A 111,943-nucleotide genomic window follows, 5' to 3' on the forward strand; every position below is an offset into this window, starting at 1 on the left:
TGTTGCCAAAGAATTTAATGTTAATTTCTCTACCATAGGCCGCCTCCAAAGTCGTTTTAGAGAATTTAGCAGTACGTCCAACTGGCCTCGCAGACTATGTATGGTGTCGTGTGGGCGAGCGGATTGCTGATGTCACCATTGTGGCGGTCGGGTTATGGTATGGACAGGCATAAGCTATGGACAATGAACACAATTGCATTTTATCTATGCGAATTTTAACGCACAGAGATACCGTGACGAGATCCTGAAGCCCATTCTGAGGCAACATTTTTTTTTTAAGGTATCAAATCACATTTTATTGGTCGCATACACATATTTAGCAGATGTTATTGCGGGTGTAGCGAAACGCTTGTCTGCAAAGTTGCTTAGGAGCTAGAAGCAGAGCTTCCATGTCTGTCGGTGCCATCTTACTTTTACATTTTTTTTGTGAACAACAGATGCATATCTGTATTCCCAGTCATGTGAAATCCATAAATTAGGGCCTAAGGAATTTATTTCAATTGACTGATTTCCTTATAACTTAGTAAAATCTTGTTGCGTTTATATTTTTTGTTCAGTATAATAAGTATAATAACGATTCCATTTGGTGCCAAACCATGCTAAAAACTATGGGTTGTTTCAAAAGCTGAATTATGGTAACACTTTGGTTATCTTGAGAGGAGTAGAACGCAACTCGTCCCCCCTCCCCCCCCCAAAAAACTGCTTAAGGGACGGTTCATGCAGAGAAATGGTAGCTAGAGCCAAAGTAGTGCATAGATGCTCCTAGTGGGCCACGTCGCTCAACACTACATTTCCCGACATGCATATCTGTAAATGGGAGGGGACGATTTTGTTTGAGCGCGGGTAGATTTTTAAAATAAATATGGCGGATATTCATTCTGGAAAGCAATCGGAAAGGTTTGTATCTTTTTTAGTTAATAACGTTTCTGAAAGTTTTCCTGAAGTTCACTTGTTTGCTGTGAAGAATTGGGTGGAATTAGCGCGCTATCTCAGAGGGTCGTATTTTGTTTCACATCAAAGGAGGAGCTTGCTAACGTTAACTTCCGACCTCTGCCCGGGTAACGTTAGCTACTAGCTAACACCGGCAACACCCCCTATTTTAAAGTAGTCCTAGTGGTAGCCACGTCTATAGACCGCTAACTAGCCATTTCAACATAAACTATGCTCATGTGGTTATGTTCATCTTTCTCTCTTTTTCCATTGACGTCATCAGCAGCTGCGACAGCTCTGCTGAGCACCAGAAGAAGGTAAGACAATCAACAACTGATTGTGTTGTGGTCTAAGCGGTTTTGGTTGCACATAAGGGCCAATATACATAATATAACCTTACTAAAATGGTAGCTAGCTGATGAAGTTAGCATAGCACTGACGATAACATACGAATGATCTAAAAGCCCACTTTGTCTGTTGATCAAGGCCCACGATGAAGAAAAGCCTCAGCGGGGACTCAAAAGAGTTTGCCCTGGGAGTCCAAGCCCAGCAGCTCCTCACCCCAAATCTCCCTGCAGACACACTCCTGCCTCCACCAACATCCAGATGTCAGAAACAACAGAGGTACAGATGGAGCCGTGTTTTGGAGAAGAGGGGCATCAAAGGGATCCTGAGGGGGGTGTTCTAACAGAGGGTCGGTCGTTGAGCCCCAGCAGCGCGCGAAGGAAATCCTGGAGGAGGTCGACCAGGGACCGACGCTCTCTCCCTTCCCTCCCCAACACCTCCCAGAGTGAGACCCGAGTCCCGTATTTTTCAATATCGACAACATTGGCTGTGGTGTCTGGGATGAGTGACACTAGCCAGAGCGTCTGGTAGGATAGAGAGTATTGTTTACGTCTTCTTGAGCCGTAAAACATATACTCTTTCCAAGCTATGGCTAGAGTCAGCCACCTATCCCAGGTTGACCCTTAAAAACAATGAATGGCAGTATGAGACGGAAGCCCCAATTGTGCCAAGTGATTTACAAAATGCGCTCTTGTAACCTGTAAATGCTAAGCTTCTGTCTAAATGCCTCTTATCCAGCTATATGCAGGTCAATCAGCCAATCCCTACCAGAGGAGGAGAGGCTAGAGAAACTGATGGAGGCTTCTATGAGGGTATGTTTAAGTGATTGCAATTCGCTAGTGTCTGTGTGTTTTGAAAGTCAGGCTAACTTCAACCTGGAGGTTATTTCAATGTCTGTGATCCTGGCTGACAATTTAGCTGTCTTTGTGTCCCATCTCTCTCCTGTTTGTCTCCAGCTGGCAGTCAAGAAGTTACAAGACTCACTGAGCATGACACCCAACGGCAGTTTAGAGTCACTTCAGACGCAAGGTTGGTAGGATCCTGGTACGTCTATCAAATAAGTAATGGTTTTGGATTGTAACATCCAGCAAAAAAAACATCCAATGTTTACTTCTGCCCCCTACCGGTTCGGTGCTGTATTTTGAATGGAGCTTAAGTTGTGTGCCTTGCAGTAGGCATACAGTGCATTCGGACGGTATTCAGACCCTTCCATTTTTCCACATTTTGTTACGTTACAGCCTTATTCTAAAATCTATAAAATATTTTAAATCATCAATCTACACACAATACCCCATAATGACAAAGTGAAACCAGGTTTTTAGAAAAAGCTTATTTACATAAGTATTCAGGCCCTTTGCTATGAGACTCAAAATTCAGCTAAGGTGCATCCTGTTTCCATTGGTCATCCTTGAAATGTTTAACTTTATTGGAGTCCACCTGTGGTAAATCCAAATCATGTCCAATCAATTGAAAAGGCACACACCTGTTTATATAAGATCCCACAGTTGACAGTGCATGTCAGATCAAAAACCAAGCCGTGAGGTTGAAGGAATTGTCCGTAGAGCTCTGAGACAGGATTGTGTCGAGGCAAAGCTCTGGGGAAGGGTACCAAAAATTGTCTGCAACATTGAAGGTCCCCAAGAACACTGTGGCCTCCATTCTTAAATGGGTGAAGTTTGGAACCACCAGGACTCTTCCTAGAGCTGGCCGGCCGGCCAAACTGAGCAATTGGGGGAGAAGGGCCTTAGTCAAGGAGGTGACCAAGAACCCGATGGTCACTCTGATAGAGTTCCTCTGTGGAGATGGGAGAACCTTCCAGAAGGACAACCATCTCTGCAGCACTCCACCAATCAGGCCTTTTTGGTAGAGTGGCCAGATGGAAGCCACTCATCAGTAAAAGGTACATGACAGTTTGCCAAAAGGCACCTAAGGACTCTGTGCGTGAGAAACAAGATTCTCTGGTCTGATGAAACCCAGACTGAACTATTTGACCTGAATGCAAAGTGTAACTTCTGGATTCCACCTGGCACCATCCCAATGAAGCGTGGTGGTGGCAGCTTCATGCTGTTGGGATGTTTTTCAGCCGCAAGGACTGGGAGACCAGTCAGGATCGAGGGAATAATGAACGGAGCAAAGTACAGAGAGATCCTTGATGAAAACCTGCTCAAGACCTCCAACTGGGGTGAAGGTTCACCTTCCCACTGGACCCTAAGTACACAGCCAAGATAATGCGGCTTTTGGGCAAGTCTCAATGTCCTTGAGTGGCCCAGACTTGAACCCAACAGCACATCTCTGGAGAGACCTGAAAAAATAGCTGTGCAGCGACACTCACCATCCAGCCTGACGGAGCTTGAGAGGATCTGCAGAGAAGAATGGGAGAAACTCCCCAAATACAGGTGTGCCAAGCTTGTAGCGTCATACCCAAGAAGACTCTAGGCTCTCTAATTGCTGCCAAAGGTGCTTCAACAAAGTACTGAGAAAAGGGTCTGAGTACTTATGTTAATGTCTTTATTTTTTAGCAAACAATTCTACAAACTTGTTTTTGCTCTGTTTGTGTATAGATTGATTGGGGGGGACAACTTAACTAATTTTAAAATAAGGCTGTAACGGAAGAAGTTGTTGAAAAAGTTAAGGTCTGTATAGTTTCCGAATTCACTTTAAGTGTTGTCTAATAATGTAAAAAATTCGTAACTACCATTTTCTCCCCTGTCTCAGTGGAGGCAGTACAGAAGGGGTGGTGTTGCCTGGCCAAAGACCGACGCAGTGAGCCGCAGTGTCAGCAACCTCCCACTAGCACAGCCAGGTAATGTTGTCTCGTCACAGCCCTCAACCTCATTTTGTTCACTGACTTAACGTCTTTAAACATACTTACATTTTTCCTGAGCAGTCTCTTTTACCCTTATTATTCCAGCACTGATTTTCTTTCTTCCTGATCCTTTAACATGACAAAAATGGAGCCGGGATGATCCGAGTATCGTGGCAAGGAAACAAAACAGGAAACAGATTTAACTTCTTTCGGAAAACAACCCTAATGTTGGAAACAAGCAGCATCATGTCATCCAGAGTTCTCCCCCACCAAGCTATAGCACACAATATTTGACATACAGCAGGTTTTTAAAGGAAGGCTTTTCGTTTTTGGCATGGAAAATATATTGCGATACTGGTATCGGCACAGCCCTAGAGGAAAAAGGGCTGTCATTCATCTGTATTGTCCTTTATTTCTAGTTCAGCCCTTTCTGTATTCATTCAGTCATCTGTTATGGTTCCCTTTTCACTTTCTCTTTCTCGCTAGTGACACTGCAATGCAGAACACCATGGAGCAGACCAGGAAGGCTATACACAGGTAACTGACTTCCTCATCACTGTGTGTGTGTGCCTGTAGTGAATAAATATTGTCTATTTTTATTCCACCTGTGTGATTTCAGGCTGCAGGCTGAGAGGGCATCTTGGGAGTCCCTGTTAGACAAGCACCGGAGTAAAGCTCAAGAATTGGCCAGGTGAGCACATTCTCTCACACACACACAAATTACATGCACTTGTTCACTCTCGTTCTGCACTCACCATGCTCCAAGTGTCAGGTTGTCAAAGTGATTTTCTTCTCATGTGCCTGGTGCTTCAGTCCAATTTGGGCATTAGCCAAAGTCAGCTATCAATACCCAGGCCTGGTATTCATACTTTGAAAAGGTGTTGATAAAGTACGACTGGAGTTTATATATAAATGCCTGGAATATTTCAATTTTTGGAGAATCTCTTTTTATAAAATGTGTTAAAGATATGTATAGTAACCCTATGTGTAAAATAGTAAATAATGCCTACTTCTCAGGAAGTTTTAAACTGTCAAGAGGAGTATAACAAGGTTGTCCACTATCAACATATCTATTTATTATTGCCACTGAAATGTTAGCTGTTAAAATTTTAGATCCAACAATAATATTAAGGGGTTAGTAATCCAGGGCTTGAAAACAAAGGTCATGTTTCCTATTAAATCCACAATTTGGATCCCTCCACAGCCTCATAGAGGATCTATGTTAAGAAAAAGTATATCTGGATTAAAACCAAATTATGATTGAGCACAATTTTTTTTAACTTTTACATTACTATGTAGTTTACCAATAAAATGGTCTGATGGGGATTTGGACATACTCGGTATATATGTCCTGAAAGAAAGAAAATGATCTCACTCAATATCTTTTTAATAGAAAGTTAGCAAAAATATAGATAATATCTTGCTACCATGATAAGGATAACACCTGTCTATTTCTGGAATAATCACCCAGATTAACTCTTCAGTCATATCCCAGTTTACCTATTTGCTTATGGTCTTGCCTACACCTAGAGACCTGCTTTTTGTTAAATTATATGGCCAAAAAATATTACATTTTATTTGGAATGACAAGCCAGACAAAATTAATCCACCAGAAAAGACCAATCATAAAACAAATATTGTGGTTCAACTTAAATATACTAATTGATTAAAAACCTTTTTCAATAAAATGTTTTAAGTTAAATTTACAAAGATTATAGAATAAATAGGACTGGTGGAGTTGTCGCACATACAGCTAACAAAAATATATGGAAATGTCTGCTCTACCCAAAATTACAACTAACTAATTGCAGCATTTCTGCAAAAATGGAAGAGGCAAGTGGAAGGGAATAAGTAAGGAACTAGTCTGTCGATCCTGCATTAAAGAACGTTGTGTTAAATAAAAAATATACCAGTTTCAGTTAAGGACCCCAAAATTCACATCTGTGCCATATAGGTTACTAAATAGTTGGGAAGAGATTATTTTTTATTTTTTTATGTACCGGTTCCATGGCACAAGGTTTAAAAACTGATACACAACAAAAATCTTACAACCAATAGAATCTTATACATGCATGCCGGATAAAAAACGTACCCGATTTAAACTGGTTACTACTCTTGCCCAGAAACGAGAATATGCATATAATTAGTAGATTTGGATAGAAAACACTCTAAATTTTCTAAAACTGTTTGAATGGTGTCTGTGAGTATAACAGAACTCATATGGCAGGCCAAAACCTGAGAAGATTCCATACAGGAAGTGCCCTGTCTGACAATTTGTTCTCCTTCTGTGGCATCTCTATCAAAAATACAGCATCTCTGCTGTAACGTGACATTTTCTAAGGCTTCCATTGGCTCTCAGAAGGCGCCAGAAAGTGGAATGACGTCTCTGGGCGAAAAACAGCAGGAGTTTTTGTGAGTGGTCAGGCAGGGAACAATGACACTGGAGATGCGCGTCCACGAGAAGACTCCATGTTTTTCTTTCTCTCTTTGAATGAATACAACGTTGCCCGGTTGGAATATTATCGCTATTTTACGAGAAAAATCGCATAAAAATTTATTTTAAACAGCGTTTGACATGCTTCGAAGTACGGTAATGGAATATTTTTGAAAAAATTGTCACGAAATGCGCTCGCGCGTCACCCTTCGGATACTGACCTGAACGCACAAATAAAACGGAGCTATTTCAATATAACTATGGATTATTTGGAACCAAAACAACATTGTTGTTCAAGCGTCCCACCTTGCCCAGGGAGGTTAACAAACTACAGTTTTGGTAAGTCGGTTAGGACATCTACTTTGTGCATGACACAAGTAATGTTTCCAACAATTGTTTACAGACAGATTATTTCACTTAACTCACTGTATTACACTTCCAGTGGGTCAGAAGTTTACATACACTAAGTTGACTCTGCCTTTTAAACAGCTTGTAAAATTCCATAAAATGTCATGGCTTTAGAAGCTTCTGATAGGCTGACATCATTTGAGTCAATTGGAGGTGTACCTGTGGATGTATTCCAAGGCCTACCTTCAAACTCAGTGCCCCTCTGTTTGACATCATGGGAAAATCAAAATAAATCAGCCAAGACCTCAGAAAAACAATTGTAGACCTCCACAAGTCTGGTTCATTCTTGGGAGCAATTTCCAAATGCCTGAAGGTACCACGTTCATCTGTATAAACAATAGTACGGAAGTATAAACACCATGGGACCATGCATCCGTCATACCTCTCAGGAAGGAGACGTGTTCTGTCTCCTAGAGCTTAACGTACTTTGGTGCGAGAAGTGCAAATCAATCCCAGAACAACTGCAAAGGACCTTGTGAAGATGCTGGAGGAGACAGGTACAATAGTATCTATATTCACAGTAAAACGAGTTCTATATCGACATAACCTGAAAGGCCACTCAGCAAGGAAGAAGCAACTGCTCCAAAACCGCTATAGAAAAGCCAGACTACGGTTAGCAACTGCACATGGGGACAAAGATCGTACTTCTTGGAGAAATGTCCTCTGGTCGTATGAAACAAAAATGGAACTGTCTGGCCATAATGACCGTCATTATGTTTGGAGGAAAAGGGAGATGCTTGCAAGCCGAAGAACACCATCCCAACTGTGAAGTACAGGGGTGGCAGCATCATGTTGTGGAGATGCTTTGCTGCAGGAGGGACTGGTGCACTTCACAAAATAGATGGCATCATGAAGGGAAATTATGTGTATATATTGAAGCAACATCTCAAGACATCAGTCAGGAAGTTGAAGCTTGGTCACAAATGGGTCTTCCAATTTTGTGTGTGTGTGTAAGCTGGAAGTAGAAGCCTAAGTGCTGTTCGGTAGTTTACTGCAATTAAGGGAGGGTTAGTCGAAAAATTAATGAAGGAAAATATATTTTTAAAAGGCTGTGTATACATACATACAGTACCAGTCATACCTTTGGACACACCTACTCCATTCCAGGCTTTCTTTGTTTATTTTTACTATTTTCTACATTGTAGAATAATAGTGAAGACATCAACTAGTGATGCACCGATATGACAATTTTGGCATATACTGATATCCAATATTTTCCTTGCCAAAAAAACACATACCGATTTTAAATGTTTTATTTTTATAAAAACTTTTAGCAGCCTTTTAAGCATTCTAGTACAGTTAAATAGTTAACACACACATGGAGGAAGCGGCCTCAGGCACTGCATCTCAATTAGAGGTCGACCGATTTAATTGGCATGGCCGATTTTAATTTTTTTTTTTTTTTTTATTAATTAATTAATTTTATTTTTTTGTATTTTTTTATATATTTTTTTTTAAATTAGGGCCGATTTCAAGTTTTTATAACAATCAGTAATCGGCATTTTTGGACGCCGGTTACGTTGCACCCCACGAGGAGACTGCGTGGCAGGCTGACCACCTGTTACGCGAGTGCAGCAAGGAGCCAAGGTAAGTTGCTAGCTAGCATTAAACTTATAAAAAAACAATCAATCTTCACGTAATCACTAGTTAACGACACATGGTTGATGATACTACTAGGTTAACTAGCTTGTCCTGCGTTGCAAATCATCAATGCGGTGCCTGTTAATTTATCATCGAATCACAGCCTACTTCGCCAAACGGGTGATGATTTAACAAGCGCAGTCACGAAAAAAGCACTGTTGTTGCACCAATGTACCTAACCATAAACATCAATACACAAGTGTAATATATATTTTTTTAACTTGCATATTTAGTTAAAAATTCATTTTAGCAGGCAATATTAAGTAGGGAAATTGTGTCACTTCTCTTGCGTTCTGTGCAAGCAGAGTCAGGGTATATACAGCAGTTGGGCCACCTGGCGATCTGTGAAGATCATTTCTTCCTAACAAAGACCGTAATTAATTTGCCAGAATTATGACATAACATTGAAGGTTGTGCAATATTTAGACTTATGGATGCCACCCGTTCGATTTAAAATACAGAACGGTTCCGTATTTCACTGAAAGAATAAACATTTTGTTTTCGAAATGGTCGTTTCCGGGTTTCACCTAAGGCTCATATTTTTGTGTGTTACATTATAATTAAGTCTATGATTTGATAGAGCAGTCTGAGCGGTGGTAGGCAGCAGCAGGCTCGTAAGCATTCATTCAAACAGCACTTTCCTGCTTTTGCCAGCAGCCTTCAGTGCTTGAATACAGCGACTTTATGACTTCAAGCCTATCAACTCCTGAGATTAGACTGGCAATATTATAGTGCCTATAAGAACATCCAATAGTCAAAGGTATATGATATACAAATGGTGTAGAGAGAAATAGTCCTATAACTACAACCTAAAACTTCTTAAATGAGAATATTGAAGACTCGTGTTAAAAGGAACCACCAGCTATCATATGTTCTGAGCAAAGAATTTAAAAGTTAGCTTTTTTTACATGGCACATATTGCACTTTTACTTTCTTCTCCAACACAGTTTTTGCTTTATTTAAACCAAATTGAACATGTTTCATTATTTATTGGACACAATTGATTTTATATATGTATTATATTACGTTGTGTTCATTCAGTATTGTTGTAATTGTCATTATTACAGATATGTAATATAAATCGTCCGATTAATCGGTATCGGCTTTTTTTTGGGTCCTCCAATAATCGGTATCGGTCTTGTAAAATCATAATCGGTCGACTTCTAATCTCAATTCAAGAGGAATCACTACGTCACCTGGTTCAAATACAGGCTGTATCACATCCGGCCGTGATTGGGAATCCCGTAGAGCGGCGCACAATTGGCCCAGCATCGTCCGGGTTTGACCTGGGTATGCCGTCCATTATAAATAACAATTTGTTCTTAACTGACTTGCCTATTTAAATAAATAAGGTTACACACACACCACACTGACCAAAAAAGTTATTCTGTTGGCATTTACGTATGTCCCCATTACCAGTAAAACATAATCAAAACCTATTTCTTTCACTTGTTGGGCTGTTTCGTTGTTCATTTGTTAAGTCGTTTCATTCTCAATCAGGATTTCTAATGAACGCCATTTGGGTCTTTGCTTGTCAAATCAGCTTGTTGACCAATCAGGACCTGAATCAGCACGTCACATAATTTAACGAGTTCATAATTTTTTTAAATTTAGTTATTTCACATTGATTACACTCACTGGTATTTCATATCACAACGATTCGTTGCGACGTATGCTATGATGCTGGTAAAGTTGTCTCGCTCACCTACGGTGCTGGTCATAAAAAATAAAATAAAAAAGCTAGCAAGGTCATGGATGCAAACAATGTTCTTCCCCAAAAACATAGCAAAACGACATTTGTTTCAGTAGTTATAGTTAGCTAGCTAGCTATATAGCTAGGTGTCATCTAAAATAACCCTAATTTATAAGACAGTTCTTATTTGATTTATGGTGGTCGGACCCATCTATGTGAAGCTAGCCACAATAAGGATTTGCCACAATAGTGGACTTTGCGGTTAGCCTTCAAAATAAGTGTCATTGACAGTGATGCAAATTAATACAATTATGCCATAATTGAATGCATCATGCTAAACGTGGTTGGAATGTTTTATATAAAATCAACAAAAGATAATTTTGTTAAGTTAAAGTTGACATCTGTTGAAATCACATTGAAGGAATCCAAGATGGCGTTGCAGTCAGACGTCTTTGTCTTGTCTCGTCCCATGTATATATCTTTTTCTTCGCATTTTTTAAAATATTTTTCCTAAACCTCAACTTCAAAATACTCTCCTGCAACCCGCCTCACCCAATGTGGTTTGGATCTGTTTTTTTGTTTTCTAAACTATTTCTATTTACTTTCTAACTGGAATACCTCAACTGAAGCTAGCTAGCTTATCAGCTATCAGTCAGCAAACCACTGCTAGCGGTCATCAGCTAACCTTTAGCTCAGAAAGCTCTCGCCAGTTCGTACAACGTGTTTCAAACGAGCATACCGGACCTATTTTTCTCTCCATATCCCCAGATTCCTACCGCAAACTCTGAACCTTTTCATCTGATTCATTGCAGCTAGCTAACCGCAACGTGACTGGAATACCGACATAATCTGCCGAGGATCCCAACAGGTCCCTCAGGCGCGACGTCCCCTGAAGGCCCATTCTGCTAACCGTGGCCTGCTAGCTATCTAGAGCATATTGGACTGTTAGCTGATCCATCGGCCAGTTACTTGGACCACTATACCCATTTTGACAATTGGACTTGGACCCCTCTGGTACTTTGAACCCTACTAATTCCACGACTGGTCTATCGACGTCACCGCTCGAGGAGGCAAAAACATACTTTCCCCCATCGCGACGTCCCTCTAAGGCCCTTCTGCTAGCTTGCTAGCCCCGGCCTGCTAACTGTCTGAATCAACGTGCCCCCAGCCAGCCAGCCCAACCACTCACTGGACCCATACGATCACTTGGCTACGCATGCCTCTCCCTAATATCAATATGCCTTGTCCATTACTGTCCTGGTTAGTGATTACTGTCTTATTTCACTGTAGAGCCTCTAGCCCTGCTCAGTATGCCTTAATCAACCATGTTGTTCCACCTCCCACATATGCGATGACATCACCTGGTTTAAACGTCTCTAGAGACTTTCTCTCTTAATTACTCAATGCCTAGGTTTACCTCCAATGTACTCTCTTCCTACCATACCTTTCTGTACATTATGCCTTGAATCTATGCTATCGTGCCCAGAAACCTGCTCCCTTTACTCTCGGTTCCGAACTTGCTAGACGGCCAGTCTTATAGACTTTAGCCGTACCCTTATCCTACTTATCCTCTGTTCCCCTGGTGATGTAGGGGTTAATCCAGGACCTGCAGTGCCTAGCTCCAGTCCTACTCCCCAGGTGCTCTCATTTGTTGACTTCTGTAACCGTAAAAGCCTTGGTTTCATGCATCTTAACATTAGAAGCCTACTCTCTAAGTTTGCTTTATTCACTGCTTTAGCGCATTCTGCCAACCCGGATGTCTTAGCCATGTCTGAATCCTGGCTTAGGAAAACCACCAAAAACCCTGAAATTTCCATCCCTAACTATAACATTTTCCGCCAAGATAGAACTGCCAAAGGGGGCGGTGTTGCAATCTACTGCAGAGAGAGCCTGCAGAGTTCTATCTTACTATCCAGGTCTGTACCAAAACAGTTCGAGCTTCTACTCCTAAAAATTCACCTTTTCAGAAACGAGTCTCACCGTTGCCGCTTGCTATAGACCACCCTCTGCCCCCAGCTGTGCCCTGGACACCATATGTGAATTGATTGCCCCCCATCTATTTTCTGAGCTCGTGCTGCTAGGTGACCGAAACTGGGACATGCTTAACACCCCGGCCATCCTACAATCTAAGCTTGATGCCCTCAAACTCACACAAATTATCAGTGAGTCTACCAGGTACAACCCCAAATCTGTAAACACGGGCACCCTTATAGATATCATCCTAACTAACTCGCCCTCCAAATACATCTCTGCTGTTTTCAACCAAGATCTCAGCCTCATTGCCTGCATCCGTAATGGGTCTGCGGTCAAACGACCACCCCTCATCACTGTCAAACGCTCCCTAAAGCACTTCAGCGAACAGGCCTTTCTAATCGACCTGGCCGGGGTATCCTGGAAGGATATTGACCTCATCCCGTCAGTAGAGGATGCCTGGTTATTCTTAAAGTGCCTTCCTCACCATCTTAAAAGAAGCATGCTCCATTCAAAAAATGTTGAACCAGGAATAGATATAGCTCTTGGTTCACTCCAGACCTGTCTGCCCTTGACCAGCACAAAAACATCCTGTGGCGTTCTGCATTAGCATCGAATAGCCCCTGTGATATGCAACTTTTCAGGGAAGTCAGGGACCAGGCAGTTAGGAAAGCTAAGGCTAGCTTTTTCAAACAGAAATTTGCATCCTGTAGTACAAACTCAAAGTTCTGGGACACTAAAGTCCATGGAGAATAAGGGCACCTCCTCCCAGCTGTCCACTACACTGAGGCTAGGAAACACTGTCACTACCGATAAATCTACAATAATTGAGAATTTCAATAAGCATTTTCTACGGCTGACCATGTTTTCCACCTTGCTACCCCTACCCCGGTCAACAGCCCTGCGCTCCCCACAGCAACTCGCCCAAACCTCCCCCACTTCTTAACCCAAATCCAGATAGCTGATGTTCTGAAAGAGCAGCAAAATCTGGACCCCTACAAATCAGCCGGGCTAGACAATCTGGACCCTCTCATTCTAAAATGATCTGCCGAAATTGTTGCAACCCCTATTACTAGACTGTTCAACCTCTTTCGTATCGTCCGAGATTCCCATAGATTGGAAAGCTGCCGCTTGGAAAGTCTCCCCCTCTTCAAAGGGGGAGACACTCTAGACCCAAACTGCTACACACCTATATCTATTCTACCCAGCCTTTCTAAGGTCTTTGAAAGCCAAGTTAACAAACAGATTACCCACCATTTCGAATCTCACCGTACCTTCTCCGCTATGCAATCTGGTTTCAGAGCTGGTCATGGGTGCACCTCAGCCACGCTCAAGGTCCTAAACGATATCAAAACCACCGTCGATAAGATACATTACTGTGCAGCCGTATTCATCGACTCTGTCAATCACAACATTCTTATTGGCAGACTCCACAGCCTTGGTTTCTCAAATGATTGCCTCGCTTGGTTCACCAACTACTTCTCCGATAGAGTTCAGTAGGTCAAATCGGAGGGCCTGTTGTCTGGACCTCTGGCAGTCTCTATGGGGGTGCCACAGGGTTCAATTCTCGGGCCGACTCTTCTCTGTATACATCAATGATGTCGCTCTCGCTGCTGGTGATTCTTTGATCCACCTTTACGCAGACGACACCATTCTGTATACCTCTGGCCCTTTGTTGGACACTGTGTTAACTAACCTCCAGATGAGCTTCAATGCCATACAACTCTCCTTCCGTGGCCTCCAACTGCTCTTAAATGCATGCTCTTCAACCGATCGCTGCCCGCTCGTCCAGCATCACTACTCTGGACGGTTCTGACTTAGAATATGTGGACAACTACAAATACCTAGGTCTCTGGTTAGACTGAAAGCTCTCCTTCCAGACTCACATTAAACTTCTCCAATCCAAAATTAATTCTAGAATCGGCTTCCTATTTCACAACAAAGCATCCTTCACTCATGCTGCCAAACATACCCTCGTAAAACTGACCATCCTACCGATCCTTGACTTTGGTGATGTCATTTACAAAATAGCCTCCAACACTACTCAACAACGGGGGACCAGTACGGAGAAAAATGTATGCATTCACTACTGTAAGTCGCTCTGGATAAGAGCGTCTGCTAAATGACTAAAATGTAAAAACAAATTGGATGCAGTCTATCACAGTGCCATCCGTTTTGTCACCAACGCCCCATATGCGACCTGTGTGCTCTCGTTGGCCGGCCCTCACTTCATACTTGTCACCAAACCCACTGCCTCCAGGTCATCTACAAGTCTGCTAGGTAAAGCCCCGCGTTCTCAGCTCACTGGTCACCATAGCAGCACCCACCCGTAGCACGTGCTCCAGCAGGTATATCTCACTGGTCACCTCCAAAGCCAATTCTTCCTTTGGCACTCTCCTTCCAGTTCTCCACTGCCAATGACTGGAACGAACTGCAAAAATCTCTGAAGCTGGAGACTCTTACCTCCCTCACTAGCTTTAAGCACCAGCTGTCAGAGCAGCTCACAGATCACTGTACCTGTACATAGCTCATCTGTAAATAGCCCATCCAATCTACCTCTTCCCCATACTGTATTTATTCATTTTGCACCCCAGTATCTCAACTTGCACGTTCATCTTCTGCACATCCTACCATTCCGGTGTTTAATTGCTATATTGTAATTACTTTGCCACCATGGCCTATTTATTGCCTTACCTCTCTTATCCTGCCTCATTGGTGCATGCTATATATAGATTTTTCTACTGTATTATTGATTGTATGTTTTGTTTATTCCATGTGTAACTCTGTATGTGTCAAACTGCTTTGCTTTATCTTGGCCAGGTCGCAGTTGCAAATGAGAACTTGTTCTCAACTAGCCTACCTGGTTAAATAAATAAACTGGATGTATTATACTTCAGAATTGCATTGGGGCATACTTATTTCACTATACAGCCTTATCTATGGATTGTGGATCAATGACGGGGTATCAGTCTACTCAGTGACACCCAGAGAACATTAGCGTCCTAGAGCTTATTGCGGGACTCTGAAACAAGTGAATTGAGCCACATTTGTCAACCTATGTGTATTGAACACTATTCCCGAGGGGGAAAACAATACTGCATGGATGTTTTGGAGTCTGATAACTCTGAGGAAGATGCTGGGAAAAAATCTTGGGTATTGCGTAAACTGATACCCCATTTCATTGATCCCCAATCCTTAGGTAAAGCTGTACAGTGCAATATGAATGTCAATACACACAATAGGTTGACTGGGAAGGTGATGTCCCGTAATAAGACCTACAACGCTAATATTTGAGTAAACTCTTCACAGTTGTGTTCTGTGGGTGTCACCGATTTTAGACTGATACCCCATTTCATTGCTTCACAACCTTGTTTAACATTATCTAGTCTAAATATGGCATGATTCCACCAATCGTAACCTTCTGCATCGCTTTCAAATATGTACTTTTATTTTGAAGGCAGTCTGCAAATTCCACTATTGTGCCTAATCCTTATTGTGGCTAGCTTCACAACCCAGTCCGGTCGAGCCTCACTAGCCAGATGAAGCTAGCCGAACAAATAATACCGCGTACGCTATAAAGTATTGTAAACACGTCGTTCGTGGCCTGTTTGCTTTTTGGAAAGTTTTGACAGTGCTACTGATAGTAGTGGTGGCGCTTGGCTTGCACGTGCAAATTCAGAACACACAATTATATAATAGAACTGTTATTTGTCATGTCAAATTAAAAGCTTATTTAACACGTCATAGTGTTATTTGATGTTTATCTTTTTTGACACACAAAGACCCAAATGGCGTTCCATAGTATGTCGTGAAGCTAATAGAAGTGACGCTATTACTGTGTAACTTAACTCCGGTAGGGCGACATCTGAAAAATTGCGCACTTGGTAACGTTAGTGTGTACCTGTGCTCGACCAGTCGCGAAAGCCAACATCACCCATGACAGAGAACATTTTCTTGTCATGGGCAATGAATTTCATTATCTTGGTGTTAATGGGTTTCGCCTTTGAGTTGTCTCGCTGAAGTGTTCTTACGCTTTCAAATGACTGCTCGACTTGTTGACTGCTCGATCCACACAGCAGACATTGTGGGCTAGGTTAGGAATGCTGGGTTGCATGTGTAGCGTTACATTTTATGTGCAGTCATTACGTCATGTATATAGGTATGCACGTCAGCTTTGACATTGGTTTTGCACATTGGCGTTAAACTACACATGTGGCCGATACCGATGTTGGCATTTTAGATAATATCGGCCGATTCCCCTGTTTACCGAATTGTTTTTGTTTTTAAATATTGTGCATCCCTATTAAAAACTATGAAATAACACCTATGTAATCATTTAGTAACCAAAAAAGTGCTTGTTAAATATATTTGAGATTCTTCAAAGTAACCACCCTTTGCCTTGATGACAGCTTTGCAAACTCTTGGCATTTTCTCATCCTGGAATGCATTTTAATTAACAGGTGTGCCTTGTTAAATGTTAATTTGTTTTTCTTTCCTTAATGCGTTTGAGCATTAGCAGTTGTGTTGTGACAAGGTAGCCCTATTTGGTAAAAGACCATGTCCATATTATGGCAAGGACAGCTCAAATAAGCAAAGAGAAACAACAGTCCGTTACTTTAAGACATGAAGGTCAGTCAATCCGGAAAAATGCAATAATTTTCAAAGTACAGTCTCAAAAACCATGAAGCTGGCTCTCATGAGGACCGCCGCAGGAAAGGAAGACCCAGAGTTACCTCTGCTGCAGAGGATAAGTTCATTAGAGTTACCAGCCTCAAGATATTGCAGCCCAAATAAATGCTTTGCAGAGTTCAAGTAACAGACACATCTCAACATCAACTGTTCAGAGGAGACTGCGTGAGTCAGGCCTTCATGGTGGAATTGCTGCAAAGAAACCACTACTCTAAAGGACACCAAGAAGAGACTTGCTTGGACCAAGAAACACGTGCGATGGACATTAGACAGTTGGAAATCTGTCCTTTAGTCTGAGTCCAAATTTGAGATTTTTGGTTCCAACCGGCGTGTCTTTGTGAGACGCGGAGTAGGTGAACGGATGATCTCTGCATGTGTTGTTCCCACCGTGAAGCATGGTGTGGGGGTGCTTTGTTGTTGACACTGTCAGTGATTTTTATGTAGAATTCAAGGCACACTTAACCAGCATGACTACCACAGCATTCTGCAGCAATACGCCATCCCATCTGGTTTGTGCTTAGTGGGACTATAATTTTGTTTTTTCAACAGGACAATGACCCAACACACCTCCAGGCTGTGTAAGGGCTATTTGACCAAGACGGAGAGTGATGGAGTGCTGCATCGGATGACCTGGCCTCCACAATCACCCGACCTTAACAGAATTGAGATGGTTTGGGATGAGTTGGACCGCAGAGTGAAGGATAAGTAGCCAACAAGTGCTCAGCATGCGTGGAAAGTCCTTCAAGACTGTTGGAAAAGCATTCCAGGTGAAGCTTGTTGAGAGAATGCCAAGAGTGCAAAGCTGTCAATGCAAAGGGTGGCTACTTTGAAGAATATAAATATATTTTGATTGGTGTTATTTCATAGTTTTGATGTCTTCACTGTTATTCTACAATGTAGAAAATAGTAAAAAATTGAAAACCCTTGAATGTGTAGGTGTCAACTTTTTGACTGGTACTGTGTGTGTGGTGTGTGTGTGTGTGTAAAATGGATATGGATGGAGCATTGGAAGTTATGCAGACAACTACATTGATGGAAGCTACCATCTATCTGTAATATTAAAGCTGATCTACCCCCAATGATTGTTCAGAATGGCATGATAACGACACAAGAGTTGGCTACAGCCCATTTTAGGACCATGGTTTTTGCCTAGTGTAAATGTGTCGGTATATCTCATCTTCTTTCCCTTTGCAGGCAAGTGGAGCAGTGCCAGGAGAAGGGGGTGATGTTAGACGCTAGCTGCCTGGCCCAGTCCTCACAGAGCCAGCTCATCCAGAACAAACCTGATTACCACAGCCTGCTCTGCAGACAGCAGACTGTACTGTCCACTATGGACATAGTGGTAATATGGACAAACTAGTATTATACCATTTGGGGACGGTTTCTTGGACACATATTAGGCCTAGTCCTAGACTAAAAGCAAGCTCAATGGAGAATCTCTGTCGTAATAGTTTTGTAGTCCAGTATTTGGCTTTGTGTCCAGGAAAAAGGCCTTTTTGGAGTTTATTTAAATGTTCTATTGGGCATATCTTAACTTGCATTTAAGTCAAATTTTCACTTAGTCATGCATTGATGTCAATTTTTTTTGTATTTCACCTTTATTTAAACAGGGAGACCAGATGAGAACAAGTTCTCATTTACAACTACGACCTGGCCAAGATAAAGCAAAGCAGTGCGACACAAACAACACATGGGATAAACAAACGTACAGTCAATAACACAATAGAAAAGTCTATATACAGTGTGTGCAAATGTAGTAAGATTAGGGAGGTAAGGCAATAAATATGCCATATAGTGGTGAAATAATTACAATTTAGCAATTAAACACTGGAGTGATAGATGTGCAGAAGATGAATGTACAAGTAGAGATACTGGGGTGCAAAGGAGCAAAAAATAAATAATATGGGCATCCCCATATAGGTAGTTGGGAGGGCTATTTACAGATGGGCTGTGTACAGGTGCAATGATCGGTAAGCTGCTGTGTTAATGAATCTAACATAAAACGTCCATTAGTAGCCTGAGATAGGGCTAGGCGGTATACTGTATTTTACTATATACTGGTATACTAGCCGTTCACTCACAGTAACTGTGCATGGTCAACGCTGCAGATGCAACAAGATGTTGACAACAATACTGCTTTCCACTTTGCTCATAATGTAAATCCACAAACGTTCTACAATTACACTATTAGTTTGTATCTTAGTGTTTGCAAACAGAGAATTGTGCCTCAAACAAATTGTGTGAGCCGCGAATCGCTAAGCTGGCGAGCTAGCCTGATACCAAAGATTTTTTACAACTAAACCCAGATGGACCAGAGCCTGTCGTTTCCAATGGGAACAGTTGAGTCATAGTGGGCAGAGCCAAGCACGAGCTAGCGAGATCCTATTGGCGCGTTCTAACATGCATCTGCATATTTCCGTAAGGGAGCGCCTACTCTGAAGTGCGCATGTGCAATAACTCAATTCCCCTTTGCACTCCTTCTAAACAATATATATTTTTTTTTTTTACTTTTGCAAAGGGTAGTCCACTCTGTTCATAACAGATTATAGTTTTGGGAACAGAACTGTATTGAGATCAAATGTTCCATTGATGAGAACATTTGTAGAATGTCAGCCAAAATCAATCTAGTTCCATCTTCTCCCACTGCTGGCCAGTGGGCTTCCAGTGAGTGGAAACACCAAGCGGATGCTTCACATTTATATGTCCGGTGGAATATCTATCTGTGCTGATACCAGTGTGTTTGTACAATGGTATATTCTAAATCTGAGAGGAATAGGCAACGCCTGGGATCCCGAGTGGCGCCGCGGTCTGAGGCACTGTATCTCAGTGCTTGAGGCGTCACTACAGACACCCTGGTTCGATTCCAGGCTGTATCACAACTAGTTGTGATGGGGATAGCCGTGATAAGGTGGCGCACAATTGCTCCAGCGTCGTCCGGATTTAGTTGGTGTAGGCCGTCATTGTAAATAAGAATTTGTTCTTAACTGACTTACCAAGTTAAATAAAGTTCCAATTGTAAAACACATTTAATATTTTAGCTCCATCAAGTAAGAGCGCATGAAATGTAACCTCTAATTAGGATCCACTGGAAAACACTGACCAACATTTGGTTCATACCCTGTCACAATAACCCCTCTGGCTTTTTGATTCCTTGTCATGTCAAACACTGTATTCAAAGTGCCCAGTCACTATATTCAACATTTTGGTTGAAGTTTGATTTGTTTTATATTGTTCAACCAAAATGGAGAAAGCCCATTAAAGCACTTAGAATTCATATGTTGCCATGCTAGTCATGCACTACTCATAAAGCATATTTAGAAATTATATATATTTTTTAAAATGTAAATAAAGTATTGTGACATATTTTGGCCATATCGCCTAGCCCGAGCGTTTATTTGCTTCAACCACGGTGCAGCCCTGGCTTTTGTTATAGATGGGTGCATATCGAAGGCCGGTGTTTATTACTGTTCAAGTTGTGAAAAGCTTATATCACCCTCTTAAAATGTGGTTTGCTAGCTATACACGTAATACAAAAAAAATCTGTTCCTCCATAGATGGACACCCAGTGTAAGATGATCAGGGAGCTGCTGTCCATACAGGAACAGTCTCAGCTACTGGTGAAGGAGACAAGCAGGAGATTGGGTAAGGACATGTCTGTCTGGATGGATGGGTGTAGTGGTTCTCAGGGTCGTGTTCAGTAGGGCAGAGCCTTTGCAACAGAAAATTCAAATCTGTTTCAATTTAGGTAGTACCTTCCCCTTTCATTCTGTTTCAAAATGTTTTCTCCCTGCTGAACACTTCTTGGACTTATTAAAGACCTCGTGCAGTCTTTATTTTGATTTTTAAATCATCACTATGTCTAATATATCACTGTTTATTTAATGAAAAATAACTCAGATATTTTTATCATTTTATTCCCTGCGCCTCCTTTGGCTGTTGAAATGTTCAGTCTGATCTTGTGGGTGTTAGGAAGCAAATTTTAAGATATTTGCATACACATCCCTGATAGGATGGTCTAGAGCCTACCCCCTTTCCCAGATGAACAGTCATTGGTCTATTATAGGCAGATGACCTTGTGAAGTCATGATGTGGGCCAAAAGTTCCATCCCACCTGAACGGGCTGAAATTCCAGGCATTTTTTTTCAAACCGCTCTTACAAAAAGGGCATTATCATAATTTTAACAATTTCAGTGTTATTTCGACCTCTGTGTGGAAGAATTTAAAAATTGGAAAATCACATTTTTAACTGTGCTGCCCCTTCAATTGTTTTGAGTTGATTTATGTTTTTATTTAACCTTTATTTAACTAGGCAAGTCAGTTAAGAACAAATTCTTATTTTCAATGACGGCCTACCGGGGAACAGTAGGTTAACTGCCTTGTTCACGGGCAGAACAACCTATTTAAAAAAAAAAATTTTTTTAACCTGGTCAGCTTGGGGATTCGATCTAGCAACCTTCCGGTTACTAGTCCAACGCTCTAACCACTAGGCTACCTGCCGCCTAGTGAGTATATTCTCTTTGTTGTGTTTATTAAATGTATTTGTTGTGATCATGTATTAAGTGTGTACATCTGCTCCTATCAGCGGCTGATGTGGGATTCCAGGATCTCTCCTCTGACCCAGTCAGGGATCTACTGGCAGGACCCGTATCCTCTGTATCAACCAACACATCATCCACTGTATCATTCTAGTACCTCTGTTTTAGGGTTATCACAATACAGTATCATGGTACAACCAAACTAGATTTTTCATGGCAAAAAAAGATAACTAAGCAAACTGAATTCTGGCTTTGTACAAGCAGGACAAAGCACACCTTTAATAGCACAGACTCTATTGTGACCTTTGGTCTCGTCCAGGTTCACTCAGTGAATGACCTATGAGAAAGATCAGTCTGGCTTTTTCTGTATTTCCAGTATTTATGTCATGTCTTAACTCTGTACCCATGGCTCCCTAACTTAGCTGTTTTCTGTGGTGCCTTGTGTGGTTGTGTTTGTAAATAAGTCTCTATGGTATCTTTCTTCATGGGATAAATGTGGATTATTTCAACTATAACTTTCTATCTATTCTAATTCTATTCCACCACTATACTCTTTTAGTCCTCCTAAATGGCACCCCATTCCTTATATAGTGCACTACTTTTGACCATCTGTATAGGTTATAGTGTGCCATTTGGGACGGAGGCCGGTCTCCCTACAAAACGTATGCCGGTCTCCCTACAAAACGTATGCTGTTGGCCACCAGAGGGCGATCTCACCCTTTATTTAAATAGCTAATGAATATTCACCTACAGTAAAAGATGTAGAAAATATTCACTTGCAGTGGATGCATTTTGGAGTTAATTTGTAAGATACCTGCTTTCCTTTATTTTCCTGTACAGTCTTGTCTGTTTTTCTTGTAATTTTTTTTTATGATTTACTTTTTTATTTATTTATTATTAAACAGTAATTATCTGAATTTGTCTTGTATTTTCTGACCATTGAATCAGTTGTTTTAAAACCAGGTCCAATCCTGTATTTGTTTTTAACCCTTCATAAACAAGGAAATGTGAAACATTATTCCATCCCAACTCCTTTGAAACATCTATTGGTTTCAGTGTGTAACAAGGGGAAGTATTCTCTGTACACACAACTTGTTAGTTCTCTCAACACACCCTTGTATCATATGTATAATACTTTACTCCCTGTCCCTTTCTTATCCCTCAATCTTTTCTGTTTTGTCCAGAGATTCAGTCCTCTTTTCTCTCCTCCAGCACTGCTATGTCTTCCTCTGTCCCTTCTCCTGTCCATCAGGGAGGAAGCCCCTCCCCCACCTCATATTGACTCCCTCCCTCTCCTTTCACCGGGTCACTGGCGCAGAACGAAGGCCTGACATTATGCCTATTATGCCTGTTTCATAACCCCCCCCCTTTCTTCCTTTTTCAATCTCATTCACTCTCACATCTTAAGTTTTCTCTCACCATCTTTCATGTTATGAGGTTGAGCCTTGAGCCTTCCTCTTACCAGGAGAAACATGATGAACAACTGAATGTGGCCCCGACGAGGAATATTTCCTCAGAGAAGTTTAACAGTCAATAGGGTTACACTTGCATGAACAGTGTGATGTCTGTTTAAGAAATTGTGTAAAAGGAATCAGACAGGCTCAAGTTCTGACCACCAAATAGGAAAGGTGCCTACTGATTCAAATCACCATGATATTTCATCTTATTTATTGCTGTATTACAAACATATGTATTTTCTGTGGGCTGTTCTTGCAGTGGGGGGGGGTGCATGGTAAGAATGAGAGAAAGGACAGAGGAGGAGTGGGAGAAAAGTGAGGTTGTGACCGTGAGAGCTGGGGAATCACGGAGGGAGGGTGGTGCACGGCAAGAGATTGATTCTTATTTAGATTAAAATAAGGCTGGATGCTTGTGGTATGAGAACGAGAGAGGGCTTCTCCTGCTTACAAATTGAAAGAAGTCAAGTCACATATTCAGGCACTGAAGAAAACAACATTCACAGAATAAACAGGATATAAATAGGAAAATACAGAACTAGATACAACATATGGATTAGCTTATTATTTATTGATCATGTATAGTTTATTTAGATGTGTTGACATCACTGATTAACATTACTCTTACAATATAGAGTTTGCAAATGGACCAAAAATGTACTCAAATAAACAGGGTTAAACGTGATGGTTTCTTGTGACCCATAACAGGCCTGGGCCTACTTCTGATGTGTAAATGCCTGTTGGTTCTGTAAAAATGATTTTCTCCCTGTTAGGCCAGGTCTTTATAAAATCTACCCCCTCTCCCTTCTCTAACTTCAGATTGATTAGGCATAGACTGTAGAAGAGGGATGTGCTGAGCGTCAGCATAATCCACATCCAGTTTTGTCCTGTGCACTCCCCTTCGTGGTGTGCACACCCATCATTCCAGCACAGCAGTCAGCCTTCTCTCCTCCATGTCTATCCAGTCTCCCAATTTATATAGTGGAGCTGCTCTCTCATCTGAGTGATAAATGACAGCAAAATCGTCCACGTTTGCAGAAAAAAAATGAATCTGTGCTGTCCATATTTCTCACACTAAAAGACATAGGAAGTTTCATTCATTGGATGTTTCTGAACACATCCAGTTTAATAGTGGCCTATTTGATGGTCTGATTTGTTCCAATTTGACCGATTTTTTGGTAGATTAATTATGAGAGGCTTCAATATTGGTCCCAGTTACTGTATGATTCAGTCATTGATTTGGTCAATGGGTTGAGCGTGGTGGTAATTCAATCAATTGACAGTTCAGGCTTGAGGTGATCTTGACAGTAAAGAAAGCTTACACTACTAATTACAATTGTGTCAGACTGACACTCAGCCAAGTCCAAACAGTACCCCCTTATTCAAACTCAACCCCTTGATCTGCCCCCTGCAAATGTAGTGTACCACCTGTGCCACTGAGGTCAAGACCTCTTGGCAGTATACTATTGTAGCAGAAGTGCTTCCATGAATATCTTTTGCGTAAATAGGAACCATGCCTGTGACCTGAATGCCTAATTGCCAGCCTGAGCTCAATGGGCTAACACTGTTCAGGGTCATACAGATGACATGGGTCATCTGCATGTCAGGGAAGTGGTTCAAAACAAAAGTCTAAAATAGCCGACTGAAGTTTTTCATGTGGCCCTGGATTAGTTTATATGAAACAGGAACATATTTCAATAAAATGGAAGGAAAATATCTCATCAATACGATCTGACAGCCTAGGGGCGGTGACGCAGTAGCATTATGAATCGAATGCGCGATATTGTATGGTCAGTTTGTTGTGGCTTCGTGAGCAGAAGGGAGGAAACGCTAACCTTTGTCCTGCAAAAATAAAAGAATCAGAGAAAACACACACTCTACTGCAGCCGAGGGTGTAATGGAATTCAACTTGCCGTGGGTGGCCGGTGGGAAATGCCATTATAACTTTCAGCAAACATTTTTTTCCTCAAACGTGATTTTTATGTGGGAGGAGAGTGACTGTCCCAGCTGAGGACCCGTGAAAATACACGGGTGATCATCTTGTTAGCTAACTATTTAGCATGCCAGCGTCGTTGCCTTTTAAACTAGCATTGCCCACTTGCTACATTTTGTTTGGAATTGATCAATCAGTTGCGATACCGATGATGTGATTCTATTTTATCACACATCAACTAGTTAGTTGTGTTTTGAGCTTTAGCATTGTGGTCCTCGATAACATCGTTAGCCACTTTTTTTTTTTAATTAACTTAGCGAGCGTTATTTACTTGCGCCAGCATAGTTGTCTAAATTAACCCACATGTTGCCTGTTATTTGCATAGGTAGTGTTATCAAATTATAGTAATTCTGTTATTTTCTTTACCGATGCCATACGAGTTTGTTTTCTGCACTTGAAGTATCTAGCTAACTGGCTACTTAGCCAGCTAATTTGGTAATTGGCTACACCAGCTAGCGCGAGCTGGTGTTATGTGAACGACGCACACTGGTCCTCGCGCAGCTTTTTCCAGTCTGCGAAAACAATACTCTGTTTTGATAACCCCTTTGAACCACCGCAAGTGTGATTATCGATGTATGCATCTAGCTAGCAAGGTGTTGCCACATTTTGTTTTGTATTTTTTTCGCATTATTTTGAATGCATATTTTATTCGCGGGACAGAACGATTTTCTTGTTTTAGCGTGAGGCGCTGTCTGCCAGCTCCCTACTTAGTGCATGTGTCCGTTGCTTTTTTTCCCCTGTATGTTTCTTAGGTCTACACAGCTAGCTTGCCAGTTGCTTAGCTAGCAGCATTTATTCGCTATAGTAGCTTACCGTGGTTATTGACATCGGCGAGCAGCACAAATCGTTTATGAATGTGGAACTGCTTTGGGATTCTTTTTTTTAGGTTAACTAACGTTAGCTGGCTGTAATTAATTACTCTCAGCCAGTGGCGTATGATTTGCGCTGGGGGTTTCATTGTTAGCTAGCTATCTGGCTAATTGTGTGAATTCGATTGTGAGGAAAGGACCTAGTTTTTTTTTTAAGTAGCTATGGATGATCAGACGCGGATGCTGGCGGGACTCGCCGGACTCGGCGGGTTATCACAAGGCGACGTTGGCGACCCAGATTCGCTTAGGAAACAGCTCGGTCAACCTCAACAAGACATTGGGGATATTCTACAACAGATCATGGCCATCACAGACGAAAGCCTGGACGAGGCGCAGGCCAGGTAAGAAACGTGCTGCAAGGGAAATATGGAGCCAAGATGAGACGATATGTTTTTGTTAATGCTTTCGTCTTGTGTTCTGTTGCTCGCTTGTTGCCTTGTACAGTACAATTATGGCTATTTTTGTTGTGATGGACGCTGCTTTATTCAGTCACTTGTGGTTTGTCAACAACAGAAGATTCCATTATCTGACTAATAATTTAATGGTGGGCTACACGAATAAAAGAAGCAGGCTCCTCACACATACACAGAATATTTCTGTAGCCTAGCCCATTGGTGCCAAACATACGGCCCAGGTGCCATATCCGGCCCGCGAGGGGTCCAATCATGCAGGTGTTTTGTGTAAAATCTTTTTTATTTTTGTGTGGAGGAAAACAGTCAAAATACTTTAAATTACTAAAACAAAATCTTAACTGTGTATAAATGATAATGAAGCTACATTCATACAGTTTCTTGACTGTTTCGAGCTCACAAACAAATCACCAAAATGAAAGCTAAACAGTCAGGGAGCATCAAATTTGGAAAATTATGGCTTTTTTGCCAATTTTGAAGGCAAGGAAGAAGAACATGTTTTCAGTGCAGCTCTCCAGCCCATTCATAGATGCTAACCACCTTTAACGCCTAGTGATGACAGTATCTTCTGGCCAGGGGAGTTAAGAGCCCCACGCATATGCAAAACGGTACCATGCATCGCTTGTGGTACGGTTTTGGAAACATAATGATTGTATCTTTCATAGCAGCAATAAATAATTTAAAAAAAACAAAAGGTTAAATTACCGCACACTTTCTTAAAAAGATTTTAAATTTATTTTTTAAACTGTGCTTTAGGGTTTCCACGGGGCCATATTTCCAAGTTATTGGCTATCAGCGTCTCCAAACACCTGTGTGTAAACAGAAGACTGATGCCACACAAACGTGTTGTCACTGAAAAATACTGAGGCTGCAACTGTTACAACCGGTTAAAGCAGTGTACAGTAAGTGTACATTTAGCATTTGTGAAAATGTGATATGAAAGCCGGCTTTATGTTTCTAGAACCGTACCGCAATTGAGAATCTATTCACGTTTAGATGGAGTATTTGGCTGTTTTGGCTGGCAGAGCCAAGGTCTTTGGACTATAAAGGGTTAACATTAGGCTCCTATTTTACAGCTCAAGATTAGAACATCTCTCATTGCATTTTGGTTTTTACACATCGTGGCATCTTTGCCTGATTTCATGTTTTGATGTACAGTTACAGTTGAAGTCGGAAGTTTACATACGCCTTAGCCAAATACGTTTAAACCCAGTTTTTCACAATTCCTGACATTTAATCCTAGTAAAAATGTCCTGTCTTAGGTCAATTAGGATCACCACTTTAATTTAACCTCTCTGGGCTAGGCGGGACGAATTCGTCCCACCTACGCAACAGCCAGTGTAATCCAGCGGCGCGATTTTCAAATACCTTAGAAATGCTATTACTTCAATTTCTCAAACATATGACTATTTTACAGCATTTTAAAGACAAGACTCTCGTTAATCTAACCACACTGTCTGATTTCAAAAGGCTTTACAACGCAAGCAAAACATTAGATTATGTCAGAGTACCCAGCCAGAAATAAATTCACCGGAGGTTTGCGGGGGTATGCTAGTTCTGAACGTCACATGCTAATGTAAAAAGCTGGTTTTTGATATAAATATGAACTTGATTGAACAAAACATGCATGTATTGTATAACATAATGTCCTAGGATTGTCATCTGATGAAGATCATCAAAGGTTAGTGCTGCATTTAGCTGTCTTCTGGGTGTTTGTGACATTATATGCTAGCTTGAAAAATGGGTGTCTGATTATTTCTGGCTGGGTACTCTGCTGACATAATCTGTTTTGCTTTCGTTGTAAAGCCTTTTTGAAATCGGACAGTGTGGTTAGATTAACGAGAGTCTTGTCTTTAAAATGGTGTAAAATAGTCATATGTTTGAGAAATTGAAGTAATAGCATTTCTAAGGTATTTGAAAATCGTGCCACGGGATTACACTGGCTGTTGCATAGGTGGGACGATTACGTCCCGCCTAGCCCAGAGAGGTTAACAAGAAATTTGTGGAGTGTTTGAAAAACGAGTTTTAATGACTCCAACCTAAGTGTATGTAAACTTCCGACTTCAACTGTATATGCAAATAGCACATCAGATTTAGCTCCTAGGTTGTTGGAAAGCCAGGGCAAACAGTGTTACCTGGGTTATGTAAAATGTAACATTCAGATCTATGATACCTAGTCGGTTCACCTCGATCTCTTGAAGAGTGGGCACAACTACATGAAAGCTGAAGTTTTCCCCAATGTGTTAAGTTTAAACAAGTTTTTGGCTGTCGTCAAATAAATAAATACATTTGCGGTTTACACTTTTAAAGACAACTTGTTTAACTCTGCTTAGGGTTAGTATTTAATCTTGGCACATTGTACTGTATACTATTGTTCAACCTACATCCTAATGAAGGTGTGTGTCAGACCATCTTTTTAATAAAAAGTGGAGGAACATTGTGAAATGTCACTTTTCCTTTTTCAATTACATTAGCATTCATGTAGTGTTTTTTTTTTTATGTATTTTTTTTTTTGTAATTACTTTTGTCTACGTCACTGAACACATGCAAGCTCAATCAAACCATTTGTTCCCATCACAGGCCTGCCAAATTGTTAGCCCTGCTAGATAAATGGTGTTAGTGCTATCCGCGATCCCATAACCTTTACCGACTCTTAACTCTTACCTTAGCCATTGTAAATTTCAACTTCCATGGGGTAAGGACGTCCCAAAGAACCCAGATAGCAAGGACCATTAATTATGCCTTCCAAATGTCACCGTATTCCCTATATCGTGCACTATTTTTTTTTTTTTACATGGTGCACTATATAGGGTGCAAGTTTGGACACGTAAATGCACTTGATTCATCTCCTATATTGTCATTAGCATAGATAATCAGGCCGCTTTTAATTGAGCCATCGCTGTCTGTGATGATCTTTTGAAATTCAAATGGTCGTTAGTTAAAATGTTGGAGGGACTTCACTTGTGTGGGCTTGTAAAAGTTATTTGCCACGCCAGATCTGATATGACACGTCAACATGGCTATGGAAATATATAATAGCATGGTGTAGTTATAGGACATGTTAATCAGTCACTTGTTTTGACAGAACAATCATTAATAATTTAGGTCTTTCACTTCACTTGTTAATGCATGCAAAATATATGTTTGCATATCATGACTCTTGGTGTGTGTGTGCATGACAATAAGCAAATTGCCCATACTCATATGCTATGTGGCTTTGAGAAGCTGTAGTGGGGGGGGGGGGGGGGGGGTCAGAATTGTGAACAAAAGACGTGGCTGTCCCAATACGAGACCAGTGTGTGTGATGTGATTTTCCACCCCACATTTGACCACCTGGTTCTCTTAATTAATTCACTCCCTCCCGTCCTGGTGGTGTGCATCCTTTTCATTTTGCACGGGGTGCAATCAATTCTCCTAAAACGTGTACGGGGGTGCAGCTGTCCGAAAATCTAGTTTCTATTAATGAGATGGGGTGGGGGAGTGCTGGACGCTACACTCACAGCTTATGATGATTCTGATGAACTCAAGGATGTTGCCTTTACTGTTAAGGGTATAACTTTGAAAACGTCACTAACTGGAATATGTGTTCAATAAATAAATTGGGTCCAAAATAATGTTTGTGTGTTTACAATGTTGAAGACCTCTTTTTCTCTCAATGTCTATGGTGTGTGTGCATGATGTGGTTGTGAGTTTTTAGATGGCTGTGCTATAGATTTATACTCTGTGTCTGAGAGATGTTCAGAGTTGAGCAGTTAGTAAATTCTTTTCTTTTTTTTACTTGCCTAGCATTTTTTGGCACATGATTAGGTAGGCCTAGCATTTTTGGGGGGATTCTGGGATTGGATTAGTCCATCAAGAGGATACTTATGATTCCCACCCCCTACCAGACTACAGCATGCCAATCCATATCAGGGCATCTCTGATACTAATTAAAGAGTTGCACCGCACCACCACTACTCTGACTTGCATAGGGTTTTTGGAACAATTAAACATAGGCAACATTTTTCTGAGAAGGGATTCAATGAGTCTGTCAAGAAGGCGCTTAATGTTTGCCCTGGGATAGACTGAGCCTGCGTCTATGGCACTTCTTCTCCCTGTTGTTTACATGTCCGGCCTTCTCATCTGAGGATGGAGTCAGAAACTCTTAGGCAGCAGCTAAAGCCTATTCTGAGGTGTAGGGTTGTCATGATACCTGTATCGCGATGCAACGATACTAGATTTTCCTTGGCAAAAAAGGAAACACAAAGCAGACTGAACTCTTGGGTCCTTAAAAAAGATTTTTTTTTATTCTTCTTTTTTTTGCCACGATACCTCTGAGAATCGTGACAACCCTAATTAGTTGTATATGCAGGTCTGAAGACCTGAGGTGCTCTAGATCAGTGAAATTACTCACTAGTAGTAGTCTATAGGCTAGCTTGATAGATTTTTTTTTTTTTAATTTTTGAAAGTTTAACAAAATACATACACAGTATACATTTGGAAACTTGCCAGGGATGAAAGTCAATTGCATATTTCCATACAGCAGCAAGATGGATAAAGTCAATGGACTGTTGATTTTCGGCTTGGACATGATATGGCCCGTCATGGGTTAGCCCTAGTTCATGATTTAGATGGTCTGATAAAGGCCTATTCAATGACTTACATTTTAGCCTTTGATTTTGGACTAAATGCTCTCCTATCACTCAAACTTTAAATGAGATGGCCAAAGAGGTGACTTCCACTTTAATTGGCATATCTCTGCACACACAGACACACGCCATCAAATGTAGCCTGCCTAGGCCATGCATGTCACCTGTGGGGCCCCTTGCATGCATGCATGCATGCATAGCCCTTATACTGACCTGGGGGGGTGACTGTCTGGGCTGGGTGGCAGGAGAGAACAGATGAGATGGCTGGACAGCACAGTGCCCTGCTAGTGCACTATGTACCGGGTCTGACCCAGTGTGGTAGGATGGCTGTTTTACTATCTGGGGTGGCATCGGCGATAACAAATGAGGAGACGACGACAACAGTGCCTTACTAGTGCACTACCACTCAACCTGTCCTGCCCGCCCCTCACCCTCTCCCCCTGTTACCCCATATCCAGATGCTGGCCAGAGGAGTCGCCGGCGCACTGGGGCGGATCAGATGACCCCGCAGAGGGAGGGGGAGCTGGGGGGGGCACGGCAGGGGGTGGCCTGCCACTCAACTTCCAGCACAGGTCAGTAGTGTACAGGACCCACAGGACTGACCGCATGCCCCATGAGAGCACCACACCTGCTCCTGCTCATACCCCCCTGACCCCCCCCCCCCCCCATATCTCCCTCCATGGCCCCTCTCCCACTCAAATCCAGCAGTGATTTAAAAAATAATAATAATAATTGTACCTGAACTCCTCTCACTTGCAAAATAAAAAATGTTGCTCAGTGAGACAAACCTGTGTAATTAAAGGTTAAATATATAATTAAGACTGACACACAGGTGGACACAATTATGCTCGAACAAGTAATGTAACGCGCGATGCCCTCGTTATCGACAGACACATCAATATACACTTCTTCTCAGCATATAAATACTCACGCATTTCCCAATATGATATAGCCAAGGTTAGGCCTCCTACATGGACACAACTGGACTTGGTGTTGAGGTTAGGTGTTGCCTACTCATTCATATGTTGTATCATGGTTGTTGTCTCTCTGATGCCTGTGTCGGCAATGTTTCAAAACAGCTTATCAGTTGAACACCTTTTTACCTTTGTCAAGCTCCTCTTTTGGGTAGTATTATTTTTAGTAGTATTGGTTGGTCAATTTATTTTATCCATCAAATCCTTGACTGTACGTTTTAGCTGTTGCGTATTTCAGCACATGATTCCCCAATGTATTTCATGAGTTTGAATATGAGATGTTTTGTGGTTTATAAATAGGCATAGATGCAAAAAAAACAAAGGTTCCCTTCAGTTGAGGATCACAGCTCTAGGGAGTTATCATGACACTCTGGAAGGACTCAATATTAAGCTCTTCACTGAAGCTGCACAGATCAGAGCAATGAGGAATATGCGAGTCATGTTTCTGTGTGTGTTGTGTCAGGGATTTTCAAACTTTTTAATGTCAAGGCCTCCTAAATATTATGAGCCCGTGGGCAAGGACCCCCTACTAAAATTGCATTTTCACGAGCTGCCATTTAAATTCCCGAGAGCCCCATTGAGCTCACAATCTTTACAATGACTAACAGTGGTAATCCTACACATTTTGCCATGAGGTTGAGAGAGAATTTAGCAGTTTTAAAGCAAATTTCCTGCTATTCTACACATTTTGCCATGGCTTATGCCGTGTTCGTATGCTATCTGAGCAGTATTGGGTACCTAACTAAGTTTTTTGTTTGGGGGGGCCTGCCGCCGGAAGTATTAATAATTTGGTTGGGTACCCATGGAGGTCGGGGCCCCAGGGCGCAAGCCCTGCGTGGCCGTTAGTAATAAGGCCCTGGACTACCAGTGATGGCGCCTGGCCCATTAGTTTGTTTGCATAATTTAATTTTTTAATTGAGAGTTTATAATATAATTAAAAGTCAAGTGTCGCTGAGTGGGTGTTCAGCAGAGTATGCTTTCACCAAAAAATTGCTGCGTGTACAAAAGTAACATGGCTTTGGAGGTAACTTGATAAGTGCTATGGGGGACCAAGATATTAAGCTCAATGTGAAACTGAGTGTGTGATAATACAACTACTTTTTTCTTTTTTTAAATTGGTTTTTATAAATCCATTAATACAGAACCTTGCACTACTAGATCAATGCTGGATGGACGAACCTCATCGACTCTAATTTAGCTCGCTTTTCCATGGCGCGGCACATGCTATAAAATGACTAGGACAAGCAGGCATATATTCTAATCTTACCTCCAACTCCCTCTCTTCCTCGCTCTCTTTCTTCTCCCCCCCTCTCTCCTTTCTCGCCGGCAGGAAACACGCCCTGAACTGTCACAGAATGAAGCCTGCCCTCTTCAGCGTTCTGTGTGAGATCAAAGAGAAGACCGGTGAGTCTCCACTTTTTGTTCTCAACTCTCATCCCAGTCTGCCTGAATCTCAGTTCGCTACCTTTCTACTGAAATGTGCACTCAATAGGAATTGTTTTATAACGCAAACCCACATTTCTGTGAAAAAATACAATTTTATTGTCGGATACCTTATTCCTCCCCACACATTTCAAAGCATTGGATTGGTGTAAGCATGAGCTGGGGAGTTTCCACAATATCTCTTATACCAGTGCTTTTCTTTTTAAATCGATGAAGTGCAGAACTTGAACGAGCACTCGTTCACTGGGACCTATAGGCCCTGGTCAAAAGAAGTGCTCTATATAGGGAAGAAGGTGCCATTTGGGTTGCGGACCAGTACTCTGCACCAATATTTTCAGGTTGTTTCAGACATATAGGCCTTATGGGTGCTTCTATTGGTTCGTTAATGGCAACCTTGGCACATGATTCATTACCTATTGATTCCTCAGATAACACTATTGACTGGATATTGATGTCATTGGTTGATTTGGTAACTAAGGTTTGAAAGGAAAGTAGGTGGTTGTTTTTGTTATGCTGAGCTGATCCAAACCTGCTGGAAGCAATCGAGCTAATATCAATTTGAACTACATTTTCTGTGTCTGAGCAATTTCAAAGGGCAGGGAAAGAATCTGTGACAGTACGCTACAGTGGGGGAAAAAAGTATTTGATCCCCTGCTGATTTTGTATGTTTGCCCACTGACAAAGAATCTATCAGTCTATAATTTTAATGGTAGGTTTATTTGAACAGTGAGAGACACAATTAAAAACAAAAATATCCAGAAAAACGCATGTCAAAAATGTTATAAATTGATTTGCATTTTAATGAGGGAAGTAAGTATTTGACCCCCTCTCAATCAGAAAGATTTCTGGCTCCCAGGTGTCTTTTATACAGGTAACGAGCTGAGATTAGGAGCACACTCTTAAAGGGAGTGCTCCTAATCTCAGTTTGTTACCTGTATAAAAGACACCTGTCCACAGAAGCAATCAATCAATCAGATTCCAAACTCTCCACCATGGCCAAGACCAAAGAGCTCTCCAAGGATGTCAAGTACAAGATTGTAGACCTACGCATGGCTGGTTTGGGCTACAAGACCATCGCTAAGCAGCTTGGTGAGAAGGTGACAACATTTGGTGCGATTATTCGCAAATGAAAGAAACACAAAAGAACTGTCAATCTCCCTCAGCCTGGGGCTCCATGCAAGAGCTCACCTCGTGGAGTTGCAATGATCATGAGAACGGTGAGGAATCAGCCCAGAACTACATGGGAGGATCTTGTCAATGATCTCAAGTCAGCTGGGACCATAGTCACCAAGAAAACAATTGGTAACACACTACGCCGTGAAAGACTGAAATCCTGCAGCGCCCGCAAGGTCCACCTGCTGGCGCTGCACATACACATGCCCGTCTGAAGTTTGCCAATGAACATCTGAATGATTCATAGGACAACTGGTGAAAGTGTTGTGGTCAGATGAGACCAAAATGGAGCTCTTTGGCATCAACTCAACTCGCCGTGTTTGGAGGAGGAGGAATGCTGCCTGTGACCCCAAGAACACCATCCCCACCGTCAAACATGGAGGTGGAAACATTATGCTTTGGGGGTGTTTTTCTGCTAAGGGGACAGGACAACTTCACCGCATCAAAGGGATGATGGACGGGGCCATGTACTGTCAACTCTTGGGTGAGAACCTCCATCCCTCAGCCAGGGCACTGAAAATGGGTCGTGGATGGGTATTCCAGCATGACAATGACCCAAAACACACAGCCAAGGCAACAAAGGAGTGGCTCAAGAAGGAGCACATTAAGGTCCTGGAGTGGCCTAGCCAGTCTCCAGACCTTGATCCCATAGAAAATCTGTGGAGGGAGCTGAAGGTTCGAGTTGCCAAACGTCAGCCTCAACTTTACTGACTTGGAGAAGATCTGCAAAGAGGAGTGGGACAAAATTCCTCCTGAGATTGTGTGCAAACCTGGTGGCCAACTACAAGAAACGTCTGACCTCTGATTGCCAACAAGGGTTTTGCCACTAAGTCATGTTTTGCAGAGGGGTCAAATACTTATTTCGCTCATTAAAATGCAAATCATTTTATAACATTTGACATGTGTTTTTCTGGATTTTTTTTGTTCTTATTCTGTCGCTCACTGTTCAAATAAACCTACCATTAAAATGTATAGACTTATCATTTCTTTGTTAGTGGGCAAATGTACAAAATCAACAGGAGATCAAATACTTTTCCCCCCTCACTGTGTATGTGTGTATGTATGTGTGTGTGTGGAAATCCCTTTGAATTAGTGGATTCGGCTATTTCAGCCACACCCGTTGTTTACGGGTGTATACAGTTGAGAACACAGCCATGCAATCTCCATAGACAAACACTGGCAGTCGAATGGCCTTCCTGAAGAGCTTAGTGACTTTCAACATGGCACCGTCATAGGATGCCACCTTTCCAACAAGTCAGTTTGTCAAATTTTTGTCCCGGTCAACTGTAAGTGCTGTTATTGTGAAGTGGAAATGTCTAGGAGCAACAACTGCTCAGTCGCGGAGGGGTAGGCCTCACAAATCTCACAGAACGGGACCACTAAAGCATATAGCGCGTAAAAATAATTTGTCCTTGTTTGCAACACTCACTAGCGAGATCCAAACTGCCTCTGGAAGCAACGTCAGTACAAGAACGGTTCATTGGGAGGTTCATGAAAGGGGTTTTCATGGCCGAGCAGCCGCACGCACACAAGCCTAAGATCACTATGCGCAATGCCAAGAGTCGGCTGGATTGGTATAAAGCTCACCGCCATTGGACTCTGGAGCAGTGGAGACGCGTTCTCTGGATTGATGAATTTCGCTTCACAATCTGGCAGTCCGACAGACAAATCTGGGTTTGGCAGATGCCAGGAGAACGCTACCTACCCAATGCATAGTGCCAATGATAAAGTTTGGTGGAGAAATAATGGTCTGGGGCTGTTTTTATTTTTTATTTTTTTTAAATGTATTTTTTAATGCTTCGGGTTAGGCTCCTTTAGTACCAGTGAAGGGAAATCTTAACGCTACAGCATACAATTACATTCTAGACGATTCTGTGCTTCCAACTTTATGGCAACAGTTCAGGGAAGGCCCTTTCCTGTTTTAGTATAACAATGCCCCCATGCACAAAGCGAGGTCCATACAGAAATGGTTTGTTGATCGGCGTGGAAGAACTTGACTGGCTTGCACAGAGCCCTGACCTCAACCCGATCGAACACCTTTGAGATGAATTGGAACGCTGACTACGAGCCAGGCCTAATCGCCCAACATCAGTGCCCTACCTCCCTATTGCTCTTGTGGCTGAAGGGAAGCAAGTCCCCGCAGCAATGTTCGAACATCTAGTGGAATGCCTTCCCAGAAGAGTGGATGCTGTTAAAGCAGCAAAGGAGGGGACCAACTCCATATTAATGCCCATGATTTTGGAATGAGATGTTTGACGAGCAGGTGTCCACATACTTTTGGTCATGTCGTGCAGCTTTTCCAGACCAGCCATGGCTCTCATTAAAAAGTTATTTGTTCCTATCTTATTAGCTATTCTAGTCAGCTAGCGCTCTTTGGCATGGTTCAAAGGAGGAGGCCGGCTCAGGAGTGGCGGGATGGATGACAGATTGATGGTTATGTTGGCTGGCGTGGGAGGAGAGGGGCTGGGCTTTAGAGCTACCTGCCCTCCTTCTTTCTCCACTCTTACCTCTCCTTTTCATGGATTCTCTCTTTTCCCTGCCTTAATTACTTCCCCATCCTCCTCTACTCTCCCCTTCTCTTGCTCTCTCTCCTCTCCCCTTTATCGCTCTCATTTTGTAATGCAGTTTGAAAGTGCTGCTGCACTGCTGCCTGTTATGGTGGCCTGTCAGTAGTGCATTATTGCTCTCTCCTCATAGGACCAGAGTAAAGGGTAGGCTGGAAGGGGTAGGATACCCTGTTGTCCAGGCAACCAGCGGCCTTGTTTACCCTAATGCCTTTGATTTTTCACATAAGCTTTCTGGTGGAGAGAGGCCTGAAAAATGTGTGGCTGGATGAAATGGAGGCATAGAGCGCCAATGGTTATAGGTTAAATCAGTTTGGTTTGGATGTCACCTTTAGCTTTGCCATGGTTATTACATGAAATACACTAAACAAAATATATGAATGCAACAATTTCAAAGATTTACAGTTCATATAAGGAAAACAGTCGATATTAAATTAATTCATTTGGCCCTAATCTATGGATGTCCCATGACTGGGAATACAGATAAACATCTGGTCACAGATACCTTTTTTTAAAGAGTTACAATACCTGTGGTTGTATGTAGGCCTATGCTATTGTCAAGAATCTCAGCCACTGCTCCAGTCTGCTGGTTATTCTGTATTTAGTGGCCCTCTTCCTACCAGCTCTGTATAGGCCTACCTGATCTGCCATTTCCCTACGTCTCCACAAGACCCCCTGCAGGCTCCATGATGTATCTCTGGAATGTGAATAGAAGGCATCCCTTCCTCCTGCTCTTTGTATCCCTCACTCTCTCTCAATTCAAACATATGTTTACATTGCCAAAGCAAGGGAAATTAACAATCAGAAATTAACAGTAAACATGATACTCACAAAAGTTAAAGGATCGACATTTCAGATGTTACAATGTGCAAATTGTTGAAGTAGGAAAGAGAATCAATAAATATAGGTTATTATAGGTATTTACAATGGTGTTTGTGCTGCACTGGTTGCCTTTTTCTTGTGGCAACAGGTCACACATCTTGCTGCTGTGGTTGTACACTGTGGTATTTCACCTAATAGATATGGGAGTTTATCAGGATATGGATTTGTTTTCCAATTTTTGGTGTGTAATCTGAGGGAAATATGTGTCTCTATGGTCATACGTTTGGCAGGAGGTTAGGAAGTGCAGCTCGACTTCCACCTCATTTTGTGGGCAGAGGGCACATAGCCTGTCTTCTCTTGATAGCAAGTGCATGCTCACTGAGCTTCTACATAGTCAAAGCTTTCCTTAATTTTTGGTCAGTCACAGATGTGACAGGTATTCTGCTATGAATGTAGAAAATGTAATTTATAGACATCAGTTTGGGCCAAATCAAGGCTGGACAAAATCTGAACCACACACTCTGACTGGTTCAGATTTGGACTGGGCCAAAAACCAATGTCCGTGGATGTGTAAATCAACGCCAGTTCGGACTGCACCAAAAAAAGTCCAAAGGGTGTTGGTCTGTGCTTACTGAGGTGTAGCCTACACTGTTGCCTGAAGTTGATTTTTATGAATGCCTGTCTTATGTGGTAAGCCTACCATTTTGTAAAACACAAAAAAAAAGAACGTCTGGACAAGACCAAAAAAAGTTCAAAAGTTGTGGGCTCGTATTTACTGGGGTGTAGCGTACAATGTCGGCCAGCAGTGGAATTTTATGAATGCCCGTCCATGTGGTATGCCCACCATTTGTAAAAGTCAGTTGCATTGGCTTTATTAGTCCTGATTCCTGTGACAAATTGATTTGTCTATTTTAAGCTCTGAATATCAGCTACACAAATTTATCAGGAGTTATCGTGAGCCTATTTGCGATGTCTTTACACAGCGGGAAATGCAGATTTTTCTTTTTTGCTATGATCAGCTTGTCAAAAAGGGACATATACAAACTTGAAAGTACTAATCATGACAATGGGGGGGAAACTCCTGGAAAACACTTGTGATTGTCCATTCCATATTGTCCATTTTACTTTGACCTGACCTGTTTTTAGGATATGTTTGTTAACATGACAGTGCATTTTTTTTGGGGGGGGGGGCACCATTTAGGTTAGGCTATTTGATCGGAGAAACCTGCATGATGTAAATGGTGTCCGTCTCATTAAATTTTATCTCCAGCCTGTAGGCTACAGAAAAGACCACATACTCTTTCTACCATGTTCTATATCTGCAATATGATTTATGCTAGATCATTATTTTTTTGTACTTCTTACCCCATTTTTTTCCCCCCAATTTTGTGATTATTTAATTGGTAATTAGTCTTGAAACGCCGTAGTCGACGTGCACACGCCCGGCCGCCACAAGGAGTCGCTAGAGCGATGGGACAAGGACTTCCCAGCTGGCCAAATCCTCCCCTAACCCGGATGACGCTGGGCCAATTGTGCACCGCCTAATGGGTCTCCTGGTCACGGCCGGCTGCGACACAGCCCGGGATTGAACCCGGATCTGTAGTGACGCCTCAAGCACTGCGACGCAGTTCCTTAGACCGCTGCACTACTTGGTAGGCCCTTAGATTTTTTTAATTTTTTTTTAATGGAATGTTGGTGGAGCACCGCAGTGACGTCTCTCCAACAGCACCCTGAAGAGATGTGCTGGGAATGGACAAGCAAAATATTTTGCTCACCTAAGAAGCCCTTATCCTGCCGGTTGAGAGAGTGTCATTGTTTTGGGGCAGAATTATGTGAGGTTTTATGTGTTGTTGGAGGTGCCTCTTGGTCAGTTTAACTCAGAAAATGTTTCCCTCGTCAATCTGCCGCCATTGGTGGCCATTTAATGAGCGGGCCGGCCGTGCTTGTAGACAAGCACCACGTGACTGGGTACTACCGGTAAGTTTCAAAATGAAAATTGTATGAAATGAAGAACACAATCTTTATCTCCTAACGTAAAGCACAAGTTGACTGCAGTTATTTACTTGGAGTAGCTACCAAAAAAAAAGTCAAGTAAATAGTTTTGACGGTATAACAAAATACCATCAGGCTGTTCAGCCTTCAATCAAGGCAGATGAAGGAGAGGAAACTGGTTAACTTAAGGATCGGCATTCCGTCAACGAGACAGTTGTAAATCATGCAGCTCGTTATGTCAAGATCGCAGATTTTAGAGAAACAACAACGGTCGGTACATATAATTGTCTTATCGGCTAAAAGCTTAAATTCTTGTTAATATAACTGAACTGTCCAATTTACAGTAGATATTACTGCTAAAAAATGCCATGCTATTGTTTGAGGAGAGCTCCTAACAACATAACACTTTTTTTTCACCGCTATAGGTTTGATAAATTCACCTCTGAAGGTGAAATGTGTACTTAAATTGGAGCAAGATTTCAGAATGTATCATCCAAAGGGTCCCATAACATGAACATAGTGCCGTTTTGTTACATAAAATCCTTTTTCATAGCCAAAAACGGTCCATATAGCATGCACGATTGATATTGTATTTCCACTCCTTCAATTTGCAAAGAAAGGAATCTGTGAATCTCACCATAAACGTTGTTTCAACAAGTCAAATCACGTTCGTATCTATTCCTCAGAGATCCTAGAAGGTATCAAGACTTCACTATTTCATTAGGGGTGTAGTATATCCTATAGGACATCATATTTGGTCAGAGAGCAGCGCCTTCATTGCACGCCGATGACGCGGGCGGCCATCACTTGAACGACTATCTTTGTCAAATGAGCACCAATCGGGGTCAAACAAAGCTAGCTAGATAGCCAATGAGCTGGGCTTTACAGGAAACCATGTGTATGTCGTAAAATGTAACTACTAACCTTGTACGACAGCATGCCTTTTCATTTTGGAGAAAATTATAAGGATATTCAGAGTTTTGAAAACTGGTTGTTTTGCAAATGTTGAACTTATAATATGGCTACTAATACTTGGAAAGCTAAATCAAAGTCCAAGTATACATATTTGATGATATTCTTGCAGAAAAATGGAATATGAATGCGAGTGTATCCTTCACGATTTGCCCAAATGTACCTGGGGACTTCACAATAAAAGTCTTGTAGTTCACTCATACTTCAAGTTATTTATCTGAATCTTTGCACATGCACTGCTGCCATCTTGTGGACACGATCGGAATTACAACCAGAGTGATGGCTAGAACGAAGACCTTTCTCTTGCATTTCAAAGATGGTGGTAGAAAAATACTTTTTTTTCCTTTTTTTTCTACCAACTCTATTGTGTCATATTTTCCTGCATTCAAGTCACATTTCCACCAACTTCAAACTGTTTCCTTTCAAATGGTACCAAGAATATGCATATCCTTGCTTTAGGGCCTGAGCTACAGGCAGTTAGATTTGTGTATGTCATTTAGGCAAAAATTGAAAAAAAGTGGGCTATCCCTAAAGTTTTTATTTTTATAGACTTTTTAAGCAGTGTAAGCCCTATTTCCAAATACCCCAGTATACGGTATACCACCAAAGCCTAAATTACATTGAGCTGATTTCTGACCTGTTCTTTCTTTTTCCTTAGCATATTTCTTTACTGTTTGTTTCAATATAGTGAAGGCGTAGGCCTCTTTCTCGCACTCCCTCTCCTGCAGCCTATGGAAGGCCCCAATCAGTAGTCCTCTAGTATCTCTACTAGATTTTCTGCAGTCTTCACACACTGAACAGCAGGGATAAAAGCAAAGTCAGTGCTCTGGTCTACTCCTGCTGCTTCGGTCTTGTCCTCTACCCCTCCTTCTCTCGCTTCGCCTCGCTCCCATTCTTGGAAGAGAAGACTTGCTCTGAACTCCGGGCTTTGATATGGTAATAATGGGGGAGGGGAGGTGAATTCCTCTGAGTGCTGCAGTTGGGTAGATTGTTTTCATTGTTAAGGAAATGTTCTGCTCAAAATACCAGGACCCCCTCTCCCCCTTCACTTCTCCACCACAAGTCTCTCGCTCTTTATTTTTCTCTCCCCCCCCCCCTCTGCTCTCTTTCTCTCACGTTAAACATTACCTTCATATGCGTGAACATTTTATTTTGTTAAAATCTTTTGAAGATTCACTCTGAAACAAATTTAAAAGCCATGGGAAGGGAAAGACAGGAATTGATCAAAGTTGAAGAGACAACTCCTTTGCTTCCATTCTGGGTTGACGGCTTGTTCTGTTCTCTCTTGGGCATTGGCAGTGAAAATAGCTGCTGGTGCAATGGGGAAAGTTTTGTCAAAGGCCATTGCTATTACTTTTTAATCCTAGTTTGCTTGCGTGCTCGCCTGCCTTTTCTGCAGCTAAGTTCACTCTCGACATGACACTACACATTTCTTTCATTCCTCTCTCTGCACTGTTGTTTTTCCTGGTTAATAATATGCCATTTAGCAGAGGCTTTCATCCAAAGCGACACAATGCATGTGTACATTTTTACGTATGGGTCAGCTGGAAACTAACCCACGTCCCTTGGAGTTGCATGCACCATGCTCTACTGAATGTGCCAGCACAGAGGTCTTTTATTTTTAATTTTACCTTTAATTTTACTAGGCAAGTCAGTTAAGAACAAATTCTTATTTTCAATGACGGCCTAGGAACAGTGGGTTAACTGCCTTGTTCAGGGGCAGAACGACAGATTTGTACCTTGTCAGCTGGGGGATTTGATCTTGCCACCTTTCGGTTACTAGTCCAACGCTCTAACCACTAGGCTACGCTGCTGCCCCTGTCTGACTGAACCAGTGTTGTAGAATGTTTTCAAGATCTAAGCAGTAAAAACTAATGGCGGAACATGACTGCCTCAAGCACGCCTATTTATTGAAATATTTATGCCGAGGTGCAAGCCAGGGTTTTGAAATCGACTTCAACCCACTTAAAAGCACCAGCCATGTTGTTTTTCAGCCTCCAGATGAAGCTGTTTTTTCTTTTATTGGTTGTTTATTGAAAAGGCAATAAGCTGTAATTCTTTCCTGAAGTGAACCTAGTTGTTGTCTAGAACTAGGCAATGAAAATCGATAATATAATGTATGCCGTTTAGCAGTTGGTTTTTTTATTTATTTTTATTTTTTTATATAAAATGACTTAATAATGTGTGCAAACATTTTTACGTATGGGTGGCTCTGGAATTTAATCCACAATCCTGGCATTGCCATGCCCTATCAACCGAACCATAAAGGACAACACAATTAAATATTGAATGTCTCTAACCGTAGACATCCTTGACTGTTCTAGATCAGTGTTTGTCAACCTCCAGTCTGTGGACTGCTACTGTTACCTGGGATGATGCTGATCGCTGCTTGAGATAGTTCGGACACTGATTTAGACGGCTTTCAGAATTTAGGCCTAGATTTATTGTAAAATGTTCTCCAAGGAGCAAAACACCTATCTTGCCCGGTCAAGTACAGAAAAGGTTGAGAAATACTTGTCTGTGTCTAAAAAGGAACCCTTTTTACCTGCCCTGGTCAAAATGTGTACAATTTCATACACACAGAGCTGTAGACCTATAGCATTGGTCCTGGCTCTGCTTTAGTACTGACCAGACTAGAGCCATCAGCCCTGCCGTCCAGTGAATCACAGGACTAATTAAGCCCTTTTAATTATTATTATTATTTTTCAAAGAGCTTCATTTGAACCTACCTGTAAAACTTAATGAGTTGTTGGAGAAACCTCAATACTTTTTTTTAATGCATTTTTTTATGAGGTTGAAGCTTTAGGCGTCTGTTGGCTGAACAGCAGCCCGCACCCAAGCTTTGGGTAAAGGTAAATTCATATAGGCCTTGTACAGTATGCCACTTGGGACAAAAGAGAAACACATACCGTTTACAACACAGTAGGACAACTGGGTTGAAGCTTGTTAACTGAATGTAGAACATAGAATTGTTCTCAACTTTGTTTGTAAATTAAGCCCTTTACAACTTGAACCTAAGCAGGCTAACTACTAGTGCTGCACGGTATACTGACACTTCTGTACTTTTTTATACTAGAACATGAAATATGGTTTGGTACTAGAATTTGGTACTTTTGGTTCTTCTGTCAAATGTGTCTCATGTCATATACGGAATGAGAGGATCGAGACTGTCTAGTAATTTTTCTGAATCTTCTCAAGGGGGCTGTAGTAAACTAGCCAGGCTACTTGCACTTGCGCATGCAATTGACACAGTGCAAGCCACATTTGAGAGGAGAGAGAAAATACTGACGGCATGGCTTCTTATAACAAACATTGTACCTCCACGCCCGCAACTCGACAAAACTAGCTCCAGAAGCGAACAATAGGAATACTTTGCTTTCAGAGCAGATGAGCGCCAGCCCATCAAAACAACTATGTGAAAGGAGTTACAAAGCAGTACAGGGTAAGGGAGAGTTTGTAGCAAAACGACAAACTATTTTACACATGACATTTTGCATTGTTACGTTATTCTACTAGCAACAACATTTGAATAAGGTTTGAGTGACAGTGACCACGTTTCCATCCACAGTTTTTATGCGAGTAAGGTCATAACGTAAAACATGAATCACAACAGCGCTGATGGAAACAGGAAGTTTGGGTACATTTTTATAAATGTCAACAGATCATGTTCGACATGGTTGGCTCTTTTTGTGTCTGTACAATTAATTATGCGAGAGAGGGCGGTGGAAACTCCTTTTATGCACCAATATTGATCTAATAACCATATCGAAGTAAACTTGGAATCACGTGATATGGTGTGTTGTCCTCCCACGTCGACTTGGGAAAACATGCAGTTTATTAGGCTACAAGATTAAATAAGTTATGAACTTCAGAGTGGTGAAAGTGCACAGTGATTTTGATGCCCTTTCCAATAAATATCCAGTCTCTTATTCTGGTGACATAATGATTGATGTTTGACTGCCGTTTTGTCAAATAAAAACGTTCTCGCTCTTATCCATAATAATCTCATGTAGACTAGCCTACCTGCATTGTATCTGCAAACTGTTGGCTAGAGCGCACGTGCCAAGACCAGAATAGGCTATTTAACACAACAGTTTTTGTAACAAAACTATTGGTAGAGTTGGAAATGCAATGGAAACGCATTGAATGTTAGATTTTTATTCGGTAAATGAAAACTCGAGCGAAATAATACATTTTGTGTGCATGTCATCAAGCACAGATTTTTATCCACAAGTCTGTTTGGAAACACCACTGCTGAAACACAATGCTGATTCTAGAATATTGTCATGAAAATCTGTTGCCAATTGGATGGAAACCTAGTTGGTGGCATGATCATACAGTGTATTCAGCATGACATTCATGTGAGCATTATACTATGATTACAACCAAAAAGTAATGTGAAATGCACTCATAACTTAGCTATAATGGCAATATATTAAGACTACTTTGTGTTTGTCTGGGCTTGCTAGCAGTAGCCACTAGCCAGCCAGCATCCATGGGAGTTGAAATGCACTCTGGAAATCGTAGCATGCTGTGTAAAATCCATTGTATTTCTATTGTGTGTGTGTGTGTGTGTGTGTGTGTGTGTGTAGACTATTGCAATATAGAAGCTTAAGAAACGAGCTAAAGTGTTTATGTTTTGGAACTAAACTATTAATTTAATACAATAATACAATAATATTATGGCCGTAGATGAGCAAATGAACCCTGATATGTATCAAATTAAAATGTTAAAACGGTTTTAGATGTACGACAATTATTTTGTATGCGCTGAGTCTCATGGTTCTGCAGAAGGAGCATTTTAAATATATTCTTCTGTTATTTAATATAATTCTACTATTTGTATTAATTTGCATCACTTTCAATGACTTATTTTAAAAGCAAACCGTAAATTCCACTATTATGGCTAGCTTCACTACACAACCAAGTCCGGCCGAGCCTCACTAGCCAGATGAAGCTAGCTGGCTGCTTATAACGTTAGCTTTGGGGCAACAGGGCTAAGTAGTTGGCTAGCTATTTATTTTCATGAACTGAAGTTCAATTTTAATAGGCAAACAAGTGGCAAGCTAGCTAATACTTACAAGGATACCTAAATCATTGCTCAGAATAATGAAAATGACTGCAGTTTCTACTGGTCATTGTTTTCAGGCTGGTTGTATTGGTGCTAGCTAGGTATCCCAGAAGTTGCCGTCGAACATATGATTTACAATACCGTGTTGGTAATAAACGCATCGTTCGTGGCCGGTGTTTGTTTGCAGACTCTTTTTATTTTTATTTATATATATATATTTTTTTTTTGTACAGCTTTGACAGTGCTACTGTATCTTTTTTGACATGCAAAGACCCTAACGGTGTTCCATAGTATGTATGTATGTCTTGAAGCTAATAGCAGTGACGTTATTGCTGTGTAGCTCCGGTAGGGCAACATCTGAAAAATAGCGCGCTTGGTATTGTGTACCGGTGCTCGACCAGTCAGAAAGCCTACATCACCCACGACAGAGAACGGTTGATTGTCAAGGGCAATGAATTCCATTATCTTGGCATTAATAGTTTTCGCTTTTTGAGTTGTCTCGCTGAAATGTTCTTACTCTTTCAAATGACTGCTCGATCCGCACAGCAGACATTGTGGGCTAGGTTAGGAATGCTGTTGCACGTGTAGCGCAAAATTTTACGTGGCGTCATAACGTAGGTACATGACGTAATATAGGTATGCACGTCAGCTTTGACATCGGTTTTGCACATCGGCTTTAAACTAGACATTGGCCGATACCTCATTTTTTAGCTAATATCATCTGATACTGATATATAGTGAATCCCTAGTGACAATGCTACCAACTACATAGACAAATGGGGATAACCCAGTCAGATACTCGTATACACAGCTCCTTGACTGTTCATACTCTCTACTAAGGACATTTTTAATTTTTTTTTATTGCATTGATGCATTTACGTTCACGCTGGTATATAGTCGCTCACACACACACTAGATTTCATTCTGTTTGTCTGTCACTCAATCTGTTTGTTCCTTCACGGAATGAAGAGAATGAAAAAGAGTGAGAGGGGTGGGGGAGAGAAGGAGCGATATAGAGATTGATGAGGCAGTAAGAGCAGTAGTAATTACTGTGTCCATTCCCCCACGCCAGATTGGCAGACGGCTAATATCATACAGACCCCTGGACCTGACAGACACCCAATCACCGGCCCCCAATACAAGCCCTCTGACCGAGGAGGGAAGATCAACCCCAGGCTTGGTTGGGCCTAATGGTAGGTGGGCTGACTGGTCTGTGGTGTGGTTACCGAACCCCCTTGTTTTATTCCTCCAGGAATTAAAGGCTCTCGTCTCGATGCTGTTGTGACTCAAAAGACAATGACTGTCTCCAAAATGGGCCCTGGTCAAAGATAGTGCACTATATAGGGAATAGGATGCTATTTGGGATATAGTCAACTTGTCACTGCAGTTGCTTTACAATGAACATGGAGCAGCTTCATGGACACAGTCAGCCTATTAAATCAAACGGGAAACAGATTTGTGAAGGCTTTGGATTGGACCCTACTGCTGTCGTTTGTTAACCTCTCTGGGCTAGGCGGGACGAATTCGTCCCACCTACGCAACAGCCAGTTGAATCCCGTGGCGCGATTTTCAAATACCTTAAATGCTATTACTTCAATTTCTCAAACATATGACTATTTTACAGCATTTTAAAGACAAGACTCTCCTTTATCTAACCACACTGTCCGATTTCAAAAAGGCTTTACCACGAAAGCAAAACATTAGATTATGTCAGCAGACTACCCAGCCAGAAATAATCAGACACCCATTTTTCAAGCTAGCATATAATGTCACAAAAACCCAGAAGACAGCTAAATGCAGCACTAACCTTTGATGATCGTCGTGATGTGTCGTGTCTTTGGGGGTACCATTAAACTGAAGATATGTTTATCAATTAGCTCCCTGTAATTATTATCACGCGATTAAACTGATTAATCGTTTAATTGTAATTAACTAGTAGATCGGGGCACCAAGGAGAATATTCAGATTACAAAGCTATAATTTTCCCAATATAACTTTCCTGTACTATAATATTATATTCTATTATAGTATAGTATAGGCCGATTATCTTCTGGTTTAAGTGGTGTATTTTACCTTAAGTCCAGTCTCATTCCAAACGTCGTAAATTGTTGTATCTGCACGAACCCAGTCTTTACTAAAATCATCCATACATCAATTGTCTTAAAATCATTTATTTACTACACTAAGTAATTAACAGAAAACATACAAACAGTAATTATCGTCACAAAGGATTGGTAGAGGAATGTGCCCTTGTGGGCTAAACAGGCAGGTCGGCCTGTTGAACAATGGGTCATAAACGCTCAGCTGAGAAGTTAGAGTTCATTAATATTAACAATTGACAATTGAAGGCTCACTCATTCGGGAACAATTGCAATCAATATATATTTACGCTCAGTGTGTCGTCCTTTGTTGGAGAGTTCGGTTGGGAAGTTTTGTCCGCGTTCTCTCTCTCTCTCGGTTAGAATGGATCTTTTCAAAGCGACATTCATCAATGTCGTCCTAGAATGGATGTTTCGTTGGTCTTCGCGTTCGATGATATAATTTACTTAGCTGCAGACTAATAATTAATATCAAAGACTTGTTCTTATTCTGTCGGTATCAATAGTCTAAAAGTTAACCACGTGGTATGGTTCACTTTCAGTAGAGGAATTGGATGGTAAAACCTATTGGCCATCGAGTGGAGGCCTGGTCTGAAGAAATGTAAATCAGGGGGTGTTTTATAGTGCCCATCAAACAGGCTTGTCAAATGACGCCTGGTCCTGTATGTGTCCCTGGGGCGTGCCTATGACTGAGCTAGACTTGGTTACAGAAATACAATTCTATCACATTAACATCAGTACAATAGCATCTCATGTGTATTATAAAAGCTTCATCCTTATTAATACATTCTATACACCCATTATGATGCAAGTCTCAAGCTGAGTCTATTATATGAACAGTTTTATGGTAATATGGCTATATTGTCTCTTCTGAGTATCACAAAATTGTACCAAGCGGATCAGTTCGTAGCTGGATTCTTCAATCTTCCATACCTTCTCCAGAACACAAAATGTCGCTTGGCTCTCCAATTCTATGAGTTGGAAGAATTTCCTGTGTCTCTCTATGGGCCATGTGGCCAGAGACTCTCCTGGAATTTTAGAGCTTTTACAACTCTTTACACACAGGGCCTGGGTTGGGGGGCAAGGTAGGTTGGGTGGTGGTGCAAAAGGGAGGGGGTCAACTGTCCTCCCTGTACCAAAAGTGGCCAACGTCATGACAGATGACACACCTAGGACATTATGTTATACAATACATGCATGTTTTGTTCAATCAAGTTCGTATTTATATCAAAAAACAGCTTTTTACATTAGCATGTGATGTTCAGAACTAGCAAACTTCCGGGGAATTTACTAACAATTTACTAAATTACTCACGATAAACGTTCACAAAAAACACAACAATTATTTTAAGAATTATAGATACAGAACTCCTTTGTGCAATCGAGGTGTCCGATTTTAAAATAGCTTTTCGGTGAAAGCACATTTTGCAATATTCTCAGTAGATAGCCCAGCCATCACGGCTAGCCATTTAGACACCCACCAAGTTTAGCCCTGACCAAAGTCAGATTTACTATTACAAAAGTTTGATTACCTTTGTTGTCTTCGTCAGAATGCACTCCCAGGACTGCTACTTCAATAACAAATGTTGGTTTGGTCCAAAATAATCCATTGTTATATCCAAATAGCGGCGTTTCGTTCGTGCGTTCTAGACACTATCCAAAATGGTAAATCAGGGATACGAGCATGGCGCAATTCGTGACAAATAAATTCTAAATATTACATTACCGTACTTCGAAGCATGTCAACCGCTGTTTAAAATCCATTTTTATGCCATTTCTCGTAAAAAAGCGATAATATTCCGACCGGGAATCTCTGTTTAGGTAAACAGAGGAAAGAAAACAAAGCATTCGGTCGACGCGGGCACGCGCCTGAGTCTCACAGTACTGTAACCAGCCACTACCCAAACGCGCTACTTTTTTTCAGCCAGAGCCTGCAAAGCCACGATTCAGCTTTTTGCCGCCTTCTGAGAGCCCATTGGAGCCGTAGGAAGTGTCACGTAACAGCAGAGATCCTTTGTAATGGATAGAGATGGCAAAGAAGGCCAAGAAATGGTCAGACAGGCCACTTCCTGTAAAGGAATCTCTCAGGTTTTGACCTGCCATTTGAGTTCTGTTATACTCAGACACCATTCAAACAGTTTTAGAAACTTTGGAGTGTTTTCTATCCAAAGCCAATAATTATATGCATATTCTAGTTACTGGGCAGGAGTAGTAACCAGATTAAATCGGGTACGTTTTTTATCCAGCCGTGTCAATACTGCCCCCTAGCCCTAACAGGTTAAAGGCCCAGTGCAGTCAAAAACGGGATTTCCTGTGTTTTTATATGCACTGAGTGTACCAAACGTTAGGCACACCTTAATATTGAGTTGCAACCCTATTGAGTTTTGCCCTCAGTACAGCCTCAATTCGTCACGGCATGGACTCTACACGGTGGATCTACAAGGTGTCAGTAGCGTTCCACAGGGATGCTGGCCCATGTTGACTCCAATGCTTCCCGTAGTTGTCAAGTTGGCTGGATGTCCTTTGTGTGGTTGACCATTCTTGATACACACAGGAAACTGTTGAGCATGAAAAACCCAGCAGCGTTTCAGTTCTTGACCCAAACCGTTGCACCTGGCACCTACTACCATACCCTGTTCAAAGGCACTTTCACTTTGAGCACACCGACAGTCATTGCACAAAATAGTACTCAGCATCATTTGGATATGTATGCAACAAAAGTTCAACATTCACCTTCTGCTACCATTTCTGTCAAGCCGTCTACGCATACAGTTTGACACACACGTTCGCTAAATCCAGCGTATGCACCGAACGCACTGCAACTGCCTCTGCAACTCAATGCTTCAAAGCAAACGCAGCGTTTCATTGGAAATGAATATAATTGTGGTGTACCAAAATGCAATGACACTGTCTGTGTAATTGAAGCTTTACATTTTTTGTGTTGCCCATTCACCCTCTGAATGACACACAATCCGTGTCTCAATTGTCTCTAGGCTTAAAAATCCTTTTACCGGTCTCCTCTCCTTCATCTACTCTGAAATGGATTTAAAAAGTGACATCAGGGATCATAGCTTTCACGTGGAAAGTCAACCTCTTTTGGGGGGTGTCGCCTAGGGCGGCATATCGGCCAGGATCTGGCCTGATCAGCGTTGATTAGTCTAAATTAAGTAAAGACTCTCAAATTATACCAGGTCGGAGAGAATTGGTGCGTTGTCCCTTTAACACATTATAGGCCTCAGAGCCAGAACAATGTCAACTGCTGTTGAATTAATGAATAGTCAGACACATCCAACCTTCTTTTTAAGACAACTTTTATAAATTTACTAGCAAGCAATGAAAACGTGCAATGTGTAAAAGAAAGTCCACACATCCCCCCCCCCCCCCTCAATTTCTTGTTTACAAACCCACGCAAAACCATTATCTAGTCTCTCAGTCAAGGTTTAGTTACAACTGTAGACTAATGCAAGATGGAATTATTATTATTGAATTGTTGAATAGCAGGGCATACTGAGCAATATGGATGCACATCTCTCAGTAAATAATAACCAAGTATTCACCCAAGCCATAGCATTTTAAATAGTATTTTATATTTGAAAATGTATTAAAGAAAATCTGTGGGATCCAGGATGAATAGGCCTGATGCAGCTGCTAAAATTAATAATAGTATTATCTATAATTTACAGGTGCTATGCTTAAGTTTTGTCAGATGCTGGATAAAAAAAAAAAAAAGATGTACTATTGTAAAGTGGTTGTTCCACTGGATATCATAAGGTGAATGCACCAATTTGTAAGTCGCTCTGGATAAGAGCGTCTGCTAAATGACGTAAATGTAAATCAGCCAGTACAAGCACAGACTCAGTTGATCCACCCAGTAACAACACAGACCCAGTACTGGCAGCTTCAGCAAGTACTAACACCGATCCAGTACAGCTGGTTTCAGCTGTATTGGGTCTATGCTAGTACTTGCTGAAGATAGCAAATACTAACACAGACTCAGGTGAAGTACAGGCAGCCTCAGCCAGTGTTTCTGCTGGGTCATTTGGTGGAGGCTGCCGGAGGCTGCCTCTACTTCACCTGAGTCTGTGTTAGCTGTATTGTTAGTATTTGCTGAAACCATTTGGTGGAGGCTGCCAGTACTTCACCTGGGTCTGTGTTAGTATTTGCTGAAACCAGCTGTACTGGATCGGTGTTAGTACTTGCTGAAGCTGCCAGTACTGGGTCTGTGTTAGTACTTGTTAGCCAGCATCAGATTACAAGCAGCTCAGACCCTAATAGGACAGTTGCTGCTCCACCAAATGACCCAGCAGATTGGCCCCCAGTCTTAACAGAGTTAGTGCGCAGAGGTCCATTTTAAACCAGGACTGGATTTTTCTTACCCTAAAGACAAGTCTAGAAGAGCTTTCCATTCAGGCTTATTACAGAGACCGCTGTCAAATGGGGAAAAGATTACCAGGAGCTGGCTTTCATAATCAAAAACAACGCTGTGTATTGTTTTTGCTGTAAGCTCTTTTCTACAAAAGACTACAAAATAATAAAGGAATGCGTGAATGACTGGTCAATTATCAACGCCATGAGGGTAGTGCTGAACACACACATAATATGATTAAGTGGAGAGAACTTGATCTGCGCTGAAGTCGGGGACAGACTCTTCACCAGATACAAATTTACAATTTTGGAGGCTGAAAGAAAGCGATGGCGGGATGTCCTTACATGTTTTAATAAGAATCACCCAGTCTCTTGCTGAAATAAATCTAGCATTCAGGGGTTCATCAGACCAACTCTTTCAACCAGAAAATGAAACTTCCTAATAGAGGTTGAATTACTGGCAAAATTTGACCCCGTTATGGAACATCTCAGCAAAATTAAAGATTGAGAGACACATGCTCATTACCTTGGGAAGAGCACACAGAATGAGCTGATACAGATTGTGAGTGACAAGATTCTGGAAGCAATAGTGAGTCAAGTAAGACTCAAAGTACTTCTCCATTTATCTTGGACTGTACACCTGACATTAGTCACCAGGAGAAAATGTCCATTATTCTGAGAAGCTTGGCTTTAAAGGGAAAGCCAGAGATCAAGGAGCACTTCCTCGGCTTTGTGAATGTTGAGGTTACAGCAGACTTGAATCTGTCCACTGTCATCTGAGATAAGCTGAACGAGCTGAAGATTCCATTTGAAGACCGCAGAGGGCAAGCTTATGATAATGGGGCCAACATGAAGGGCAAGCACCAAGGTGTACAAGCCAGACTGCTCATAAAAAATCCCAGAGCTGTGTTCGTCCCATGTGAAGCCCAAACAGGTGAGCATTACGCTTCTGCAAGTAGAATCAGTAGGTTCGTTGCTACTGGTTCAGCATGCAGCAGATACCGCTATTGTTCTAGCAAAAACAAAAAAGTACCTATTGGCAGTAAGATTCTCTGTTTCATGCTTTAAAGGCCCTCTCCTCAATTTGAAACAAGACAGCCTCCTCACTTGGTTTGCTATAAAGCTGAGTGATACCGCTGGAGAAATGTAGGCCTACCTACTCACAAATTCATAGATGCAAGGGATGACAGTGTATGAGGTCAGATCTATCCTACATGGGGAGCCATGCCTGTGTTCCAGTGCTCTTAGCCAATACCCCTCAGCTTGTTTCTCCTCTCCCTCTCTCCTGGTCAGTGGGAAGCTTGTTGTAAAGGCAGCCACTGTCAGTCCTCTTAATTAAAGACATGTAAATGTGGCCTCTGCTGGATTGCATTAATGGTGGCAGTGGTGGGCGGTTGGATTGTCAGAGCTCCCAGTGCCCTAATCCCCACTAATTGAAGGATTAATTACAATTGATGGGAGGGAGCCTTCTAGCCTGGTTCCAGATATGTTGGTGCTGTCTTGCAGACAATGACCATAAGAGCTGGCAAGATGACACAAACAGATATTGGTCCAGACTAAGCGCTTGTAGGACTCCTCCACACCAACCGAGTCCCAGAGAGAGTATGTTTTTGTATATTTTAAACACATACACCATGACTGTGTCCAAAATGACACCCCATGCCTTTTTAAAGTGCATTACTTTTTATCAGAGGCCTCCGTTAGACATAAAAAAAGGAATAAAGGTCTTCACTCACTTGGATAGAATTCTCTAACTCATAGCAACTTGTTTTAATAGACCACACATTGGCATATGTGGTGGCTTGCACCTTCCTTTGTGTGTGTGTGTGTGACTGCCACAGAGACTGCCCAGGATTAGGTAGTGGGTTATTGGCAGTATTAAGGACTTCTTCTCCTGGTATACCTGTGGAGCTGCTGTGTTGTTTTCCGGAGAGGGAGTTTACCTTGGATTTAGGCATTGGATCTACTCTAATCTGGCAGTCTCCCACAAAGGTATAAACACAACACTCATACAATAATACACATAAACAAAACTCGGTCTGCAGCAGGGATCATCAACTAGATTCAGCCACGGGCGGATGGTCGGGAGGCCGGAACATAATCACAAATAATTTATAGATCGCAAATTCATCACAAGAAGCCCAAACCGATATAATTGGACTAAACACAATTTAAAACCATGCTTACATTTTGTGTACAATCACGTCTCTTTCTTATGCATGGGAGTACTTTGGAACAGATTTCCTAAATTAAAATCACTTAGAGCTGATTTCCTGGTGTTTTACAGTCTTCTGTCCAACAATGAAAATTCATCAAATTATTTTTTGCTCAGACAACTTGGAAGGTCAAATAAAACCACTTGGGGAACCCTGCTCTACAGGCTGTGTAGTTTGTTTCAAGCAGGCTATGTTTGTGTAGCTTAACTAATTAGAGAGAGTACATTGTAGTACCTACTTACCAGTTCCCTAGATCTGTGGTATAATACTTTTTCAATATAACCACTGAATCTGTGTGTTTTGGTTAGAGTGAGTGCTAGTGTAATCAGACAACCACCATGCAGGCTTAGCTTCTCCAGCTCTCTCCCCGGTAACATCTGACTGTCATGGTACTCGTTGGTTTGTTATAAATGGCCGCTGCTCCTCTGATCTATTGCTTAATTGGCACCTCATTTGCATAACGCTGCAAATTAACCACCTCTCAAATGCGAGTTCATTTTTCAAAGTCTTTAGGAGCTCCTTCAGAGGCGACTCTAACGAGCACGGGAAAGCAGGCAGCTGGGCTGATGAGACAGGAGAGAGGGAAGATGGGGTGCCTACATGTACATATCACTTCGACTAACCTGTACCCCCACACTCCTTTTATATAGCCTTGTTTTATTGTAACTTTTACGATATTAAAATATTTTATTTAACCAACAACGCAGTTATTATATATATATTAACCTCTTAGGGCTAGGGGGCAGTATTTACACCGCCGGATTAAAAACGTACCCGATTTAATCTGGTTACTACTCCTACCCAGTAACTAGAATATGCATATACTTATTAGATATGGATAGAAAACACCCTAAAGTTTCTAAAACTGTTTGAATGGTGTCTGTGAGTATAACAGAACTCATATGGCAGGCAAAAACCTGAGAGATTCCTTTACAGGAAGTGGCCTGTCTGACCATTTATTGGCTTTCTTTGACATCTCTTTCCAAAACAAAGGATCTCTGCGGTAACGTGACACTTCCCACGGCTCCCATAGGCTCTCAGAGCCCGGGAAAAAGCTGAATGTCGTCATTCCAGCCCCAGGCTGAAACACATTATCGCCTTTGTCAAGTGGCCGATCAGGGGACAGTGGGCTTAGGCGCGTGCACTGGTCGCCCCCGTCTTTCTTTTTTTTCCCTCTATTTACCGAAACGCAGATTCCCGGTCGGAATATTATCGCTTTTTTACGAGATAAATTGCATAAAAATGGATTTTAAACAGCGGTTGACATGCTTTGAAGTACGGTAATGGAATATTTAGAAATGTTTTGTCACGAAATGCGCCATGCTCGTAACCCTGATTTACCATTTCGGATAGTGTCTAGAACGCACGAACAAAACGCCGCTGTTTGGATATAACGATGGATTATTTGGGACCAAACCAACATTTGTTATTGAAGTAGAAGTCCTGGGAGTGCATTCTGACGAAGAACACCAAAGGTAATAACATTTTTGTTATAGTAAATCTGATTTTGGTGAAGGCTAAACTTGCTGGGTGTCTAAATAGCTAGCCCGTGATGGATGGGCTATGTACTTAGAATATTGCAAAATGTGCTTTCACCAAAAAGCTATTTTAAAATCGGACATATCGAGTGCATAGACGAGTTCTGTATCTATAATTGTTATGCTTTTTGTGAACGTTTATCGTGAGTAATTTAGTAAATTGTTAGTAAATTCCCCGGAAGTTTGCGGGGGGTATGCTAGTTCTGAACGTCACATGCTAATGTAAAAAGCTGTTTTTTGATATAAATATCAACTTGATTGAACAAAACATGCATGTATTGTATAACATAATGTCCTAGGGTTGTCATCTGATGAAGATCATCAAAGGTTAGTGCTGCATTTAGCTGTGGTTTGGGTTTATGTGACATTATATGCTAGCTTGAAAAATGGGTGTCTGATTATTTCTGGCTTGGTACTCTGCTGACATAATCTGTTTTGCTTTCGTTGTAAAGCCTTTTTGAAATCGGACAGTGTGGTTAGATAAAGGAGAGTCTTGTCTCTTAAAATGGTGTAAAATAGTTATATGTTTGAGAAATTGAAGTAATAGCATTTTTAAGGTATTTGAATATCGCGCCACGGGATTAGACTGGCTGTTGCGTAGGTGGGACGATTTGGTGCCACCTACCCTAGAGAGGTTAAGGGCCTGTAAGTAAGCATTTCACGGTAAGGTCTACACCTGTTGTATTAGGCGCATGTGACGTAACATTTTATTTGAGGGAGAGAGATGGAAGACAAGGAGAAGGAAGGATCGAGACAGAGGGGGAAAGGGAGAGATGTAGTGTTGTACGGGAAACTGAATCGTCATACTTTTTTGACACTAGAACATGAAAAACGGTTCGGTAATTTTGTTACTTTCGGTACTTCTACTTGTGTCTCACGTTGTATACTGATTGAGAGGATCAAGTCTCTTATCAGTGCAACCGATGTCTCCTTATAGCTCGAGCGCACCGTTCCTGCCTCTTGTCTGCTCCACTTACTCATTCGCTGGAGTCTGGAGTGCATCATGTTAGCTCCCCACTCATGCTGCACAGAAGTTAACACTTGAATAATGCGACACAGCATGTAGAAATGTTTTAACTGTTAATTACTGTTCGCAAAACTGTCCATATAGGCTAGAACACATTCCAGTGCAAGAAGATACCGGTAGCTTCCAGCTTTGTAGGCTAACTTTCCTTTCTAGCTTACTGCTGAAGCTAACATCAATTCACTACCCTATTACTTTTTGTTCTAAAATACAAGCATAACGCAAAATATGCTCATTGTCACCAAAAACTTTAATTCACAAAATCGTCTCTCCATGTCCAACGCTACTTTCCCCCATCGCCTGTCATGTCTCTTTCTCATGACCTCAACCGACTGTGTGGGCCTCTTCATGAATGACATCATTACTGGGTTTGAAGAGACAGTGCACACTTTTATAAAAGAAGAGTTGCATAGAAGTTGCAATATGTTGTTGATCAGTACTATAAAATAAGTCCCAAATGGAAGGGAAACCGATTTGTTTCATCTACAGTCACATGAAATCAGGTAAAACAAGTTCAATAACTCAATGCATTCACCTGTATTGTGAATAGGCCTCCTAGCCTACATCTTGATTTACCCAGTACATCAATAGAGATTTACAATTCAAATAAATTGTTACCATTTATATAGTTAGATTGGTAAAAACTTAGTCAAAGTAATTGTATGATTTGTATAATGTATTCATGAATACATGCTTGGCTGTGTCTGAAAATTTGACTTCAACTTTTAACCTCTTACATCTAGACGTTCCGCTAGCGGAACACCTGCTCCAATATCCAATGATAGGCGTGGCGCGAATTACAAATTCCTCAAAAATACAAAAACTTCCATTTTTCAAACATATGACTATTTCACAGCATTTTAAAGACAAGACTCTCCTTTATCTAACCACACTGTCCGATTTCAAAAAGGCTTTACAGCGAAAGCAAAACATTAGATTATGTCAGCAGAGTACCAAGCCAGAAATAATCAGACACCCATTTTTCAAGCTAGCATATAATGTCACAAAAACCCAGAAGACAGCTAAATGCAGCACTAACCTTTGATGATCTTCATCAGATGACAACCCTAGGACATTATGTTATACAATACATGCATGTTTTGTTCAATCAAGTTCATATTTATATCAAAAACCAGCTTTTTACATTAGCATGTGACGTTCAGAACTAGCACACCCCCCGCAAACTTCCGGAGGAATTTGCTAACAATTTACTAAATTACTCACGATAAACGTTCACAAAAAGCATAACAATTATTTTAAGAATTATAGATACAGAACTCCTCTATGCACTCGATATGTCCGATTTTAAAATAGCTTTTTGGTGAAAGCACATTTTGCAATATTCTAAGTACATAGCCCAGCCATCACGGGCTAGCTATTTAGACACCCGGCAAGTTTAGCACTCACCAATATCAGATTTACTATTATAAAAGTTTGATTACCTTTTGTTGTCTTCGTCAGAATGCACTCCCAGGACTGCTACTTCAATAACAAATGTTGGTTTGGTCCAAAATAATCCATCGTTATATCCGAATAGCGGCGTTTTGTTCGTGCGTCCCAGACACTATCCAAAATGGTAAATCAGGGTCGCGCGCATGGCGCAATTCGTGACAAAAAAAAATCTAAATATTCCATTACCGTACTTCGAAGCATGTCAACCGCTGTTTAAAATCCATTTTTATGCCATTTTTCTCGTAAAAAAGCGATAACATTCCGACCGGGAATGTCCATTTAGCTAAACAGAGGAAAGTAAACAAAGCTTTCGGTCGACGCGGGCACGAGCCTGAGTCTCACAGTACTGTAACCAGCCACTACCCAAACGCGCTACTTTGTTTAAGCCAGAGCCTGCAAAGCCACGATTCTGCATTTTGCCGCCTTCTGAGAGCCTATGGCAGCCGTAGGAAGTGTCACGGGACAGCTAAGATCCTCACTCTTCAATAAACAGAGACAAGAAGAACGACACCTTGTCAGACAGGCCACTCCTGCATGAAATCTTTTCAGGTTTTTGCCTGCCATATGAGTTCTGTTATACTCACAGACACCATTCAAACAGTTTTAGAAACCTTAGGGTGTTTTCTATCCAAAGCCAATAATTATATGCATATTCTAGTTACTGGGCAGGAGTAGTAACCAGATTAAATCGGGTACGTTTTTTTATCCAGCCGTGAAAATACTGCCCCCTAGCCATAACAGGTTAAAATGTAATGAGATTGAACAGAGCAGTAGCCAAGTTTCTGTCTTTATCAAGTGCCATTCTGTGATTTTTGGCTAATAAGCTTTTTTTGGGGTGTGGTATCGTCAAAATTCTGGTGTCATGACAACACTAGGAGAGGGAGTGAAGACTGGGAAAGTTAAGGAGGGATAGAGGGACAACGGCCACTTTAAGGCATACATCTACCCTCTGCCTAAACTCTGAGGGCTCCCGAGTGGCGCAGCGGTCTAAGGCACTGCATATCAGTGTTAGCGGCGTCACAACAGACCCTGGTTCGATTCCAGGCTGTATCACAACCGGCGGTGATTGGGAGTCTCATAGGGTGGTGCACAATTGGCCCAGCATCGTCCGGTGTAGGCCGTCATTGTAAATAAGAATTTGTTCTTCACTGACTTGCCTAGTTAAAGGTATAAAAAAAAAAATCCTAAATACCCTCCTGCCGCTCACCTCTTCATCTCATGCCTGCTGCTCCTCTATCTCTACCATCCACTTGTCTAGTGGGTGCTTATTATGGAGAATGTGTTGGATGCTATAGGCTCATATAGAGCACCTGAGAACATGGTGTGTGTCGTGCCATATAGGCCTAGATCTGATTGAAGCCTTTTGTCCCTGATTTGCTCTGGTCTCAATAGTTGTCATCTCTAGTTAATGAAGGGTTGATTTAATGCTTAATGGTGTTTTCGTTTTGTTTGCCCAGGGTGGGACATCTTCCATTCACACCCCTCATCACACTGTGTTGACATTTGACTGCTCACCACTCCCTCACTCAGGAAGGAAGCACACTGACCGTGTGTGTGTGTGTGTGTGTGTGTGTGTGTGTGTGTGTGTACCTGTGTGTGTGCCACAGGGTTTCAGTAAAGAGGACCAACACAACCACAGACGCTGCTTAAAGCAGGACCTGACGCATCCTTCCACACTACTGCCCCTCTCCAAAAAGTACCACTCAAAACTAAAACGTTTAGTGGAATGAGTCATTTTTAAATGTTTTATTTAACTTGGCAAGTCAGTTAAGAACACATTCTTATATACAATGACGGCCTACTCCGGCCGAAGACGCTGGGCCAATTCTGTGCCGCCCTATGGGACTCCCACTCACGGCCGGTTGTGATACAGATTCGAACCAGGGTGTCTGTACTGACACCTCCAGCACTGCGATGCAGCGCCTGAGACCGCTGCGCCACTCGGGAGCCCGAGAATGTAGTCCAAATTGACACCTTGTGTACCTAAAAGATGTTACGATGCCCTCATCTCCCTGCTTGCTTATGAACCGCTAGCCTCACCTTTTGTACTGCATGTTTGCCGGTGCACGTGACCAACAACAAACCAGGGTCTCAAGACTGTTAGCCTGTTGAGTTAAAGCCTTGAAGTCTAAAGGTCTCAGGCAAGGTTAGTTGTCATCTGAGCGTGGTTCACCACCTCTTACACCAGGGCTATGTTATTATTTGTGTTAGAGGGAGGAGGAGGGAAAATTGAAGAGGATACCACTGGAGTAGGACTAGTACTCCAGACAGCACTCAGATGACTCCCGCTGTAGCATAGGGATCCTAATTCAACCTGTGGGTTCAGTAAGTCTTCAATTTCCTCCTGGGGCCCAGAGTCGCTTTACAATCCTTCCTTTCCTGATGCCACAGAACGCTCACTAGGTTGCTTTCATCAAATTTCAAATGACAGAGTACTCATTATAGAATTCAATGGGTGTCATAGACCTAAGTTGAAAATATTTGATATTTTGTTTATGTATATATGTGATATTTTTATCATATTTTCGACCTCGTCATAGACTGTGCAGTAAACTTTTTGTTAAGTTCCCAGTCTTCTCTTCTCTTTGTGAGTTGGCATTAAGACAGTCATTTTGGGGGGGGGGGGGGCGGGGGGGCAGTCACTTTCACTTGGTACTAGCGGCAAATTCGCCTGAATGTCAAGCCTTGACTCGTATGTAGTTTTTTCTTGTGTGAAGGTTATATGTAGCTTTTAACCTTCTTTCTGTTCAACCATTCTTTTTCTTCTGGATTTATTTATGGCCAGTTATGGAATAGTAGTAGGAGCATTTCCATTCTTATCAGTCTGTGTTCCCTCTTGCCACTTTTTTTCTTCTTTCTGCCTCCCTCTGCTTTTATGTCTCCTCCTGTGACTCCCTTGTTTTTCTAATTCTCCTTGGTTCTCCGTCTAGGCTACCCTTTCTCTTTACCTTTTTTTTTCTTTTTTCCTTCTCCCTCTCTCCCCCTCCCTCTCTCCCTGGTTTTCTCCCTCAGTGAAAGGCTGAGAATACCCAAGGGAGCTGATGCAATTAAAATGCTAATCCTGTCTGTCTACAGGGAGGGGAGGGAGGAAGAGGAGAGGTGGGGACTGACAGCATGAGGGATTGCAGCTCACATGGAGAACTCGACTGAAATGGAGAACAGAGAGAGGGAGGCGCCGGGAGAAAGGGGGATACAAGAGAGCGTGTGTGGGGGGGTCGTCAGAGTGAAAAGGGGATGCAGGACAGAGCGAGAGAAGACAGGCGTGGGGTAAAAAGTGTGTGTGCCATGAGCTGAGGGATGGATGATGGCCTGAATGTGTTCGGGGTACATGCATCTCCCCCTAATGTACTGAAGACACTACTGCTTTGTTAGGGTGGCCTTCAACCTCACCCCGCCACACATGTAGGCCGAGAGCCAGGGCTTCTCAACTCTGACCCAACGAGGTCCGGAGCCTGCTGCTTTTCTGTTCTACCTGATCATTAATTACACACCTGGTGTCCCTGGTCTAAATCACTCCCTGAATAAAGGGGAACAATAAAAACCATGTAAAAAAAAAAAAAAAAAAAAATGCAGTGGAACTGGCTTTGAAGTCCAGAGTTGAGTTTGGGGGGCCTAGAGAGTGGGTGTGTACCTACCTACCTGCGCTACCTACTAGGCCTACTACGCACAATTGCGTTCTAGCCTGTGTGCAGAAACCAGGTGTGTCTACTACACAGCATAGCGATATTGGCTGTGAGGCAGAAATGAGCTTCAGGATTATGTATGCAGTGGAAACCCCAGCTGGAGAGCCTGAATATTTCATAGTATGGCTGTAGCTCTCCTCTATTTCTCGCCTTGTGCCTCTTCTCTTCTCCCTGCCAGTCTCTCAATGCCACACAACCTGCCTAACCCTAGGGTGCTATTGTGTGGTTTTTACTATAGAATTGTATTGTGGCTGCAAACACCAGCTCCTTATTGCTTTATTGGAAAATGCATTACGACTGCTCAGTACTAAGTGCGTCGGCCCTAATAAATGTTTGTGTGTGTGTGTGATTGTCAGAAATTACAGCTTAATAATTGTAATTAGCGAAATCTGAGGTCATTAGGGGCTACAGCTGGGGGCTATAATAATGCCGAACTGGGGGGGTGTCTCAGCAGAGGTTGGGGCCGGATGGAGGGGAAGGACCCGGAGAGGCATGGTTGACCTTTTGGGCTGTAGGTCAGTTGGCTACTCCTTCTATGACCACTGCATCCAGAAGCACTAACTGACCAAAAGCAAATTATTTGATTAAGTGTGTTTTGCCTGGAGTGCTAGATGGGTGAGGTTTGTACCTTTGGGACTATTTCATTGGCGTTGTTGGTCTACACAAGCTCAGTCAAGCGCAGCTAAAGTATTTGGTACTCTTTCAAGTTTTTCGAGCCAATGTCTGAATATTCTGAGCCTCTAGTATATTGCACTGTCTGCTGCCTCTGCTGGATCGGGAAATGGTTAGTCTGGAACAGTGTCTGGGACCGGACAGCTCACACTGACATATACACGAACACACACACACACACACACACGAACACACACACACACACACACACACACACACACACACACACACTCTCTGGAAGCTACAAACTTATTGGAGAGCTGATGCACAACATACACAGGATAGGCTAATCCTCTAGCACTATTAAAGCAATCTACTCAGACAAGCCCTCCCCCAAACTTTAGAAAACGTAGCTAGTAGGTGCATAGTTTGCATACACATGGTAAAAGCACTTTCTCTCTAACTAGCCTATAAGTACTAAAGTACAGCTTTGTTAGTGGAGAGGGATGGGCCAATCGGGGTCATTTGTTCAGTCCGCTGGGTCTGCTACATTCCTGAGCCATGAGAGGGGGAGCAACAGAGAGAAGGAATGTGTCTCTGAGAGAACAGAGAAAGCGGATCTAGATGGAGAAAACAGGGAACAAGAAAAAATGAGGGCAACAGCAGGGGAGGAAAAAAGTTTATAGAAAATGAGGGAAAGTTTGATAGAAGTTAAGAGAAGAGAGCATTGTTTAGGGGATGTGGAGACTGATGGGGGAGATAGTGGGCAGAATTGTTTGGATGCACTTTAAAGTAGTACACTAAAAGAAGGGATACTGACTTTATTGTGCAAGCATCCTTATCTCAAGTATCCAGTAACTACATGTTAAAGCCACAATCCAGAGTTTGTGTTCTAGTCCAACAGCAACCCTGCCACTTTTGTGTATACTTTTCAAGAATCAATGGATAGGCCTATATCATTAACATTGAACTGCAGGAAATATCCCAGATGATGCATTTACTGTTCAGCATAACTCTCTCCCATGGCTGTGGTAACCCAGAGAGAACAAAGCTGGTAGAAATAGAATTGTGCTGTTTTACCCTCTGTTCCAGAACTGTAAGCTGTACAGAACAGGGCATTTACAGCTGCTAGTAATGGCTTTAACAAAAATACTTTATTAATCCATGCAAGAGGGAAATGTGTCTCCAGCTGTACCCAACCCCTTCGACATTATATACTGAACAAAAATAGGAACGTGACATGCAACAATTTTAACGATTTTACGGACTTACAGTTCATATAAGGAAATCAGTCAATTTAAATGAATTCATTAGGCCGTAATCTATGGATTTCACATGAATGGGCAGGGGCGCAGCCATGGATGGGCCTGGGGAGGGCAGAGGGTGTCCGGGTGGCTGGTCTCAGATGATTCTGCAGGTGAAGACGCATGTGGAGATCCTGGGCTGGCATTGTTTCACGTGGTCTGCGGTTGTGAGGCCGGTTGGGCGTACTACCATATTTTTTTTAAAACACCGGAGACGGCTTATAGTAGAGAAACGAACATTACATTTTCTGGCAGCAGCTCTGGTGGACATTCCTGCAGTCAGCATGTCAATTGCATGCTCCCTCAACGCGAGACATCTGTGTTGTGACACAACTGCACATTGTTAGTGGCCTTTTATTGTCCCCAGCACAAGGTGCACCTGTGTAATGACCATGCTCTTTAATCAACTTCTTGTTATGTCACACCTGTTAGGTGGATGGATTATCTTGACAAATGAGGAATGCTCACAAACAGGGATGTGAAGACATTTGTGCACACAAAAGATCCCAGAACTGTTCCATATGCACAAAAAACGTATTTCTCTTAAATTATTTCAGCTCATGAAACATGAGGCCAACACTTTACATATTTTTGTTCAGTATATATTCCTGTACTGTTAGCAGCAGAACAGTAAGTTGGACAGAACAGGCTCAGAGAGCTACTGGTCTTGGCTTTAATACAGGAGCGCTACAGGCCCCCTATACCCCCTTCACTCTACTGAGCCAAACCAAGCCAAGATGTGCTAGTCTGGTTAGGTTGCACATCTACCATAGTTGCTTGAAAGGACAATGTACAGTATGGCATGATGGTGTTAAAACAAAGGCTGTGAGTCAGAAGTGTGTGTTTGTGTATAGGAGTCTGTGTGCGTTGAGAGCAGTGTGCGCGTCTGTTTGCACCGTGTGTGTTGTTTTTGCACCGTTGTTTTGCGTCTGAGTGTGTACTGTGTGCCTCCGTGTGTGTGTCTATCTGTAAGAGAGAGAGAGATGAGTGCATGGCTGGGGGCTGACAGAGGTCCTGGGTTTAATACAGTGGAATAGCGGAGCGGTTGAAAGCTGTACTTATGGCCAGCCAAGCTTGTAGTGACAGCACATGCACTCCCATTACTCCGCCCATGTCTCACATTGCTGCTGCCTGCCCGCCTCTTTCTGCTCTGTACTGGCAGCCTGCCACTGACTGAGGTGCTACACTGCCACCTGGTGTTAGAATAGGGTACTGCTAATTTAGGACCCTATCCCCTTTATAGTGCACTACTTTTAGGGTGCCATTTGGGACCAATATTCAAGTGACGAGAGAATTGGCAGGGTTGTTTTGACAGCTCCGCACTTCTCCTTGAGGTTTTAGCATTGATAAAGTGTCCTGCTGTCCTCCTTTCCCATGTACCCGCTACATGTACCTCCCATGTACCCGCTGAAAATACAGTTTTGCCTATTTGGAAAAAAAATTCTCAGTACATTCAAATTCTCTATCTGAGAGTTTTACTACCATATTGCCTATACCTATCCAACTTCCTCAGATCTACTTCAAGTTAAGTGTCTAGGGTAGGATAAGGGGTTGAATTTTAATGAGTCTGACGTTGCAGTTGAGACATGGTGTTCCCTTATCCTTATTGATTTGATTTACTGATTGATTTGATATACTGAATTTCTCTTCTTTTTTTGCCTCAAGTGCTGAGTATCCGAGGCATTCAGGATGAGGACCCCCCAGACCCTCAGATCATGCGTCTGGACAACATGCTGCTGGCCGAGGGCGTGTCTGGCCCGGAGAAGGGCGGGGGCTCGGCTGCAGCAGCTGCGGCCGCAGCAGCAGCAGGAGGGTCGCCCGGTGCCGACGGCGGCATCGAGCACTCAGACTACAGAGCCAAGCTGGCACAGATCAGACAGATCTACCACTCTGAGCTGGAGAAATATGAACAGGTGGGAGAGACACATTTACACAGATTTCTCAATCTAAGCTGGAGAAATAGGAACAGCGCACACACATTTCGCTCTCCTTCAAAGATTAGTGTGTTCCTGAGAATTTGTATTATTTTGTATAACTGAATTTAAGTTTCAAATTTGTCTTGAAAGTCCCATCTCTCCCTCCTTCTCTTCCTCTGCCCTACACCCCAGGCATGCAGTGAGTTCACCAATCACGTGATGAACCTGCTGAGGGAGCAGAGTCGCACCCGGCCCATCTCTCCCAAGGAGATCGAGCGTATGGTGGCCATCATCCACCGCAAGTTCAGCTCCATCCAGATGCAGCTCAAACAGAGCACCTGCGAGGCCGTCATGATTCTACGCTCCAGATTCCTCGACGCCAGGTCTGTCTGTGCTTCTCAAGAGTTTTGCAGTAATTTAATTTGTAATCTGCAGCACGTTTTAAAATTGTTCCGAGATGATGAATATTGTCTGACTTTGTGTCGTATCAATGTCTCTGTCAGGCGTAAGAGGCGTAACTTCAACAAGCAGGCTACAGAGGTGCTGAACGAGTACTTCTACTCCCACCTGTCCAATCCCTACCCCAGTGAGGAGGCCAAAGAAGAGCTGGCCAAGAAGTGTGCCATCACAGTCTCACAGGTACCTCACAACATGCTTCTGCTGCCAGTGGACTTATCAGTACTGAAACCAGCTTTTCCCATTCTAATGTATAGGTGGTTCCCCTGCCTAAAATAATTTGGCTTTATTTGGTTTCAACTGAAAGTCTCAGGTGACTGAAAATGTACTGAAACGGGGATGGACTACCTGACATTTTCCAGTAAGACCGCTTGTTTTTGTTTTCCGTTGGGAAACCTTTTGCTACGGCGTGCACTGATGAATACAACCCTGGAAAGAAATCTAAGGGAAACACTGACTAATACACTGGTCTATCCGTCTCCCCCTCAGGTTTCTAATTGGTTCGGCAACAAGAGAATACGGTACAAGAAGAACATTGGTAAGTTCCAGGAGGAAGCGAACCTCTACGCAGTTAAAACAGCGGTGGATGCTGCCAGCGTGTCGGCGCAGGCTAGCCAGGCTAACTCTCCGGCGACGCCCACCTCAGGTACCGTGTGCCCCTTCCAACCACCCCTGACCCCCACCCCTCCATCCATATCTCAATCACCCTGCCGCCTCACACCAATCAGCTGATGTTCATGCTATTACACAAACACACTGTAGTTTATACACACTGGCAGAAGTGTAGACCACACACACTGGCAGAAGTGTAGAACCACATACATGGAATGAGGACTCTTTCTGTCTGTCTGGCTCGCTCTCTGTCTGGCTCTCCATCAGACTTTTCTACTGTTCTTCTGCTTGTTTGGTGTCTGATGCGTTGCTGTGATGTTATTGCACTCACAGGTTTTCTATAGAGGAGAGATTATTTAACTATCTTACTTTGAACCAGATTGATAATCTCCTCGTTAAAAGTTGCTTTAGTGTGGTAGAAAGTGGTCATTTTCAGGGATAAATGTATCTTGACTCAGCAGCATCAAAGATGCTGCGCTATTGCCCTAAGCAATAACTCATAGTAGGAAATGACCGTCATCCCCCATCTGATCATAAATCCAATTCCAATCACTAACCAATGTATTTTTTTAAATTTCTGAATGGTTTCTGTTCAATTTCACCACTTCCTCTTTCGATGTCATCATTTTAACATTATTTATTTAGCCTACTACTACTGCAAACTGTCTTTATGTAGCGGCCAGCACACCTTTACATTAGTGTACAGTATACACACACACACACTAGTGTACAGTATACACACACTAGTGTACAGTACACATGCACGCAAGCACACACACGCGCCCATATGTACCAGCTACCCCTATTTGCTCAGGAAGCAGACAGGAGCAGGTAGGTGATGTACCATTCAGTCATTGTGAGCTGTGCTGTATGCCTGCCTCATGGAAATAGAATCTATTATATTATCTGGATTCTATTTCTATGGTCTGCATCTCCTGCAGTAAGATTACAGCTCGCTGGTGGACTGTTGAGTATTAGGACTCAAGACTTACCAACTAAAAATGTCTGACTTACACTTTATGATGCTCGCTTGTTACAGTGTAACTAAAACGTTGACCTGCGTTTTTTCATGTAATAAGACATATTTGTGTTGTCTTGATTTTGGTCCGTTTCAAACAAGAAAGTTGCAGTTGGCCTATAGTTTGGCCATTTTCATATTCTCCTGCGCTCGTCTCATACTGCATTCACAACAATGTGAGGAAGGTGGAAATTGAAGATCCGTCTGTACATGTATTGGCTCATCTTGGCACCCAGAAGGCTGATTCACTAATTCACTGCTCAACCCTCTGACTGTGGACCACGATCCTCATGTTTTCAACACTAGCAAACGGTTTGTGAGCACGGGTATGACTGTCTCTTTTCAAAAGCCAGTGTCCTTTAACTTCCTGGTTGAACTGTGATCTCTGACCCCTGGCACACTGCGGTGCCTGATTTGGCTGACACGTCCGCACAGAGGTGTCTGACTGACAGAGCCACACTGAGATGCCTGATTGGCTGACACAGCGTGTGTTGCCTGCAGGGTCGTCGGGGTCATACAGCTTGTCTCATGCAGGCGACGCTGCAGCTGCTGCCTACCTTGGCCTGCACCCCTCGAACCTCAACGGGGCTGGGGAGGCCGTCCTCAACATCGCCTCCTCTCTGCAGCCCCAGGTAGGCACTGAGGACCTCTAGGAAAGCCTGCCTCAATGCCCCAACCACATCCCCCTCCAACCCAGTCCCTTTTGGGTTGCAAAATTCCTGTAACGTTCCCAAAATGTACTGGTTTTCATGAAATCATGGTTGGAGGTTTCTGGAATCAGGAGTGACTAGTGAAGGCAATCCTGGAATTTCTTCAAACAAGATTTCTGAAAAAACAGGGCATTTTGGGGAGGTTTCAAGGACTTTGCCACCCCCAAAACCAGTGACCCAAAAATTCCTGGACACCAGCTCCTCCTAGCACCTACCAGCTATGATTACCCCAACCTCCCTCTCCTCACCCCTGCCCTAGCATCACCCCTGATTCCTAAACACCCAACCCAAGACCCCCTGTGGCACCTGTCCCTGTTCCACTTAGTAGAGAAACACACCTCGTGGTGCATTTTGACCCTCCTCCCCTCTCTCTCCAGCCCCCTCCACATAACCTTGTTTCAGTTTGGTGTGCCTACCTTACTGTTCTCCCCCAGTTATTTATCCATCCATTTCATCGCTCTATGTCCACAGTTGCTTCTCCAAATGGCACCCTATTCCCTATGTACTGCACGACTTTTGAGAGAGATGGTGCCGTTTTGGACGCATGCAGCCCATGGCTATCTCTCTCCATCCTGTCACCACGGAAGCCTAAGGCCCCCTCTACTCCCTCATTACTCTGCTGTTGTTGTTGCCCTCCACCTCGTCACTGTGCTGTTTGTAAACCTGTGGAAGTGTACTGTTGTTGTTGAAGAGGAGCCACAGATTTCTGCTGTAAACAGTTGCCGGACGATCAGTGTCAGAGGCTGAGGGAAAATCCTCAGTTGCATTTCCTTGAGTTGTCGTGTCTGCTCCCCTCCCATCCTTCTCAAAACCCATTGGAGGAGAATGTCAGAGGGTGGAGAGACCGCTGGCTTTCTCATCCCAGAGAGAGGTTTTGATAAGGAGGCGAGGAGAGAGGACACGTGCAATTTGAGATTCTCCCTGGCTAACCAGACGGTAGGCAGCATTTTCTGCATACCATCAGTGATGACTGAGAATACAACAAATTGTGTGATAGATTAGATGGAAATAATTTCATCTCATCAATCTTGGAATGAATTAATACAGGAACAAGATATTGGCTTTCAACGTTAGAACTGTGACGGCAGAGAGGCGATAGTGTATGAACCCAAAATGAGGGTTGTACAGACAAGTGAGTAGAGGTTAGCTAGTAGGGAACCAGAAGTCCAAACCAAGAGCCATGCTGCTTTTGCGTTGACAGATACAGCAGAGGTTTGTGGAAACTTTAAAGTTCCTTTCATGACCACCTGTGTTTTGTGTGACACTATCCCCTGATTGATGCGCAAGTACATTTGTGTAGGTGCCAGACCTGGGTTCAAATGGTATGTTATCTTCTAAACACTTTGATTGAGCTTGCGTGGCACAACGGAACCAAGCCCATGTGGCACTCCAAACAGGCAGGCTCAATCAAACAAGCTCAAAGTATTTGAAAGGAAACAAATGATTTTTGAACCCATGTCTTGTGTGTGTGTGTGTGGGGGGGTTCTTCTATACTTGTGGGGACCTAAAATTCCCCACAAGGATAGTAAAACAAGGAAAGTGTGTGTGCATGCATCTCGCCTGATGGCGCCTGTCTTGTCTCCCTCCAGGTGGATACCCTGCACCGTGCTACACACCTGACGGCAGGCTATGAGGAGCTGACCACTAGCTCCCTCTACGTCCCACGCCGCCTCGACGTGAGTCAAACCTCCCTTATTGTCTTTCTTTTTGTATCCCTTTTATTTAGACCGAAAGAAATGCATGCCTAACAAAAAAGTTGGCAAATGTATTTGGAGCGTTTTACAAGTGGATTTTACTAGGGTCACAACACACCTATATTAAAAAGTTAAAGTTTTTCTCTCCTGGTTCTTTACTTCTAGCCTAGCAACAGCTGGCAGGACAACACCCAACCCTGCTCCGTCACCTCTCCACCAGGCCCCCCTGGCAGCGTTCACTCTGACACCTCCAACTGAGACCCCCCCCCTTTCTTCCACCCCAGAGACAGCTTTCTTTTGGGGTCTGCTCTGACCACTACCCACTTACCCCCCCCATCCTCCTTCCTGCCCGCCGGTCCACTACCGGTCCGGACTGGGAAACTAATGCCAGGCACTGTACACATACTTCTGTGGACCGTTAAGATGGACAGAAGACATTTACCTTCCTTCCATCCTACAGAAATTCTGGAGGCTCCTTTGTCTTCATATCGAATTTTAGGAGAGGAGACTGACTGGCGCCTGATCATGACATCATAACCCCTCGCCGCCTCCAGGACCTTTGGGGAACTACTAACCCAACCAACCTGGCTGTGTAGGGCAGGTGATGATCACTGATGATGTCCGTACATTACCTGTGTATATGTTCATGTCAACTCCACACAGTGTTCACAGCCTGTCCATTAGCTATCCCTTGTGAGGTTCTGGTGTTGATTCATGTGATAGTGGTCACACACACACTCTTAACGCCAGGTGCTGTGGCGATACGGATCACAAGATGAGCTCTGCTCACCTTGCTTGTACCAAAGTGATGTCCTCTCTCCTTCCCCCAACCTAATAGTTGTCACCCTCCTTCTGTTCCTCTGAGAACCAACTAGTAACACAAAGACGCCTTCCATCTTTTAGTATTGCTGACGCTTTCAGTTTGGGGGGGAAGATTTTTAAGTGAGTGCTTTATAGGTCAGATATGCACACACCACCCACCTTTTACAACCCCTCATATGGTACATGGACACAGATCTGTCAAGCACAAACTTTTGCACCTTTTTCCAGGTGCTTCTACCTGGTGACAGTTCTGGGGAGTTGAGCATACAGTAGGCTTGAGGACAGGACTGAAGATGAAGGGAGTGGGGAAATGAACGATCCTCTTTAGTCCTCCAGAGGTCGTTTCTATTGCGTCCCCCTTCGCTTAGTCATGAAAAGCTGTAGACTCTTTGTAGATGTTACTTTCCTCTGTCAACTACTTTTAGTTGATTGTAGCCCTCCCTCCCCCCCCCCCCCTAATGCTGTTTCACAAAGAAATGCACCAGCCACCAAATAAACAGTTTGTTGATAGAACCTAAATGTGGTGTTGGGATGGTGAAATGAAATATGTTTTGGGGCAGAGATGGCTATGTCATTTGGGGAGGGGGGGAAATGTGACATGACAATGTTTTAAAATATTTGTGACAGTCTTCCAATGCATGTAGGCTTTTTTAGGTGTTCAGTGATGGTTCTCATTTAAATATTCAAGTTATTTAGCTTCTTCACTTTTGTTTTCTCAAAGACACAGACCAAAAAGGAGTAGATGCGTTATGCTGTATGTACAGAGTTCTCAGATGTCTCAGTCGGGATGGCTTAATAAATACGTCCCAGCCTTATGGGGTAAGGATGGGCTGTATTCATTAGGAATGTAACTGACTGAAACAGGGAGGGACTTACCTGAATTTGTCCGTCAAGAAATGCTTGTTTTCGTTTGCCGTTGCTATACATTTTTGCTACGGTGCAAAACATTTAGCTTATAGTGTACACTAATGAATAGGACCCTGGGTTTATACTCCACCAAATGGTCTCTGGATCAGAACTTTCCTGGGGTGTGCTACGTGCACCGAAGTGCGTGAAGTCACAAAGCGGTTATGTGGAGTACATCTAGTGTAGATTCAGCCTTTACATTTTTTTGGTTTTTATCAGTTCTTCTTTGGTGTATTTAACAACTGTAGCCTCCCCACTAGCAGGGTATTGTTCAGTAGGGCGAAAACCTTTTAAAACCGAGTGATATGGGGAGATGCTACTGCCTGAACTTAGCCAATAGGAACATGTTTTTTTGGTTGCAAACAGGGCTTGACAACTAGCATCTACTCATAATAATCTGTTTAGCTCACAGGCCACACTACAACTTTGCATCGTACCAAAAATACCTGTTATCAATGTAATTAGGATGATTATATTTCACACCAAAAAGTTGGTGAATAAAAAGTCTCCAGTTTTGGTAGAGGGAATTGTATTTGTACTTTTTTTTTAATAGTTTTGTCAGGCCTCATGGCGTTTAAGTTTGGGGTTATATGGGGGGGGGCTGTTATGTCCGTCACACCAGTGCTAAAGAATTGATTGTATTGTTGCCATGGAAATGGAGCGTCGTTGCCGTAGAGGGCACCTGTTCCATGGGAAGGCATGTTTTCTCCCTTGACTCCATCTCAGAATCTGCTGGTAAAATTGTGTCCTATTGGTTAGCCCTATGATTTGGCCAATCAGCAAGGGCTTTACTGTTCTTAATAACTTTTACCAAAAAGGCAGCACTGGTTTTATGATAATCAAGGTAGTCTTTAGAGTCAAATCAGAGTTTCTCTGATTTCATTTCATTTGTAGTTTTTATTCAGCTTTTTTTAAATATTTTTTTTACAATCATACATCAACTGTTAAGAGTACTGGGCATTTTGATAAAGGACAAACTCTATATATTAAACAGATATACAGACATTTTAAATGTAAAATTAGGTTTTGTTAAATGCAGACATCGTTACAGAGAGCTCTTATATTGTGTTACCCAAATTAGTGTCCTTGTTTACTGTTATATTATAAACATTTCATATGGCTTATTATATCTTACAAGTTATGCTACCACTACTAAACCAAATTAGTTCCCTCTTCCTGTCTTTTTCTACCAGTCGGTAAATGGATGTCACTGTACAGATTGGAATGTTTGTTTTTCTCTTTTTATAAACCCAATGCATTATTTTTGCTTTTCCTTTGGGTGAATTGCCTGGTTGGTCATTAACGTTCTCCTGAGGTTGGGGTCAAGTTCTCTTTCTTTTTTTATGATTATTTGCATATTTAAATTTGGGGTATTTGTTAGTTGGGGTTGCAATGTAGGGGTTATGGGTATTGTAGTTTGGTGCTGTGTAAATTCCAATTGGAACTTGAGAATTTGTGAAACCGCATTTTTAACAATAAACGCTGAATTAATGCTGGAGACATTGTTGGCCATCTTGAATGCATAAATCGGCTCTTACCTCAACGGCTGGGGGGAAAAAACATCCTTCACACACATTTTAGAAATCCCTCAATTTCCCTTATCCTTTTAATTTCAGCCATTTCATTGGTGAATTTGAGTTTTCCCTGTATTTTGTAGTAACGGTACAGTTCAATGCAAAAATAGAGCACAGGTTGAGCCAATACTGAGTCAACCTACTGTAGGATTCTACCATTCTAATTCTTTGATTCTACCTGCGGCCGTAGAATTCCACAGCACCAAATCAAACGATAAAAGGCTTAATGTAATGTAATTTTTTGTTTTATTAGTATCTTTGTATATTTCTCCCTCTTCTCGTCCCACTGTATTTTAAATACCACCTCGTCTCTCTACCTCTTGTCTCTCAGTTTCTATTGTATATAAAACCCCACTGTTTCAAGACCTGTGAGTCTGTATGAACTCCTTTTATACCTCAACTTTAGAATTGTTCTAGAACGAGTATTAAGAATGACAAGTTGTAGTGCTCCTTATTAGAAGAAAAAAAACTAATAAAATATTTGTGCTTTTCATTATTTGGGGTTGGTTGTTTTTTTATTACTACATCTATGCTCTTGTGACATTTAAACAAATAAAATAATGACACCATTTAATGGTATCATTGTGTGGGCATATGTGTATTCGACACTCAAATTAAGCACAAAGTATAATTAATCCTGGACACAGCCCGTAGCCGTGGTACGTTGGCCACATCACAAACCCCCGAGGTGCCTTATTGCTATTATAAACTGGTTACCAACATAATTAGAGCAGTAAAAATAAATGTTTTGTCATACCTGTGGTATACTGTCTGATATACTATGGCTGTCAGCCAATCTGCATTCAGGGCTTGAACCACCCAGTTTATAATAGCCTGTAAACGCCTGCAGGAGGACTTGAAACCTGATAAGTGGTCCTCTAGCTAAGTTGGTCAAGGTAGAGCATGGCACTTGCAATGCCAGCATTGTGGGTTTGATTCACGGGACCAGCCGTACGCTAAATGTATGCATGCATGATCGAATATCACGCAGTTTCACTATAGTATCCTTTTGAAGTAAATGGTGAAACAGTGATTCAGTTTAATTTCCAGGCTTCCCTATATCCCCATGCTAGTATTTTTAAAGCATCTCATGGCCCTTTTTATAATGTATCACAGAATTTAACTGTGGCAGATGGAGGTAGTCTTTCCCTAGACAGTTTGGATGTTTCTGAGTATCCCAGTGTTAATGTAACACATCTAGATAAACAAAACATACTGTACATGTACAAACAAGCATCCCAAAATGTACACGTGAAAGTATGGTGTCATAAATAACATTTTCCAGTGCTTGTCCATTGTCCTCCTGTTTCAACCTCACTAAGGGCTTTATTCAATCTGTATCGTGGAAGTTAAGCGTAACAGTGTGATTTTAAATTTAAAGACAATGTTCCTGCATTCGCAGTAAACGCTGCGTGTATATCAATCGTAAATTACCTTTTAAATTTCTATTGTGCAATCTGTAACGCTTTAGCGACATTGAATAGAGCCCTAAATTCATGAGTGGCTGTTGATCTCATGTCCATGATGTCTATAGGACTCCTGATTCTTCAGGGTGAAGAGGCTTGTCACCACTGTCTATCAGCTGGAGGGCAGTAAAGTTGGCTTTCTCCTCTGATTTTACTTCACAACCATTATCTACCTGTGGGAGCAGACACACAATATCATCAATCGTATAGTACGCTATGCGTTCAGAAAGTATTCATACACCTTGACTAACTTTACATTTTGTTGAATTCAGGCTGTAACAATTTTTTTGTTTTACTCATCTACAGTACACACTAACCCATAATGACAAAGGGCCCAATTACGACTTAGGAAATGCGGTCTTTCTTACGCACGCTTTTCCTATACACTTCTCAATAGTTGGTATTCAGACTTACCTAATGAAGGTGCGTAATGGGCTTTGCAGGTGCGGTTCCCTTGCGTACACTGAAATAATTCAACAGCTGAAAACACTCCCACTTGCTGGCCAACATTTCTCTGAGTTTTCAGTACATTTATCTTAAACCATCCCTTTAAATATGGTGTACCAATCTAGTTCGAATTTTGTCCGATTTAAGGCAGCCCCCTGCACCTCTGAGGGGTTGGGTTAAATGCGTAAGACACATTTCAGTTGTACAACTGACTAGGTTGTCCTCCTTTGTTTGCGCACCAATTGGTCGATTTCAAAGTACTCTGATCTTGTAGATTACTTAGGATAAGGAAATTATTAAAGAATCATAAAAACATGTTTGGAGAGCAAGAAAAGTGGTTTGATTCATTCTGAAAAGTGACACATTAAGTTGTTTAACCTATGGTAATGTTGGAAGATTAGTGTACATCAAAACATAGTAATTAAATGGAATGATAATGTAGTCTAGACCACCTGAAGGGAACTAACAGTAAATTGGCAGTTGAATGTGTTATTAGGCCTACTGATTGTGGTTAATATTTAATATGATATAAGTAGGAAAGCGAAAGTTGGAAATCTATAATCAAGACTTAAGAGTACCCATCCCTGCAAGTTAAAAAGCCATAATTTAAATTATGCATAATACTAATTTACCTAGCTCTTACCAAGTTATAAATTACAGTGCATGGAGAATGGTGTTATAACTATCGGGAAAAAATTAAGTAGATGCTTTCTCTACTTTAAACCGGTAGGTTCACGCAACTTTATTCATAGTTTCCAAACGAGTAAAGGTGGTGGAATTAAGTCAAGGTCAGCATATGGTGTATCTGTAGAAGCACCTCTGCCACACAATTTATTTGATCTCCACCCAAAACGAATAGCACACTATTCTCATGCTTAAATTCAAGGTCAGAATATGAGAGAAAAGTGCATAAAAAAAGGGAATTTCTATATTGAAAGTGAAGTCACATTTACATAAGTATTCACACCCCCAAGTCAATGCTTTGTAGAGCACCTTTGGCGGCAATTGCAGCTTTGAGTCGACTTGGGTCGATTGCAGCTTTGAGTCGACTATCAGCTTCACACATCTGGATTTGGGGATTTTCTCTCATTCTTCCTTGCAAGTTCTCAAGCTCTTGAACAAAATTTTAGACGCAACAATTTCAAAGATTTTACTGATGCTGGGCCAATTGTGTGTCGCCCCATGGACCTCCTCGTCGTGGCCGGCTGCGACAGAGCCTGGGCTCGAACCCAGAATCTCTGGTGGCACAGCTAGCACTACGCCACTCCGGAGGCCCCCTGAACAGCAATTTAAGTCTTTGCACAGATTTAATGGTTTTCAAGTCGGGGCCACTAAAGGCGGCAGGTAGCCTAGTGGTTAGAGTGTTAGGCCAGTAACCAGCTAGCTAGCTGCTATCCGAGTGGCCACTCCTGGCTAACGTCTTACTTCAAGTCTCAGAGCGAGTGACGTCACTGATTGAAATGCTATTAGCGCGCACCACCGCTAACTAACTAGCCATTTCACATCGGTTAAACTCAACCCCCCTTTGACCTCCTCCTTTTCCGCAGCAACCAATGATCCGGGTCAACAGCATAAATGTAACAGTATAGGTTCCGTCCCTCTCTTCGCCCCAACCTGGGCTCGAACCAGGGACCCTTGCACACATCAACAACTGACACCCACGAAGCATCGTTACCCATCGCGCCACAAAAGCCGCGGCTCTTGCAACGCAAGGGGAAACCCTACTTCAAGTCTCAGAGCGAGTGACGTCACTGATTGAAATGCTATTAGCGCGCACCACCGCTAACTAACTAGCCATTTCACATCGGTTACACAAGCACCAATTAGCCTGGAGCTAGGCTATGCTAGGCCCATCTCCCGGCTAGCTGAAGAGGTCCATCAGCCACGCCTTGGGCTACAATACTTATTTTGCCAATTGGCCTGGACCCCTTTTACTGCCGATACGGAGCACCGCTGTTCTATCACGACTAGACTACCGACATAATCTGCCCGAAGAGGTTTTTCAACAGGCTCCTCCGTCGCGACGTCCCCTGAATGCCCATCTGCTAGCCTGCTAGCTGCGGCCCACTAGCTGTCTAGAGCATTTCAGACTGTTAGCTGAAGAGGCCCATCGGCCAATTTCTTGGGCCACTATACCTATTTTGCCAATTGGCCTGGACCCTTTTTACTACACGGAGCCCTGCTGATCCATCACGACTTGTCTGGCGATGTAACTGCACGAGGGGGCTACAACAGACTTCTTCCATCATGATGTCCCTCTAAGGCCCCTCTGCTAGCTTGCTAGCCCAGGCCCGCTAGCTGTCTGAATCGCCATGTCTCCAGCTCACCTAGCTACTCACTGGATCCCTATGATCACTCGGCTACACATGCCTCTCCCTAATGTCAATATGCCTTGTCCATTGTTGTTTTGGTTAGTGACTATTGCCTTATTTCACTGTAGAGCCTCTAGCCCTGCTCAATATGCCTTAGCTAACCCTTTAGTTCCACCTCCCACACATGCGGTGACTTCACCTGGTTTAAATGATGTTTCTAGAGACAATATCTCTCTCATCGTCACTCAATGCCTAGGTTTACCTTCACTGTATTTACATCCTACCATACCTATGCCTTGATGAGAACCTGCTTCAGAGTGCAAACGACAGACTGGGTTGAAGATTTACATTCCAACAGGGCTATGACCCCAAACATACAGCCAAAGCAACACTGAACAAGAATGTGAAAGTCCTTTCAAATACATTTTTTTAACTAGGCAAGTCAGTTGAGAACAAAGTCTTATTTACAATGACGGCCTAGGAACAGTGGGTTAACTGCCTTGTTCAGGGGCAGAACGACAGATTTTTACCTTGTCAGCACAGGGATTCGATCTAGCAACCTTTCAGCTTTAAAAAATATATATATTTCACCTTTATTTAACCAGGTAGGGTAGTTGAGAACAAGTTCTCATTTACAACTGTGACCTGGCCAAAATAAAGCAAAGCAGTGCGACACAAACAAACATACAGTCAATAATACAATAGAAAAAGTCTATATACAGTGTGTGCAAAGGAGGTAAGGCGATAAGGCCACAGTGGCAAAATAATTACAATATAGTAATTAAACACTGGAGTGATAGAGGTGCAGAAGATGAATGTGCAAGTATAGAGATACTGGGGTCCAAAGGAGCAAAATAAATAACAGTATTGGATGAGGTAGTTGGATGGGCTATGTTCAGGTGCAGTGATCTGTTAGGTGCTTAAAGTTAGTGAGGGAGATATGAGTCTCCAGCTTCAGTGATTTAAAAAAAAATGTTGCAGTTCATTGGCAGAAGAGAACTGGAAGGAAAGGTGGCCAAATGAGGAATTGGCTTTGGGGGTGACCAGTGAAATATACCTGCTGGAGCGCGTGCTAGGGGTGGAAGCTGCTATGGTGACAAGTGAGTTGAGATAAGGCGGGGCTTTACCTAGCAAAGACTTATAGATGACCTGGAGCCAGTGGGTTTGGCGACGAATATGAAGGGAGGGCCAGCCAATGAGAGCGTACAGGTCGCAGTGGTGGGTAGTATATGGGGCTTTGGTGACAAAACGGATGGCACTGAGTAGAGTGTTGGAGGCTATTTTGTAAATGACAACGCCGAAGTCAAGGATCGGTAGGATAGTCAGTTTTACGAGGGTATGTTTGGCAGCATGAGTGAAGGATGCTTTGTTGCAAAATAGGAAGCTGATTCTAGATTTAATTTTGGAGATGCTTAATGTGAGTCTGGAAGGACAGTTTACAGTCTAACCAGACACCTAAGTATTTGTAGATGTCCACATATTCTAAGTCAGAACCGTCCAGAGTAGTGATGCTGGAAGGGCTGGCAGGTGCAGGCAGCGATCGGTTGAAGAGCATGCATTTAGTTTTACTTGCATTTAAGAGCAGTTGGAGGACACAGAAGGAGAGTTGTATGGCATTGTAGCTTGTCTGGAGGTTAGTTAACACAGTGTCCAAAGAAGGGCCAGAAGTACATTTTTACATTTTAGTCATTTAGCAGACGCTCTTATCCAGAGCGACTTACAGTAGTGAATGCATACATTTCATACATGTTTTTCCGTACTGGTCCCCCGTGGGAATCGAACCCACAACCCTGGCGTTGCAAACACCATGCTCTACCAACTGAGCCACACGGGACTAGTATACAGAATGGTGTCATCTGCGTAGAGGTGGATCAGAGAATCACCAGCAGCAAGAGCGACATCATTGATGTATACAGAGAAGAGAGTCGGCCCGAGAATTGAACCCTGTGGCACCCCCATAGAGACTGCCGGAGGTCCGGACAACATGCCCTCCGATTTGACACACTGAACTCTGTCTGAGAAGTTGTTGATGAACCAGGCAGGTCAGTAATTTGAGAAACCAAGGCTGTCGAGTTTGCCGATAAGAATGTGGTGATTGACAGAGTCGAAAGCCTTGGCCAGGTCGATGAATACAGCTGCACAGTATTGTCTCTTATCGATGGCAGTTATGATATCGTTTAGGACCTTGAATGTGGCTGAGGTGCACCCATGACCAGCTCGGAAACCAGATTGCATAGCAGAGAAGGTACGGTGGGATTCGAAATGGTGGTGATCTGTTTGTTAACTTGGCTTTAAAAGACCTTAGAAAGGCAGCGTAGGATAGATATAGGTCTGTAGCAGTTTGGGTCTAGAGTGTCTCCCCCTTTGAAGAGGGGGATGACCGCGGCAGCTTTCCAATCTTTGGGGATCTCAGATGATACGAACGAGAGGTTGAACAGGCCAGTAATAGGGGTTGCAACAATTTCGACGGATCATTTTAGAAAGCGAGGGTCCAGATTTTCTAGCCTAGCTGACTTGTAGGGGTCCAGATTTTGCAGCTCTTTCAGAACATCAGCTATCTGGATTTGGGTGAAGGAGAAATGGGGGAAGCTTGGGCAAGTTGCTATGGGGGGTGCAGGGCTGTTAACCGGAATTTGGCTCCATTGTATCTTCCAGCCTTACCAGTCTGCCAGTCCCTACTGCTGCAAAGCATCCCTATAGCATGATGCTGCCACCAACATGCTTCACGGTAGGGATGGTGTTAGACAGGTGATGCGTTTGCATTCAGGCCAATGAGTTCAATTTGTCTCATCAGACCAAATCACCTTTTACCTCATGATCTCAGTAATTCACATGCCTTTTTTGCAAACTCAAGGCGTGCTGTTATGTGCCTTGTTCTCAAGAGTGGCTTCCATCTGGCCACTCTCCCAAAAATCCCAGATAGGTGAAGTGCTGTAGAGAGTGATCATTGGGTTGATGGTCACCTCCCTAACCAAGGTCTTACTTGCCCGGTTGTTCAGATGACCAGGCAGAGTCTGGGTAGTTCCATATTTTTGTTCCATTTCCCAAATGATGGAGACCACTGTGCTCTTGGAAACTTTCAACACTAAAACTTGTTTAATACCCTTCCCCAGATAGAATTGTGATGAGGCATATATCTTCGAGATCTATGGAGTTCCTTGGACATCATGGTATAGTTTCTGCTTTGAAATGCACAGTCAGCTGTGGGACCTCATATTCAGTGCATTTGGAAAGTATTCAGACCCTTTGACTTTTTCCACAGTTACGTTACAGCCTTATTCTAAAATGGATTTAACTTCTATGGGCTGCGGGACACAGCCAGTGAAATATCAGGGCGGCAAATTGAAAAACAACAAAATATCATAATTCAACTTTCTCAAACATACACTTCTCCTTGATGTAACCACATTGTCCGATTTCAAAAAGGCTTTACAGCGAAAGCAAAACATTAGATTATGTTAGGAGAGTACATAGACAAAAATAATCACACAGCCATTTTCCAAGCAAGGACATGTGTCAATAAAACCCAAAACACAGCTAAATGAAGCACTAACCTTTGACGATCTTCATCAGATGACACTCCTCGGACATTGTTACACAATACATGTTTTGTTCGATAAAGTTCATATTTATATCCAAAAACAGCATTTTACAGTGGCGGATGATGTTCAGAAAATGTATTCCCACCAAAACTTCCGGTGTATGTGCACATCAATTTACAAAAACACTCATCATAAACGTTGACAAAATATATAATTATTAAAAGAATTATAGATAGACTACTCCTGGATGCAACCGCTGTCAGATTTTAAAATAGCTTTACGGAGAAAGCACATTTTTCAATATTCTGAGTACATAGCTCAGCCATCACAGCAAGCTATACAGACACCCGCCAAGTTCGGGGCAACCTAAACTCAGAATTAGTATTAGAAATATTCTCTTACCTTTGCTGATCTTCGTCAGAATGCACTCCCAGGACTGCCTCTTCCACAAGAAATGTTGTTTGTGGTGTGACGACTCTCAAGGGGACGTGTTTGAAGGACATGGCTTTTTATCTCCCACTCTGCCGTAAGGTAGCTCTAGACGTCCAACTGTCTGTTAGAGCAACAGACCGCGTTTCTGACAACTCGCTCAAGTTGTTCTTTATTTTTTTTTGTATAAAAGGCAGGTATTAATGTGTACGGGATGCAAAATGTGTACGGGAAGGAATAGTGCAGCGCGGCTCGACCACTTTAAACGTTTCTGAACCCCGCATTCTCTACCACAGATCAGGAAGGTTGTATCCTTCTTTCATAAAAGCACAACTGCTGCACATGTTTTCAAGACAAAACAGGAGATGCTGGAGCTGCCAAACCACAAACTAATCCAAGATGTTCCTACTAGATGGAATTCAAGCCATGACATGGTTGAGCGATACCTTGAGCAGAAAGTTGCGGTGTATTCTACACTGACTGATCAAGCTGTGGGGTATTCTACACTGACTGTCATTATGGGGTATTCTGTGTAGATGGGTGAGAAAAAACATATTTAATACATTTTGAATTCAGACTAACAACAAAATGTGGAGTAAGTCAAGGGCTATGAATAATTTATATATCAAATATATACTGTACATATTTTTTGTTGATACTTTCTGAAGGCACTGTATCTCTGTGTAGAGGCAGACACAATTTTTTAAATTTTAGTAATTTAGCAGACGCTCTTATCCAGAGCGACTTACAGTAGTGAATGCATACATTTCATACATTTCTTTTTTCTCTCTCTCTGTACTGGTCCCCGTGGGAATCGAACCCACAACCCTGGCGTTGCAAACACCATGCTCTACCAACTGAGCCACACGGGACAATATTGCTCGATATCAAATAGTAATTGTTCAAAGATAGTAGCACGCTGTGACAACAGCAAGTGCTTGGTTTCTAGTCTATAGCATTCCCATTTCATCTTTATATTAAAATTATTGGTAGTCTATACCAAAAAAAAACTAACATTTGGAATACAAAGCTCTCAAATTTGTGTTGTCTTTCAGAAATCATGTAACGATGACAGACAAATCTATTTTGCCACAACAGAGCCCCTTAAACAATCCAAACCAACACATTCTGGAGAAAATATTACACAATGGTGTTGCTGTATGTAGTCTCTCAGTCTAAAGTTTGTTCTCCCTCAGGAAAAGGAAAGGTATTCAAATTCTGATTGTGGAAATAAAGTCACAGAAGAGCACCAAGCAGAGAGAGCGATTACAAGCATCGAATAATCCATTGGAATAAGGAGTTGGAATAAGTGTCAGTCAAAATTCAAGCCAGAGCAGCTTTGGGTAAAGAAAAACATTCTTGGTCATCCCACGCCAATTGTTTTTTTGTTGTTGCAAAAATAAAGCACCAGCTTTTGAATCATTGTAAGAAATTACAATCTAGGTTAAACACACTGAAGGACAGAAACAAAAGAGAAAAAGTGTCATGTTAAACCATTGCGAAGTTAAAGCAAGAATAACACATTTTTAGATGTCGGAGAACACAACAAAAAGCATAATTGAAAAGCATGATTAGAACCCATACACCGTGTAAAAAGTTAGAACCCCATTACAATGCTATAGGCTCTCTCAATCTTTACTTGATTCTTTGCACCCTTTTGCCTCGTTCTCAAAACCCATTAGACAAGAAGGTCCTTAGAGAGGGACCTTGGACCTACTACTTCAATACAGTTGAAAAGGAGGTAGGGAGATAGGATGCCAGGAATCACAGGATTGTTTTGGTTGAAAGAGCTGACCCTTAATTTTTCTGTGGTAACCTACCTCTGGTTGCAGTGTGTTGAAATCCACAGGTGACTGTGCCCCCTGGTGGTCAGAGCTCCTCCTACACAGGCAGCAAAAGGATACACTTAAAGGTCCTTCTCATTTCCTCGTCCCGGAAGGAGTAGATAATAGGGTTAACCAGGGAGTTACACTCAGCCACGATCAGACAGTACTTCTCATAGGTCACGGCATGGCTGTCTTTACCCATGATCCCATCCAGCAACAGAGTCATCAGGCCTAGCTGATTACCTGCGGCTGTAGAGCGGGGCGATGATTGAGCAGTGGCTAAGCTGGCACTCACAGTTCCACCCTATGGAGGGGACCAGCCCCATGATGATAGCCACTGCCCAGATACACACGATCAGCAGCACCACACGCCGGTTGGTCATCTTGCTGTGCAGCTACATAATCATAATAAAAATAAACGTGTAACACAGTACATACAGAGACCGCAAATCAATGTACATGATGAAAATTAGTACAAACACATAAGATACTAAAAGAACAACCAGACTAATTCAAAGCCAAAGGAAAAGGCTTTGGAGTCTGTCAGAGTAGTTAGTCTTTTTACCTGCATGGTAATTACAGTGAGGGGGAAAAAGTATTTGATCCCCTGCTGATTTTGTACGTTTGCCCACTGACAAAGAAATGATCTGTCTATAATTTTAATGGTAGGTTTATTTGAACAGTGGGAGACAGAATAACAAAAAAAATCCAGAAAAACACGTCAAAAATGTTATAAATTGATTTGACACTCATACCACCATGCTTGACTGTAGGCAAGACACACTTGTCTTTGTACTCCTCACCTGGTTGCCGCCACATGCTTGACACCATCTGAACCAAATAAGTTTATCTTGGTCTCATCAGACCACAGGACATGGTTCCAGTAATCCATGTCCTTAGTCTGCTTGTCTTCAGCAAACTGTTCGCAGGCTTTCTTGTGCATCATCTTTAGAAGAGGCTTCCTTCTGGGACGACAGCCATGCAGACCAATTTGATGCAATGTGCGGCGTATGGTCTGAGCACTGACAGGCTGACCCCCCACCCCTTCAACCTCTGCAGCAATGCTGGCAGCACTCATACATCTATTTCCCAAAGACAACCTCTGGATATGAAGCTGAGCACGTGCACTCAACTTCTTTGGTCGACCATGGCGAGGCCTGTTCTGAGTGGAACCTGTCCTGTTAAACCGCTGTATGGTCTTGGCCACCATGCTGCAGCTCAGTTTCAGGGTCTTGGCAATCTTCTTATAGCCCAGGCCATCTTTATGTAGCGCAACAATTCTTTTTTTCAGATCCTCAGAGAGTTCTTTGCCATGAGGTGCCATGTTGAACTTCCAGTGACCAGTCAGTATGAGGGAGTGTGAGAACGATGACACCAAATTTAACACACCTGCTCCCCATTCACACCTGAGACCTTGTAACACTAACGGGTCACATGACACCGGGGAGGGAAAATGGCTAATTGGGCCCAATTTGGACATTTTCACTTAGGGGTGTACTCACTTTTGTTGCCCGCGGTTTAGACATTAATGGCTGTGTGTTGAGTTATTTTGAGGGGACAGCAAATTTACACTGTTATACAAGCTGTACACTCACTACTTTTTATTGTAGCAATGTGTAATTTCTTCAGTGTTGTCACATGAAAAGATATACTCAAATATTTACAAAAATGTGAGGGGTGTACTCACTTTTGTTAGATACTGTATGTTTCCACATTTTCCAAAAACTCTTAAATATCTGCTCCGAATTAAGATTCAAAGTTGTCTGCAAAAATAATGGGGTGTCAGTTATGACACATTGAGTTATAAAAAATCTATTTTGATTATTGAACTACAGTAAGTGATGTGGATTTACATCCAGTCGCAGAATTGTGGTAATGGAATTTCATCATGGGCCTCCTGATCTATATTACACAGAAATGCATAATTATGGGTATGAATGTCATTCTCTTCATGGTAACGTAGGTACACAAAAGGTACACAAAAAGGTACAAATATGTAATATCATTCTTTGCATATTTGGGTATTATTCTACATATTGGCTATTATTTTTTATGAGCTCCGCAATCAAACAAGACCAAATTTGGTTGGTCCTGACTGGACCAAATCTGAAGCAATCATAGATGTCTATGTTCAACAACTTTGGACATCAAAGTAAAGCATAGTACAGTATTGATTTGAGTACATTGTTTACTCAACTCTAGTGTGCTCTACTTTGTACTTAACTCCATTATCCTACTGTACTGAACTATACTTTTCTTTATTGTACTCTACCATGTAGCAAAGAAAGACCTAGCTCAAAATAAAGCAGCTCGCCTTCCTTTAACTGCACACACAGAACTAACATCAACAACATGCATGATAGTCTTTCATGGTTGAGGAGAAATGGACTACTTCTCTTCTAGCCTTTTTAAGAAAAATGTGTTGAAAATGCCTAACGACTTGTATAATCTATTTGCATACACTTCAAAAGGTATGTACAGTACCAGTCAAAAGTTTGGACAACTACTTATTCAAGGGTTTTTCTTTATTTTTACTATTTTCTACATTGTAGAATAATCGTTAAAACATCAAACTATGAAACATGGAATCATGTAGTAACCAAAAAAAAGTGTTAAACAAATCAAAATATATTTTAGACTCTTCAAAGTAGCCATGCTTTGCCTTGATGACAGCTTTGCACACTCTTGGCATTCTCCCAACCAGCTTCATGAGGTAGTCACCTGGAATGCAGACCATTCCACAATGACATTGCTCTATACATAACTGAGTGACGCACTCATTCTGCTTTTGGTTTGGGTACCGTGAAGAAACCCATAGTAGCGTTTCTGGTGGGGTATGTACAGTACCAGTCAAAAGTTTGGACACACCTACTCCTTCAAGGGTTTTTCTTTATTTTTACTATTTTCTACATTGTAGAATAATCGTTAAAACATCAAACTATGAAACATGGAATCATGTAGTAACCAAAAAAAAGTGTTAAACAAATCAAAATATATTTTAGACTCTTCAAAGTAGCCATGCTTTGCCTTGATGACAGCTTTGCACTCTTGGCATTCTCCCAACCAGCTTCATGAGGTAGTCACCTGGAATGCAGACCATTCCACAATGACATTGCTCTATACATAACTGAGTGACGCACTCATTCTGCTTTTGGTTTGGGTACCGTGAAGAAACCCATAGTAGCGTTTCTGGTGGGGTATGTACAGTACCAGTCAAAAGTTTGGACACACCTACTCCTTCAAGGGTTTTTCTTTATTTTTACTATTTTCTACATTGTAGAATAATAGTGAAGACATCAAAACTATGAAATAACACATACGGAATCATGTAGTAACCAAAAAATCTAAGCCAGGGTTGATTTTTCAATGTCCATGGACTTCCAGTGTCGTTCGGTGATCAGTGGGTGAGGATGGTGTTTACAGTAAATGGAAAGAGAACGGGCTCAGTAAGAAAGAGAACGGGTGTCAGTAAGAGCAGAGAGAGGTGACAATGGTGAAGGTGCATAACGATGGAGGAATTCAGATATGAGGTCATCGTTTGAGCACTATCCCCAGAGTTTTTAAACTACTGCGTGCGACATGGTTTAAATGTGCCTATACAATCAGCACAATCTACTTGCAGCTAGAATTGGGATCATGTATACTGTGCTAATGCCGATACAGAAAATTAGTAATGGAGAGCACTGTACAATACTGCGAACTTAGCAAATTAGGTGTTTCTGGTAAGTACATGGTGGCCGCAATTTTTTTGCACCTTTGCCATTGGAGAGAGAGCGAGAGCGAAAGAGGCGGGTGGGGAGATGGGAGAGCTTGTCCAGACTTTTCACTCTTGCTTTGTCCACCAGACAACAGAAAGAAAACAGTTATCAGCTGAACAAGAGTATGCCAGTGGAAAGGAGGACAGTAGCAGGTTACCAAACTGTGGTTTGTGACTACTATGATTTCCTATTATTTTTTTTTTGAATGGAATATGGTATACATGCCTTAATAAAAACAATAATAGACTCTTAGCTTTCATTTAACAGCCAATTTGATATGCTCCTATAAACTTTAACATGGGAATTACCACACACATCATATGGATCTGTGCAAATCTGCTACAGTTACAGGCATCTTTTTTTATTTAAAAGATTCATTCACGCTGATTTCAAAGTTAAGGGCCACATATTTCGAAAACCATTTCGAAAGCGATGATTATGGAAGTTTCTAAACGTTAAAACACAGCGTCGTAATTGTAGTTCACACGGACCCAGCCGTGGGCAAAGCTAACCACTGAAAACCCCTATACCCCTAGGCTAGGGGTTAGGGTTATGGATACGTTTTGGAATTAGGGTAAATGTTAGGGTTAGAGGAAGGGTTAGCTAAAAGAGTTAAGGTTAGGGGAATTGTTAGCTAACAATGTTACGGTTAGGTGAAGGGTTAGCTAACATAAGGTTACGGTTAGGGGAAGGGTTAGCTAACATAAGGTTACGGTTAGGGGAAGTGTTATATCTAGCCTAGCTGTAAAAGAACGCACATCTGCACAGTTTCACATTGTACATCACTCTGTCGTTTAATGACATGTGCCACTCATTCTGACAACCCATTCATCCATCAAGCAGCACACTGTCGTAAACCATAACAACGTACGGTATGACGTACAGCACATCGTACCATACATAACATTCCCCCCCCCCCTTTCCAAAACCAGGGACTGGTACCATATATAAAATGTCCATAGGGCAAGAACCTAGAGTGATACCTGTAAGAAATAAACATGAACCCTTAAACGGAAGGACTCTCCAAACTAACCAGTTCAGTCCATTAACCTGGAGGTTGACTAAGACACCTACCGGAGCCTAAGAATGAAAAGAGGTTAAGTAGTCCCCCAGATGAGCAGGGCGAGTTCGTGCCCGCATAGGCCTTTCTTCAACCGCCACCGCTTGTGGCTCTGGCCCTTGGGGAGCCCACAGAGGCCGGGGTTCGGGTGGTAGTGGTGGGGGAGGTCCATCCGGTGGCGTCTCTGGCCTGCATGTCTGTTCTGTGTGCATTCGTATTCCTCAAGGGACAGGGATTTTTCTGAGGCGGCTGGCGTTCCAGCATGATCCATTGCTCAACATGAATGTGGCGGGCCCCAGTTGTCGACTGACCTGCAAGGGGTCCAACCAGAATGAGGCCATTTTGTTGCACCGCTGAGGCCGTCGGGCTCGGACCCAGTCAGACACTTGGATGATCGACTTCTTCACCCTGTGTGCCTTGTCAAAATGCTGTTTCATTGCTCTTTGGTGCCTGGTCACTGCCTGCTGTTCTTGGGTGCACCTAGTCGCCGGTTTTGCTACTCTCTGTGTTCTGAGTCTGTCCAGTGGCAGTTCCATCTCACGACCTAGCATGAGGGATGCCGGGGAGGCCTGTGTTGTTGTGTGTTTGCTTGTTCTGTAGTGCATTAGCGTTTGATTCAAAGCAGTTTGGAACGTGCACCCCTGGACCAGGTGCACTCTGATGCCGTTCTTCAGCGTTTGGTTGAAGCGTTCCACCCCTCCATTAGCTTGTGGGTTGTAGTAGGCCGTGCGGATGTGTTTGATTCCCTTGTTGCTGAGATATGAGGAGAACTCGGCAGAGGTTAGCTGGGGACCATTGTCCGTGGTAAGGGTGAGGGGTAGGCCCCACCTTGTGAACAGGCTGTCTAGGATGTCCACGATGGCCTGTGCTGTGACAGTTCCGACAGGAATCACTTCTGGCCACTTAGAGTGGAGGTCATAGACCACCACCAGGAAGCGCTGATGGTGAGGGACTGCATGTCCATGGATCTCGCCACAGATGTCCAGTTGGATGTGCTTCCAGGGGCAGGACGGCCATGCGAGAGGCTGCAGGGGGGGTGGGGCGGACTGTCCTGTTTTCCCACTGAGGAGGCATGCAGCACAATCCCTGACCAGGGCTTCAATGTCGTGGTCGATGCCTGGCCACCACACAAGGTCTCGACATCGCTGTTTGACCTTCACTATGCCCAAGTGCCCCTCGTGCGCCATGGATAGAATACGCGCACGCAGACCACTCGGGACCACAGTGCAAATCCCTCGAGAGACACAGCAAGAAAGTTTGTGCTTCAGCCTGGCGAAAGTCGCCAGCTCTTCCGGCATGTGTGCTGGCCATCCAGTGCGTATGTAGGTGCGCAGGGTAGACAGTGTGGGATCCTGTTGCGATGCTTGCTTCAGCTCCTCCAGTGAGATGACTGACTGAAGAGGAGCGTAAAGCATGTTTCGTTGTCGTCTGGCAAGACGGTCGGAGTAGGAGCGTCAAAGGAGCGTGAGAGGAGGTCTACCACCACGTTATCCCTCCCCGGAGTGAACTTCAGCTGATAGTCGTACTGTCTGAGGCGGTCGGCCCATCTGTGCAGCCGAAGTGGCTTGTGGCCAGTTCCTGATGCCGACAGTAGCGTTGTGAGGGACTGGTGGTCGGTTCGGAGCGTGAACAGACGGCCATATAGGTAGAGGTGCCACCTTTCGCACGCCCAGACACAGGCCAGTGCTTCTCGTTCGCCCACAGAGTACCGTTGTTCTGTGGGGCTCAGGGCCCTTGAGGCGAAGGCGACAGGCCTCTCAATGCCCTTCTGCAGCTGTGAGAGGACAGCTCCTAGTGCTCCAGCTGAGGCGTCACATGTGACAATGGTGGGGCAGACGGGGTCAAAGTGAGCCAAGACTGGGGCTGTGGTGAGCTGGCTCTTCAGTGAGCGGACCGCGTCTGAGCAGGCTGCCGTCCAGGCCCATGGCTCATCCTTCTTGAGGAGCTGGCGAAGGGGCGCTGTGGTCTGGGAGTAGTGGGGCAGAAACCGGAGGTAGTAAGCTGTCATGCCCAAGAATGAGGCCACCTGAGAGGCTGAGGTCGGTTCCGGGATCCGGTGGACGGCTTCAATGTTCGACATGAGTGGGGCAATGCCTTTGGCCGACAGGCGGAACCCCACAAACTCGACGGCTGGAGCTGCAAAGGTGCACTTTCCACCGTTAAGGGTTAGGTTGTTCTGCAGTAGAGCGGTGAATACTCTGTGGAGTCGATAATCATGGATGTGGAGGTCAGGGCCGTGGACCACGATGTCATCCAGATAGACCGCCACCCCAGGTATTCCAGCGAGGATGGTGCTCATCACCTTCTGGAAGCAGCTGGGGGCGGAGCTAAGTCCAAAAGGCATGCGTGTATATCTGAACACGCCAGCATGTGTGACAAAGGCCGTGAGGTCTCTGCTAGCTGCATGGAGGGGTACCTGAAGATAACCCTGACGAAGGTCAAACTTCGTGAAGATTGAGGAGCCATGGAATTGTGTGGTCAGCTCCTCAGCTGTAGGCAAGGGGTACTTATCCGGGACAACGGCCTTGTTCACAGCACGGAGATCCACACAGGTCCGGATTCCACCTGACTTTTTGGTTGCAATGACCAAGTTTGAAATCCAGGGGGCAACGTTGACTGGCTCAATGATGCCTGCATCCAACTGTGCCTGGAGATCTTTTGTGACGTCATCACGCAGTGCAAAGGGAATGCGCTGCAGGGGCTGCATGACTGGGGTCACTTCCGGATTCACTAGGGGCCTGTGAGTAAAGGCTGTGATGCAGCCCAGTCCATAAAACAGAGTTGGCCAGTTCTGTTGCCATGTGCAGGTAACCTGGTGGATAGCTGATCCACTGTCATCTCTGTGTGAATCCCAAGCCTGTGAAGAGGTCGACGCCTAAGAGGTTGGCACCCCGCTTTGCAACATGAAATGTGAATGATGGCAGATGCTTGGTGCCGTAGTGTACTGGGACCTGGAGGGTGCCTACAATGTCTATCTTGGATTTGCCGTACCCACACAGGGCAGTGGAGGGCTGTTGGAGTGGTAGGTGACTGAAAAACTTGTAGTAAGTGGCAAGGTTGAGCAACGACACCGCAGCGCCAGTATCCAGCAGCAAAAGCAAACCCACCTCACCCAGCTGCACAGTGCATGTCCTAAATGACACATGGTTGGTGGAGACAGTTCGGATTTCCGTGTGTTCATGTTGAGAGTGAGATGAAACTAAGGGCCTGTGCTGGGTGGAGCTAGTAGCTGGGGCAGAACGACACACTTTTGCAAAGTGATTGTATTTATAACAGTTCTTGCATATTTTCCCACAGGCTGGGCAGTTTGAAGCCCTTGAATTGTGAGAGCTAGCCCCACAGTTGCCACAGCTACTTCTGTTTTGTTTGTCTGTGTGCCTGCTGCACAGGCATACCGGTGTCTGTGTCCATGCAGCTATTGACGTGGGAGGCCGTGTGCAGCGCGTGATCGTTGTAGTGTGCCTGCTCGGGCTAAAGCTGCTGTGTGAATATGGCTGGGGGCCGAGTGTATGCTGCAGAGCTGTCTGTTAGCATAATAGAGCATTCCAACGCCGCTTCAACCTGGAGTGCTATTTTAATAGCTCCATCTAGTTGTAAATTATCCGATTCCAAAAGCAGTTTCTCCCTTGTCTTTTCACATAACGTCCCCTCTATCAACTGATCCCTGATGATCTCGTCCTGAAGTGTCCCGTAGTTACAAGAGCTAGCCAAATCCCTCAGATTAGCCACGTAGCTTTGAATGGACTCACCCGGCCGTTGGTGTCTCTTCCGTAGCCGGTAGCGTCGGAGGAGCACTCGTTCTTTCCCGGCGAATTGGTTCCGTAGGAGGCTGACTGCAGCAGTGAATGTAGGAGCTGATCCCAGCGCTCTGAAAATCCTCTGTCCCGAGGCAGTGACGGAGCAGTGCCGTCCTCCGCTTGTCGGAGATTGTAGAAAAGTCCATAGCGTCGAGATAAGTGTTAAAGCTTTCAAGCCAGTTATTCCACGGGACTGGAGGTTCGCCAGGCACGGCGAGGAATGGTGCTGGCGGTGGTAAACTGAATTCAGCCACCTTCGTCGCCAATGTTATATCTAGCCTAGCTGTTGTCATGACGTTGGCCTCTTTGAGTACAGGGAGGACAGTTGACCCCCTCCCCATTGCACCATCCCCCAACCTACCTCCCCCAACCCAGGCCCTGTGTGAAGGGGTTGTAAAACTCTAAGAGGAGAATCTCTTGCCACATGGCCCATAGAGAGACACAGGAAATTCTTCCAACTCACAGAATTGGGGAACCGAGTGACATTTGTGTTCTGGAGAAGGTATGGAAGATTGGTGAAGAATCCAGCTACGAACTGGTCCGCTTGGTACAATTTTGTAATACTCAGAAGAGACAATATAGCCATATTACCATAAAACGGTTTATATAATAGCCTCAGCTATGAGACTTGCATCCACATGGTTGTATAGAATGTATTAATAAGGATAAAGCTATTTTGTAATACATTGAGATGCTGTGTACTGATGTTAATGTGATAGAATCTATTTATGTTCAAAGATTAAATCAGTCATCGGCACGCCCCCAGGGACACAGACAGGACCAGGCGTCATGTGACAAGCCTGTTCTAGGTTCACTATAAAACCTCACCCTGATTTACATTTCTTCAGACCAGGCCTCCACTCCATTGCGAGTTGGCCAATAGGCTTGACCATCCAATTCCGCTACTGAAAGTGAACCATACCACGTGGTTAACTTTTAGACTATTGATATCGACAGAATAAGAACAAGTCTTTGATATTAATTAATAGTCTGCAGCTAGAAATTATATCATTGAACGCGAAGACCGACGAAACATCCATTCTATGACGACATTAATGAATGTCGCTTTGAAAGATCCATTCTAACCGAGAGAGAGAGAGAGAGAGAGAGAGAGAGAGAACGCGGACAAAACTCTCCAACAGAACGACGCTCCAACAAGGATCCCGACGACACACTGAGCGTAAATATATATTGATTGCAATTGTTCCCAAATGAGTGAGCGTTCATGTGCAAAGGATTAGCATGTCAATTGTTAATATTAATGAACTTTGTGTGTCCTCAGCTGACCGTTTATGACCCATTGTTGAACAAGACACCAGCCATGCCTGTTTTAGCCCAGTAGGGCACATTACTCTACCAATTCTTTGTGATGATAAGTACTGTTTGTATACTTTCTGTGAATTACTTAGTTTAGTAAATAAATTATTTTAAGACAATTGATGTATGGATGACTCTTAGTAAAGGCTGGGTTCGTGCAGATACAACAATTTACGACGTTTGGAATGAGACTGGACGCGAGGTAAAATACACCATTTAAACCAGAAGATAATCGGCCTATACTATAATAGAATAGAATATATAATGTTATAATATAGGAAAGTTATATTAGGAAAATTATAACTTTGTAATCTGAATATTTTCCTTGGTGCCCCGATCTCCTAGTTAATTACAATTAAATGATTAATCAGTTTAATCGCGTGATAATAATTACAGGGAGTTAATTAATAAACATGTCTTCAGTTTAATGGTACCCCAAAGACACGACACTGTAGAAGAACGCACATCTGCACAGTTTCACATTGTAGAGGAAGGGTTAGCTAACATAAGGTTATGGTTTGGTAAAGGGTTAGGGGAAGTGTTAGCTAACATGCTAAGTAGTTCCAAAGTAGCTAAAAAGTAGTAAGTAGTTGAAAAGTTGCTAAAATGCTAAAGTTGTCCGTGATGAGATTCGAACTCTCAACCTTTGGATTGCTAGACATTCACGTTATACCCATCCACCCTGACCAACCACCCTCCTTTTGTTTTTGACTTAAGAAACCATCTGTCTTATGTAACCATACCAAATGTAACATCTTACTAAAAGGAGTGTCTCGGATTTACATCCGGAATAATACGAAATGCTTTGAGACCAGGTTGAGTTCACACACTCAACCTGCACTCTGCTGGTTTAGATATGCCTTTTTGTGGCAGAAACCATCCCATAATGGGCCTAACGGGGTAGAATCAGTGGAGGCAACTACTGTCAGTAAGTCTATCACATCTGGCACAAGGTGTCTAGTATAGTAGTGCCTACTGCCTAGCTAACAATAGCCAATGTTAGCCACCTTGTCACCTACCTAGAATTTGTAACATACACACAACTTGTGTGCTAATAAGCAAACAAATATCTGATCGCGCCGCACACTGTTGCAAAATAACAATTTAACAGATATCCAGTTTTTCAAATTAAACTTAGAACATTGTGCAAGACCAAGACACCAAACCTCATAGTTAAACTTTACATTTTCTTGAACAAAAAAAAAGGTCTACGTGACATTGTTAAATCAAAGGTTCAAGGTACAGTAAAAAAAGTCTGAAGGTACAGTAGAACTAGAACAAAATCGGAAAGGTTGGCGGAATGAGCCTAGGTCAATGTAGAAGTTTCATCTTTGTTTGAGTTGTTTTAACTCTCATGACAAAACAAGTGCTGACTTTTCCTGAATAAATACAGGGGTTAAACGTAGGCTACTTGTAATATCTGACTGACTACACACAATTTGATCAGCGGTGGACCTGACGTGAGTTTAATTGAATTAGCGAAACCCACATTATACAACCAATAATAATCATGCGTAGGCCCATAATAAAACATTTGGTTGCTTACCGCTGTTTTAGAACAAAGTTTATCCAACGTTTCCCTTCACTATAACCACAAATGTAACTTATATCTGGAACACTTCCAACAGGTAAATGTACCTTTTCACCCCAAGAGGCCAGGGTTCCGGTCTAGAAGCACGGTTTTGACTGCTCCTACAGTTTTGCTTCGGTACTGCAGATTAACTGACGCCTGGCCCAGAAAGACAATTTCCATACACAATTCCTAATAAGACCACCTACAGCCAGAGTTATTAAAGCTGCAATATCTACGTTTTTGGGCGCCTGACCAAATGTACATTGAAATGTGAGTTATAGATCTGTCACTCGTTGAAAGCAAGACTAAAAAGCGCCAGATCTGTTCTATGTGCGCTATTTCTATGCTTCCCATTAAGGTTCATGTTTGCGTCTTTTACTTCCGATTTTGTACACCGGCTTCAAAAACCTATACAATAAATGTTAGTTATTGAAAATATATTTCACAGAGGTTTAGATGGTACAATGATTCTATACACTGCTTGTTTTGTCACATAAACTGAAATTAGGCGAACTGTTAGAATTTTTGCAACCAGGAAATGGCAGAGCGATTTCTGCATATTGCACCTTTGAAATGTTATATTCATCCAGCCTTTTTTAAATATTTTTTTTTACATTTTTTATTAACAGCAAATCAATACAGATAGTACATGGGGGAACACAAGTATATATATAAATAATATACAAATGACAATTGGGATATGGGGTACAATATCACATTACACAAGGACCTTAAGGGACATACATACACTTAGAATTCTAACAGCTTTTTTGTTAGTAGAGTATTCAAATGTCTTAAAATATAGTTAAATGTATTTTTGTAAGGTAAGAAAATGTGGTGTTTTGTTTGTAAATCTTACATGTGTGAATATGAAATTTGGTCAAAACAATAATGAAATTAATTACATGACATTTTTTCAATTTATTTCTATCGTAGGTAAAGAATCCAAGCAATAGCGTAAAATCTTCATAAATGTGTTCAATTATAAATCTACTGATATCTTGCCACAGTTTCCTTATATGAATACAAACCAAAAAAGATGCAACACTGTTTCTGGGTGGTGATTACAAAAGGTACGATTTTAGTTTGTTTTTCTTAAACTTCTTCATATAGTGGTTGGCAGGATAATATTTATGAATAAGGATACTTCCTTCATTTTGTTAACAAATAGGTATGTGTGTGGCAACATCCAAAAAAATTTCCAACAGATATTATCAATAAAACCGTTCCAATAAGGCATGACATACAACATCCTGCTGAAACAAAGTTCGGATCGCTCTGTTGTTGAATGGACCAAAAGAGAAACAAATCTCTCCTACTGATGACTCAACGGGGTTAATGGAAGGTAGGTTCTGAGTGTCAGGTCTTGACAAGTCCTGAATAATAAAGCAACACCTGAGGGAATGGCATCTAAAACAACTGCAAAATCTTGAAGTGTTACAGGGATCTTGTAAAGTGATAAGAATTCCTTATAACTAAGTAAAAAGCCCTCTGCATTTACAAGTTGGCTCACCAATAGGATAACATTTTGGAACCAATATTCTAAAAACAAAGAGGTATTTTTAGACAATATATCTTGATTATTCCATATATAATATCTGTGTGGAGAAAAATGATGCTTATAAATTAAGGACCATGTCAAGAAAACCTGCCGATGAAAAGCAGAAAGTTTCACTGGAACTTTGTCAATATTATAATTGCAAACCAACATGAAGTTAAGGCCACAAAAAGTAGAGAAGACATGAGGAATAAAATTCCACATAGAAGTGGGTCTTCTTAGGAATTGTTTTATCCAAATGTATTTAAGGTAGTAAAGTCCAGAAAATTCAGCCCACCATAATCATGTGTTGATTACAACAGTTCTCCAAATGTAATGGGTACAGTTTCTCCACAGAAAGTTGAAAAGCATCTGGTCTATCTCCTTGCTTATTTTACCGTCAAGATATAAAGATATAAAGATAGAGCGCCATATTTTAGCCTAGAGCCATGGTTATTAGGACTCTTCCTTTAAAAGATAAGTCCCTCTGTAGCCATTGATTTAGCTTCCTCTGTTTTTTTAACAAGAGAGTTAAAATGTATTAAGCCTCTAGACTTCTGATCCTTACTAATGGTTATGCCTAAATATGTACAGCTGAAGTTGGAAGTTTACATACACTTAGGTTGGAGTCATTAAAACTCGTTTTTCAACCACTCCACAAATTTCTTGTTAACAAACTATAGTTTTGGCAAGTCGGTTAGGACATCTACTTTGTGCATGACAAGTCATTTTTCCAACAATTGTTTACAGACAGATTATTTAACTTATAACTAACTCACTGTATCACAATTCCAGTGGGTCATTAGTTTACATACACTAAGGTGACTGTGCCTTTAACCTCTCTGGGCTAGGTGTAATCCCGTGGCGCGATTTTCAAATACCTTAGAAATGCTATTACTTCAATTTCTCAAACATATGACTATTTTACACCATTTTAAAGACAAGACTCTCGTTAATCTAACCACACTGCCCGATTTCAAAAAGGCTTTACAACGAAAGCAAAACATTAGATTATGTCAGCAGAGTACCAAGCCAGAAATAATCAGACACCCATTTTTCAAGCTAGCATATAATGTCACAAAAACCCAGAAGACAGCTAAATGCAGCACTAACCTTTGATGATCTTCATCAGATGACACACCTAGGACATTATGTTATACAATACATGCATGTTTTGTTCAATCAAGTTCATATTTATATCAAAAACCAGCTTTTTACATTAGCATGTGACGTTCAGAACTAGCAAACCTCCGGTGAATTTACTAAATTACTCACGATAAACGTTCACAAAAAACATAACAATTATTTTAAGTATTATAGATACAGAACTCCTTTGTGCAATCGAGGTGTCCGATTTTAAAATAGCTTTTCGGTGAAAGCACATTTTGCAATATTCTGAGTAGATAGCCCAGCCATCACGGCTAGCTATTTAGACACCCACCAAGTTTAGCCCTGACCAAACTCCGATTTACTATTACAAAAGTTTGATTACCTTTGGTGTTCTTCGTCAGAATGCACTCCCAGGACTGCTACTTCAATAACAAATGTTGCTTTGGTCCAAAATAATCCATCGTTATATCCAAATAGCGGCGTTTTGTTCGTGCGTTCAAGACACTAACCGAAGTGTAAATAAGGGTCATGAGCATGGCGCATTTCGTGACAAAAAAATTCTAAATAGTCCATTACCGTACTTCGAAGCATGTCAACCGCTGTTTAAAATCAATTTTTATGCCATTTTTCGCGTAAAAAAGCGATAATATTCCGACCGGGAATCTGCGTTTAGGTAAACAGACGAAAGAAAACAAAGCATGAGGTCGACTCGGGCACGCGCCTGAGTCTCACAGTACTGTAACCAGCCACTACCCAAACGCGCTACTTTTTTTCAGCCAGAGCCTGCAAAGCCACTATTCAGCTTTTTGCCGCCTTCTGAGAGCCCATGGGAGCCGTAGGAAGTGTCACGTAACAGCAGAGATCCTCTGTAATGGATAGAGATAATCAAGAAGGGCAAGAAATTGTCAGACAGGGCACTTCCTGCATGGAATCTTCTCAGGTTTTGGCCTGCCAAATGAGTTCTGTTATACTCAGAGACACCATTCAAACAGTTTTAGAAACTTTGGAGTGTTTTCTATCCAAAGCTAATAATTATATGCATATTCTAGTTTCTGGGCAGGAGTAGTAACCAGATTAAATCGGGTATGTTTTTTATCCGGCCGTGTCAATACTGCCCCCTAGCCCTAACAGGTTAAACAGCTTGGAAAATTCCAGAAAATGATGTCTGCGCTTTAGAAGCTTCTGACAGGCTAATTGACATTTGAGTCAATTGGAGGTGTACCTGTGGATGTATTTCAAGGCCTACCTTCAAACTCAGTGCCTCTTTGCTTGACATCATGGGAAAATCAAAATAAATCAGCCAAGACCTCAGATAAATAATTGTAGACCTCCACAAGTCAGGTTCATCCTTGGGAGCAATTTCCAAACGCCTGAAGGTACCACGTTCATCTGTACAAACAATAGTACGCAAGTATAAACAAACACCATGGGACCACGCAGCCGTCATACCACTCAGGAAGGAGACGCGTTCTGTCTCCTAGAAATTAATGTACTTTGGTGCGAAAAGGGCAAATCAATCCCAGAACAACAGCAAAGGACCTTGTGAAGATGCTGGAGGAAACGGGTACAAAAGTATCTATATCCACAGTAAAACGAGTCCTATATAATGACATAACCTGAAAGGCCGCTCAGCAAGGAAGAAGCCACTGCTCCAAAACCGCCATAAAAAAGCCAGACTACGGTTTGCAACTGCACATGGGGAGAAAGATCGTACTTTTTGGTGAAATGTCCTCTGGTCTGATGAAACAGAAATAGAACTGTTTGGCCAAAATGACAATCGTTATGTTTGGAGGAAAAATGGGGAGGCTTGCAAGCCGAAGAACACCATCCCAATCGTGAAGAACGGGGGTGGCAGCATCATGTGGGGGTGCTTTGCTGCAGGAGTGACTGGTGCACTTCACAAAATAGATGACATCATGAGGCAGGAAAATTATGTGGATATATTGAAGCAACATCTCAAGACATCAGTCAGGAAGTTAAAGCTTGGTCACAAATGGGTCTTCCAAATTGACAATGACACCAAGCATACTTCCAAAGTTGTGGCAAAATGGCTTAAGGACTGCAAAGTCAAGGTATTGGAGTGGCCATCACAAAGCCCTGACCTCAATCCTATAGAACATTTGTGGTCAGAACTGAAAAAGCGTGTGCGAGCAAGGAGGCCTACAAACCTGACTCCATTACACCAGCTCTGTCAGGAAATGGGCCGAAATTCTCCCAACTTATTGTGGGAAGCTTGTGGAAGGCCACCTGAAATGTTTGACCCAAGTTAAACAATTTAAAGGCAACGCTACCAAATACTAATTGAGTGCATGTAAACTTCTGACCCACTGGGAATGTGATGAAAGAAATAAAAGCTGAAATAAATCACTCTACTATTATTCTGACATTTCACATTCTTAAAATAAAGTGGTGATCCTAACTGACCTAAGACAGGGAATTTTTACTAGGAATAAATGTCAGGAATTGTGAAAACTGAGTTTAAATATATTTGGCTAAGGTGTATGTAAACTTCCGACTTCAAATGTATATCGAAGGAGTGCCTTTGATTTGTTGGTCTACACGTGCGGTTCGGCATGACACAACCGTTAGACCCGATTACGTGTTTCTGAACTTGCTAGACAACTACGCCATGACATCGCCTACAAGCGTGGTAGGTGATTTCTATTGGGGAACCAGTTTCTTCATTCTAAACCATCTTTGTTGTAACTTCATGGATTCTGGGTTCTAACTCCTAAACTTGGGATAGGGTTAATTATCAGGCATCCTATTGAAATTTTGAGTGCTTAGGTTTAGAGGGTCTACACCAGAAGTTAATGGTTATCTGTAGGAGGAAGGTGGGTGCAATTAAGCTCGGAATGTGCTGAGTGCAGGGAAAACGATCACGTGGCAGCACTTGATAAGGGGAGAGAGCCATGGATTAGTGATGAAGGGGGTCGAGGTGAGGTCACGTTAAGGGAAAAGGAACCGTTTATTGCCCGTATCACTTAGTTTCTTACCAATCAATAAAGATGCAATGTTTAGCGAGAAGGAGACTCCACCGAAAGTAGGGTACATACACCACCACTATTGTAACCATGTCTGTCGATTCAGCTGTTTGTTCCTTTGGGAAGAATAAACTTAATTTAAGCTTTCATAGTGTCCGTCAGGTTCTAATTATCAGAGTAAGAACTTAAACTGATTGTGAGTGTTGTTTCATATACAGCTCCTCCCATTGGTGCTACCCAGCCCAGTAGAGAAGTAGGGAAGTCTGGAGGATGTCACAGATTCTAATCAACATCGCTCCAACAGTGGACAGCAAAGACATCACAGAGCTCTTCCTAGTGCTGCCAACGAACCCAGTGGAGCCATCACCACCCAGCTACATCGCTCCAGTGGTGGCGGAGCTGCCCACGGCACCAGTAGGGGTGGCAGTGGTGCCTGTTGCACCAGTGGTGGCAGTGCTGCCCATCGCTCCTTTTGGATCAGCAAATCATGGTCCTACTTTAACTGCAATCAAGGATTTTTCACATCGGAAGAAATAAACAAAACAGATTAAAACACACTCTTCCACTGACAACAGTGATGACCAACCTCCAGTGTAGCCCGAGTTCTCCACTGGTCACCTCCACTCCCGTTAAGGTTGAACCAGTGATGATCATACTTCAGTGTTGCCTCGGTGCTCCATTGGTTCCTCCAGTGATGAATGATATGGAGGCACAGCTCCTCCCAGTGGCGCCATCCCCCACAGTTTATGGCAGAGCTACCCATCGCTCCAAGGGTGGCTCGCCTGAGCGCTCCACATTGATGCACTAGTGATGACCAACCGCCAGTGTAGCCTGGGTACTCCACTTGTCCCTCCAGTGATTAATGATATAAAGGAGACCCAGCTCCACGCAGTGAAGCCTTCCACCCTTCATGAAGGAGAGCAGTCTGGAGTCACCCATCACATCTGTGGTCATGAATCATAAGGTAATATGATATAGATACACAGTACCAGTCAAGGCACATCTCAACATCAACTGTTCAGAGGAGCGTGAATTTTATTTTACTAGGCAGTTCAGTTAAGAACAAATTCTTATTTTCAATGATGGCCTAGGAACAGTGGGTTAACTGCCTTGTTCAGGGGCAGAACATATTTTTACCTTGTCAGCTCAGGGATTTGATCTTGCAACATTTCGGTTACTAGTCCAACGCTCTAACCACTAGGCTACCTGCCGTCAATCAGACCTTCAAATCAAATTGCTGCAAAGAACCCATTACGAAAAGACACCAATAATAAGAAGAGACTTGCTTGGGCCAAGAAATATGAGCAATGGACATTAGACCGGTGGAAATCTGTCCTTCAGTCTGATGAGTCCAAATTTGAGATTTTTGGTTCCAACCGCTGTGTCTGACACGCAGTGTAGGTGAACGAAGGATCTCCGCTTGTCTGGTTCCCACCGTGAAGCATGGAGGAGGTGTGATGGTGTAGGGTGCTTTGCTGGTGACACCATCAGTGATTTATTTGGAATTCAAGGCACACTAAACGAGCATGGCTACCACAGCATTCTGCAACGATACGCCATCCTATCTGGTTTTTATATATATATATAAAAATCAAAGCCAAATGTCTTCCATGATATTTCAACTACAGGGAAACCAGAGGATTGTCACGTAGTGCTTTGATTTAAATGATCTTAGTACGTCTGGAATGAGTCCCTTCAGAGATGTGTGTGTGCCTAAGAAGGTAAGCTAAACTGTCCTTTTGAGTCAGTAAATCATGGTCCTATTTTACCTGCAGTCAGTGGTTTCTCACATTAATATTGTTTTGTTTTGATTATTTCCCAGTTTGCCACACCACCGCTATACAAAAGGTTGACTGTATAATGAGGGATTGACTGGTCCCACCATAGCGCGTCGATAAGAATGCCGATGACATGAGATGGAGCAGGAATCCAAAAAGTGGGGTTTTATTGCAAACAATCACAGGAGCACATGGGGAAAAGTGGTCAGACAGTGTTGTGGTTTACTACAGGAAATACAAGAGGAAGATACAAACATGATAACACAAGCATGACTGACACATGCAAAAGGGATATATAACTGAAAAGCATCTCACATGCTGGACTGACAGAAAATTGTAAAGTAATTTGGCAGCAGAAGCTGAAATAAAATATGAACATTTATACATATTTTTCAATAATGAAAGGTACTCACTGCTCAGTCACACACAACATGGAATGGAAAACATAAGTTGGTCACCCCATGCCTTCACCAACAGGAATAAAGAATACTGGAAGGAGAAACTGTTGCTTAAATATTCAAGGGCGCTAATGATCAGAGTGGAGACAGGTGAGGTGTGTGGCAGAGGGGCATGGCCAGAGCTTATGGCCGAGGACATGAGCCTTCACAACAACCGTGGGAAAAAAGCTGCTAAAGGAATGGACACAGCAACATAAAAATAGATCAAAATACATACATCTTCAGTTCCACAGGCTAGACCTCCTCCACCTCCAGAGTGATGCCAAGGGGCCCATGATTTCATTCTACCTTAACCACAGGGGTGTCAAAGGGCCCAGGATTTCCTTCTACCTCAACCACAGGGATGTCAAAGGGCCCAGGATTTCCTTCTACCTCAACCACAGGGATGTCAAAGGGCCCAGGATTTCCTTCTACCTCAACCACAGGGATGTCAAAGGGCCCAGGATTTCCTTCTACCTCAACCACAGGGATGCCAAGGGGCCCAGGATTTCCTTCTACCTCAACCACAGGGCTGTCAAAGGGCCCAGGATTTCATTTCCGCCACCACCACCACATGGATGCCAAGGGCCCCAGGATTTCTTCCCTTCACCACAGGAATGCCAAGGGACCCAGAATTTCTTCCCTATTCCTCCACTACAGGGATGTCCAATATGGAGTAAAGCAATTTTCAATGAGAGCAGGTGATTATGCTTTAGCGAGCTCACATTTCAGAGAGAGAGAAAGCGAGTGAGAGACAGAGAAATATTTGTTTTATGTGTGAAGCTCTCTTCCAGTTTCCAATTACTTCCAGTTAGTCATATCTATAAAGGGATTTAAACACTGATTTCCATTTGTGACAGGTGCTATGATGAGTACCTGTCCATTCCTTTACTTAGATCTGTGTGTATTAGGTAGTTGTTGTGGAATTGTGAGATTACTTGTTGATATTGCTGAACTGTCGAAACTAGAAGCACAAGCATTTCGTTACTCGCAATAACATCCGCTAACCATGTGTATGTGACCAATACAATTTGATTTGTTATTTTACTGCTGCTCTTTAATTATTTGTTACTTTAAAAAAATATTTTTTTAGGTACTTTTCTTAACTGCATTGAGGGCTCGTAAGTAAGCATTTCACTGTAAGGTCTACCTACAACTGTTGTATTAGGCGCATGTGACAAATAGAATTTGATATCTTGGTTATCCAGGTGAGAAAACTACCCATGTTAGGCCTAGAATATCAGCCTCTGAGCTGGCTCAAATGATCAGAACCCTCTCCCTGATCTGTGTGCCTGAGGGTAAGTGCCCTTTTGGACAATAAATATTCACTCTACTCTCGTAAACAAGCCTGATTGGGCTGGTGAGGAAAATAAAAGGTCCACTATTGTCCATTCTAAATCCTCTCATCAGGCTTCCAACAATGTTTTTTCATAGCTAATGGAACAACAGTGCATTCGGAAAGTATTCAGACCACTTGACTTTACCACATTTTGTTACGTTATATCCTTATCGGGGCGGCAGGTTGCCTAGTGGTTAGAGTGTTTGACCAGTAACCAAAAAGTTGCTAGATTGAATCCCCGAGCTGACAAGGTAAAAATCTGTTGTTCTGCCCCTGAACAAGGCAGTTAACCCACTGTTACTAGGCCATTATTGTAAATAAGAATTTGTTCTTAACTGACTTGCCTAGTAAAAGGTTAAATAAAATTTAAAAAATTGTAAAATGGATTCAATTATTTTTTCCTCATCAATCTACCACAATACCCCATAATGACAAAGCAAAAACAGCTTTTTATACATTTTTGCAAATTATACCACATTTCCATAAGTATTCAGACTCTTTACTCAGTACTTTGTTGAATCACCTTTGGCAGTGATTACAGCCTCAAGTATTCTTGGGTATGACACTACAAGCTTGGCACACCTGTATTTGGGGAGTTTCTCCCATTCTTCTCTGCAGATCCTCTCAAGCTCTGTCAGGTTGGATGGGGAGCGTTGCTGCACAGCTATTTTCAGGTCTCTCCAGAGATGTTCGATCAAGTTCAAGTCCGCGCTCTGGCTGGACCACTCAAGGGCATTCAGAGACTTGTCCTGAAGCCACTCCTCTTTTATCTTTGCCTTGTGCTTAGGGTCGTTGTCCTGCTGGAAGCTGAACCTTCGCCCCAGTCTGAGGTCTGTAACGTAACAATCTCTGCTGGCATCACAATCACATCTTTCTTGTGAAATTCACAGCTTGTTTCTAGCCTAAAGCGTCAATGCGTTAAGCATCATCATACACTGAATGTACAAAACATTAGGAACACCTTCCTAATATTGAGTTTCACCCCCTTATAACCTCAAAACAGACTCAATTCTTTGCGGCATGGACTCTACAAGGTGTCAAAAACGTTCCACGGGGATGCTGGCTCATGTTGACTCCAATGCTTCCCACGGTGATGTCAAATTGGCTGGATGTCCTTTGGGTGGTGGACCATTCTTGATACACATGGGAAACGGTTGAGCATGAAAAACCCAGCAGTGTTGCAGTTCTTGACATACTCAAACCAGTGCGCCTGGCACCTACTACCATAAAGGCACTTAAATATTTTGTCTTACCCATTCACCCACTGTTAAAGTGACTATGCATAGATAATAAACAGAGTATAGCAGCAGCGTAAACAAGGGGGGGGCAATGCAAATAGTCTGGGTAGCCATTTGATTAGCTGTTCAGGAGTCTTATGGCTTGGGGGTAGAAGCTGTTGAAGCCTTTTGGACATAGACTTGGCGCTCCGGTACTGCTTGCCGTGTGGTAGCAGAGAGAACAGTCTATGACTAGGGTGGCTGGAGTCTGACAATTTTTAGGGCCTTCTTCTGACAATGCCTGGTATAGAGGTCCAGGATGGCAGGAAGCTTTGGTCCAGTGATGTACTGGGCTGTACGCACTACCCTCTGTCGTGCCTTGCGGTCGGAGGCTGAGCGGTTGCCATACCAGGCAGTGATGCAACCAGTTAGGATGCTCTCGATTGTGCAGCTTTGAGGACCCATGCCAAATCTTTTCAGTCTCCTGAGGGGGAAAAGGTTTTGTCGTGCCCTCTTCACGACTGTCTTGGTGTGCTTGGACCATGATAGTTTGTTGGTGATGTGGACACCAAGGAACTTGAAGCTCTCAACCTGCTCCACTACAGCCCCGTCGATGAGAATGGGGGCGTGCTCGGTCCTCCTTTTCCTGTAGTCCACAATCATCTCCTTTGTCTTGATCACATTGAGGGAGAGATTGTTGTCCTGGCACCACACCACCAGATCTCTGACCTCCTCCCTATAGGCTGTCTCGTCGTTGTCGGTGATCAGGCCTACCACTGTTGTGTCATCAGCAAACTTAATGATGGTGTTGGAGTCTTGCCTGTCCATGCAGTCATGAGTGAACAGGGAGTACAGGAGAGGACTGAGCACGCACCCCAGTCTGTGTAAGCAAAACAGTCCTGTAGCTTAGCATCTGCTTCATCTGACCACTTTTTTTATTGACCGAGTCACTGGTGCTTCCTGCTTTAGTTTTTGGTTGTAAGCAGGAATCAGGATAGAATTATGGTCAGATTTGCCAAATGGAAGGCGAGGGAGAGCTTTGTATGCGTCTCTGTGTGTGGAGTAAAGGTGGTCTAGAGTTTTTTTCACTCTGGTTGCCCATTTAACATGCTGGTAGAAATTAGGGAAAACAGAGTTAAGTTTCTCTGCATTAAAGTCCCCGGCCACTAGGAGCGCTGCCTCTTGATGAGTGTTTTCCTGTTTGCTTATGGCCATACACAGCTCATTGAGTGCGGTCTTAGTGCTAGCATCGGTTTGGGGTGCTAGACAGATACAAAGAATATAGATGAAAACTCTCTTAGTAAATAGTGTTGTCAACAGCTTATCATCAGATACTCTACCTCAGCCGAGCAAAACCTTGATAGTGCACCAGCTGTTGTTTACAAATATACATAGATCGCCACACCTTGTCTTACCAGAGGCTACTGTTCTATCCTGCCTATAGTTTATAAACTGCCAGCTGTATGTTATTCATGTCGTTGTTCATCCACGACGACTCGGGGAAACATAAGATATGGCAGTTTTTAAAGTCATGTTGGTAGGATATACGTGCTTGTAGTTCATCTATTTTATTAGCGAATGATTGTACGTTGGCTAATAGGACCGATGGTAAAGGAAAATTACCCACTCGCCGCCGGTTCCTCACAAGGCACCCTGACCTTCGTCCTCGATATCTCCGTCTCTTTCTCCTGCGAATGACGGAGATGAGGGCCTTGTCGGGTGTCTGGACTAAATCCCTCTCATCCAACTTGTTAAAGAAGAAATCGTCTTTTAAAACGAGGTGAGTAATCGCTGTCCTGATTTCTAGAAGCTCTTTTCGGTCGTAAGAGACAGTGGAAGAAACATTATGTACAAAATAAGTTACAAATAACGCAAAAAAACACTATTGCACAATTGGTTATGAGACTAAAACGGCAGCCATTCTCTTCGGCGCCATTCTTTATCCTCACAGCATGATGCTGCCACCATGCTTCACTGTAGGGTGGTGCCATGTTTCCTCCAGATGTGACGCTTGGCATTCATGCACACTCAACTATTGGACCTTATATAGACAGGTATGTGCCTTTCCAAATCATGTCTAATCAATTGAATTTACCACAGGTGGAGTCCAATCAAGTTGTAAAAACATCAAGGATCATCAATGGATGACGCACCTGAGCTCAATTTCAAGTCTCATAGCAAAGGGTCTGAATACTTACGTAAATACGTTGTTTTATTTTTAATAAAATGTTTTTGCTTCGTCATTTTGAGGTATTGTGTAGCTTGATGAGGAAAATGTTCTATTTAATCAATTTTAGAATGAGGCTGTAACGTAACAAAATGTGCAAAGAGTTAAGGGGTCTGTGTACTTTCTGAATGCATTAAATTATTCACACCCTCGACTTCTTCCACATTTTGTTACTGAATTTAAAATGGATTCAATTGAAATGATGTGTCACTGGCCTACACACAATACCCCATAATGTCAAAGTGGAATGTTTTTAGAAGTAAACAAAAAGCTGAAATATCTTTAGCCAATAAGTATTCAACCACTTTCTGATAGTAAGCCTAAATAAGTTCAGGAGTAAAATTTTGCTTAACCAGTCACATAAGTTGCATGGACTCACTGTGTGCAAGTGTTTAACATGATTTTTTTCATGACTACCTCATCTCTGTACCCCACACATACAATTATCATCATTGAATTTGAAACCGATTCAACCAAAGACCAGGGAGGTTTTCCAAAGCCTCAAAGGCCACCTATTGGTAGATGGGTGAAAAAAAAGCAGACATTGAATATCCCTTTGAGCATGGTGAAGTTATTACACTTCAGACGGGTATCACTACAAAGATCCAGCCATCATTCCTAACTCAGTTGCCGAAGAAGGAAACCACTCAGAAATTTCACCATGAGGCCAATGGTGACTTTAATGGCTGTGATAGAAAACTGAGGATGGATCAACATTGTAGTTACTCCACAATACTAACCTAAATGACAGGGTGAAAAGGAGGAAGCCTGTACAGAATAAAAAATATTCCAAAACATGTATCCTGTTTGCAACAAGGCACTGAAGTAATACTGCAAAAAATATGTCAAAGCATAAAGCATTTTGTCCTGGTATTTATACTTTCTGAAGGCAGAATGCTACAAATGGGAAGCTTCACTATTCCTCCAATCTCTATCCCTCAAACGTTAGTATCCCCAAGACAGTATGGGCTAGTTTTACAGATATATTGCACCAGTACTGTACTACATTGTACTCTAGTCCATAAATAGTCCATCCCCAACATCACAGAACCAAATGTAGGACTTAACTAAGGAAACCAGTCCAGAGCCCTTATTACCATAATCCAATGTAATGAAAAAAAGACCAACATTTTGTTTATTTTTTATTTTCTATAAAAGAGATGAGTTTACTCCGTGATCATAACAGATTTAATCATTGACCGACAGACCACTCACATACAAAACAATAAATCAAGGAAAATGTTACACAAAACCCCCCAAAAAACAAAAGACCAAAAATGTAACACAAAATAAAATACCTGAATAAAGCAAACTCTCTGCTGAGCACATTCTGAAGAATCCATATCTATGGCACATAACTTCCATCACTTACCATGGGGATAAAATTAAGGAATTAATAAAAGGCTTGAAGGAATGAAAAAGTATTTGACCTTTTCATAACTTGTCTAACAAAACAAAATTATATATAGGCTATTCATTTATGGTGGAATTCAAAATGATGACTGACTTTAGCCAAGAAACTCGTTCTCTTGTAGCATTTTGTATATTAATCTTCATCCCCGTTTAAATGCTTTTCTACAATGGGACACATGCGTCCCTGCGCCACATACTAAAATCAGACACACACACACTCATCCACACAAACATTCTGACACAAAATTGCTAAAGTGGCGCAGCACAGAGACATGTCTACTTAAAACTGTACTGATTGAAAATTAGAAAGTAGTTGAGTCAAGTGTACACTCATACCACAGAAGTCCAGCTAAAACTAGATTTAAACCTGAATATCGTTAAATGGGTAAAATATAAAATGCAGACTTTTCCTTTGACTTTTTACACAAGCTTATCCTAAATCTCCCTCCCCATCAAATATTACACCTCCCCTTCCGTATCCACCCCAAGTGTAATATATGCCAACTAGAATCATAGAATACAGGCACTGGAGAATTACACCATAAGAGAAAACTCAGAGGACCGGGTCAGAGGTCAACTCGTCGTGACCCTCGACCTGTGAAGCCAACAGAATTAGAACTGACATGTATCCACTAGAATCGAACAAGAAAAATTATAGAAATCAGAGCTGTTTTTGTAGGGTTTTCTATAATATTTTTGTCAAATTTTTATATGCAATTTCCTTATTTCTCAATTTTGTACAGCTAAAAGTTTACCTCTGATTAATTGTAGTCATAATATTAACAACAAGACTCATGCACAGACAAGCCAGGAGGTGGAGCTCTTTTTTAGCCTCTGCATTAGTAAAGTCTGGAGGGTGGATGTCCATCCCAAATGGCACCCTATTTCCTATATAGTACACTGTACCCCATGTGCCCTGGTCAAAAGTAATGCTGCATCCTGGAACTAAATCGATAAGAAGTGTCTCATCTGTTCTTATAAGAGCCCAATAAAGTTGCTGTTAGAACTAATTATGTTTTGAGGTTTGCCTCTTACCCCATTCCTTGTCCCCAAATTACATAAAGTAGAGTGGCGGGCTCACTACCAGATTAGAACCCTTTGGATATGTTCTAATAACCATACCAGCACACCACTTATATTGCATGTCCAATACATTGCTGTTTTTTTAAAGTAGTATGCTAGTGTGGATAATGTAACATTTTCATTTTAACTATGCAAATTCCAGGCCAATATACGAGCAAGGAACAGGGAGGAATCAACACAGTTTATAAATCAAACAATTATTGGATTCTCTGGTTCAATAGTTTGTGAATCAGCTACAAAGAGGAAAATGCCATTAATTAATGACTACTTTCCTAGCTGTCTCTAAGCGCAATAATACACAATAAGGTGTTACAGTGATGGTGAACTCCGAGTCAACCCAACCAAGACATAGCTCTAGAAACAGCTGGACTCTGACTTCATCCCAAATGGGAGCCTATTCTCTTTTTAGTGCACTATGTAGGGAATCAGGTGCCATTTGGGACTGAGCCTCTGCCTCTAGTACTGATCAGAATGTTTTGCTCCAGCTTCAGATGAGGGAGAAAACATGAAATATTACAACTTCAAATGGTTCTTTAATTAATTAACACTTGTTGGAATAATGCATATATTAGGTTTTATCCTCTTAAAAAAAACTACCTAAACGCTTTGTTTGAAGGGGGATGAAGAGGACAAGGGGAAAAAATCTATTTATATATTAAGAAAAAAACAAACACTTTATATGAACAAAAGAAGCATTTAAAAAAAAGAGAAGTGGGAGGAGTTCAGCATTAAAAAGGTCATGTTGTTTGGCATAGACAGTGGGGGAAGTGTATTGGGGAGGGAGGGGTAAAAATAAAAAATATATATAAAAAAACAAATAAACAGTAATCATAGAATAAGAAAATAACTCTTTACAGTAGATCCTACATAATGAAAAAAGAAATCTGCTTTCTCCCTCCTGCTGCCAGCGGACTGTCCCATACTTTGTTGTTACTGATTTGTTTGTATGCCCAGGCAAGGGAGAGATAGGCCTATGTACTGTCTGTGTGTGTGTGAGTGTGTGTGTGTGGACAGGAGTGAGGCAGAACGCAAAGCTGCACTGTACCTCCTCTCCTGACAAAAAAATAGAAGTTTAATTCCCTCCCCCTCTATACACACACCTGTCCCCACCATTTCCTTTCATGTGTTCTTTCTATAACAAAACAAAAAGCAGATCACATAAAAATACTTATTCTGCCTCTCCTCTTATCAGAAAGACGTCTGTCTGGCAGTCTATATGAGCGCCTCGGTCTCGGTCTGTACATATGCATCAGTACTTTGTTTCTCAGAGCATGTCACCATTACTGTGTTTTTCCGTTATCATCTTTAACTTCCATTTACAACATTGTTCTCCTTTGCTCTGTCCCGTGAGAAAGTATCAAACAGGTGTGACATTACATGACCACCAGGAGTCCTTTCCCTCATGTCTTGTTGCCAGGGGCAACAACAAGGGTCAAATCCCCAGAGAAACGACACCAAACGTGGTTGAAAATAG

The 111,943-nt window shown here is 42.4% G+C and overlaps 3 protein-coding genes across 18 annotated transcripts in view; 2 read left to right on the forward strand and 1 right to left on the reverse strand.

Annotated features, from left to right (window-relative positions):
- The first annotated feature begins 803 nt into the window (after positions 1-803).
- LOC106607422 (kinetochore-associated protein DSN1 homolog) lies at positions 804-22,369 on the forward strand. 5 transcript variants are annotated; one of them, XM_014204354.3, is made up of 11 exons: positions 804-897; positions 1,214-1,247; positions 1,417-1,720; positions 2,014-2,087; positions 2,232-2,304; positions 3,991-4,078; positions 4,568-4,618; positions 4,701-4,772; positions 18,112-18,259; positions 20,472-20,559; positions 21,500-22,369. In XM_014204354.3, the coding sequence occupies exons 1-11, from the start codon at positions 863-865 to the stop codon at positions 21,604-21,606; spliced, it is 1,074 nt and encodes a 357-aa protein (XP_014059829.3). In that variant the 5' UTR covers positions 804-862; the 3' UTR covers positions 21,607-22,369. The 5 variants fall into 5 exon arrangements, 3 of the variants coding, with proteins under 3 accessions (XP_014059829.3, XP_082832846.1, XP_014059828.3); XR_006770257.2 differs by lacking the exon at positions 804-897 and adding an exon at positions 18,528-18,622 and having other exon boundaries at positions 910-1,247; XM_014204353.3 differs by lacking the exon at positions 804-897 and having other exon boundaries at positions 916-1,247.
- A 2,318-nt stretch (positions 22,370-24,687) lies between these two features.
- LOC106607421 (pre-B-cell leukemia transcription factor 1) lies at positions 24,688-74,313 on the forward strand. 5 transcript variants are annotated; one of them, XM_014204347.3, is made up of 10 exons: positions 24,688-26,109; positions 31,265-31,378; positions 33,111-33,184; positions 65,775-66,022; positions 66,218-66,408; positions 66,529-66,664; positions 66,971-67,127; positions 68,613-68,743; positions 70,411-70,497; positions 70,681-74,313. In XM_014204347.3, the coding sequence occupies exons 1-10, from the start codon at positions 25,931-25,933 to the stop codon at positions 70,771-70,773; spliced, it is 1,410 nt and encodes a 469-aa protein (XP_014059822.1). In that variant the 5' UTR covers positions 24,688-25,930; the 3' UTR covers positions 70,774-74,313. The 5 variants fall into 5 exon arrangements, with proteins under 5 accessions (XP_014059822.1, XP_014059823.1, XP_014059824.1 ...); XM_014204348.3 differs by having other exon boundaries at positions 66,971-67,019; XM_014204349.3 differs by lacking the exon at positions 31,265-31,378.
- Positions 74,314-109,102: 34,789 nt separating this feature from the next.
- Positions 109,103-111,943, reverse strand: part of LOC106607418 (bromodomain-containing protein 4) — a 72,289-nt gene continuing 69,448 nt past the window's right edge. For all 8 annotated transcript variants that reach the window (XM_045720671.2, XM_045720674.2, XM_045720673.2 and 5 more), the window contains one exon: positions 109,103-111,943. This exon is cut by the window's right edge and continues 366 nt beyond it. The gene's annotated coding sequence lies outside the window, so the exon portion shown is untranslated.

The sequence above is a fragment of the Salmo salar genome, chromosome 06, assembly GCF_965601325.2.
Source record: "Salmo salar chromosome 06, fSalSal1, whole genome shotgun sequence".
Lineage (NCBI taxonomy): Eukaryota > Metazoa > Chordata > Actinopteri > Salmoniformes > Salmonidae > Salmo > Salmo salar.

Bases quoted from the DNA above. Each gene is read 5' to 3' on its own strand.
- LOC106607422 (XM_014204353.3), top strand. From the start codon at position 1,176: ATGTTCATCTTTCTCTCTTTTTCCATTGACGTCATCAGCAGCTGCGAC. The intron at 2,088-2,231 runs GTATGTTTAAGT...GTTTGTCTCCAG, and splicing joins TGATGGAGGCTTCTATGAGG to CTGGCAGTCAAGAAGTTACA. The intron at 4,079-4,567 runs GTAATGTTGTCT...CTTTCTCGCTAG, and splicing joins CCTCCCACTAGCACAGCCAG to TGACACTGCAATGCAGAACA.
- LOC106607421 (XM_014204347.3), top strand. From the start codon at position 25,931: ATGGATGATCAGACGCGGATGCTGGCGGGACTCGCCGGACTCGGCGGG. The intron at 26,110-31,264 runs GTAAGAAACGTG...CCCCATATCCAG, and splicing joins CTGGACGAGGCGCAGGCCAG to ATGCTGGCCAGAGGAGTCGC. The intron at 66,665-66,970 runs GTACCTCACAAC...TCTCCCCCTCAG, and splicing joins GTGCCATCACAGTCTCACAG to GTTTCTAATTGGTTCGGCAA.